This window comes from Lepidochelys olivacea (genome assembly GCF_965140295.1).
Source record: "Lepidochelys olivacea isolate rLepOli2 genome assembly, chromosome: 20".
Taxonomy (NCBI): domain Eukaryota; kingdom Metazoa; phylum Chordata; order Testudines; family Cheloniidae; genus Lepidochelys; species Lepidochelys olivacea.
The window spans coordinates 5,529,731-5,665,360 of record NC_140430.1 but is presented as its reverse complement, the minus strand read 5'-3'; the positions used below and the strand labels follow the sequence as shown (position 1 = coordinate 5,665,360).

The 135,630-nt window shown below is 58.4% G+C and overlaps 6 protein-coding genes across 15 annotated transcripts in view; 4 read left to right on the top strand and 2 right to left on the bottom strand.

The window, feature by feature from the left end:
• Positions 1–38,002, top strand: part of TNS2 (tensin 2) — a 52,379-nt gene extending 14,377 nt beyond the window's left edge. For 2 of the 4 annotated variants that reach the window (XM_084610752.1, XM_084610753.1), the window contains exons 2-29: positions 8,409–8,520; positions 9,335–9,372; positions 15,255–15,293; positions 19,179–19,217; positions 20,436–20,485; positions 20,747–20,918; positions 21,327–21,377; positions 21,558–21,680; positions 21,896–21,960; positions 22,547–22,630; positions 22,783–22,895; positions 23,535–23,595; positions 23,687–23,762; positions 24,221–24,350; positions 24,784–24,849; positions 25,246–25,362; positions 27,066–28,487; positions 28,767–28,923; positions 29,405–30,264; positions 30,777–30,863; positions 31,618–31,749; positions 32,134–32,226; positions 32,714–32,791; positions 33,430–33,507; positions 33,955–34,123; positions 34,493–34,561; positions 35,716–35,745; positions 36,708–38,002. In XM_084610752.1, the coding sequence (XP_084466878.1) occupies positions 8,409–8,520; positions 9,335–9,372; positions 15,255–15,293; positions 19,179–19,217; positions 20,436–20,485; positions 20,747–20,918; positions 21,327–21,377; positions 21,558–21,680; positions 21,896–21,960; positions 22,547–22,630; positions 22,783–22,895; positions 23,535–23,595; positions 23,687–23,762; positions 24,221–24,350; positions 24,784–24,849; positions 25,246–25,362; positions 27,066–28,487; positions 28,767–28,923; positions 29,405–30,264; positions 30,777–30,863; positions 31,618–31,749; positions 32,134–32,226; positions 32,714–32,791; positions 33,430–33,507; positions 33,955–34,123; positions 34,493–34,561; positions 35,716–35,745; positions 36,708–36,849 (4,653 nt within the window). In that variant the 3' untranslated portion in view covers positions 36,850–38,002. Of the gene's footprint in view, positions 1–4,287; positions 4,309–8,408; positions 8,521–9,334; positions 9,373–11,014; positions 11,177–15,254; positions 15,294–19,178; positions 19,218–20,435; positions 20,486–20,746; positions 20,919–21,326; positions 21,378–21,557; positions 21,681–21,895; positions 21,961–22,546; positions 22,631–22,782; positions 22,896–23,534; positions 23,596–23,686; positions 23,763–24,220; positions 24,351–24,783; positions 24,850–25,245; positions 25,363–27,065; positions 28,488–28,766; positions 28,924–29,404; positions 30,265–30,776; positions 30,864–31,617; positions 31,750–32,133; positions 32,227–32,713; positions 32,792–33,429; positions 33,508–33,954; positions 34,124–34,492; positions 34,562–35,715; positions 35,746–36,707 lie in introns of those variants that run through there. The other 2 variants (XM_084610754.1, XM_084610755.1) reach the window with 2 other exon arrangements.
• Positions 38,003–44,080: 6,078 nt separating this feature from the next.
• SPRYD3 (SPRY domain containing 3) lies at positions 44,081–82,670 on the bottom strand. Of its 2 annotated transcripts, none has more exons than XM_084610787.1 (11): positions 82,577–82,670; positions 77,675–77,821; positions 76,408–76,483; positions 75,471–75,595; positions 74,070–74,205; positions 73,475–73,663; positions 58,178–58,327; positions 55,176–55,233; positions 48,704–48,823; positions 47,984–48,141; positions 44,081–46,813 (listed from the first exon to the last, which is right to left on the bottom strand). In XM_084610787.1, the coding sequence occupies exons 2-11, from the start codon at positions 77,800–77,802 to the stop codon at positions 46,679–46,681; spliced, it is 1,275 nt and encodes a 424-aa protein (XP_084466913.1). In that variant the 5' UTR covers positions 77,803–77,821; positions 82,577–82,670; the 3' UTR covers positions 44,081–46,678. The 2 variants fall into 2 exon arrangements, with proteins under 2 accessions (XP_084466913.1, XP_084466914.1); XM_084610788.1 differs by having other exon boundaries at positions 73,487–73,663.
• Positions 82,671–89,467: 6,797 nt separating this feature from the next.
• IGFBP6 (insulin like growth factor binding protein 6) lies at positions 89,468–95,743 on the top strand. Its single transcript, XM_084610789.1, has 4 exons — positions 89,468–89,974; positions 93,084–93,235; positions 93,783–93,902; positions 94,667–95,743. The coding sequence occupies exons 1-4, from the start codon at positions 89,593–89,595 to the stop codon at positions 94,787–94,789; spliced, it is 777 nt and encodes a 258-aa protein (XP_084466915.1). The 5' UTR covers positions 89,468–89,592; the 3' UTR covers positions 94,790–95,743.
• A 2,131-nt stretch (positions 95,744–97,874) lies between these two features.
• Positions 97,875–111,951, top strand: SOAT2 (sterol O-acyltransferase 2). 2 transcript variants are annotated; one of them, XM_084610779.1, is made up of 15 exons: positions 97,875–98,124; positions 99,010–99,068; positions 99,449–99,576; positions 100,546–100,605; positions 101,496–101,603; positions 102,516–102,798; positions 103,275–103,350; positions 103,621–103,702; positions 103,940–103,985; positions 106,706–106,835; positions 107,248–107,345; positions 107,786–107,884; positions 108,480–108,615; positions 108,873–109,018; positions 109,348–111,951. In XM_084610779.1, the coding sequence occupies exons 1-15, from the start codon at positions 98,031–98,033 to the stop codon at positions 109,396–109,398; spliced, it is 1,596 nt and encodes a 531-aa protein (XP_084466905.1). In that variant the 5' UTR covers positions 97,875–98,030; the 3' UTR covers positions 109,399–111,951. The 2 variants fall into 2 exon arrangements, with proteins under 2 accessions (XP_084466905.1, XP_084466904.1); XM_084610778.1 differs by having other exon boundaries at positions 106,649–106,835.
• Positions 111,952–112,780: 829 nt separating this feature from the next.
• LOC311510801 (uncharacterized protein) lies at positions 112,781–116,951 on the top strand. Of its 4 annotated transcripts, none has more exons than XM_084610791.1 (3): positions 112,781–112,913; positions 114,139–114,515; positions 115,023–116,951. In XM_084610791.1, exons 2-3 carry the CDS (start codon positions 114,176–114,178, stop codon positions 115,313–115,315), a joined length of 633 nt encoding a protein of 210 aa, XP_084466917.1. In that variant the 5' UTR covers positions 112,781–112,913; positions 114,139–114,175; the 3' UTR covers positions 115,316–116,951. The 4 variants fall into 4 exon arrangements, with proteins under 4 accessions (XP_084466917.1, XP_084466916.1, XP_084466918.1 ...); XM_084610790.1 differs by having other exon boundaries at positions 112,816–112,913; positions 114,130–114,515; XM_084610792.1 differs by lacking the exon at positions 112,781–112,913 and adding an exon at positions 112,974–113,069 and having other exon boundaries at positions 114,130–114,515.
• Positions 116,952–118,866: 1,915 nt separating this feature from the next.
• On the bottom strand, positions 118,867–134,381 carry CSAD (cysteine sulfinic acid decarboxylase). 2 transcript variants are annotated; one of them, XM_084610782.1, is made up of 15 exons: positions 134,321–134,381; positions 129,374–129,537; positions 127,704–127,830; positions 127,127–127,217; positions 126,411–126,517; positions 125,435–125,550; positions 124,372–124,451; positions 123,832–123,886; positions 123,609–123,725; positions 122,680–122,744; positions 122,174–122,255; positions 121,224–121,423; positions 121,025–121,076; positions 120,610–120,699; positions 118,867–119,294 (listed from the first exon to the last, which is right to left on the bottom strand). In XM_084610782.1, the coding sequence occupies exons 1-15, from the start codon at positions 134,364–134,366 to the stop codon at positions 119,121–119,123; spliced, it is 1,566 nt and encodes a 521-aa protein (XP_084466908.1). In that variant the 5' UTR covers positions 134,367–134,381; the 3' UTR covers positions 118,867–119,120. The 2 variants fall into 2 exon arrangements, with proteins under 2 accessions (XP_084466908.1, XP_084466907.1); XM_084610781.1 differs by lacking the exon at positions 134,321–134,381 and adding an exon at positions 130,007–130,104.
• Positions 134,382–135,630: the final 1,249 nt, after the last annotated feature.

Sequence of the window (135,630 nt, the reverse complement as noted above, 5' to 3'; positions counted from 1 at the left end):
CAATGCCTGTACGTCTGATGCCTGTGTGTGTACTTCTATCCCTCTGTCCCGGAGCCCATCACCTCCGCTCAGGGCTGGGGGCTCCCGTCCATGCTTGGGGCCTGCCTGCCCCGGCGGACAGAGGGTTGCCGACCCCTCTAGGCCTGACACTGAACACCCTGCGCTGCTGGAGATAAGCCCGGAGCCGGGGCCAGAAGAGCCGCCTGAGGCATTTCCTGGCTGCCTCTGGGGAGGGGCCAGCAGCCTCATGGGTGTCACAAGTGCGTCGGCACTCAGCTCTGCCTGGCCCACGGAGTCGCGTCCAAGCCTCGCCGATGACATGCTCCGAGGTGCGCAGGATCGCCAGGCCAGAGCCAGGCCCAGCCTTGTCCCGGCAGGCAGGGCCCCGCCCGTGGTGGCCTTCGCCGTGACCTCAGCGCGAAGGGAAGCAGCTATTGTGAGTCAGGAAACACCAGCTCGTCCCTTCGTCCTGATCCCAGCCCCTGGGCCAGCTTCTGGCTCATTGTTTCCAGTCTCACATCCTATCCCCCGTGCCCTGGCCCCCTCTGCCTCTGACCGGGCTGGGCTGCCGGGGGAGTGAGACCTCTGCTGGGACGGGCTGAGCCCACCGTGCCGTTTGGTGCCACCCTGGAGGGGGCTGCATCGGCACGGGCGGGCGCTCTCTCCGGCCGGCCTGGGGCTCTGAGCCAAGAGGGGGACCAGGGCTCAGCCTCTCCGGCCAGCCCTGCACCGCGCCGGCTGCTATGAAGCCTAGGAACACGGTGGAGATGCTGCTGAGGGCACTAGGAAGGCAAGAAAGCACCCGGGTGCCAGGCTCCAGCAGGGTAGGAGAGGACCACCCCCACCCTCCTTACCCTCCCACCCCCCAACTCAGCTGACAGCCCCACCAGTCCAGGGAAGGTGGTGGTGGGATGGAGTGGGAAAGAAGGATCAACTCCTCTGCAGTGGGGGGTTGGGGGGGGCATGTCAGCAACATAGGGCTCACTTGGGGGTCAAGCTCCTCTCATAGGATTTAGGGGCTTAGACATGGGGTGCACTTGGGGGTCAAGCCCCTCTCATAGGATCTAGGGGGGTTAGACATGGGGCTCACTTGGGAATAAAGCCCCTCTCATAGGATATGGGGGGATTAGATATGAGGTGCACTTGGGGATAAAGCCCCTCTCGTAGGATATGGGGGGATTAGACATGGGGTGCATGTGTGTGGGGGGTCTAGCCCCTCTCAGAGGACCTAGGGGGGTTAGACATGGGGCTTACTTGGGGGGGTCAAGCCCCTCTCATAGGCTCAGGGGGATTAGACATGGGGTTCTGGAGTGGGAGGGTCTAGCCCCTCTCATAGGATCTAGGGCAGTCAGCCATGGGGTGCACCTGTGGGTCGGACCCTCCATTGGTAACCAAGGTAACGTGGAGATGGAGGGGGCCAAGCCCCAGCCAGTGGGAGGCGCTGTCCCCAGCCCATGCAGCGGGAAGGATGTTGAGGGTGGGGGGGCCACGGGCAGGTCCCGGGGCTATCCGAAGGTCCCACGTCCGGCTGACTCAGAAATAGCTTCTGGGAGAGCCCGGCCTTGTGACGGGGCTGTCAGGGCGCCAGGGCTCTGCTAATCGCCGGGGCCCTGGAGCATGGCCCAGCCAGAGCCATTCCGGGCTTGGAGCAGCAGGAGGAAAGGCTGGACTGTGGGGCCCCTGCTTCCCTGGGCCCAGCACGGCCCAGAGGCTCCAGCTAGTCCCCGGGGCCAGATCGCAGCCCTTCAGTAACGGGAGGTGATGAGCAGAGATGATGGTGTGTGTACAGCAGGGACATTGGGCGGGAAGGGTTAACCAGGCAGGGCCCGGCATTGGCACCGGCTGGCACTGGGAGGGAAGGGTTAACCAGGCAGGGCCCGGCATTGGCACCGGCTGGCACTGGGAGGGAAGGGTTAACCAGGCAGGGCCCGGCATTGGCACCGGCTGGCACTGGGAGGGAAGGTTTCTCCTGGCCCATCCAGTGACTTGTAGAGCTCGAAGTCCCTGTGCTGACCTCTCCAAGCCAAGCGTGGCAAAGGCAAGTGGTCAGGGTGCTTGGGAGGAGCTTGGCAGCTACCACTGACCCTTTGGCTGCTTCTCCGATCCCCTCTGCATGCTGGTGGGTCCAAAGCCAGGGTCTGGGTGCTGCTTCTGGGGCCCAGCCCTGCACATCTCTGGACAATACACAGATCACAACACACCGGCCTCCCCTCTGCCACCTTGTTGGGCGATGCCCATGGCTCTCCCACATCCACCCGCCTGCCTCTCAGTGAATATTTGGGGGGCTGATCTGGAGACAATGTGCCCCCTCCTGGGGCTGCATTTTCTGACCAGCTTCACTGGGGGAACCTCAAGTCTCTTTCCCCCGCCGGCCGTCCCCATCCAGCGGGCCCCTGCGTAAAACGAGTTTGCTGGGTCTCAGCCCAGAGCCTAGCCAGGAGGTGTTGCCAGGCTGCACAGAGGGCTAGCGAGCTGAGCCCATAGCCAGGGTCTGTGCCAGGATTGCCCCCTTTCCTCCCCCCATGGCGCTGTTCTCGCTTCACTGCTGTGACTCCCCATGCCAGCTGGATTCCAGCACGCTTGGGCAGGCTAGCCTCAGGCCCCTCTTGCTGTGTAGACAGACCCACCGTTTATACCGTCCCAGCCTGGGCGCTTTGGGGATTATAAAACACTCTCACGAGCAGTGCCGGCACCAGCGTGGGCGACTGCAATCGGGTGATGGTGGCGCGGGCACCAGGGGATGGGAATTATAGGGTCATTCTCCGGCTTGCCGGGGGCCGTGGCTGAGGCTTGGTGCACACAGAGGGTTTTACCAACCCGGTAATTTTCGTGGAATTGGTTTCCAAACAAGAAGCGAGATCCCCGGATTCCGGGCAAGACGTTCCCAGGTTCCCTCCCTCCTCCAGACCTGACCCCACATGGGAACCAAGAAGTGAAACTGACTATGCTGCTGGGAGGGGAGTGAAACTGACCAGTGTGGTTTTGGGCTCCAGGGCAAAGAGATTGACTGGGAGGGAGGTCTCTCTGGACCGTTCAGTTCTGGCCTGATCCGTGGCCCAAGGGAAGAGAGGCTAGTTCTAACATTGATAGTTTGACAGGGCCTATTTTAAGGCCAGGCACCCTCCCTACCCGTTCCCTGCCAGCCATTCTCTGAGCACGGGCGTGTTTCCTGAGCAGGGAACAGGGAGCTCAGCTTAAGGGGAACCTCCCATCCCGTGTATATCTAGACTGAAATGCAAGGGCTGGTGTCTCTGCTGTGGCCTGGTGTGGGTGCCTGGGGGCATTGGCACCCACTCTTAAGGGGTGCAGCAGGGCATCCCCTGCTCGTCCACCGGACACCAGGAGCAACCAGAGAGGGGCGGCAGGGCAGAGGCTGTCTATGGGGCATCAGGAGCAGCCATTCTCTGCCAGCTCCCTAGGGGGGAGGGTGAATCTCTAGAGGGAGGGGGGAACACACACTCCCCCCACCCCAAGGGTCATAGCATGGCTCCTTTGCCCTTGATCCACCCTTAGGGTGGCACTAACAGGGGCGTTGCCTCGGAGGAGGCGCTGGGCACAGCTGGCTATGTGTCTTGTCCCCCCGCCGAGGACAGGGCGAGGGGGGTACAGTAGGGATGGGCCAGGGAGTGATGCCAGCTTGGGCAAGTGCCTCTCATGTTATAGGGAACCCTCCTCCCGCACTGCTCTGCCAGCTGCCCGGCAGGGAGAGCCGAGCCTGTGGAGGCCTGAATCTCCCCTTTCCCGAGTTGAGTGGGGGCTGGATCTGGGTCCTGGCTCCATCCTGTCTCCATTCCTCCCTCTGCATTTCTCCTCCCTCTCTCCCTGCTCACAACACCCCTTCCCAAACCACAGTGAATGGGCCCTGGGCACTGAACTCTGCCCGCAAGTGGGGGCCAGCTGGGGGCATGTGGATGGGATGGGGTATTCCCATGCCCTGGGTGACGCCCAGAGGCCTGCAGGCCCGCGGAGGAGGGCCCAGCCGCGAGTATGACCCAGAGATGCTGGTACGCTGCCCGAGGCATGGGCACTCAGCAGGCAGCATCGTGACCCAAGCCAGTGAGTAAACATGTTCTCCCGCCGGGTTCCTGGACTCGGCTGGGAGCGGGGAAGGGCTGGCGGGGGGGGAGGGAGGGGGCTGACTGTGTCGCAGCTCCCCACGGGCAAGGATTGCGAAAGGCAGCCACAGCTAAGCCAGATCCCTGCTGTATTTCACCGCCAGCCTGGGCAGAGAGCAGCCCGCCCTGAAGGGAAAGGACGCAGGGTGGGACTGCCCTCTGCCCGCCCCCACGCGTCTTGAACAGGATGCCGGTAAGCGGAGCTGCTGTGCTGAGGGTCAGCCTGGCTGGGTGGCACTGCCCACAGCCTACGCTGCCCGGGGTCGGGGAGGGAGGATGGTGGGGCTCAAGGATGGTGGGGGGCCATGGGTGAGGGCTGCGTCATGTGCAGGCCGGCAGGTGTTTCTGATCCTGCCCCGCCCAGTGCCCACCGCTGTGCAAAGGGTGTGTGAGACGCTGCCCGGCTGATGGCACGAGGGGCCGGGCAGCGAGAACGGGGGACAGGCTACTCCAGCTAAGCAACCTGTCTACACAGGTGTCCCTCAGCCCAAGCTAGAGCCGAGCCGGATGCACACCAGCGGTGCCCGTCTAGCGCGCGGCCTGGTTTTGTACCGTGCCCATCCCCAGCGTATCTGAGCCCCTCTGAGCACCTGTCTGGAGCCAGAGGCTTGGCTGGGCGCTCTCTGTTGGGTACCTGCCCAGGGGTGACTGGCGGGTCCTGTGCCATGCATGCAGCTCACAGTGAGGAGGGGGCTTATTAGCACAGAGGGGTTTACCCCCACCACTCCCCCCCACCATCTCACTGGGCCCTGCCTGCTTTCTCCACATCTCGCTGGGCCATGGCCCTTGCCCCACCCCCATCTCACTGGGCCCACCCCCGATCCTGCCCTTTAAGAAAGATCCTTGTTTTCGCACCGGGCAACAAAGCTGGCGATTCATGGCTATTTATAGCGTGGGCGGCCATGCCCCAGCCGGTGTGAATGGCCCATTCAGCGGGGTTTATATAGGCGCAGGCAAAGGGCCTCATTCAGTCACCCCTTCCCTTCCCTTCCTCCCCAGGGACGAACTACATGTCCCAGGAGCCTCTTGCCCTGCTGGGGGGGGACCGGGGGGGCAGGGGGAGGAGGCTGCCTGGTTGATTTCAGGCGTCATTAACCAGATGGGGGGGAAACCTGGCTGGAACCAATTGGGCGCGGCTCCTGCCAGCCTGGGCAGCTGGTGCCAGTGGCCCGGGACGGCGGCTGCAGTTCCCATGTCCCCAGCTCAGTGAGCATGGCCACTGGATTGGGTGGCTTGGCTACCGGGGTGCAGCGGGGTAGTTGGCTCCAGTGTCCACTGAGCGGTGTGAGAGAAGAGAAAAATGGGGGGGGGGGCCTTTGGGGGCATCCCGTGTCTGTCCTGAACTGGTGGCCACCTCCAGGGCTGGGTTAAAGGTGGGGTGAGGGTCTCAGACCCCTCCCACACTGCCCCATCACCTTCATACACAAAACCCAAAGGGGAGCGTGGCCAGACCATGCAATGGGGCGGAGGGGAGACAGGGCTTTGGAAGCAGCAATAAACAGCCCCTGCCCTTAGGGGGCAGCACTGGGGCACCGGCAGGGCTGTGGCCGTCTCAGTGTTGAGTGCTTTCAGGGCTAACCCCAACGAGGCCAGTTAACTCGGCCTGCCTTCTGAACCCACCCACCCCCTGCTGCAAAGGTGGGGGCGTTGCTGCTGTTACTGCAGCAGGCCCTGAGAACTAGGGCCCCGTTGCGCCAGGCGCTGTACGTATGTACATAAATCAAGGCCGTCCTGCTCCCAAAAAGCTCTTGGGCCAAACAGACCAAGGGTGGGAGGGGAAACTGAGGCACGGAGTGGGGAAGGGACTTGCCCAAGGTAGAGGTGGGGGTAGAACCCAGGCGTCCTGGTTCTCAGTCTAGCACTAGCAGAAAGGATCCCTAGCCCTGTGCCTGTCCCACTAGGCTGCAGCCTGCTCATTCACTGGGCACGGTGGTGGGCTCAGGCCAGTGGAATTTGGCCCTGTGTAACTGAGCCCACCCCAGCAGCGGGCCGGTGCGTGGGGGCAGGGAAGGAGGCTCTGCGGGGAATCCATGGCATTTCACGTGCCCCCCCCCGGCCGCATGGCTGGAATCCGGCCCCTAGAGAGGCTGCGTTTCCGGCCGGCCAGCTGTTGCGTTTCTGGCTAATTGGTGCTGCGCTGTGGGGCTGGGAAGCCAGGAGGGGGATGGGGGTCAGCGAGGAACCCGCGGCGTGGGGGAGGCGGTTGGGAAAGGGCCCCCACCCCCGCAGCTTGCAGGACACATTTCCCGCCCCTCTCATGATGACCTCTGTGCAGAGCTGACAGTCATTGGCCCTAACTGGCGCTCGGGTTGGGGGGGGCTGGGAGAGTGAAATCTGGCAGTAGTGCCCCAGGGCGTAGGGCCTGCTGTGCCCGGGGACTGGGGCATGGAGTGGGCTGTAGAGACCGAGCACCCTCTGCAGGTGGGTGTCCAGTGCCCTGTCGCTCTCTCCTTTAAGGCTCCTCCAGAAAGACAGCATGATCTAGTGATTGAAGCACTGACCTAGCGCTCAAGAGACCTGGTTTCTCTCCCTGGGCCCGTCACTGCCCTGCTGGGTGACCCTGGGCAAGTCATTTCCTTGCTCTGTGCCTCAGTTTCCCCTCCCACCCCTTTGTCTATTAAGGTTGGAGAGCTGTTTCCCTATGTGTCTCTATAGCACCCAGCACAGCGCAGCCCTGATCTCAGCTGCGGTCTGTGCAGTGCCTGACAGAAACAATGGGGCCCTGATCTCAGTGGGGTCTGTACAGCGCCTGACACAAAGGTACCCTAATCTCAGCTGGGGTCTGTGCAGCACCTGGCATAATGAGGCCCTGATCCTGGCTGGGGACACCAGGCACTTCCGTAATCCAAATCTTCAGCTCATGTCACTGTAGCAATAAGAAGTGGCGAGTGGTGTGGTGGCCCTGCTGTGAAAGAAGCTCCCCCCGGCAATGCGGCTGACACGTGAGGCCATTATCCATGGTGCCATAGGCCCCGATGCTGGCCCCAGGGTGACTGTGGTGCCATGCGGGGCTCAAGGCATTGTCGCTGTGGGTGCTACACATGGCACTGTATCCGGCTGTGCCGGACGTGGCGCTGTGCCCACGAGGGGGCTGTATCCTGGGCTCTCTGGACACGGTTGCTATAGGTGGCTCTGTACCCACGGGCGCTAGACGTGGCTCTGTACCCACGGGCGCTAGACGTGGCTCCGTACACACGGGCGCTCCGCATGGCTCTGTACCCACGGGCGCTAGACGTGGCTCTGTACTCATGGGTGCTCCGCATGGCTCTGTACCCACGGGCACTAGACGTGGCTCCGTACACACGGGCGCTATGCCTGGCTCTGTACCCACGGGCGCTAGACGTGGCTCTGTACCCACAGGCGCTCCGCATGGCTCTGTACCCATGGGTGCTAGACGTGGCTCCGTACACACGGGCGCTATGCCTGGCTCCATACCCACAGGCGCTATGCCTGGCTCTGTACCCACGGGCGCTAGACGTGGCTCTGTACCCACGGGCGCTAGACGTGGCTCTGTACTCACGGGTGCTAGATGTGGCTCCGTACACACGGGTGCTCCACATGGCTCTGTACCCACAGGCGCTAGACGTGGCTCTGTACCCACGGGCGCTCCACATGGCTCTGTACCCATGGGCGCTAGACGTGGCTCTGTACCCACGGGTGCTATGCCTGGCTCCGTACCCACGGGCACTAGACGTGGCTCTGTACTCACGGGTGCTAGACGTGGCTCTGCACCCATGGGTGCTATGCCTGGCTCCATACCCACAGGCGCTATGCATGGCTCTGTACCCATGGGCGCTAGACATGGCTCCATACCCACGGGCGCTCCGCATGGCTCTGTACCCACGGATGCTAGACATGGCTCTGTACCCACGGGCGCTAGACATGGCTCCATACCCACAGGTGCGCCATGTGGCTCCATACCCATGGACGTGATGCATGGTTCCGTACCCATGGGCGCTATGCCTGGCTCTGTACCCATGGGCGCTATGCCTGGCTCTGTACCCACGGGCGCTCCGCATGGCTCTGTACCCATGTGCGCTATGCCTGGCTCCGTACCCATGGGCGCTATGCCTGGCTCTGTACCCATGGGTGCTGTGCCTGGCTCCGTACCCACGGGCGCTCCGCATGGCTCTGTACTCACGGGCACTAGACGTGGCTCCGTACCCAAGGGCGCTAGACGTGGCTCTGTGCCCACGAGCACTGTGCGTGGCTCCATACCCATGGGCACTACACACTGCTCTCCCATTCTTTAGAGACACCTGTACCAAATCTGCCCTGTGTTTGCCTCCGTAGCCAGAAAAGGTGCCCGAGCCCCACAGCTTCAAGGAGAAGGCCTTTAAGAAGAAGAAGAGAGCGTGTGTGGTGTGTAAGGAATCCATCGAGGTGCTGGGCCTCGTCTGCCAAGGTACCAGCCCCCACCACCTTTACCCTCCTCAAAGCTGGGGCGGGGGCGGGTGGTCCGAGAGATCCCAGCCTGGCAACCCGCAGCCTCAGCAGCACAGTACCCAGGGCACTAGCTCCAGGACTCGCACTCCCAGCCCCTGTGCTCACCAGGAGCCAGGCCCCAGTGCATGAGAACCAGGACTCGCACTCCCAGCCCCCGTGCACATTAGGAGCCAGGCCCCAGTGCATGAGCACCAGGACTCGCACTCCCAGCCCCCGTGCACACTAGGAGCCAGGCCCCAGTGCATGAGCACCAGGACTCGCACTCCCAGCCCCCGTGCACACTGGGAGCCAGGCCACAGCACACGAGCACCAGGACTCGCACTCCCAGCCCCCGTGCACATTAGGAGCCAGGCCCCAGTGCACGAGCACCAGGATTCACACTCCCAGCCCCCGTGCACACTAGGAGCCAGGCCCCAGTGCACGAGCACCAGGATTCACACTCCCAGCCCCCGTGCACACTGGGAGCCAGGTCCCAGTGCACGAGCACCAGGACTCACACTCCCAGCCCCCGTGCACACTGGGAGCCAGGCCCCAGTGCACGAGCACCAGGACTCACACTCCCAGCCCCCGTGCACACTGGGAGCCAGGCCCCAGTGCATGAGCACCAGGACTCACACTCCCAGCCCCTGTGCACACTGGGAGCCAGGCCCCAGTGCATGAGCACCAGGATTCACACTCCCAGACCCTGGGCTCACCAGGAGCCAGGCTGCAGCACACTAACCCTAGGCTGCACAGGGATCTCCCCTTCACACCCCCTTTTCTCTCCCCTACAGCCTGCAAGATCGCCAGCCACAAGAAATGCGAAGCGAAGGTAGGCGAAGGCATGATGCCGAATCGGGGTGAGGGGTGGGGGGAGATGGCTGGAGCCCAGCCTTTGGGACCATGTCCCTTCCTGGCCATGTGTGATGGGCAAACCCAGCTGACGGGCGCCCAATGCAGCAGGCAGGGGTGTCTGTCCATAGAGGGCTGGGGCCCCACTTACCCAGGTTCAGCTATCCCAATTCCACCCTGCACAGTCCAGCTTGGAGCGCTCCCGCCCCTCTAGCTCCCAGGCCATGCTCGGCGGGTGCTGGGGGCCCAGCGAGGGACCCCACCATGGCTGCAGCCAGAGGAGATGCATGCCAGCCTTGGGGACGGTGGCCATGCCCATCGCCAGCTCTCAGGAATGGGCAGGGTTGCTCACCCCCGTGGGGCAGAAGGAGGATGGGGACAAGCCCCCCAGAGGGCAGGAAGAGGCTCCTGGCGGCAGGGAGATGGGGGAGCTCGGCCGGCTGTGGGTGGAAGCTGCAGGACTGCAGGGACAGGTCACTGCGGCCCCACAGAGTCAGGGGTTTAGGGGAGGGAGGGATGAAACACAGCCTCAGTGACCCGGGCTTCAGCCCTGTTTACTGGGAGATCCAGGCCCTTATCCAGGCCAGCACAGAGCAAGATAAGAGCCGAAGGGAGCCCGTTTGAAGAGCAGCAGGAACATGGGGCCGTGGGAAATGTGCTGCGCCGAGGGAGGGAAGAGTGGGGGGCTGGCAGCGTGGTCGAGCAAACATTCCCCGGGGCTCTGGCATGAGATGTGGAGTCCTTCCCTCTCTGAGAGACGGACTGCGGCTGCTAATGCCAGAGCGGGTTTCTGGAGCTTTGTGGGAGCTGCGCTGGGAAAACTCAGATTTACCGGGGTCTTGGCAGGGCACTGCTGTGAGGAAGTTCACAGTGCTGGGGTCCTGGCAGGGCACTGCTGTGAGGAAGCTCACAGCACCGGGGTCCTGGCAGGGCATTGCATTAGGGAAGCTCACAGCCCTGGGGTCCCAGCAGGGTACAGCTTTAGGGAAGCTCGCAGCTCTGGGGTCCCGGCAGGGCACTGCTTTAGGGAAGCTCACAGAACTGGGGCCCTGGCAGGGCACTGCTGTGGGGAAGCTCACAGTGCTGGGGTCCTGGCAGGGTGCTGCTTTGGGGATTCCCAGTGCTGGGATCCCGGCAGGGACCTGCTGTGGGGATTCCCAGTGCTGGGATCCCAGCAGGGCACTGCTGTGAGGAAGCTCACAGCGCTGGAACACTGCTCCGAGCTTTACTCTCATCCCCTCCTAGCACACTTGGCTTGAGACCCATTGCCAGGGACAGTTCCTCATGGCCCAGCACTAGGCACAGTCCGGGCTTTGAGCCCTCTCGGCGGGATGCAGGTGGCCCCATGCTGAGCCCCACGGCTACCTGCAGCCCTCGGAGCTGGCTCACTGTGCCGGAGTCCCCGAAGTTGGCGTCGCTGGCCCTTTAAGCCTTGGTTGTGTAATTATGGTTGTGCGGAGCAGGGAGTTTTTCTTGGCCCCAGGCCAGCGTCTGCAGCTGGAGGTTGCTAGTTCTCCTCCGGGATTTTCCGGGGCTCTTTGCTCAGTTCAGACCCCTCCGTCCGTCCATCCATCCAAGGAGCGGAGGGCTGCACGGGAGTCAGATGAGGGGAAGGCGGGGGGCGAAGGGAGAAGTGGCTGAGCGAGGGAGGAGAGGATAGAGGGAGCGGAGAAGATCCTGCACCGGAGGGAGAATTGGGGGGCTCCCCTCCATGCGGGGAACAGCTGGATGGAGAAACCCGGCATCCTAAAGACGAGCGCCACCCTGCCCTGCTGACCCCCCAGGTATAGCTCCATTGTTGACAGCCAGGGGGACCTGTGGGCGAGGCCGGGACAGGACAGGATGCCCCTCTGATCGGCCCTCTCCGCCCCCTCCACCAGGGGGCAGCCTAGGGCAGAGCTAAGAGGACTCCAGGCCAGCCGAGGATGGGGATGGGCTTGGACCGATGCTCAGTGTCGGGGAGGGGGCTGAGTCGGGGTGAGCTGTGGGGGTAGCAGGGGGCATGGGAGGGTGATTGTAAAAGGGGGCAGACCAGCCACAGTGCTCGAATAGCAGCTGGCAGGAGGTCCCTGGGAGTCAGGAGCCTGCTACTGGGAAGGGTGGGCAGGGCTGGGCACCGTGCCCCAGCAAGTACCCTGCCCAGAGGTGCTATCAGGGTCCCTTAGAGGTGATGTTACCCTGAGATGAAACTTTGCAAGAGGGGGGTTTATAGACCGAGGCATCATCCAGTGTTTAGAGGACTGACAGCAGGATTCCTATGTTCCTTGCTCTGAGAGGGAGTGGGGTCTAGTGGTTAGATTAAGGGGGCTGGGGCCCAGGACTCCTGGGTTCTATCCCAAGCTCTGGGAGGGAGTGTACTCTAATGGTTGGAGAAGCGGGGGGGGGGCGTAGAATAGGGAGCCCAGATTCCTGGGTTCTGTCACTCGCTCTGCTACCGACACAGCATGACTGTGAGCAAGTACCTTCCCCGCTCTGTGCCTCAGTTTCCCCACCTACAAGATGACTTTTGGGGAGCAGGGGTGATGTGTGGTGGTTGGTAGAAGCAACATGCTCTTCAAACACTGATCCTGTTTGTGGAAAGTGGCCCCAAGTGGGGGCAGCAATGAGGGGGACTCCTTTCCACATGGCCCCTGTAGCTTTCAAGCCCATTTGCCTCTCTCCCAGAGTTTCTGTTCACGGTGCTTTTCCCACATCCCAGCCCCCTCTCCGTCCCGCAGGCTGAGCCAGATCTTTTCCCAGGCTGAAGCTAAGAGGCAGAGCGGGGAGAGGGGGCAGGAAGTTTGCGCTGGGGATGATTTGTGCAACACACTTTGCTCTGGACAGCAAATGTTGATCAGACAGAAACTGCGGGAGGGGAGGGGAGGGGAGTTAACAGGCCGGGAGATGTGGGAGAGGCTTGCAGAAGGGATGCAAGGTGGCTAGCAAGAGCTGCGGAGGAGATGGCTCTTGCACCAAGGTGGGCTGCCCACCAATTGCCTAGCCAGGAGGAGGAAGAAGGGAAAGGAAAGGAGATTGGATATGTGAGGGGCTCCTGGGGTGGGATAGGGATTGCAGCCCAGGGGTGGGGGCGAATCAGTGAGGGATTTGGGGGGCAGTGGGAAGCACAGGCCGGCGGGGGGGGGTGTCAAATCAGTGTGGGATTTGGGGGGTGGTGATGGGGAGCACAGGGTGGAGGGGTCAGATCAATGTGTGACTCGGGGAGATGGGGAGCGCAGGCCAGGGGTGGGGTGTCTGATCAGTGCGGGGCTCAGGGATGGGGAGTGTAGGCCAGGAGAGGGGTCTGATCAATGGGAGGCTTGGGGGGAGTGCAGTCCAGAGGGTCAGCTCAGTGAGGGGCTCGGGCAGGGGGATGGCAGGCTGCTCTGAGGGGCTGGAGGGATTTCAAAGCCTGGAGGATGGGGAGAGCTGTTGGGGTGGGGGGGGAATGTGGTCTCATTTCTCCTTATGCAAGAGGCAACCTATAGCCTTTCTCCTGCCCATTCCTTCCTAAGGGAAGTGCCCCCACCTCCATGGCTCTGGGGGGAGCGTATAGACCCAGCCCAGGGTGGGCAGGAGGGAGGAAGTACCTGCCCACTCAGCCCCACAAGGGGAGGGCGGGCCACGGGGTGGCACTCAGTTCAGTCCCTCAGCTGGCTCGTTAAAAGGCCCATCTAATTTTATGACCATTGTTAACAGAGATTTATGGCCCCTGGCTGATTCAGTCTCATTCTCCAGGGTGCGGGGAGGTCAGGAAGGAATCCCCTCCGCACGGTGCGCCAGGTGTTTTATGGGGCCGAGGGGCAAGCAATGACACATCTGGTGTTGGCCACAGGACGTCGCCCCAGGGAGACCCTGGCTTGGCAGAACCCACCTGCCTAATTCTACCTTCCCTGCCTGGCAGGACCTCTGTGTGCCCTGTAATTAGGGGCTTGTTGTTACTCGGTGTTGGCATGCGGGGCTGTGGTGCTGCCAAGGCTGGGATGCTTGGGGCTCTGCCCGGCTCCGGTCCCACTAACTAGCACCCAGCCAGCCGTGGCTTGTCCTCTCCCTGCGCCAGGGCCAGGGCCTCCCTTGGCTGATGTGCACCCGGCTGGCATGGGGAGCGAGAGGGGGAGGTCTGGGGCTCTGGCTGCAAACCCAGGGGGGCAGGGTTCATCCTGTAGCCATGCCCTGTCTCCCAGAGGGTGAGGGGCAGAGGTGCGGGGATGGAGCTTGGGGGTCCCCGTTCGGCTCCCTTTAGGTTCTTACAGTGTGTCCCTGCCGCTGCAAAGACGCCCCGGATCTGGTTCTTGGCCTGCGCTCCCCATCCCACCTCTCCCTCCCGAGCCCGTCATTGATCCAACATGTGCCCCCCAGCCCGTGTCCCCATCCCACCTCCCCCCGATCCCCTCTGTGATCCAACATGCCCTGCCCTGGCCTGCGTGCCCCATCCCACCTCCCCACAATCTCCTGTTAGCACCCCTGGCCTGCACTCCCCACGCCACCTCCCCCCGAGTCCCACACTGATCCAACCCCCTCTCCCCCGGGGTTGTCTCCTCACCTCCTCCTCCACCAGTTCCCAACCCAACCCTGAGCCCTGGCAAGGAGCCCCGTGTCTGGCCAGCTCCCAGGACGGTGCCCAGGGTGTCAAGGTGGCTTGGACAGAGACGTGCCAGGAGGCAGGGCAGGCGGGGAGGGAGGGGTGGCATGACACGGCCTGGGTGGATTGCCAGGCCCTGCTCCCCAAGCCAGGCCTGCTCGTGCCCCACAGCCCTTGGATACGCAGCAGCGCCCCTGGCTGTAAGGACCACGTAAGTGATAAAGATCTCCGGCGCTTCCCGTTTCCTGGCTGCCAGGAGATAAATAAACTCTCCTGGATGCTAGAAGGGCTCGGGGCGTGGAGCTGGGCCACAGGGGAGCCAGGCAGGAGGGAGTGGGCGAAGGGCAGAGAGGTTTGGGCATGCAGGAGCTGACTCCGGCGGGGGCAGGCTGGCACTGGGGGCGCAGTGGAGGAGAGGGGTGTACAGTGCAGGGTGGACGCTCAAGCACGGGCTTGGGAACACGGAGGCCACAAGCCCAGGACCCGCAGCCCCCGGCTTAGCGTGGGGGACAGACGTACCCATTGCAGGACACGCAGCTGTAGCTGCTCCTCGCCCCACACAGGGCTAGGGCGGAGGGCAGGGGTGCGGAATTGTACTCCTCTTAATACCGCGGAGAGACCAGCTCTGCCCCCAAGACTCCGGCACAGACCCTCCGCCCCCCAGCCACCCACTGCTGCACTGAGTTTAGCGGCCACCGCTCGTCCCTGAGTCAAAGCCACCGAGGCATTATGGGAAAGGCAATCTTGGCACAGCCAGGTGCCCCCCTGAGGTGGGGGGGTGGGGCAGGGGAGGGCTCACCGGCCCCCTCCGAGCCCGTTTCCTTCTCTCTGGCCGGAGCCAGGCAGTGGGGGCGGGGTGGGGCCGGGGGCAGGTGTGGTAGGGTCCGGGCTGAATGGGCTCCCTGTGCACCCCAAGCCCGGGGTGGGTCGCACCCTGTTTATGTTTCTCTATATATAGCCTCCCCCCACCCAGCGATTCCGGCCTCACCGCCTCCCAGGCCCTGCCATGAATCGCGGCCTCTGTGTATGCCCGAGCTGGAAAGGGCCGGCCGGGGCCAAGAAAAACACCCCTGCCCCATGGCCAAGGGGGGTCCAGCCCCCTCGCTGCACAGAGCCCACCTCAGGAGCCAGCCACAGTCTCCTCCCCCTCCTCCCCCCGCCCCCAACCCAGGGGAGGAGACGTCCCGTCTGGAGGGGGGTGGAAGAAGCATCCCGGTGGCTGCCACGGCACTGATTTGCAGGAGACGCTGCCCAGCCGGGGTCCCCGCACCGCCCTGACCCCCCACTCTGGCTTCTTGTTTCAGGTGGCGTCATCCTGCCAGCCCCTTCCCCCGCCTGAATTGGTAAGTGCCAAGATCGGTCTGTCCCCATTGGCACCCCTCCGGCGATCTCTCACTGAGCCACCGGCTGCTAGAATGGGTAGGGGTGCAGGAGACGGGCGGTTTCCACGTGCCGGCCCCGGCAGCCGCCAGCCTTGCTCCCCCTGAGTCCATATCTGCCAGCGCTGGGTCCCTGGTCGATCTCGCCAGAGGCCTGGGTCGGGGCGTGGGTGGGAGACGGCTCAGGAAAGTCCCAGAGTGACGGGCCGCTGCGTGGGATGCTCAGAAAGGAGCCCTCGTCCCTTGGCCCCGGTGCCGACCCCGGTGCCGCTCGAGATGCTATCTTTCAGGCCAAACGGAGAACCAAGCACCTGGTGACTCCTGCTCCTTCCCCTGGAACTTTTTTCGAGAGTGGGAGCCGCCTCCACCCGGTCCTGGCCAAATTCCAACCTGGGTCATTCCAACTGGCCTCCGCTGGATTGGGTAATGCCGGGCTCCAGGCTGGGACGCTGGCAGCAGAAATTAAACCTGGGCCTTCAGGATCTTAATGCACGGGATCTAGTGCGTGAGCGAACAGATCCACCTCACCCAGCTGACCCCGTAGCAGGCTCATCAACCGCTCTGGCCTAGATCCCTCCAGAGGGCACCGGGCTGCTGGAGATGCACAGCGCCACTGGCATGGAATACACTCGGATTCACTTCCTGTCCTAAATGGGATGCAGCGTAGCTGCAAACCAGCGGCCACGTCCCACCCCAGAGCTGGCTGCATTTCAGCGCTGGGTGAGCCATTTGCCCTTTCCATTGGGCGCTTCGACTTTCGGGTGCCCAGCTGGAGGCCTGATTTTCAGCAGCCAGAGAGCTCCTGATCGGAGTCCGTAGCGAGGCCGGGTAAATTCCAGGGGGTTCTTCTAAACCAGCGGGAAGTGGTGCAGATACCCATGTTGCGAGTGAGCCTGGGAGTCGGGTGGCATCCGGGCCTCAATGCCGGGGTATATCCTGATGTGAAAAGCTGGGATAACCCCACCGGATGAAGTGTTTCCTGGTGGCCGGCCTTATCATAGAATCATAAAATATCAGGGTTGGAAGGGACCTCAGGAGGTCATCTAGTCCAACCCCCTGCTCAAAGCAGGACCAACCTCAACTAAATCATCCCAGCCAGGGCTTTATCAAGCCTGACCTTAAAAACCTCAAAGGAAGGAGACTCCATCACCTCCCTAGGTAACCCATTCCAGTGCTTCACCACCCTCCTAGTGAAATAGTTTTTCCTAATATCCAACCTAAACCTCCCCCACTGCAACTTGAGACCATTATTCCTCGTTCTGTCATCTGCTAACACTGAGAACAGTCTAAATCCTTCCTCTTTGGAGCCCCCTTTCAGGTAGTTGAAGGGTGCTATCAAATCCCCCCTCACTCTTCTCTTCTGCAGACTAAACAATCCCAGTTCCCTCAGCCTCTCCTCATAAGTCATGTATTCCAGTCCCCTAGTCATCCAGGCCAGGGATAGGGGGTGCAGTGGAGAATAAGTGGGAGCAGGCTCAGGCTCGTGAGTATGTCACTGGTTCAAAGCTGGGTCAGGACAGCAATGACTATTTGTCACCAGCTGATGGTTGTTTGGTGGCCTTTGCCTTTGGTGTCTCAGTGGGCAAGTGTCCCCTGGCAGGCTGGGTGGGAGGGAATAGAACCCATCTCCAGAGGGAGTAGTCACCCTGTGGCTGCCTGCAGTGCACCCGCGCCCGGGTGCTACACCGGGGTACGTCAGCAACGCAGCAGCGTGGAGGAAGCTCGATGCTGCTGTCTCTGCCTGGTGCACAAACAGCTGGTGTGGACGTCAGCCCTGGGACCTGCTGCCTGGTGAGCTCAGTCCTTGGCAGTGAAAAATCGTCCCACTCCGCCCTGTCAGAGAAGTTCCAGATGTATCATCTCCCAGCCAGTGGCTTTGGCAGGAGGGTTCCTCTCTGGCCTGAGACAGGAAAGTCCCCTGGGAAACTTGCCAGGGCCTGATTCTCCATCATGCCACACCTCGGGTTGCCCTTACACCAGGGCATAGTGGGGGCAAATGACACCAGCGTGTGAAGGACAGTCAGGTGAGGAGAGTTCTGATGATGTTCAGAGTCATAGGGGGCTAAAGTAAGACTCAGAGGGCCTGGGTTCAAATCCCTGCTCTGCCACAGGCTTCAGGTGACCTTGGGGAAATGGCTTTGTCACTTTGTTCCTCAGTTTCCCCACATATACAACAGGGATAATAGCCCTGCCCTGCCTCATGGGGGTGCCTCACGTGATGTGCTCTGATCCTGTGGTGAGGGAGCTCATCTAGGTACCTTATAGCTAGAAGTTGGGGCAGCCCCAGCCCAGAATTTCCGAGCTGCCAGCCCATGGTCCCTGTAGCCTGATGCTCCCAAGGAAGCTGCCAATGCAATACTAACCCCCGCAGGCAGCTTTCTGACCCCCACAGCTGATGTCGGGCCTGGAGCATGGAGCCTGACCACACAGATTTGCTTTCTTGATGCAGTCAGGCTGACACATAGTCCATTTGGGAGCCTAGGAGGCCCCTAGATCCAATCTTGGGCACCTGAATAACTGGCTGGATTTCCACCAACAGCCCCCATGGACTCAACAGCTTTGCCTTTAATGGCCATGAAACATACGACGATTGCAGCCTGCTAGGCACTCCTCCTCCATGCTTCATCTTCCATGGCCACATCCAAGCTTGGCCACTGTGGGAAACGGGCTACAGGGCTGGATGGACCCTGGATCTCTTCTGGGCCAGATGGACCACGAGTCTCAGTCTCCTCTGGGAGGATGGGCCACTGGTGTCTTCTGGACTGAACGGGCCACCGGTCTGTTCCCCTCGGCTGAGTCCTGCGTTGCCCTCTCCATCCCTGGAGTCAATCTTAGCCCTTTGTGCCCATGGCCAGTGTCAGCATTTGGGTGACTCCAGCACCCCACCCTGCTCTGTGCCCTAGCTCGTGAGCAGGAGGTCGAGAAGCTCCTGGAACTAAGAGCCCTCTGGCCAGCGTTAGCTTTCCCCACCTGCTCCCTTTGATCCTGTATCCTTTCCCAAGTTGATTCGCTGGCAGACCGCCTCAGCCCGATGTCAATTTCACTTCCCCTGCTGCCCACCGGTTGTGCCAGCTGGGCTCCAGGTCACTTGGGAAGGAAACAGGGCCACAATTCACTTCCCAACAGCTGGGAGCGGGGGTGGGGGAAGGGGGCACCTGCTGGCTTCCCCTGAAAAATCTCAGCAGAGAGGCTGAGGAACCCACAGACACTGAACTGGTCCCCAAGGCGGAGCTGGGGCTCATCCCTCCTTATTACCTGCCTTAAAGGGCTCAGCTGAGATCAGGACCCATTGCGCTGGGTGCTGTACATGTGACAGCTGCCTCATTGGCCAACATGGGGAGTGCGCTGTGGAACTAGAAGCGTGAGCTGCTAAAGTGCCAGGCTCCAAAGCTGTGAATGACTCAGGGGCTTACATAACAGACAGAAGGCACGCACTATCTAACAAGGAGTTGGAGGGGAAACTGAGGCACACAGGCTCACCCCAGGTCACACAGCAGCTCAGGGGCAGAGCTGGGACTAGAAGCAAGGTTTCCGGCGTCACTGGGCCACCTTTGCTAGCAAACAGGGAGTTCCACTTGCTGAAGCTGTCAAAAGAGCACCTCTGACCTCCCTGAACCGCCAGCAAGGCCTCCTGCTGCTCCTTCCCGGTTCCTGACTCCTCCACCCCCAGCTCCGGGCCACATCACGCAATCGGGGGAGGTTTACAAACTCTAGCTGCTGACCTCGGGGCCAGCTGGCTCGGCGCCCAGGCCTGGCGTCTCAGGGAAAGGGCTGATGCGTCGCTATCAATCTCCATCTCCTCCTGTCAACTCCACTCACGCTCTCTTTTCCCTTTTCCCCCTACTCCAGAGGCGAAACACTGCTCCGGCCCGGCGCATCGAGCACTTGGTGAGTCCCTGCCTCCGTTTATCCAGCCACTACCCCACCCCAAATCCATGCCCCACTCCTGGCATAAGCCGCCATGGGACCTTCCCTCCGCCCCAGGGGAAATGGGGAGAGATCCCAGCCCCCCTCCCCCCAAAGCTTGGGGGACGGCTGGATGCTGGGATTTTTTATTGGGTGGGCTACAGAAATGACCCTTTCCTTGGGGAGAAGGCAGATCTGGGAAGCAGCCAGGGGGGTTGCTGACCCATAGCGCCTGGGGAATTCAGCCCGGGGGAGCCCTCTTCCTGCAGGGGTGCATTGCCCCATGGACTCTGCCCCGTCCATTTCGGTGCAGGGCCGGGGGCAGGCTGGCCTGTGATGGCAGAGGAGTGACGCTGCAGGGGGCATTCTGTGTGATCGGGGGCCAGCCTCCGAAACCCTCCCCTTGAGACGTCCCCGACGCCTGATGCGGGGAGCTTGCGAAGGGATCTGGATTTCCCTTCCAGGACCCTGCATGGTTATTCCCATACCGGCCAGGTGTGGAAGGGAATTGGGCCATGAGGTACGGGGAGGGGGGTGGATGGGGTGATGGTGGGGAGGGGGTTGTTTGCCCATCTCCGGCCCTGCCCATTCATTAGGCCCTGTGGGGTGTTGCCGTAGGACACACGGGGTTGGGCCAAAGCCCCATTGTGCCGGCTGGTGGGAGCCCAGTGTGCTGACCTGTCTCATCCACGCCCTCTGAGGCCCAGTGCCCCCCACACGCCCCACCCCGCCCCCTCCCCCTGCTCTGTTTGCACCCTGGCTGCCCCCAGCAGGTGTCGCTGTGCAGCCTGAGGCAGAAGAGGTGCAGCCGGGGGGCGAGGAGTTAGCCTGCCGGTGCAGATCTTACAAGTGGGGGGAGGCGAGTGGAGAACTCCGCCCGTCCTCTGGGCTGGGAGCCGGGGCCCCCGCCCACAGCCAATTCCATTAGGTCAGCGGGACTCTGGGAACAGAGCGAGGGCAGCTTGGATCCTGGCCTCTGACATCCCCCCGGGGGATCGCGAGTTGCAGGCTGGGCCCGGGCGGGACCTGTCGCAGGCGCTCCCCGCTCTCCCGGGCCGTTCCCACCCTGCTTCCCGTCCCCGACCCCCCAGCAGCCTGGGCCCGGGGCTGTGGTTCGGTGCCAAGGAGTTAACACGGGGCCACGGGGACCCCAGATTTCCCCACGCTGACCGGCATCCCCCCTCCCCTCTCATCCCCCAGGGCTCCACCAAATCCCTCCACACCTCGAAGCAACGGAGCACGCTGCCCAGGTGAGTGGGTGAGGCCGGGGAGGGTACGGCTCGTAGCCTGCTCCTTGCCCGCTGCCCCTGCCATGGGGGGGAGGGGGGGTTGGCTCAGACACCAAGTGGGGGGATCCACTGCTGATCCGGGGGTACATCAATGGGCTGCACGAGGTGGGGTAAAGCCAGGCACCCTGCTAGTTGGGTGCGATACCCCAGGGAGCTGCCCGCCCTGCAGGGGTGGGATACCCCCAGGAGCTGGTACACCCCGACACTCACCCCCCACCCCAGGAGCTTCAGCCTGGACCACGTGATGGAGCGCAAGTATGACTTCGACCTGACCTACATCACTGAGCGCATCATCTCCGTCTTCTTCCCCCCTGCCCTGGAGGAGCAGCGCTACCGCGGCAACCTGCGCGAGGTGGCGCAGATGCTCAAGTCCAAGCACGAGGATAAGTACACGGTAGGGGACAGGGAAAGGCAGCTGGGGCTAGTGGTTAGAGCGAGGGGGTTGGGAGCCAGGATTCCTGGGTTCTATCCCAGCTCTGGGCAGGGAGTGGGCTCTAGTGGTTAGAGCAGGGGAGGATGGGAGCCAGGACTCCTGGGTTCTATCCCAGCTCTGGGCAGGGAGTGGGCTCTAGTGGTTAGAGCAGGGGAGGATGGGAGCCAGGACTCCTGGGTTCTATCCCAGCTCTGGGCAGGGAGTGGGCTCTAGTGGTTAGAGCAGGGGAGGATGGGAGCCAGGACTCCTGGGTTCTATCCCAGCTCTGGGCGGGGAGTGGGCTCTAGTGGTTAGAGCAGGGGAGGATGGGAGCAGGGGGAGGATACAGTCGCGGTCCGGCAGCCAATGAGCTCGCTCTCTGCCTTGCAGCTTTTCAACCTGTCCGAGAAGCGCCATGATATCAGCAGGCTGAACCCCAAGGTGAGAGGGGAGGGGCACCCCACGTCCTTCGGGAGATCCCTGGGTTCTCCCAGGGAAGGGCACCATTTCCAGGGAGGGGGCAGCGGGACCCCACTCTCTAGCTCTGAGTTGGCCCTTCCCAGCTGGCTGTGTTGGGGGTGGGAGGAGGAATCTAACTGCTTGCACCCCAACGTGGCGCAGGTTCAGGATTTCGGCTGGCCGGACATGCACGCGCCCCCCCTGGACAAGATCTGCTCCATCTGCAAAGCCATGGAGACCTGGCTGAACTCGGACCCCCAGCACGTCGTGGTGCTGCATTGCAAGGTGAGGGGGCAGGGTGGAGCTGGGGGGCAGGCGGGGGGCTGGGGAGGGGCACAGCGAGGAATGGGGGGAGGTTGGGGTGGGCAGTGCCCCTGACCCATGGCGGGGTCATGCTGCTTTGGGGGTTGGGCTGCAGCAGGGACCCCACCCTGCAGGGCCCTGGCAGTGCTGGGGGGGTTGGGGGGGACGCCGGCCCTGACGCTCTCGCTCCGCTGCAGGGGAACAAGGGCAAGACGGGCGTCATCGTGGCCGCCTATATGCACTACAGCAAGATCTCTGCTAGGTACGGAGTGGGGGGGCGGTGAGCTTCCCTCCCGGCTGACCCCCCATCCCTTGGCGTGTGCTCGTCCCCTTCCCCTATTTCCGGCCCCGCCCTGGCTGCTTCCCCTTGGCCCAGCCCCACTGCCCCAGGGCAGTTACCTCCCACCCCCAACTGTTCCCCCCAACCCCCAGAGCTGTTCCCCTCCCCACTCCCCCCAGCCTTCCCCCCCTGCCCTGTCTGTTCCCCCCACCCCCCAGGGCTCTTCCCCTCCCCACTCCCACCCCCTCCACCCAGCCTCCCCCGCCTCCCCACCCTGGCTCTTCCCCCCACCTCCCCGCCACTCCCACCCAGCCTCCCCCCAAGCCTGGCTGTTCCCCCCACCCCCCAGGGCTCTTCCCCTCCCCACTCCCACCCCCTCCACCAATACCCCCCCCCGGCCCTGGCTGTTCCCCCCACCCCCCAGGGCAGTTCCCCACACCTTTCTTCCTTCCCTCACACTCCTCTGCTCCCCTCTCTCCCCTCCCCTGGAGCAGAGTCAGGCCCCGAGCCCAGGGGTCGCTCTGGCGGCCGGGGGCTCCCGCGCTGACCCCTGTGCTCTCCCCCGCAGCGCGGACCAGGCCCTTGGCACTCTGACCATGCGGAAATTCTGCGAGGACAAAGTGGCCGCGTCCCTGCAGCCATCCCAGAAAAGGTGAGGTGGGGGGCGAGAGGCGGAGGAGGGGGATGTGGTGACCATTCAGGGACAGGGGAGGGTCCCCACTGGCTGGCCCCTCCCCCCCCGCCCGCTCCAGTGCGGGGAGGGCCAGGACCCTGGGGCTGAGCTGTCCCCCCTGAACCCCCCAGGTACATCAAGTACTTCAGCGGGCTGCTGTCGGGCACCATCAAGATGAATAGCAACACCCTGTTCCTGCACCACGTCCTCATTCCCGCCATCCCCAGCTTCGAGGCCAGCGGAGGTGAGTGCCAGGGGGCACACGCAGACTCCGGCCCCGGGTGCGTGCCGACGCTCCCACGTGCAACAGGTGGGCACCCATGCAGGTGGAATCAGCCACCGTGCGCAAAGCAAGCGCACGCGTGTGGGTGAGCCTGCCATCGTGTGCAAAATGTGCACGCTCACACTCGCACGCACAAGTGAGTACGCATGTGTGAACCTGCAGACCCGTGCACAACGTGTATGCTGGCGTGCACGCCAACCCAACGGGTGCGTGCAAATGAGCACTCGTCAACTTGCTGCTGTGTGCCAAATGGGCACACGTGCACACACGCGCGCCCATTGGCATGTGCACGATGGGCACGCTCACGCGGGTGCGAATGTGCTGGGGTGTGCAAAACGGGCACGCTCACATGCCCAAACCTGCAGGCGTGTGCAAAGTGGGCCCGCGTTGCGTCGTGCACCCCCAGGAGTCCCGGGGCACAGACACATGTGAACCAGCTGTTCGGGCCTCCCCGCATGGGTGTGGCATTGCACCCTCACCAGGGAGCTCATGCCCCTGTGTCCTGAGCCAGTTACGAGGGCTCCCTGCCAGACTGGCTCAGCCCTTGGCTGAAGCAGCCTGCCCCCTTACCCTCTGCCCCCTCTCCCCATCCCGCCCTAGGCTACCAGCCCTTCCTGAAGATCTACCAGTCCATGCAGCTCGTCTACACCTCGGGGATCTAGTGAGTATGAGGCACCTGCTGCTTGGGAGCTGCTGGGCCCGTCCCCCAACGCTCTGACCCCAGCCCCGTGTTTCTCTGCCCTCCCTTGCAGCAGCGTCCCGGGCCCCGGCCCCCAGAAGCTGTGTGTCACCCTGGAGCCAGCCCTGCTGCTGAAAGGGGACGTGATGGTGAGTACGGCCAGCTCCAGGAAGGGGGGAGGCTCTGCCGGGTAAGGAGTGGGCACAAAGTCCAGAGCCCATCACCACCAGCTCTGAGCCCAGGCTCAGCGGGCTGCTAGCAACAGAGCAGGAGGAACTGGGGGGCTGAGGCTCGGTTGCCTGCCAGACAGCTCTGCAAGGCAGGCAACAGGTGTGAGCCTGGGGCTGTGCACACCCAGGATGGGGGGGGTGCCAGTGTGCACAAATGGGGGGTGAGTGTGCCCGTGTGTGTGCGTGCGAGCGTGGGGGTATCAGCGTGCACGATGGGTGTGTATGAGTGTGCCTCTGTTTGCAGATGGGGCGATCCACGTGTGTGTGTGCACAGACGTGGGTGTGCATGGGGGGCTGTGGGCGTGTCCGTGGGTTTGCATGTGCCCGGGGGGGGGCCCCCACGGCAGGGCTGATTCCACCTTCACCTCCCCCCCCAGGTGAAGTGCTACCACAAGCAGACTTGCAGCTCTGACCGGGACGTGGTTTTCCGCATCCAATTCCACACGTGCACCATCCACGGCACCCAGCTCTGGTTCGGGAAGGATGAGCTGGACGAGGCCTGGCAAGGTGAGCAGGGCAGGGGGCGGTACCATGGGCAGGCTCCAAACGGGGCGTCAGCATGCAGCTCAGAACCCTGTACGCACCTTGTGGCAGTGACCTGCCCTGCCCCAATACCTGGGACCCCTCTGCTCCCCCTGGCCCCCTCATACCCAGGAACCTCTGCTCTCCTTGGCCCCCTCGTACCTGGGACCCCTGTGCTTCCCCTGCCCCCTCGTACCTGGGACCCCGGGATCCCCCCTGCCCCCTTGTACCTAGGACCCCTCTTCTTCCCCTGCCCCCTCATACCCAGGACCCCTGGCTCCCTTTTGCCCCCTCGTGCCTGGGACCCCTCTGCTCCCCCTGCCCCCTCATGCCTGGGACCTCCCACCCGCTCTTGCTGTACCCTCAGCCAAAAGCTCCTCTGTTCACCGTGTGCTACGCTCTCCTTTCTTCTCCCCAGACGAGCGCTTCCCCTTTGAAGCCAGCGTGGAGTTCGTCTTCTCTTCTGGCCCTGAGAAGATGAAAGGTGAGGGGCTGGCAGGCAGGGAGGGGGGAAAGTTCCCCTGCACAGTGGTAGCACCCCCTAAGCCTCCCCCACCCTGCTGCGCTGAGCCAAGCTCGCCCAGGAATCCCCTGCCCCCTGGGCCAAGCCGGTAGGACACGCCCCACCCCCCCCCAGCGAGCCAGGATTGACACCTCCAAGCCAGAAGTCCCATTGCCCTGAGCCAGGCTGGGAGGACCCCCCGAACCAGGAGATCCCCCCCAGCTGGTGGGAGCCCCCCAACAGCCAGGAGACCCCCCACCCCCCTCAGCTAGGCTGCTCTCAGCCCAGTCCCTCACTGAGGGAGCAGCCCACAAAGGGCCCATTTCCCAGCTGGAGGGCTGCCTCAGCCCGTGGCCCTCACCAGTTCTCTCCCCTCAGGCCTGGAGACCTTACGGAACAGCCCATCCATCACAGTGGATTATAACATCTCCGATCCCATGGTGCGCTGGGACTCCTACGAGAACTTCAACCTGCACCACGAGGACAGCCTGGAAGGTACGTCCGGGCACCGGCAGGGCCTGGGCACAGCCACCCCCAGCCACCCGCTCCCGTATGCCACAGGAGTGACTGGCCAGGGCAGTGGGGCCACCCATAGAGAACAATGTGACTACGGGGCTGGTTGGAAGTCAGGACACCTGGCTTCTCTTCTCAGCTCAGCCGCTGCCCTGGGACCTTGGCCAAGCTGCTGCCCCTCTCTCTGCCTCAGTTTCCCCTCCTGCCCTTTGTCTCTTCAGACTGTGAGGAGGGAGATGGTTTTCCTGTCCCACGAATATTTTCCAGAGTTTCAAAAATGTTCCTCTCCCAAATCAGGACGAAAAGTCAAAACCTCCAAAAACATGACCCAAAAAACTGGGGAAAATATGTCAGTTTGGGTCACTGGGTCAATGTTTTGTTTTGATCACTTGGAACCATTTTGGTTCAATTTTGACCTTTCTTCCTCTCCCCCGCCCCGCAATGTTTTTTCACTCTAATGAGCCAAAATTGCAGCACAAAAAGTCATTACGAACTGGGAAACTGGAACGTTTTCTTTCGAAATTGTCAAAACTTTTTTCCAGACACAGCTCGAACTGGGGGACTTGCCGCCCCTGCCCTGGCTTCACAAACCATTTCTGCTAAATCAGCATTTGTCTTCACGAATTCCCCCCCCACACACACCCATGCCGGTTTGTCAGTAAATGCACGACTGGCTCTAATGGCGATCGCTTTGGGGCCAGCTGCTTGTGACATATGTACAGCGCCTACCGCAGGGAGAGAAGGGGCAGCAGCAAAACCCACCCCTGAAGCAAGAGCCAGTGTTTGTGTAGGACCTACAGTTTTGTAGAGAGAGATTCCAAACCAAGGGGAGTGAATTGATAAAGGGATTGACATGAGGATCTGTGATGGCTTCTCTGATTGGGGGAGGGTTTGGGGGGCTGGGGCGGGGGCAGAAAATGAATGTCTTAAACCACCAGGGGATTTGTGGGAAAGTAATGGTTCCGGGATATTTGGTCATTGGCAGGAAGGGTTGTTCCTGGGGTCTAGCACCCCCTGGTGGAACGAGTCTAAGTGAATTTCTGAAGTCGTGCATGTGTGTCTGTGAGGACACGTGTGTGTTCATGTCTGTATGTGCCTCTTTGGGTTGCGTCTCTGTCTGTGTGTGTGTGTGTGTGTGACTTTACGTGTGTGTAACTTTTTTCTGGGGGAGGCTCTCTCTGTTCATGAAGTTGTTGTGGGTTTCGTTTTGTGGTTGTCAGTGAGATTTTCAAAGGTATGAATGGAAGTTAGGGGGTGTGTGTGTGTCCCTGCTGCCCCTGTCAGCGGAGATGAGCCCTGCATAGTGTGTGTGTGGGTCCATGCTGCCCACTGCTGGAGGGGATGAGACCTCCTCCGTGTGTGTGTGTCCCTGCTGCCCCCTGCTGGAGGGGATGAGACCTCCTCCGTGTGTGTGTGTCCCTGCTGCCCCCTGCTGGAGGGGATGAGACCTCCTCCGTGTGTGTGTGTCCCTGCTGCCCTCTGCTGGAGGGGATGAGACCTGCTCTGTGTGTGTGTGTCTCTGCTGCCCCCTGCTGGCGAGGATGAGCCCTCCTATGTGCGTGTGTGCTGCCCCCTGCTGGCAGGGACGAACCCCACCCTGCTGGCCGATCACACGTCCTGGCATCCCTGTGCGGTCGGTGCCCGAGGACAGCCCTGACTGGGCCCTGCTGTCTGCTCCCCCACAGACATGTCCCACACCCGCGGCCCCATCGACGGCAGCCTCTACGCCAAGATCAAGAAGAAGCGGAACCTGAGCGGCTTCTCCGGCGGCGGCAGCGGGAGCCCGGCCAGTGCCGACTCCACCCAGCAGGGCAGCCGCTTCCTCTCCGTCAGCAGTGACTCGGGCCACTCCTCCATGCTGGCCGAACCCTCCCCTCCCGCCAAGCCGCTGCCCACGCCGGCCGAGAGGGAGGAGCTGGACAGGCTGCTCGGGGGCTTCGGGGTCAAGGCCAGGCCGGAGACCCCCAAACAACAGAGCGGGGCATCCCCGCACCGGGAGCTGGGGGGATGCCCGCCCAGCAACGGGGCCAGGGACAGGGAGACGGCCATCTTGGAAGACGAGCTGGTGGAAATGAGCCCCTTCGGGCCTCTGGCGTACCCCAGCCGGCGCCCCGGCCTGACCCGCCACTGCTCCTGCCGCCTGGGCTACCGCTCGCAGAGCTGCCCGGGCGCCCACAGCCCCGAGAGGCTGCCCAATGGCGCCTACTACAGGCCAGAGGGCACCTTGGAGCGCCGGCGCCTGGTCTACAGCACCAACGGGGTCCACTTGCACCCCACCGAGGGCTACCCCTGCCTGCCGCAGGAGACCGGGCCGGGGGAGAAACGGCGGGTGTATCGCTCCCTCTCCGAGGGCCTGCAGCCCCTCGCCCACCCCTACGCCTACGAGCTGCCCCACAGCCCCGGTAAGCGGGAGGACCTGGCCTACAAGCCGCCCAGCTACCGGGAGGTGCTGATCCTGGAGGAGGAGCCCGCGTGCGGCTTGGAGCTGTGCCCGTGCCAGGACTGCCAGGAGAAGGTTCACGAGGAAGCCGGCCTGCCCCCCACCACCGCCTTCTACGGCCTGCACCTGGGCAGCCGCGAGCCCGAGGAGTGGGCCCATGAGCGTGCCAAGTCCCCCCTGTCCCGGTCAGGGCACCCCGGCCAGTCCCTGCCCCTGCTGATGCCGGCCGCCTACAGCCAGCGTACCCGGGGGCATCACGAGGTCTTTGAGTTCGAGCCCGCCCATGCCAAGATGCCGGCGCACTTCGGCCACAGCTACCTGGCACAGCCCATGCCCGGCGCCCATCAGAAGGGCCACAAGGGCATGGAGCAGAGCCTGGAGCCCTTCCACTACCGCTATGGCCCACCCTACCCCGCCCTGCTGCCCCACGGCGCCTATGCCTGTGGCCCCCCCACCCATTGCCCCCAGCCACCCTTCTACGGCCGGTCCCCAGCCAGGCCCTGCGCCTCCCCCCCGGACACGCCGGGCTACCACTCGCCCCCATCCAGCTCGGCGTCCCCTGTCAGCTCAGCCTACCCAGCCTCCAGGAAGCAAAGCTACGAGCCCCAGTCCCTGGAGACAGGCCAGGGCTATCCACGCCCGGGGCACCAGGACCAGACGCCTGCCGGTGAGTCCCTAATATGGCATGGCACTGGCTACCAGGCCTGGGGACTGGCTAGTGGCCCTGGGGGGAGAGGGCTGATGTGTGACTAATGGAGGGATGGGTAATCTTGCCAACAGCCACGCAGGGGAGAGGACTGATGGTGGCTAAAAGGGGGTGGTGGGTGGCTTATAGCTGTGGGGGGAGCGGGCTGGTATGTGGCCGATGGGGAGGGGGGAAATCTGGCTGACAGCCAGGAGGGTGGGGGGCATGGCCTGCCTTTCACGCTGGCTGCTCTCCCCCCAGAGATGCAGGGCCCTGGGGACGAGGCACCCTGGCGAGACGCCCCTGGCTCCCTGCGCCAGCCCCCCTGGGAGGCTCACGCCGCCTGCCCCACGCCCCCCGAGCTGTCAGGCCCGCCAACTCCTCTGCACACCAGCAGCCCGGTGCAGAGCAAAGACAGGTGCGTGCCACCCACTGTGCAGGGCAGGGGGTGGTTATGGAGTCACCCATGCAGCACAGACCCAGAGATCCCAGGGTGGGCGCAGCAAGGCCCAGTGGCAGAGGGGTCCTAGGGCCAGAAGCAGTCTCCCCACACACACACACTCAAAGGAGACCAGCTCCCCTGTCAGTTGCCAGGCCCCCAACACCCCTTGGGAGTGATAGGTTCATGCCCCCGGTGCCAGGGCACTGCTCCCCCTGCACCAGCTGTGCCAGGGTCGAAGCTCCCTGCCCCTGGCCAGGGGACAGTCGTCCCCACTAGGAACAGCCTCTTGGGGTCCCCCGGGGAAGCACCAGCTTGTGCCCTGCTGCCCTGGCACAAGCTTCTGTCTGCCCTTTGTGGGCCCTTGGCCCCAGTGTTGCGGGTTGTACTGTGCCCTGCCCCTCATGTGCTGGCTGGTGCCTAGGGTGATACTGAGTGTGCCCCCTCTGTGATTCCACAGCCCAGCGATGCCCAAAGGCAGCACCCCGGCTGCCAGCCTGCAGGAGAGCTCGGCATGCTCCAGCCCCGAGGACACAGCCCCACCCAGCGACAAGAGAACCCCAGAGATGAGCTTAGTCCTGCCAGGGGCCACGCCCAGCCCCACACAGCCCCCTTCTCCAACACAGGCCTGTGCCCACGGAGCCACCTCCAGGGCCCAGTCCAATGGGCCGGCCCCAAGGCAGCCCTGTCTCCGAGCCCACAGTCCCGCCAGCCCGCCCCAGGGCACCGGCCTATCCAGGGTGAACCCGGGAGACAGCCCGCGTCACCTGAATGGCCCCAGCTACCCAGCTGTCTCCCCTGATTCATCCCCCAGCAATGGGACCCCAGCGCATCCGCTGCCTCCTGGCATGGACAGGCTGGACCAACGCAGCCCCCCGACCGCGCCCATCCACAGCCCGGCCTGTGCCAGCTGCAGAGCGACAGCTACGCTCAGGAACCCAGCCCCCTACAACGGGCACCTGCATAGTGACAGAGCCGAGCTGGCCCCGGGCACCCTGGCCCGCTGCCCCAACGGCAGCCCCCTCCCGAGCCCCATCAGCGTGCAGGTCCCAGCCCCCTACTGCCCCTCCGACCTGCAGTGCTCCCCGACCCCTGCCTTCCCCATCACCACAGCCTACTACTCGGGCGGGGAGAGGAGCCCGCTGCCCCCGGGCTCCCCCAGCCAGGGCCACGCCTGCGATTCACTGCAGCAGCCGCCGTTGCCTGAGAAGCGCCACACACCAGCGGCTGGCAGCTGGGAGAGGAGCTCACCCCCAGGACGGGGCACCGGGACAGGCCACCACGTCACCTTCGCGCCCGACACCGCCAGGCCAGACCCAGGTGGGAGATAGGCTCCGCTGCGGGGATGGGAGGACGGCACCAGGGTCCTTTCATAGTCCGCCAGCCCAGGCAGTGAGGGTCTGAGCTGCCCCACAGCCAGCATTTCTGCCCCGATCCCTACAGAGCCCCCTGCTGGGAGCGGCCAGGCAGAGTATCTGGGAACTCCCGCTACAGCCAGCACTCCTGCCCCGATCCCTACAGCGCCCCCTGCTGGGAGAGGCCGGGCAGTGTATCTGGGAACTCCTGCTATGGCCAGTGCTCCTGCCCCGATCCCTACAAAGCCCCTGCTGGGAGAGGCCAGGCAGAGTAGCTGGGAACTCCCACTATGGCCAGCGCTCCTGCCCCACTCCCTACAGCGCCCCCTGCTGGGAGAGGCTGAGCTGGAAGCAATGACGGAAGGTGAGATACTCCCCCCCCCCCCCAGTTTAGTAGGTTCCCCCTTGAAACGTGAGCAAGGGTTTCTTTCACCGGCATCCCCGTCCGGCTCACCGGGGGCCGCTGTTCCCTTTCAGACACGCAGCCAGAGAGCCACAGCAACGTCAAATTTGTCCAGGATACGTCCAAGTTTTGGTATAAACCCAACCTGTCCCGGGACCAAGGTACAGTGTGCTGGGGGGGGGCCGGGGGAGCGGGGCTTACCTTGATTCAGTTCACACACGGGTTGGTTAGAATTTAGCAGCAGCCATGTGATATATTTTTAAGTAGGAAAAATCTTTCCCTAGACCTGCACTCCTGCTCCAGGCTGCACTCAGCTTCCAGAGCTGGGACTAGAACCCAGAGGGCCAAATGCCACCTGCTCTAACCACTAGACCCCACTCCCATCAGAACCCAGGCGTCCTGACAGCTGCCACCCTGCTCTAACCACTAGACCCCACTCCCATCAGAACCCTACAGTTGGCGATAGAACCCAGTAGGCCTGGCTGTCAGCCTCGCCCCTCCCGCCCCCCAAACCTAACTAGAAGGCCGCACACCCCTCCCATATAGAACCATCCAGGACACCAGGGGCATCCTCAGAGCTCGGCTGTCCAGTCACCCCAGTCAGTCTGTATGGAGGGGCAGGCTGGGACATGCAGCCCGAATTCCATCCCGGCCAGGGCCATGCAGCGGGCACCGTCTGGGCATGAACCCCTGTGGGGCAGGAGGCAGCTTCCCCCCTGAATGGCACCCCACCTGCACCACGGGGCTTGGCTGCTACAGGGCTAGGGGACTCGTGGGGGGGTGCCGTGGTTCTCTCCACAGATCCTCCCTCGTGGGCAATGTAGGCAAGGCGACAGCTGGCAGAGGAGCGGGCAGGGTGACGGCTGACACAGGAAGCTCAAACAGGCTCTTCCCTTTGTCGTCCCCCTCGAGCAGCCATCGCCCTGCTGAAGGACAAGGAGCCCGGCTGCTTCCTCATCCGCGACAGCAACTCCTTCCAAGGTGCCTACGGGCTGGCTCTGAAAGTGGCGACGCCCCCGGCCAACTGCCTCACCCTCCCTTCCAAAGGTAAGGCGCAGACACCCCTGGCTGATCCCCACAGCAGGAACCGATGACCATTACCCCCAGGTTGTAGGTGGGGAAACTGAGGCACAGACTCTGGGGCAGGAAGCTGGGAAGAGAACCCAGGAGTCCTGGCTCCTGGGCTCGTTCCTGCTCAAACTACTAGAGCCCGTTCCCTTCCCAGAGCCAGGAACAGAACCCTGGAGTCCTGACTGCCAACCCCCTCCCCTACCCTACTAGCCCTTCCATTGCCCTTTGGGAGCTGGTGCCCACCCCATTGCCAGGGTACTCCCAGCCCCACCGGCACCAAGGAGGAGACAGGGCGTGGGGCTTGGGGAGGGGCGGCGGGTCTGCAGCGAGGGTCTCTCACCTGGCTGGGTCCCTGCCCAGGTGACCCCATGGAGCAGCTGGTGCGTCACTTCCTGATTGAGACAGGCCCCAAGGGGGTGAAGATCAAGGGCTGCCAGAATGAACCCTATTTCGGTGAGTGATGGGGGTGGGGGACCCCCACTCATGTCCTTCAACTCCCCGGCCCTTGGCTGCCAGCCCTTGGCATGTCGACCACTGAGCGATCGGCACCCGCAGCAGGGGGCATCTTGCCACCCCAGCCCATTCCAGGCACGGAGCTTGGCCTTGGGTCTCCTGCAAAGACGCCAGCTTGTCCCTCACCCCAGCCGCCGCTTGGGGCTTCTGCCCCCCGCCCCTTCGCTGCCTGCAGGGGGGAGTCTGGGGTGCAGTGGCGGGGAGAGGGGAGGGGCAGCAGGCTGGACCTGCTTCGGGGTCTTGGAGGGGGTGAAAGCAGAAGGACATCAGAGCTCGGGCGTTGGGTAGCAAAGGGCATCGAGGAAGGGGGCCAGGGTGGGTGCATGGGGAAGAGGGCTGGGTGGGGGCAGGTGCCAGAGGAGCCGCTGATTGTGGGCCCGGGGAAGGGGCTGGGGCAGGGGAAGCTGATTGTGCGTGTGCCCTACAGGAAGCCTGCCCGCCCTGGTCTCGCAGCACTCCATCACCCCCATCTCTCTGCCCTGCAAGCTCCGGATCCCCAGCAGAGGTGGGTACCCAGGGAGGGGGCACCCCCAGCCCCGGCTCTGGAGACCTCTCAGCCCCAGGGGCCCGTGGCGATGGTCCCATCTGACACTGCTGCAGAACATGCTCTGCACACACCCACTCGGGCACCCAGGGAGGGGGCAGCACCCTTCCCCGCACCTCCCGCCCTGCACCCCTCTGTCAGCAGAGAGGGAGGCCCTGCCCTGACTGCGTTCTCCCACAAGGGGGTGCTACCCACAGGTTTGAATCCCGCCTGCATCCCTCAGCCCTGGCCGAGGCGGTTCCTGGCTGCTTGGACAAGGCCACAAGCCCAGGGCCCCTCTGCTCCATGAGGGCAGCACCCAGATCCCCCCCGAAACAAGGGCTTGCTTTGCTGTTAGCAGGCCAGATCCCCACCACCCACACTGACACGAACTCAGGCCGCACAGACAGGTGAACCCAGGAGTCCTGTCCCCAGGGCATGGCCCCTGGCAGAGCTGGGAATGGAATCCAGGAGTCCTGACTCCCAGCACTAGCCCCGCCCCCCTGCTCTAACCACTAGCCCCCCCATGCCCCTCCCAGAGCTGGGAATGGAACCCAGGAGTCCTGGTTGCTTGCTGCAGCCACTAGCCCACACTGCCTCTGCATCCCTCTCTCGCTCAGATCCCATGGAGGAGACCCCGGACATGGCCATTCCCACCAACGTGAGCACGGCGGCTGATTTGTTGAAGCAGGGTGCAGGTAGGTCAGACGGGCCGAGCAGGGTGGGCGGTCCCAGCACCCCCTTGGGGCTGGGAGCCGGCTGAGGTGGCATGGGGGCAGTAGGGATCACATGGGTAAAGTTGGGGGGTCTTGGGAGATGCCCACCCACGCCCACTGGCTACTCAGCACAGAGCCAGCCCAGGCCAGGCCCAGCTTCATGGCCACCCTCTCTGGCAGCGCAGGGCGGCCTGGCCGGGAGACCTGGACTGGGGTGGGAGGGTCTCTCCGTTGGGGTCTGCAGAGGGGGGTCTGGTGGGTCACAGAGAGTTGGGGGTGGGGTTTGGGGCCAGCTGACTCCCCAGTCAGACCTGTGGGGGGCCCCAGCCCGGCTCCCCCCGGCTGGGGCATGGTGCTGAGGCCAAGGGCTGGGGGGAACGAGGCCCCTGGGGGCTGCCCCCCGGTGCTGACGGCTCGTCCCTTGTCCAGCCTGCAGCGTGCTCTACCTCAGCTCGGTGGAGACGGAGTCGCTGACGGGCCCCCAGGCCGTGGCCAAGGCGGCCGCCAGCACCCTGAGTTGCAGCCCCCGCCCGCCCGCCTGCCTCGTGCACTTCAAGGTCTCGACCCAGGGCATCACCCTGACAGACAATCAGAGGAAGTAAGTGTCTCCCCTGCCACGTGGGCAGGCACCGTGCCCCCCTCCTAGGGGGCAGTCCCATTGGGCAGGCACACGCTGTCCCCCTCCTGCCCTGATCTGTAAGGGGAGACCCCCAGGCTCTGCCCAGGCCCCAACCCTGCCCTCTCTGGGGCATCCCTTCCACCCTCTGCCTACCGTGGAGCATCCCAGGCCCCACCCCCCACCTACGGCGGGCATCACCTGTCCAGGCTCCGCCCTGTGCTGCAAATACCCCTCCCCCCCATCCCCTCGCTGCCCCTTCTCCCGTCCTCGTGCTGGGGGGCTGACCCTGCCCCGGGCCACCTGCCCAGCACCCTGCACTGACACCCAGCCATTGGCTTGATCCAACAGGCTGTTCTTCCGGCGCCATTACCCTGTGACCAGCATCACCTTCTGCAGCACGGACCCACAGGACAGGAGGTATCGGACACGTCCACACCCAAACAGTGGGTGCCAGGAGCTCCCCCACAGCCTGCGCTCCTGCCCCGCTCCCCACAGCGCCCCCTGCTGGGAGAGGCCAGGACTGGAGTAGCCAGGCGCTCCCCCGATGGCCTGCACTCCTGCCCCGCTCCCCACAGCGCCCCCTGCTGGGAGAGGCCGGAACTGGAGTAGCCAGGCGCTCCCCCGATGGCCTGTGCTCCTGCCCTGCTCCCCACAGTGCCCCCTGCTGGGAGAGACCAGGACTGGAGTAGCCAGGCGCTCCCCCGATGGCCTGCACTCCTGTCCCGCTCCCCACAGCGCCCCCTGCTGGGAGAGGCAGGAACTGGAGTAGCCAGGCGCTCCCCCGATGGCCTGTGCTCCTGCCCTGCTCCCCACAGTGCCCCCTGCTGGGAGAGACCAGGACTGGAGTAGCCAGGCGCTCCCCCGATGGCCTGCACTCCTGTCCCGCTCCCCACAGCGCCCCCTGCTGGGAGAGGCAGGAACTGGAGTAGCCAGGCGCTCCCCCGATGGCCTGCGCTCCTGCCCCACTCCCCACAGCGCCCCCTGCTGGGAGAGGCCGGGACTGGAGTAGCCGGGAATTCCCTCCCACGCCCAGCCCTCCTGCCCCGCTCCCCACAGCACCCCCTGCTGGGAGAGACCAGGACTGGAGTAGCCAGGCGCTCCCCCGATGGCCTGCGCTCCTGCCCCACTCCCCACAGCGCCCCCTGCTGGGAGAGGCCGGGACTGGAGTAGCCGGGAATTCCCTCCCACGCCCAGCCCTCCTGCCCCGCTCCCCACAGCACCCCCTGCTAGGAGAGGCCGGGACTGGAGTAGCCGGGCGCTCCCTTACAGCCTGCGCTCCTGCCCCGCTCCCCACAGCGTCCCCTGCAGAGAGGCCGGGACTGGAGTAGCCGGGTGCTCCTCCAATGGCCCGCGCTCCTGCCCCGCTCCCCACAGCACCCCCTGCTGGGGGTCACTGGGACTACAGTAGCCAGGAGTTCCCCCCCCATGGCCAGCCCTCCTGCCCCGCTCCCCACAGAGCTCCATGCTGGGAGTCTGGCGTCAACGGGTGCTCCCCCTAGCATCGGTGTCCCTTGGAGCAAATATCATTTTCCCTGCTGAGCGACAAGGGCTGTTTGTTTGTTTAACTGCAGGTGGACGAATCCGGACGGCACCACCTCCAAGTGAGTGCAGGGAGGGGCCGGGCCAGCGCTGCAGCCAAAGCCCACTCACGCCACGGGGCTGCCCTGGTGTAGAATCAGAGACCCTGTGACCTGCACAGCCCTCCCCCTGGGACCCCTGCACAGCCAGGACAGACAGACCCTCCCCCAGGGACCCCTGCACGGCCAGGACAGACAGAGCCTCCCCCAGGGACCCCTGCACAGCCAGGACAGACAGACCCTCCCCCAGGGACCCCTGCACGGCCAGGACAGACAGAGCCTCCCCCAGGGACCCCTGCACGCCCGGGACCGACAGAGCCTCCCCGCAGGGACCCCTGCACGGCTGGGACAGAGCCTCCCCCAGGGACCCCTGCACAGCCGGGACAGACAGACCCTCCCCCAGGGACCCCTGCACGGCCAGGACAGACAGAGCCTCCCCCAGGGACCCCTGCACGCCCGGGACCGACAGAGCCTCCCCGCAGGGACCCCTGCACGGCTGGGACAGAGCCTCCCCCAGGGACCCCTGCACAGCCGTGACAGACAGACCCTCCCACAGGGACCCCAGCACAGCTGAGATTAAAAACCCTTCCCCAGGGAACTCCTCCACCCTGTCCAGTAACCTGCAGGGCTCTGCTCTGGGGCTGGCCTTTCTGTTTGTCCCATGGATGCGCTTGCTTGTAGCATCCTTATGATTTCACCCTGTTTCCCCCAGGGTGGACATCGCAGGTCTGGGGTGGGCGCAGCAGGGCTGGGGTCAGCAGGGCCACGGTGGGTGCAATGGGGCTGGGATCAGTGGGGCCGGGGTGGGCACAGCAAGGCTGGGGTGGGTGCAGTGGGGCTGGAGTGGCACCATGGGGGTCAGGTTTGACCCAGTGGGGCAAGGTCAGCGCCACGGGGTCAGGTCAGCGCCGTGCGGGGGGCCAGGTCAGCGCCGGGGAAGCTGGTTTGCCGGCCGGCTCGCTCCAGTTTCGTCTCCTCCCTCGCAGGCTCTTCGGCTTTGTGGCTAAGAAGCAGGGCAGCCCCTGCGAGAACGTCTGCCACCTCTTCGCCGAGCTCGACCCTGAGCAGCCGGCCTTGGCCATCGTCAACTTCATCACCAAGGTCATGCTGGGGACGCACCGGAAATGAGCGAGGCTGGGGGAGAGAGACGTGGGCGCTGGCCTTCGCCCACGGCCCGCAGAGAGATGCCAGCCCTGCCCCTTCCCCCCCCCCCGCCGCCCTCCCCGGCCAGCGCCCAGCCACGCAGGGGACAGCGGCTCCCAGCGGGGGCAGGGGCTGGCCTGCGGGTGCGGCCCACCCATCTGCTGACCCTCACACAGGCCTGATCCCTCTCTCCCGTCAGTTGGGATGGGGAGGGGGGGTTTCTCATCTAGCCCTTCCCCCCCCCCCAGCTCAAAGCTTTAACCCTCTCAGAGCCACCAAAAACCAAAGGCACCTTCCTAACGGGGGGGCCCGGTTCGGTCTCACACCCTGTGGTGGCATAGCAGGGGTTAATGCTCAGGGCTGTGGAAGGGGGTGGCCTCGGGGGGTGCAGGGTCACTGGAGACAGTGGGGGGCATGGAAGAGGTGGGCAGCCAGGGGCTGGGCCATTGCCAAGGGGACGAGGGATCCTGGAGGGGGAAGTGTGTGAGAAGCTGTAAGTGCTGAAGGAGCAGGGGGCAGGAAGGCCAGGGCCCACCCCAGGGTGCCTGGCCCTGCCTGGGGTTGCCGGGCGCCGAGGGAGTGGGAGGGACAAGTTCATGCTCCCGGCCTGATCGGTGCGGGCACTTGGCTTTGACAGGATTCAAGAGCAGAGCCAGCGTGGTCTAGGGGGTTAAAGGAGGAGTGGGGCTGGCGCTCAGGACTCCTGGGTTCTAGTCCCAGCTCATGGAGGGGTGTGGGACCTAGAGCGGGGGCGGGGCTGGGTGCTAGGACTCCTGGGTTCTATCCCCAAGGCCCCCGCCCAGCAGCGGGAGAGTTAGCAAGTGCAACGTCAGCCCCAATGCGAGGGGGTGGTTGTTTCGCGGGGGGCCAGCTGCCTACGGGGGCGGGCTGCTCCCTCAGCCGAGACCCCGCCAGCGCAGGCAAGGCCGACTCTGGCCCTGCTGCCCGAGAGCACCAGCGCCTTGGGGGGAGAGGCAGCTGGGGCCCAGCCAACGCCCCACAGCCGCTGCTTCGCCATCTGCCTCCAGTGCGGAGGAAGGGCTGCAGCCGGCCGCTGCCGAAGGCCTCGCTCTGTGGGGGGGGGGGCGATTTAATTAAGAGAAGAGATCTATTTTTGTCTAATAAAGAATTTATATGACCTCCAGGCAGAGGCGTCTCTCTGCCGTCTACTGGTGGGAGTGGAACGTGGGGCCTTAGCCAGCCGCGTCTTTTTTTCTCCTTTGTACAAATTTCGACGGAAGCTCTCGGATCCCACTTGTAACTGCCCTAGAACAACCTGCCGGGGGAAAATACGCCCCCCCGCCAGTGCCTCCCAGCTGGCGCCAGGCTTCTGCCCTGCTGTGTAGCCCGGCTCACTGCTCTGGCAAGCTGCCTCCAGGCCCATCTTTGCGCCTACCGGGCCGAGCCGAGCCTGGAATTTGGGAAAGGGGCTGAGGGGAGTGAGAGACCCAGCCCCTTGTCGGATCGGAGCAGCAAGGGAGAACTCAGCCAGCAAGCGGGAAGGGAGGGAGGGAGAAGGAGCTCCCGTGGGGGCTGGGTCCAGATGGTGCAATGACTCCCGGGATCAAAGGACCAGCCCCCTCCCAGTGCCAGGTTTGCTGCTTTGACCAGACATTTAAAAACCAAACCAAACCGCTCCCCAGCTCCACTCCAGGGGAGGGTGGGGGGAGAATGAGCCACCCATGACAGATGTTAGCCACACTGCGTAATGCACACCTGGAAGATACAAGCCTGATGAGCCATGATGGAGAAGATAGAATAGCCCCCTTCCTCCTTGCCCCTGTCCATCCAGAGCTGCCAGCTGGCTTTGCTAAAAGTTAACTGGGAGGAAACCAGTGAGATGGATATGAGAGAGAGCGCAGCCATACTGGGTCAGCCCAATGGGCCAGCCAACCTAGTGGGAACGCACAGACCAGGCAGCCAGCGAGTGGTCTGTCCCCAGTCATCCACTCCCAGCTTCTGATGGCGAGAGGTTTAGGGATACCCAGAACACGGGGCTGTGTTCCTCACCATCTTGGCTCATAGCCATTGAAGGACCTATCCTCCATCAACTTATCTCATTCGGTTTTGAACCATGTTGTAGTTTTGGCCTTCACAACATCCCCTGACAAGGAGTTCCACAGATTGACTGTGTGTTGTGTGAAGAAGTACTTCCTTTTGTTTGTTTTAGACCTGCTGCCTGCTACATCTCATTGGGTGAGCCCCAGTTCTTGTGTTATGGGGCAGGGTAAATAACACCTCCTTAGACACTTTCTCCTCACCAGGTATGATTTTATAGCTTTCTATCATAGACACCCCCTTCCCCAACCCTGCCCCATTCAGCTCTTTTCTCAGCAATCCCAGCCTTTTGAACCGCTTCTCATCTGGAAGTTTTCTTGCCCTTCTCTGTACCTTTTCCAATTTGAATATCTCTTGTTTGAGACCAGGCAAGCAGACCTGCACGCAGTATTCAAGGTGTGGGTGAACAATGGATTTATATAGTGGCATTAGGATATTTACTGTCTTAGGATTTATTGTTTCCATTTAACTAGCCTCTTTGTCTTGGTGTAGTCCCTCCTTTGGAAGTTAAATGCTACCAGGGTGGGCGTCTTTGGCATTTCCCCCTGCACAAGGGTATTACATTGAATTACTGTCACTGTTACCAAGCGGTTCGGCTCCTCTCACCTCCTGGGCGAGACCCCGGGCTCGCTTAGGACAAAAATCAAGAAGTGCCTCTTCCCTTGTGGGTTCCAGAACTAGCTGCTCCAAGAGGCAGCCATTAGCCCTGCCTAGAAATTTTATCCCAGCCAGAGGTGAAGTTCCCAGTCAGTCCAAGTTGAAATCCCTCCTTATTACTTATTCTTTCCTATCCTCTTTGGAGACTATTGCAGCAATTCTCAAACTTCGTGACCTCCCTTCTGACAACAAAAACTACTAAACGACCCCAGGAGGGAAGATCGAAGACTGAGCCCCACTGCCTTGGGCAAGGGGGCCAAAGCTGAAGGCCAAGGGCTTCTGCCCTGGGCAGGGGGCATGTAACCTTAGCCCTGGCCAGTGGGGCTTCAGACTTGCTGGGGCCCAGAGCCAACACCAGCCTTAGTGACCCCATTAAAATAGGGTCACAAACCCACTTTGGAGTCACAACCCACAGTTTGAGAACCCCTGGACTACGGCATTCCCTCTTTAATAAATTCATCGTTCAGGGCTGTCTCTGCTGGAATGGTGTGCTCCTCTGCTCCTTTTGGCCTTCCCCCAGCCTTTAGTTTAAAAATAAATAAATCAATCCTCTACAACCTTTTCAATTTTTGATGCCAGCAGTCTGGTTCCATGCTGGTTTGGGTGTAGCCCATCCCCCTTGTATGAGCTCTTCCTTTCTCCAAAGGTTCCCCAGTTCCTAATAAATCTAATCTCTCCTGCCTACACCATTCACGCATTAAGACTTACCGTTCTGCCTGGCTTCCTCGCTCTGCCCATGGAACTGGAAGCATTACAGAGGAATGGTCATCAGTAAGGTTCAGAGTTAACATGGTGAGCAGAGAGATGAGGGCCTGAGTCTGGAGGGAGCCCAGACGTCCTCACCCCACCCCCCTCCACTGCATCTGTCTAAAACAGCAGCACAAGCCAAAGGTATGGGCCGTGTCCCGCTCAGCATCAGCCGGAGGCCTCTTCTTTCCAGTCAGCAGCGGAGCACCTCCTGCTGCATCACTGGCTATTGCACCTAGCTGGGCTCCCAGGCTGGAACTAGCGTTGGCCAGGCCCCGACTCTTGCTCCTGACAAGCAGCATGAAGGAGCCACAACTGGTGCTGGGTGCAGGAGAGCGGCAGCCACCCCGCAACAAGGCAGCGCCTGCCCTGAGCAAAGCCAGAGCGGCCCACACGGCAGAGGAACTCACCGCAGCGGGCGTTCACAACCCAGGCTGGAGGGTCCACGTTACCCAACATGGGGAGGTAAAACCAGAGCAGTGGACCAACTGGCAGAGGTGCCCCCTACCCTTGCTGGCACAGGCCCAGGCAGCTGCCCCGCCTTGGGGAAATCCAGTCACTTCTCCAGCTGCTGCTACAGCTGTAAGGGGCAACTGGACAATGCCCCACCCAGGGTCATTGTTCCTTGCTAGGGTCTCTATTGGGCGGTTACACTGCAGGATGCAGCAATTACGGGGGGGGGGGTGTCTTGGAGCAGCCTGATTTGGACGGGACCCTGGTTTAAGGCATGTTCTAGTAGCCTGGGGAAGGAGGAGAAGCCCAAGAGGCAGCCAGCCTGGCTCCAAGGCCAGGGCAACGTGCCCCCAGTACAGCTGGCACTGAGAATGCCAGCTGGGGGGCAGAGGCAAAGCCAGGACCAGGCAGGGCAGCGAATCAGCCGCCACACTCAGCAGGATCCTCAACAGGGCAGGGAAAAAACCATTTTTTTTAAACAATTTAAAAAAATGGATTTTTGTAACGTAAATCCACTTTATTTTGTACTTTTTTTCCTTTTTAAAATTATACTTGAATTTCATACAAAATATGTGAAGGCCTAAATGACTTATCATCCCTTCAAACACTGAAATAAAAAATAAATATGCTGAATCCGTGAGCCTCTTGCAAAAACTTGGAGTCAAAGGCAGCTTGTCTACATAAAGAAAGGATGTAACTGGGGCGGGGGGGGGGAGGGGCTTTATAAATGTGGCACAACAGGTCATGGATGCACAGGAGTAAGGGCTTGTTTTGTTGAATGAAAATCCATTTGCTGTGCAGTTTGATGTGCTTAATGAAATTCCAGTTACCATCCTAATGCAGCTTGACACACAAAGTGAAATATATCATTCACCATTTTCTAACACACTAAAAACGTGGTTAATAATCGGACAATATTAAGCTACATACCTGCTAACTCACATGTATATAGTGTCCCGATGTGTAGAAAGAATAGCAAACATGGCAGGCAACCAGCTTGGCTTAACAGTGAAATCCTCGCTGAGCTTAAACACAAAAAAGAAGCTTACAAGAAGTGGAAGATTGGACAAATGACCAGGGATGAGTATAAAAATATTGCTCAGGCATGCAGGAGTGAAATCAGGAAGGCCAAATCACACCTGGAGTTGCAGCTAGCAAGAGATGTTAAGAGTAACAGAAAAGTTTTCTTCAGGTATGTTAGCAACAAGAAGGTCATCAAGGAAAGTGTGGGCCCCTTAATGAATGAGGGAGGCAACCTAGTGACAGAGGATGTGGAAAAAGCTAATGTACTCAATGTTTTTTTTGGCTCTGTCTTCACGAACAAGGTCAGCTCTCAGACTACTGCACTGGGGAGCACAGCATGGGGAGGAGGTGACCAGCCCTCTGTGGAGAAAGAAGTGGTTCGGGACTATTTAGAAAAGCTGGACGAGCACAAGTCCATGGGGCCAGATGCATTGCATCCGAGGGTGCTAACGGAGTTGGCGGATGTGATTGCAGAGCCATTGGCCATTATCTTTGAAAACTCAAGGCGATCGGGGAAAGTCCCGGACGACTGGAAAAAGGCTAATGTTGTGCCCATCTTTAAAAAAGGGAAGGAGGAGGTTCCTGGGAACTACAGGCCAATCAGCCTCACCTCAGTCCCTGGAAAAATCATGGAGCAGGTCCTCAAGGAATCAATTCTGAAGCACTTAGAGGAGAGGAAAGTGATCAGGAACAGTCAGCATGGATTCACCAAGGCCAAGTCATGCCTGACTCATCTAATTGCCTTCTATGATGAGATAACTGGCTCTGTGGATGAAGGGAAAGCAGTGGATGTGGTGTTCCTTGACTTTAGCAAAGCTTTTGACACGGTCTCCCACAGTATTCTTGCTCGCAAATTAAAGAAGTATGGGCTGGATGAACGCACTACAAGGTGGGTAGAAAGTTGGCTAGATTGTCGGGCTCAACGGGTAGCGATCAATGGCTCCATGTCTAGTTGGCAGCCGGTGTCAAGTGGAGTGCCCCAAGGGTCCGTCCTGGGGCCGGTTTTGTTCAATATCTTCATTAATGATCTGGAAGATGGTGTGGATTGCACCCTCAGCAAATTTGCAGATGACACTAAACTGGGAGGAGAGGAAGATACACTGGAGGATAGGGATAGGATACAGAGGGACCTAGACAAATTGGAGGATTGGGCCAAAAGAAATCTGATGAGGTTCAACAAGGACAAGTGCAGAGTCCTGCACTTAGGACGGAAGAATCCCATGCACCACTACAGACTAGGGACCGAATGGCTCGGCAGCAGTTCTGCAGAAAAGGACCTAGGGGTGACAGTGGACGAGAAGCTGGATATGAGTCAACAGTGTGCCCTTGTTGCCAAGAAGGCCAATGGCATTTTGGGATGTATAAGTAGGGGCATTGCCAGCAGATCGAGGGACGTGATCATTCCCCTCTATTCGACATTGGTGAGGCCTCATCTGGAGTACTGTGTCCAGTTTTGGGCCCCACACTACAAGGATGTGGAAAAATTGGAGAGAGTCCAGCAGAGGGCAACAAAAATGATTAGGGGACTGGAACACATGACTTACGAGGAGAGGCTGAGGGAACTGGGATTGTTTAGTCTACAGAAGAAAAGAATGAGGGGGGATTTGATAGCTGCTTTCAACTACCTGAAAGAGGGTTCCAAAGAGGATGGATCTACACTATTCTCAGTGGTAGCAGATGACAGGACAAGGAGTAATGGTCTCAAGTTGCAGTGGGGGAGGTTTAGGTTGGATATTAGGAAAAACTTTTTCACTGGGAGGGTGGTGAAACACTGGAATGCGTTACCTAGGGAAGTGGTGGAATCTCCTTCCTTAGAAGTTTTAAGGTCAGGCTTGACAAAGCCCTGGCTGGGATGATTTAATTGGGGATCAGTCCTGCTTTGAGCAGGGGGTTGGATTAGATGACCTCCTGAGGTCCCTTCCAACCCTGATATTCTATGATTCTATGATTCCCCACCCAGCTCACCAAAAGATGGACCAAATTTAGCGTCAAGGCTCCATTCAGCTGTAACTCAACCCGCTTTAAGGGTTATACAAACCACAGCGAATGCACCTTTCTTTAACAAGTAACCAAATCACACAAGGAGAAGCTGATTCAAATTGATGGTTTACACTAAGGCTTGGTGATTTAAATCAGGATTTAAACCGCTGATTTAAATCGATCCGCCCTGATCCTCAACCCGCCATCCCACAGCCCAGCTGCCTGCCACGGATCCCTGCTGCCCACGGGGCCAGCCACAGGGCAGCACCAACCAGGACAAAAGATGCCAGGAGCCGGATACAGATAAATATGGAAACTCCATCTTTATTGAGTGTGTATAAAGATCTCAGTATGTACAGACGTGTAAGTCGGAGGGTGGAGAGCGCAGACTGGGGGTGGGGATTGGGGGGATCTCAACCTGGCTGGGTCAAAACACTTGATTCCCCGTAGGTGCAAAGTCCGGGTTTCTCAGCCAGCAGCAGCCTCAGCACTGGTGAGATCCCCATCTCGGGCGGGGGGAGGGAGGATGGGCTCCATGCAGATGGGACCCGGGCAGGGTCCCAGCCCAGGGCATCATGCCCTCCCAGCTGAAGCCTAGCAGGGGAGAGTCCCACAACTGGAGCCCTCCCCAGGCTCACTGATTTCCCACTAGCAGCTAAGGGCTGTGTCCAGACCTGGGCTGGGGGGATACACAAAAGGGGGAGGGGGCTGATTTTTACATTCACAAGATCTGGTAACAATTAAGCAAAGAAAGAGCAGCATAAGCCCCAGTGGCACCTGGTCCACAGCCAGCCCCCCAGCCATCACAGACATGACCCCGTAGGCCCAGGGAGCTTTCGGCATCACAGGGCTGGGGCAGCCCAGGCAGGGGTGGGAGCGGGGTGGGGGGGTGAGAGACCCTTCCAGCGACTCAGCTCTCATTGGCTAGCGGCCACCTGGGCGCAGCCCTGGCCCCAGGTGTCCCAAGAGAGCCGTAGAGAGGAGTGAAGGAACCTGCCCCAACGTTAACTCTGCCAACGAACCCTCGCGTGCCCCCTGAATTCATTCTCTGCCCCCCATCAGAGCATCCCCCTCGCTCCCTGCAGCCCCGCCAGCCTGGGCTGAGACACTAGGCTGCCCAAGCCCTGGCTGGATTAGCCCCCGCTTCCCTTGGAGGGCACAGGCGGGTTCCATCGCCATCCTTTGCCCCTGCATTGGCAGTAGGGCAGGCACCAGCATTTAGGGGGTGGGGGGAGGTATGTGTAAGCTCTGGGGCAGGTGCTGCAATCCCCAGCATTGGAAATAGGCCTCCCCGCCGTGACCCCCCACTTGCCACCCCACATGAGGGCCACGTCCTCCAGCCCAGCAAGGGGAACCCCCGCCACAGGCTAGGGAGCTACCCCTCAAAGGGGGTGGGAGAGGGAGCCACGGGCAGACTCGGAACTGGGGGGCAGCCCTGACCCGGTCCACATGGACTCTGGGAAGTGGAAGGCTGAATTGGACTGAAGGAAACAGCAGACGGAGCAGCGAGGGCTGGTCTGCCCCGAGCCTGGCTACAAGCCCAACCTGGGGGGATGCTGACACCAGGCTAGGGGGGAGCGAGAATTTCCAAGCTTGCCTGGGGTGGGGGGGGAGGCTGCTTAATGGGGGAAGCCCCAGTTACCCTGAAGAAACCCACCCATCTACCCTGCCCCTTACAGACCTCCTGGTGATCCCTAGGAGGGGAGATGGGCTGGGGTCTAGGGGGCTCCAGGGTCAGGGGGCTGGGTGAGGGGCAGCTGAGATCACCCCACGCAGGGCCGGGGTTTGCTGACTGTGGCCCCCCACAAAGGGGCCCTGGGCTGCAGCACTGTCCCCTCAAGGCCCAGCCCCAGCCTGACGCTACATCAGGGCCCACAGCAGCCAGTGTTCACTCCCCCTGACACCCCCAGCCCCTGACCTCAGAGGGCAGAACGAGACAGCTGCCAGGGACAAAACCCTAGCCTGCCCCCTGACCTGTGCCCTGCCCCCGGGGAGCCTGACTGATGGCCTGGGGACTTGGGACCATGGGTCAGGCCATCCCAGCCCCCCGAGGGATGGCATGACACTGTAATAAGGCAACCAGTGTGGGCACGAGGGGCGGAGGGTTGGCCATCGCTGGCTACAGAGGGGCAGAGGAGGAAGCCCAGGAAGCCGGCTCTTTAGCAAGTGGGGCAAGGCTCGGGCACCGCAGGACAGCAGGGAGAGGCTTCGAGGCAGCCCAGACCCCCATCTGAGTGGTGCCTGATTCCTCACCAACACCAGGGCAGGCCAAGCTGGGGCAGGCAGGAGGCCACAGTGCTGTAAAACCATCCGTGGTAACAGGAGAGGTCCCAGTGGGCACAGATCTCACGCATGCTCAGGTGGTAGCCAGAGCCCAAGCCGGGTGCCCAGCTACCAGGATCCCTGCAACAGAGCAGCAGCCAGACAGGAAATGAAAGCAAAGAGGAATCTCGCCAGCTGGGGGGAAGGGGCCAGCCCCACACAGGGGGGTGGGAATTGGGCCTCAGGCGGCACCTGTCTCCGCATGTCACACACCACACTGAGACGGACAGGCTGGGCCCAAGGCTTGGCAAGTTGCTACAAACAGGAGATTGCCCTGTGCTCTGGCTGGCACTGGACAGAGCTGGGGGGGCAGCACCAGGCACATCCAGAGCTTCCGGAGCTCTCTCCAGCCACCCAACATCCCACCTGCAGACTGCCGGGCACCAGGGCCCAGTGGGGCACTCGCGGAACCAGCTGGGATAATACTTTGGCCACCAGCGACAAAGCACTGCCCCCTACAGGCAGAGGCTCAAAGCGCGAGGGATTGAAGTGATGGAGAACGTCCCCAGGGTGCCCCATGGGGAAGGTGCTGACCCCGAGAGCGGGGCAGAGGACGGGATATGCCCCCTGGCTCCTAGCCGCTGAGCGGGTGGAGGTCCACCTTGACTTTCTCCCCACTGCTTAGCATGCCAATGGTGGGGAAGAAGCCGCCGACCGGCACCACCGCGTCCTTCTTGCCAATGATCTTCCCGTTGCGTGTGAAGAACACCTGGGGGGACAGAATGGTGCCGCGGGCTGTTAACCCCTTCACTGCCACAGCATGGCCCCTTCCCTCCCAGCCCAGGGCCCCACTCAGTACAGCCATGACATCCGGCTCCACGCTGGGAGATGCCCAGTCAAGGGCCACAGCAGCTCCTTGTTGGGAGTAACCCAATCTGCAATGACTGCAAGTGCCCCCCACTTTGCCCACAGAGACGCTTCCCAGCATGCACCACGGCTAGATGTGTACACTCTTTAGCCCGGGCCTCTGTTAAACCCAGATGCCACAAGCCCCCGGGCCCCGCCAGGCCTGTTGTTTTAGCCACCCCGTCCTATGGGCTCAGGAGCCGTAAAGCCCGAGGAGAACAAGCCAGGGGTGCAGGCCAGCCAGCCAGGAGGACTCCAGTACAGCCAATCCGAGCCCCAGCCAGCAGGCCGCAGAGCCAGGCGTTGGAGTGGTGTTAGTCCGCAGTTCTCCGGCACTGCTAAAAAGCCAGTTCCTTGTAGCACCACTTGGAGGAGGGGAACATTGTGGCATCAGCCACTAGGGGGCGCCTCAGGCCAGGGAAATCCAGCCAGCTCGTACCCAGGCCTGGGCCAAGGTCACAGTAAGGCACGGGGGAGAACAGGCCGGTCGGCCCCTGGGTTAGGGGCTGCAGTTTCTTGGGGGCTGGGCACTGCCCAGTCAGCTCCAATTGATTCAAGCTTGTTGCACGGGGTGGCAGCACCATGAGCTGTGCCAGTGTGTGTCCCTGGGGCGGGGTCCCAGGACCCCAGACAGAGCCACCCCGTCACTCCCGGCAGGGCCTCCGGCTCCTACCAGCATGGATGCAAAGCAGAAAAACCCCCATGGGGCAAAGCAGCCCCATGACACATCCCCAGTGCCCTGGAACCACCCCTCGGCACACCCCCTGCTCCCCCAAATCACCCTGGAAAATTCCCCCTCCCCCGAGTCATCCCCCCGGCGTGTTCCCCACCATGCCCCAGCCCCTGGTGCATTCCCCCTCCTGACCCACACTGGTCCCATGGCACATCCCCCAACCATGCCCCCGGCCTGACCCCCCAGCCCCACATTCCTCCCTTGAGCCACCCCACCCAGCGCATCCCCCACCCCTTCCCCAAGCTGTCCCAGCCCCACGGTACAGCCCCCAGCCAGGTGCCAGCAAAGCCCAGCTCTTACCACCACTTTCTTCCCTTCGTGCTCCTGCTCCATCTCCTCCCCGTCCTCTTCCTCCTCCTCCTCCTCCTCCTCCACCTCCTGGTGCAGGTACATGACATTCCGCACGCCCCGCAGCTTGGGCTTCAGGTCCATGGTGTCGCAGCTGTCGTCGCTGTCGCCTGGGGTGGTGGGGAAAGCCGGGTCACCCCGGGGCTGGGTTGTACCCCATGCAGGGAGCACCCGCTGGGGTCTCTGCAACAGGCTGGGCCCTTCGACTCACGTAGCAGCGGCTCCAGGATTAAACCCCACTAAGGACCCCTCACCCCCAATCCAGATTCATTCCCCCGACAGGCCCCCCAGGAGCTGCTACCACATGTCCTCCGCTCAGCCCCGTCCAGCCACCGCAGCGAAGGCACTGCCTAGCACCCATCGGCACTGCCTAGCACCCAGGGTGCCCCGCGACCGCCAGCCCCTGCCCTCACCAGGCCTGAGCCAGGGGGTCGAAGCAACTCGGCCAGGTCAGCAGCACAGCCAGAAACGCCATCCCGGCTGCCTGCCTCTAGCCACTAGACCATGCTGCCTTGCTCCACATCCCCCCTGCTTTTCTGAGTCTTGTTTCACCACCGGGGGCAAAGCTGGGGGACTGGCTGCAGCCCTCAGCACTACACTCATTGCTACAGGACTGGATCTCAGGTCCCCGGGGGCCAGCCACGCCTCCCCCAGCCACGTGCGGTCACACACCTTCGCTGTCGAGGATGTAATCCCGCGGGAACATGATCCCGCAGCCCATAATGTCGCCCTTGTAGCACCGGGGCCCGAAGGGGTCGCCCACGCCGCTCCCGTGGAAGATCTTCCCATCGTCTGGAAGGAAGAGGCAGAGGAGAGGCTGTTAAGCATGGCGGGCCTGGCAGGGCGGCCCGGGAAGGGGAGCGATGCCCAGGCACGTGGCCACTCTTTGGGGAGATTTCCAGCCTGGCAGCACCACCGGTCTACACCAACCAACATGGTCTCTGCCTGCAGGGCAGGTGGGTCAGACTACGTCCGCCAGTGGGAGATGGCACGAGATACCTGGGCCACACAGCTCACAGCCGCACTGGCGCCATGGGACTCGGGCCAGGATAGGAGAGAGCACGGGCCGAGCCTGGGGGAGAGGTGGACCCCGCACAGAGTGCGGCTCTCTGCCCCCCTTTAGTGGCTGGGCCACGCGGAGGTTTGTGAGCAGGCTTGCCGAGAGGAATCCTAGCTCATCCGGCTTTTGGGGGCTGAGGTTCCAGGTCAGCCCCCACTTAAGGGCTACTGGGGGAAGACGCTCTAGGTTAACAGCTGCTCTTAGAGGATGGGATACAGGAATAAGGGACAGGGGGCAGGTGATTGTCCAGGGAATCTGGGCCTTTTGCTGCATGGAGGAGAGGACAGACCTAGAGGTGCAGGGTTCCCGCTGCAATGCTCCACAGCTGGACCCGCACTAGTTGCCAGCTATGAGTGATCCCACCATGGGTGCATGAGGGGCTGTGCTTACCTGGCGCTTTGCCCTTGCCCACCGAGGTGGTTTGCTTGTACTCCTCCTCCCCAGCAGCTGGGGGGATGGGCGTATTCGGGGGGGATGGGCTGCACGCACCCCCCTGCCCCCCCGGTCTCTACCAGTGTCTGCTCCTGTGCAGAGATTGCGAATTGCAGAGCGAGCGCCCATGTTACCACAGGCCGGGGAGAGCGATCGCTCAGAGGGCACGGTGCCAGCACCCCAGGCCTCACCCTGCCCTATCTCGGCTCCCTTGCCAGCCCCAACCCGCCCACCTCCTCAGCCCCCACAGCTGGCTGTACTGTCAGCTGCCTCCCGAGCCATGGACCGGACCCAGGGGGCTGACCACACGCCCAGCGGCGCCAGACCCTCCTCTTAGCCCTGAGAGACCCCAGCGCCCAGCCGGCCATGGCCTGCACCCGGGAGTGCTGCAAGAAAGCTGATGCACCGGGGTGAGCTCCGGGCTGGGGCCACACGCTGAATGGGCTCTCATGTACCAGAGAGCAGATGGTGCCAGGGGAGAGAAGCCGAGCGTGGGAGCCCACGTGAAAGGAGCCAGGGGGGCCCCGGCTGTGCCTCCCGCACCATGCAGCTGGTTCGTGGACCAAGGAGCCCCAAGGCACATGGGCCAGGCAGAAGGCGGAGGCCTGGCGGGGGGCAGGGGGGGGTTGTTTCAGCAAACAAGGGAGATGCACCCAGCGAAGGGGCGGTAAATATTTCTCCCCGTTGCCAGGGAAACCGAAGCTGGGAATAATACTGTGTAAACATTCCTGTGTGTCGAGAGCGAGCGCGCCTTGTAGGGGATCCCCTGGCTCCTGCCACAGGCGGGGGCGGGCACCAGGGCCCATGCAGGATAACCGGAGGGAAACAGACCCCTGGAGGCTGGGGGGAGCAGGGCTTGCTGGTGGACGGTACTCGGGGCGGGGGCAAGGGAAGGCTTAACCCAGCCCCCTCTCATGCCACATGGAAAGGAGCCCAGGAGAACGCCATCCCCTGCACCAGGTCGCTGGAGATTTTCCAACCTCCCAACCGTCTCAGGGCACCAGCAGGGTGCAACGAGGGGGCCATGGCCTGCTGCTGCCCCCCTTGCCGAGGGAAGACCCCCCAGTAGATCTCAACCCCGTGCCCTCTGCAGCCAGTTCGGTACCTGCCCAGCTCTCCCCTCCTGGCTCCTTCCACCTACCCACAGGGTCCCATACACCCACTCCTCAGTACCCCCCCCCCTTCGGCCTCGGAGCTAGGCTGGAATCCTTTCTTCCTTGCCCCCTCCCCTCCAGCATCACAGACCTCCCAAGCCAGGGAGCTCCGCGCCCCCCATTGCTGAGCTGGGGCCACAGCAACCTCAACTGGTGTGTTCTACCCAGGTCTGGGTGAGGGAGGCCGTGAGCTCGACCCTCGCCCAGCACGATGGGGCCCCGATGGTGACTGGCCCTTGGGCACTGGCATCAGAACCATGCTGCGAGCATGGGGAGCATCCCTCGGTCTAACCCCGGAGAGACGAAGGCCAGCGGCTGCACTGGACGGCGGGGGGGTGTGTGTGTGTTCAGGAGATGTAGGAGTTCTCGGCCCCGGCTGGACTCCGCGTTCCACTCACTCCCAAAAGTCCTAGTTTGGAAGGAGATTGGCTCCTTGATGGGTAGTTTTTCTATTAGCCCCAAGTGAGAGCAAGGCCCCATTGGGCCATGCAGCTCCCCTGCCCCAAAGAGCTTCGAGACGAAACAGAAAGAATGGAGGAGAAACTGAGGCACAGCCAGGAGAAGGGGCTTCTCCCGGTTCACCGAGCAGGTCGAGGCAGAGCCCGGACTAGAACCCAGGTCTGCTGCTTCCCAGCACCCTAGACTGTGCTGCAACCTCAGTCAGCTATTCGAGCCCAGGCACCCAGCCATCAGGCTCGCCAAACCCAACTCAGACTGCGCTGGGGCTGCCAGCCAGGCAGCTGAGCTCCAGCTACGAGGCAAGATCCAAAATGGGGGTGGGGGAGGCCAGGCTGGAGCCACGAGCGACTGGCTGGGGCTGCCAGGGAAAGGACAACGTGGCCAAAGGGAGCTGGGAAACCTGGACACAAGTGGGTCACAGCAGCTGCCTCTGCCCCCCATGCACCCGCCTGCACACCATGCTCAACTGTTTGAGAACTGGCCTGGCACTGGGGCATCTGGGCACACCCCAGGCACCCAGCTGCAATGCTCACCATGGGCAGCAATGTTCAGCTGCCCTTGGCTAGCCAGCCCACCCTGGGGGAGAGAAAGATGATGGGCAAGGAAGGAGAAAGGCCTCCGCAAAGACCCACCGGCCCAAGAGAGCAAGCCGGGCACTGCAGGCCGAAGATCTCTGCTTGTGACCAAGCCACGGGGCGGCTGGCCTCCACCAAGGCCTCCCACACTCCTCACGGATGCCTTCAGCTCACACCAGCCACAGCCCCGGCAGAGATGGGGAGGGGAGCATCCGAGATAGCTCCGTGCCATAAGGAGGGTGATGAGAGCCGGAGCCGGACACTCAGAGGCAGCAAAACAAAAGAGATTGCCCTCGATTCGCCAGCCAGCCACAAACCAGGGAGCTGGCAGGAGCCAGGGACGGAGGGAGAGGGCCACACAATGAACAGAAGCCCATGAGGGAGTTTAGGGCCGGGTTACTGCCCCTCGCTTCTGCAGACTCTCCCCCCTACCCACGTGGTACCTCCTCCACTCGCCTGCAGCACGAGCGGATAGGAGAAGCTCTTGCCCGTCTGCATCGCTACCTCCCAGCCTGGGCTCTGCTGCCCGGACATTCCCCCGCTGCAGGACTGATTGAGCGCCCGTGTCTGCCAGAGGTTATGGCAGCTCAGAGCAGCAGCTGGCACTGCAAAGACTGGGTAACACGAAGGGAAAAAAGGTGGGAGGAGAATTTTTCCAGGAAGAGGAGGAGGAGGAAGGTGAAGTGGCCAGCGAAGGGAAGTGGGAGGCAGCAGATCGAATACTTGGATGGGAATTTGAATGTTCCCCTGGCGCCGAGCACTGGAAAGAAACCACCAGGAATCAAAAGCGTTTACAGCTTTTCCTTCAGAGAGACAAGTCAGACAGAGAAAATAAAATCCTTAATCAGGCAGAAAGGGAGTGCGGCCCAGAAGGTCGGACTGCCCACGGAGGGAAGGGATGGAATGCGGAGCGAGAGTGGGGACAGCTCCCAACAACTTCAATCCCGAGGGAAGGGCCACAAGGCTCCCAGCCCTGCTGTCTTGGAGCCAGAGGACCCGGTAGGATTACGGTGACCAGGCCTCAATCGTCCATCGAGGGTTGAGACTGCATCAACAGTGCCTCTGCCACTAAGAGCCAAGACTCAAGGGCTGACCTAGGCCAGAGATAGCAAGAGGTCAGGCTGCCACCAAGGCACCCGCACACAAACCCCGATCACCACTAGATGGTGGCAATGGGGCTCCTGAACCAGGGGTTGGGAGCCCATAACTGGGTGACTCAAGCAGAGATGTTGAAAACACCCAGGCACTGTTGGTTGTAAAAATCCTGCCCTCAGCAGCTTCTGGCCTTGTGTGTAGAACCCTAGACGGGACTCTCAAGAGACCTGGGCTCTATTCCCAGTTCTGCCGCTGGATGACCTTGGGAAATCCACTTCCCTGCCCCATGCCTCAGTTTCCCCCTCTGTCATACAGGGATAAGGCTACTGCCCTTCTCTGTAAAATGCTTGGAGCTCTGCTGCTGGACTAGCAACATCACCTAAATCTTTTCAACACCCTTCCCGAAAGCACGGCTGAGCCTGGGCAGCAGCAGATGCAGGTGGTGCTCCAAAGCCATACCCCGAGCCAAGCAGCCACCTGGCTCTAAGCACTGTGGCTCTGATCTGCCAAGTGGCTCCTTGGAGATCTGCTTGTGTGGTTACACACACTTGGCCTGATGCCTGGCTGGTGTCGCACGACTGACTTCGGAGCAGCTATGCCGATTCACATCCAGAGATCAAGCCGAGGGGCCCCTAGAGAGAGGTTCAGCACGGACACTTACAGCCCTGTGTGTTGGGTAACACAGGCCAGAATGATCAGAGCAGGAGCTGGTCTTTGCAGCGAGCACCTCCAAAAGCTCTAGGCAGCCACAGAGGCAGCAGGTCACAGGAACAAGTCCCCAGGACCAACCCTGCACTCAGCAGCTGTTCAGCTCCCAGCTGGTGGAGCGTGCTGGCCGGGAGCAGCCACAGTGGGACAGCTGGCTCAGCATGCTAGTAGCTAATTCTCAGCTGATGGGGATCAGCCGAAAGCCAGCATTACAGTCCAAGGCAGGGGAGAGAACCCCACTCTTCAGCTAGCCACACTGCCAGCTCCTTCTGGCCCAGTGGAGCAGACACGGTGCCAACAGGGAAACCCCAGGTCTCGCTGTACTCGTCAATTTTAAGGTCAGAAGGGACCACGGTGATCATTTATTCTGACCTCCTGCACATCGCAGGCCACAGAAGCTCATCTGACCCTCTAAGGAAAGGCAGCTGGAGGCTCCAGGGAGTCCGACCTCCAGATCCCTGGTCGATTGCTCTGCCTAAGAGCCTGGTGCCAAGCACCCGCTAGTCCCCTGGGCTTTCACAGCGAGCAACACAAGAGCCAGCCTCGGTTCATTCTTATCATGAGCCCTGGGAGGGGGAATGTGTCCACACCCGGGCCTGCAGCCCTCAGTGCTTGAGCCCAGCTTCCATACAGGGGCTGGGTGAGAACCACTCTTCGAGAGCAGAGTCAGTAGTGGGGATGTTACTGTAACCCACCCTCTACTGGGTGACTGTTCCCGCTGGCTGAATCACACACAAGAAGAGGAGACTCTACGGTCTGTTAGCTCAGGTAGGAGAGGCTCACGATTTGAGACTAAGAGTCCCAGGTTCAACCCCTGCTATAGACAACGCACAGAGGGCTGCTGCATGTTCGGGTACTTAGCAAATTAATAATGGCTCGCTGTTCTTCCTGGGGTGCAGATTAATGTGGGCTAAATTCAAAGCAGGCAGAAACAAGCATCAAAGACCCAGAGGAGCGTGTGGCAGCAGAAAGGGGGCAGGCCAGTTTTGACGTAAGAAGATTGAAAGGCAACAGCCAGATGAACTGAGCCCCTAGTGGAAATAACTCATCCCCCATCCCTGCTGGAGTGCAGTGGGTCTGACTGGATCCAGCCCACAGCGCGAGAGGACTCAGAGCTAAGAGGACCACCATCATCCATCGCAAGCCGGAGATGGGCAGATATGGCAGCAGTAACCAGTGGGGTTGTAAGCAAGTGGAGCTACCTGTGGCCTGAACATTAACCAGCTTTCCCGGCTGATAAACTTGGGACCAAACACCGAGCCTCACCGGGCCTCGCTCTGGTGGGCTGCCAACTCCCTGGACTTCTCCACTCACGATCCAGACCCCACCGCTGAGAGGCTGCCCCGAGAGCAGAATGAAAGCCGGACCCTTTGACATTAAAGACATTTTCAAAAGCTTCTGCAAGCCCCAGGGGTATTTATGCACCTAACTCCCTTAGCTGCTTTTTGAAAACTCCCCCACTAAAAGCTTGGTGTCCAGTGTTGGGAGAATGACACTTCCACCGTCCCCCAAGTTGTGTGCATTGCACTGACTGCCAGTGGCTGCCCCTGGGTGATGCTGCTGCATTTGGGGAGTGCATGGTTAAACTGGGAAGGGACAGCTTCCTTTGGGTTCTGGCCAGAGACTTAGATTCCTCCCCATTCCAGTCCTGCCTCGCTCACCTGCATGGTAGGCCACAGATCCTCTGCTCCAGCCGGGATGGCGGTTTTTCGGGTAGTCCTAGGGCAGAGAGAGGAGGGAGGGTGGGTCTCATGACTTCACCCATTATCACCTAGAGTTCCAGCAGCGGGAATTGCTAAAATATTTCCCTATAAAATGTGAGTTTGCCTTTGGCCTTGGGCCGAGATGGAAAATCCAGCTGTAAAAGCGCAGCAGACACATCCCCCACTCCCCCCAGCCACATCCCTGGCGCCACGGCATGCCCCCTCCCGCCATCCCCGATGGAGGCTGTGACTCGCTTGGCTTCAGGAAGGGGAGGGGAACCAGGCCCTGTGCAATCAGAGCGCTTGGCCCATGAGAGAGTTAATTGGGAGGCCGTGGCATGGCCTGCCTCAGGTGCATGACTCACCGGCAGGTAAATCCCTTGGGATTAGACGGCTGCAGCTCAATGAATGAGGATGCACTGCACCGAGACCAATCCCAAACCACCGGGGATGAGGGAACCCTGCCCGAAGGCTGCCAAGGCTAACAGCAGGCCAGCCAGCACCAGCATGAGTCAAGGGTGACTCAGAGCTACCTGCTCCCCAGAGCTTTCTGGCCCCTGTTTGAAAGATGCTCCTGGGACCTACGCAGCAACTTGCTCCACCGCGGCCCAGCCCAGTGCAGAGCGTGCGTTGGCTAGCGGCGCAGCGGGAACGCTACGGGGCTGGGGACCCAGGACAGGGATAGGCCTGTTGCATCAATCAGAGGGGTTGGGGTGCTGCCAGTCCCGACAATATCACCTGGACATCAGACAGGAAGGATGGTCCAGTGGTTAGTACGCAAACCTGGGACTTAGTCAAATGGCTGCCCCTTGGACAAGGCATGTCTACACTGAACACTGAACCTGGGCTCTGAAGCCCCCCTTCCGTCCACAAACAAATCACTCTGACTCAGGGCGCTAAGCCCTCAGTCCTAGAACCCTGCTGGGAGGGTGGGTCAGAGCCAGAGTCCCACTGAGACTCGGTTCCAAGCCCTGTCTTTTAGCAGTGTGGGATGCCTGCCAAGCTGCAGCCCCGAGTCAGAAGGTCCGTGCAGCACAGCGCAGATACATTAGCATGGCTGAGACACGGGTCCAGCAGCTGCAAACCCAGGTTCACAACGCAGTGCGGACACTCAAGAAATCCCAACTCCATAAGCCCTGGTCCCACAGATCCAGGTTTAGGGAACAGTTTAAACGGACTCAGTCTCTCTGTGCTTGTTCCCCATCTGTACAATGGGGTTAGGGTTAGGGGCGTGTGGGGTTAAATACACGGAAGGTCGTGACATGACGACAATATGGTGACAGGGACCAAACCAGTACAAGGGGTAGATGGAATTTAGGGTTTCCAGCTGACAATGCTGTGACCCAGCGTGGCTTGTCACACTTAACCTGGCCTGCCCCCAAGAGACCGCTGGACACAAGCGCCCATTTCCACCTATTTGCTGCAGCTGGAATGCGGCAAAAGTGGGCAAGGAACAGCGGGATTAAACGGGGTCGCTTCTGGCTTCTTCCCAGCCCAGGTTCCAGGGGCACCTCCTGCCTGTTGTGGGCCATTCACGTGGGCATTTTGTTGCCCTGTTAACGATTTTGAGTCCTCTCTTCTGAGAGGAGGGGCAGCTTCCTTTGGGGTCTGGCCATGGACAGGTTGCCCCCTTCATTCCAGAACGCAACCCGCCAACCAACTCATGTGAAAACTACAAACAGTGTAGTCTTTCCTCAGTGCTTACCTCCTATCAACTCATCTTAACCACCAATCATCATCCCTAGCTCTTATCCCAAAGCGCTTTTCAAAGAGGTATCATTGTCCCCACATTACAGATGGAGAAACTGAGGCATGGAGGGGGGAGGAGAAGTACTTTGCAAGCCAGTGGCAGACCTGGGAACAGAAAACACCTTCTCTCTTAGGGAAGAAAGCGCCTAAGAGGGTCTGTGTTGGTCTCATTCGTTAGGCCAGGCCTGCTCTTAGCTGTTTGAGCGGCAGAGTTATTGCCATCAAGGTAGGTTTTTGCCAACGCGGTGATGCAGGTGAAAGCCTAGTGTAGAGAGTTATCCCAGTATAAAACTGCTTATGCGGGTATCGCTTATTTCGCTTCTCTGAACCAGAATAAGTCAGGGGGCAAAGCCGACACAGTTAACACGGGAAAACCTAAGTGCAGACCCGACTTTACATGGTCCCCGCAGAGAATGTCATCAGAGGTGCCCGTTGCAATGCAGACACTCCCTCACTAGGAACTGAACTGAGAGCCCACCCCTCATTTCACGTAGTGCCGGCAGAGCAATTTCCAATCACTGTCCCAGATTAGGGCTGTCCTGGCAGCCTCACTCGTAGGTTGTCATCAGACAAGGCACAGCTGGGTAACAAGCAGATCCCTGTAGACAGTAGCTGACTTGGCAAGAGAATGGAACCTGGTAACGTGGGTACAGCCAACCCCAGGGCCAGCTCTCACACAGAGACTGGACCTGGCAAGCCCGATGTGCCATGAGGAATGCTAGCAGCAGCAGGGGAGGGTAATGTGCTGCATCACCCGGGAGATGAACATGAGTGCATGAATCCAGACCACATGTCAGGACAAACACAAACAGATGGCAGGAAAGGGGCAGGGGGTGGTTTGCATTCTCGAGGGGGAGGCAGCGCAGCCTACAGGATGGCTCCTATGCCACAATCAGGTGAGACCTCACAAAGAGAAATGAGCCTGGCTAGATCATTCACCTGCTGGGGGGGAGAGGGGTGCCTGGGAAGGGGCTTTTAATAAATAGGCACAATAATAAAACATGCAGCTTGTGTAACGATCGGGGCACCTCGTGGAAGCTGAACATGGTTAGGCTGGGTCATCCCACGGATGGGAGATCTCCTCAGAACAACCTGGTCTCCGAAGCCCCACCTCAAACCACTCTTGCTATCAGCAGGCTCGTGGACAGACACACATATCGGACGGATGTGTGGGACCCATCCAGAAGGCACTTTCCCCGCAGTGGCTTTACCTTCCGGGCCAGGCCTAGCGCAATATAGCACTTCTCCCCGGGGTCTACGATCTCCACCTCAAAGTAGTGGCTCCTGGTGCTCAAGGGGTGCCTTGCCTGGGCCAGCCCAACGTCGATGATGCTCTTCCCCTTGCCCACGTACTCCAGGAGCTGCAGAGAACAGGAGATCGGAGTCAACCTCTGAGAGCAGACGTGGCACCGGAGACCCACAAGGCAGGGACTCCTATGGCAGCAGTTCTCATCTTTCCCATGCCAACACAGTCCCAGCTCCTCACCCAGTATCCCACTCCCAGATAACCAGGACACCCTCCCCTCTCTTAGCAATACAGGAAGGACGGGGTGAATCCCCACCCCCCAGGCACCTGTTCACAAGTCATAGGTAGCAAACCCCTAACCTGTAGAATGATCGATTGTTTGCCCTGGAAAGGTCCCCTGCACGGCCACAGAGCAGGCCCTGCTCCTGTCTGCACTGCACAAGTGACCCGGGGGAGCCTGGGCTGCAGGTTCCATCTGTCCCTAGCCTGGGAGTGTTTCGTAGCCCGGCAGGGAGCAAAGGAGAATGCCACTCAGCTCTCCGGCCCAGTTTAAATCGTGGCACTTCAAGGTGAAGTGAATGGCTTATGGAAAAGCCTGTATGGAAGGAGACCAGCTGGGTCTCTGCAGCCCTATGGGTGGGGTCACTCAGTCTGGCTTAGTTATACAGTGATCTAGCTCTGCCCAGTGGGAGGGACTTATGCCCCCAACACTGGGGACCGGGAGGGGGGCTCAGACAGATTTCAGAACTGAAGGTTGGTAAGTTTCAACAGAAGAGGGAAAGGAAGTAACAGAAGCCAGCCAACCTGCTCGCCTGGCCAAGGGTCACATAAAAGAGCATGTCAGGCCTTGTCCCCCTTGGGATACAGAGAAGCATCTTCTAGGAAGCAGAATGAGACCGCTCAGTCCTTTCAAACAAGCCAGGGACAACCCTGCGACGACAGCTGTTCTAGGCTACCCCCTACGTCCCACCAGATCACCCAGAACACCCCATAGCCAACTCCTCAAGAGAGCCAGCCATCCCCGAAAAGCCCTGGGGTTGGGAAGGAAAGGGGAGTCATTAGAAGAAACAGCTTCTGTTGGAGAGAAAAAATAGATTGTGTCCTAGTAGTACAGACTGAGTTAAACTGATCTCGCTTGGGATCTGGCTAACTTTGGGAGGGTGGGGAGGAGAGAGAAGAAAGCTGCATTTTCTGTCCCAGTTGCTCTAAGGATCCAGAGGGAATTGCAAAATCTGGGTTTTTCAGGAGGAGAAGGGGATGTTTACAAGGCCGGGAGCTTTGCAGATTCATGAGGCAAGCCCTGTGTCACGAGGTTTTCTTTGGACAGCACCCGACATTCCAATTGTTGCTTCACAGACATCAGCTTTTGTTTCCTGCCTCCAGCAAGCCGGGCCCTTGTCCCACCTAACGCAGCTGCGTGGAAAAATATCCCTTCAGGGATCATAAACGAGACAACCTCACACCCTCCTTTGCTCCCCAGGGCTGCCTGGGCTCATCTCTTAGGAAGAGAGTCTTATTTACACTCACAAGATCAGAGTTGCAATAGCCGACACACCACGTCAAAGGCCTGGCAATCAAGAAAACAACACACGAACTGGCTGACAGCTGGAGCTGACAGATTAGTTTGTACCAGGCCCAAAGCATCTTGTCCATTTTAGCTCCCCCACCCCGCATCTCGGAGCCCGGCTGCATGTTGAACCAATATTTGCTGGCTCCTGCCAAGCCATGGAAAGGGTCAGTGGTTTACATTTTTCCACTCAGTCGCTGCATTGCCACGGGATTCTGAGAACTGCTCATCCATTTAAGAACCAAAATAAAATCAGCACGAGGCTCTGGAAGACGAAGTCACCTCGGGTCACTCCTTGACAAGGAACAACACTGGAAAGAGACTGTAAATGTTCCCCTGCTGGAAGAAAGCAAGCTTAGAAGAGAAGGATACTTACGTAGGATCACGTAAAAGAGCATGTCAGCTCCGTCGATTAGAACAGCAGATAATGTAGGTGGCTGCACATTATGCATGCATGTGGCGTCCAGACAGGGCTGGGGCCAATGACAGCACCAGACCAGGAGCTAGTCCTACAGGCTGATGGGAAAGAGCCTGCACACCATTACATGAAGAGGGTAAGTTTCCTGGGCACAGCAACTGCTCTAAAACACTGGGGGAGATGCAGAATGGCCAGGGGTTTGTGGGGCCACTCAGCTGTGCAGAGCCAGGGGCTTGCTCAGAGCCAGGGACATTTTTTTCCATGCTCTAATAGATCCACTGTAGGTACAAACATGGCGCCCATAACCGCAGCTTCTGGGCATATCACACTTATCAATGTATTTAACCTCCTAACCCTGCTGCGAGGTGGGGCAGTTTTCCCCAGTAGCCATGAACTGAGGCACAGAGACACTAAGCGACTTGCCCTCAGGTCACATAGGAAGTGTGTGGCAAAGCCAGGAATTGAACCTGGGTGTCCCAATCCCCAGGCTACAGCCCTCACCCCTGCACAATCCTCCCTCAGCTAGCTCTGCTGCAATACACAACCAGAGCATGTGCTCCAGGCCAGAACACGGCATTCAAAGTGGAGCACATGCTGAGAAGAGCCACTAGGTTGACCAGGGGAACGGAGCTGATCTCACAAGAGGAGACAGGAGGGGCTTGGCTTGCTCAGCCAGACAAAGGCTGAGGGGGATCCAATTGCTCTAGGTAAATTACACCGGGAAGGGGGAAGAGCTTGAGGAGCCAAAGGACAACGCTGGCACAAGAACAAATCTGAATTAACTGGCCAGGGAGCAGCTGAGGCTGGAGGAGAGGAGTGGGTTTGCAGCCTCAGTAGGAAGGGTTGGGGGCAAGTGCCCTATGCTGTCTGAAGAAGGGACCTGATCCATTTCTGGCCAGGATGATGTGATGGGGCTCCCACAAAACCAGGCATAACCTCAGCGACCATTCCAGTCCTATGGCTCCACTCTTTGTGCAGGGCAGCTGGCATCTTACAGAGCAACTCCAAAGCCCTTGAGGCGGGGTGCCTCAAGGCATCTGGGGGGAACCTTGGCTCCCCTGAAGTCAATGGCGGAACTGCCTTTCGGTGAGGGAAGGGCAGTGGGGGAAGATTTCCCCATGTGGTTTTCCATTCCCATCCCCTGGAAGCTTCTCCAGACCTAATCCAAGCTGGATTTGGGGGGGCAACATATCCAGGGGTTTCCCAGGTAGGGGGCACAGTCTGAGACTCTTTGGTGGCTCCTTCTCCCCACCCCATTCCCTAAAACCTGGGGAGGGAAATGGGCTCCAGGGATGCTCACAACACAAAAACCACCAGCACAACCTGCCCCACAGGCTAGCAGCCACGGAGCCCATGGGTTGTAGGATCCTGACCTCCGACCTCTCACCCCTAGCGTGGGAGGTGCCAGGCTTGCCGCTGCCCTGAATCTGTGGGAAGATACCTTCAGACCCCAGTGCTGGCACCCCAGAGTTGGGTGACCGCTTTCTAGGGGCAGGCTTGGCACCCACCAGCCGGGCCGCTGGCCCTGGAGACCTTCCCAGATGGGAAGCTTCCCACCAGCAGCTCACGCCCCTCGGCTGCAACTTGCCCCAGCAAAGGTGCTGGCATGCACGCTCCTCCTGGAGACCGGAGGGGGGCATTGTTTACCCAGTGCCATGGCAGCGCTCACAGCAGTGGCAGTGATTCACCCAGCGGTGCTGCCCACAAAATACCTTAATCCCCTTTTAATTAGCTGCTTTAAAACTAGTAAGGCATCATCTGAATAACAGACTGAGTAGCGGCTACCAGCCTACGCCCCCCAGCCCCGCCCTGTGCCATCCAACATCAACAGGGACTCCTCCCAGGCCTACACAATCCCTCCCAGCCCCCACACTCCAGCTCAAAGTGCAGCCCCCAGCACCCTCCGGCCTCCCTCATGCCCCATTCCATGGCCATACACCCATACAACAATGCGTTTGCCTCGCCCCCACTGGAGCTGGGAACGCTCTCTGCGCTAAGAGACAACGATAGCTGCATCCATAAGGGTTGCGCCGTGTCTTCCGCGGCGTTCAGAAGCAATCACAGCTCAGAGAGTGAGCGACAGGACCCTCAATAGCTCGGTCGCTGCTGGAGCTCAAAGAGATGATCACACACAGACGCTTCAGGCCTGAAAGAGCTATAATTTGGAAGCCTCCCAGTGCAGAGCACAATGGAGTGGCTCCTAAGCTGCAATGGGCAAGCGCAGCTCCTCTTTGGTTTGATGGGGGCGGCGCTGAGCCAGGAAAAAGGAACTGCAAGGATCGAGGACAAGTCTGAGAAGGCCCCCCCCGAAGAACAAGGCACAAAGCTGGAGAGTGGCTCAGGCAGCCCGCTGAGTGCGTAGGCAGGTTGAATACAGTGCCCCTCTGGAAAGGCAGTCCCATGCTGGCTGGTCACCTAGGTATGAGTTCTCAACCGGGGGGGGGCCAGGACCTGGTGTGAGGAGGGGGCACATGCCACCTGGCCTCTCTCACATTGCTGAATGGCATCTTGACTTGATGGATGAAGGTTCCAGGGGGTCCCTGTATGGACAAACCTAAGAATCCTTTGCCATGGGCAGGGAGGGAATCAGCCCATAATCTCAGCAGGGCTTCTCAAGGGGGCATTTGTTCCACCCTTGCCAGCTTCCCTTCAAATGATGCTTCCTAGCAGGCAGCTGGGTTTGGAAAAAGAAAGAGGCCCGTGTAATTCCCCAGGACGGGGAGCGTGTGCGGGGAGGAGACGGCCCGAGGCGATTGTGGCGCAGATGACGAAAATTCCAAGACAACCAACTTTTCGGAACAGACAGACACATGATAAAACTGCCCTCTACCTCCCCCTCCCAGCCAACCGGAGCACCCAAACCAGGCCTTTCATCAAGGGCCGTCAGTAATAAGACTGTCCGAGAGAAGAATGTGAATTATGTGCATTATCATTTCCTGACAGTCTGGAGCTAAAACGGAAAAGCCCTGGCTAGAGATTCAACGGATTGGGGGAGGGGGAATTTAGCAGGGGCAAACTTATTCAGCACTAAGGGTGGCAAGATGGAGAGGAACAGTCTGCAATCTCCCCTTCTAGGCTGGCCCAAGGGCGGAGGTGGTTTTCACCGATTGTTCTTTCCTGGTAGGGAAGAGGGATAGCTCAGTGGTTTGAGCACTGGCCTGCTAAACTCAGGGTTGTGAGTTCAATCCTTGAGGGGGCCATTTAGGGATTGGTCCTCCTTTGACCAGGGGGTTGGACTAGATGACTTCCTGAGGTCCCTTCCAACCCTGAGATTCTATGATAAGCTGTATCAGAGAGCTAGTCAGTCGGACATTATTAAAATTAGGCAAAGGCAGCATGGTGCAGTAGGCAGAGCACAGGAAATTTGAAAATCATGTCCCAGGCCTTCAAGCAATTGCGATTCGGAGGCCCCTACCCCACCCCAGTGTGGCACCCTCTTAGAGGGGCCTAATTCTCAGAAAGTCCCGAGCACCTGCGTTCTGGAAACCAGGCCATTTGATCAGCAGTCCAGACATGCAAAAAAATCACTAGTCGCTTTCAAAGACATCAGCTCTGCTACTGCTTTGCTGGGTGGCATGGGGCAAGTCCTCACCCCCTACCCTGCTCTGTGCCTCAGTTTCTCCATCTATTACATGACAATGATGCCAACAATCCTTTATAAACAGCTGAACTATCAGGCCCTTAAGCACCTAAATCTAGGCCCTGTCCCCAGTGTCTGAGCACCTCACAATCCTTAGTGTATTTACCTGCCCAACCCTGCTATTATCCCCATTTCACATGGGGAAATGGAGTCACAAGAGAGGTTAAGAATGGATTTTGTTGTCAAAGGCTCAAATGGCAGCATCCCCCTAAATGACTTGCCCAAAGTCACAGTCAAAGTGGGGAACTGAACCTGGGTCTCTCAAGCCCCAGGCTAGCACCTTAACCTTTAGGCCATCCCTCCCCTACGGGCCACTTAGTCTCCCTGTTGAAAATCTTGGCCGTACTCTCCATTGCAGCGTCAAGCTGCAGCACAGAATGCGTAGCCTTGACTTTGGATTCTAATGAAGCGCTGCTGAGACCAGCATCGCAACACTGGCCACAGTTCTGGGGTCCACATTTTAAAAAGGGAGTTTCAAAATTGGAGCAGGAACCACAAAAGTGAGCTAAGAGCTAGAAAAAAAAGCCTGACAGTGAATTCAATTTGTTTAGTTGATTGAAAAAAAGACCGAGAGGAGATTTGATTACTGGGAATTGGGCTAGGAAGGGGGGCTGACTACACACACTCCTGGCCGGAGACGCTCGGACCACCCCGAACGCCGCCTCTCGCCTCCCTTCCCCGCTGCTTGGGGATGGTTACTCGCTCCCGCCCACTGATCGGCAGCACTGCTCTGCATCCCACCTCAGCCCTCGGCAGTGATGCCTTCCAGGCAGCGAGGTGCTTGTACTTGCACCTGGGAGCCTGGGCTGGTTCTAGGCATGCTGGATGGACACCTAACACCGGATCTGTAACATAGGTGCAGCCGAATTAACATGGGCCCCTACTGCACTACAAACTCTCAGCCAATTCGCTGCCTATCTCCCTTGGAGCCCCTGCCCACCGACTAGGCACAGAGTGGGTTTTCCCTCGAGGGGCCGGAGCCTGCTGACACTCGCTACTTGGCGTAGCTAGCTCTGTGAAGGCAACATGTACTCGCAGCAGTCGATGCTACAACAAAAAAACAAGGTTCAGATCCAGCATCGCCAGCCCCAAACATCCAAAAACGCCAAGTCAGGCTCCAAAAATTGCGAGATTATTTTTAAGCCAATCACGAGGTTTAAAAAATCGCTTGTGATCCTTTTTATTGGCTTTCCAGTTTCTGAACATTTGGGGTCAAGTTTTCTAGCTTTTCTCCACAAGCACAAGAGCTAGAAACTTTCAGTAATTAAAAAAAAAAACCAAGCTGAGGATTCTGTCACATGACTCCAGGAGATGGTGCTTTAAGGAGTAAAGAGACACCAAGCAGCGAGAGAGTCATGAGAGAAATCACAGCAGCGGGCAACACCGCAGACCCATGGCTATTTCCCGCCCACATCGACAACCTTCCTAGCTCCCTTGGCCTTTGTTGCACTGGTATCTGCCACCCCGCAATTTCAGTGGGTCAGCTAATTTAGCAAACTCTTCCCAGCTGCTAAATAAAAGGCTGAATGCCAGCAGCTGCACGGCACCCCAGCCTCATCTCAACGCCACACAGGTCTGCTCCAGCCCAGGAGGGTAATTGGATTCGCATGCACTGAAGCTAGTTCCCCAGGACAGGGAGCGCGAGACCATCTCAAACCCTTTGCCAAAGTCACTCCAGCCAATGAAAATAAAAAGCCCTCAAGTTTGCCTGGCATAACGTGTCCTCCATGAACTGCTGCTGCCTATTACTCATTGTTGCCTCAGCCCCCGGGTGCAGGGAAATCCTCACGATCCAGTCTGTTCTTTCGCTAGGGCCCAAAGCTAAAAATCCCTAGATGTGCCACAGAGATGGCTCACTGAGTTCATCTCTCTGGCAACACAGCAGTGCCAGAGCCCATCCACTAGAGGGAGGCAGTGTGGCCTAGTGAATAGAGCACCAGCTATTCTGGGTGCTATTCCCAGCTCTGTCACCGTCCTGGGGCAGGTCATGTCACCGTTGTGCCTCAGTTTCCCCATCAGGAAAATGGAGATAATTACACTTTGAAATCTACTGATGAAAAGCAAGGTATAAGAGGTAGGTAGTCTCATCACAGATGGCTTGGTCTTCCCGCGGGTAAGGAGCTGGCAGCAACTAGCCATCCTATGGCCTCAATTAGTAGCAAAAGTAATTAGCTATCCACCAGAATTCTGAGTCAGGCACATGGAGGAACAGGTAGAAGTTGGAAAAGAAGGGGCTATGTTCCACGCCAATACACAGTTAGACTGTGGAACTCATTGCCACTGGATGTTGTTGAGGGCAAGAACGTAGCATGATTCAAAGAGGGACTGGGCACGTATCTGGATCCCAGGGACATCCAGGTAAAACAGTAAGTACCAAACAAAGTGTTGGAAGAGCGACAGAACTTCCCACTCCCGCCCAGCTCTGTCTCATTGATAATACACGTTCATGCTGCAAGCCACGAAAGGGGAGGAAGCGCAAGGACCCCTGGGCGAGAAAGTTGGATGGACCCAAGATTAGAACCTTTGAGATTCCACTGTCAGTGCAGGGAATCTCCCGTCATGCTGCTTAAAGCCCCGCAGGCTCATGCCACCCCCACACGCTGTGTGGCAGGGCCACCCACGGACCCCCTTTCCCAGCAGGGATCAGGGTTAGTTATGCGCTCCCGTCACTAGTGGGATGGAGCAGGCAAGAGAAAGGGATCAGATCAGGCCTGAACTATACCGAGGATTAGAGGAAAAGACTCTTTCATGCTCCTGGAGTGGCTGTGTAACAACATGACTGCCAGGCCTCCTTCCTTCCCAGAACCCACTGTTTCAACCCCACTTCCGGCCGTCTGGCTAAGCCACCAACATGTTCTTAAGGAGAGAAAATACACAGGCGGCAGTTAGTCTAGCAGTGAGGGCACTGGAAAGATTGAGGACACCCAGGTTCTATTCCCGGCCCTACCACCAACCTGCTGCATGACCTCCAGCAGGTGTCTGGAGCTTTGTCTAGACTAGGATTTAGAGGTGTGGGATGGACCACAGTGGCTAGCTCGAGCTAAGACAGGTCTTCTCAGGCTGAGTAAAGAGAAAGCAGAGTGTTCTTCAGCACATGCTGTAAAGTCTAGGCTACCCGACAACATCCCATCTTTAAATCCCAGGCCTTGTCCACACACGGACGCTGCAATGCTTTAACTGTACTGATCTTGTGAAAGCAGCACAAGCCCCTGATGGGAATGCAGACTTACCAGTATAAAGGTGACCTATTCTTGTAGGGGAAATGGAACAAGCTATACCAGTCAAAGGCACCTTTACACCAGCATACCTGTGCTCACATTAGGGGTTGTACTGGTATAACCGGACGGGTCAAAAAAACAAATCACCCCGACCACCAGTTACACCAGGACAAAACTGCACGTACAGAAAGCCCAGGTCTAGTCCGAGCCTCATTTCCCTCCAGCCCTTCGCTGGCCTTTTGTTTATTTAATTTTCAGGCTCTCTAGGGCAGGAATCACCTCTCACTGTATGTGCAGGGCCCAGAATGACGGGGCCCCCATCTCAGTTGGGGCCCAAAGGTGCTACCCTAGTGCAGATAACAGAAGTTCTGCAAACATTATGATGTTAAAAGAAGCCAAACAACAAGCGACTTCTGAAAGATGCCAGAATCACAGCTGCTAGGGATTGGAGAATGGAGAGCCAGCTTTGCCCTGAGAGTAGCAGTCAGAGGGACCTCTGTCCAGGTCAGCAACTGGGGGTAGATACCCATGCTCTCTCTACCCTCAGTTTTAGAGAGAGGGAAACTGAGGCACAAAGAGTAGCAGCGACTTGGCTAAGGTCATCCACTGACCCACGACTCCCAGCTCCTAGTCTTGGCTTTAAAAGCCTGATCTTGCCTCGTGCACAATTTCCCCACTAGGGACAACAGGACAGGTAGCTTTGTCCAAGCCTAAGTCATCTCAGTGAGACAAACACTCTGGTGCCAAGCTCACATGCAGGACTATGGTTTTGCTGGCATGCCCCAGCTGGCACATCTGGGCGCTGATCCAGTCCCCAGAAGAACCCAATACCAACTTGTCAGAGGAGCCCCACTCCCCAGCTGCCAACAGCACTAGGTTGTCCCCAAGGAGCTCATCTGATGTTTGCATTCAAGACCCCTCTCATCCGACACAGCATTTTGGGGGACAGGTGACTTAGAAATGAAGAAACAAAACTGGTCTGTGCCTGTAAGAAGCTCTGTCCCAGGCAAATGCCCCTCTCCAAGCAGTCTGTCTCTTTTGGAAAATGGACGGTCTCTGTATTGGTGGACCAGGAAATGAGCCTATTTAAAAGTAACACTCTGCACTCATAAGATGCTGTTGATTTGAGGATCTCTTTACAGACATTAAGCCTTCACACCAGAATTCGGAAGTTTTAGAGAGGGGAAACTGAGGCACAAGGCAGCGATGTGACATGGCTACGGTCAAGCGCTGCGTCAGTGGCAGAGCTAGAAGAACCAAGGAGTCATAGAATCATAGAATATCAGGGTTGGAAGGGACCCCAGAAGGTCATCTAGTCCAACCCCCTGCTCGAAGCAGGACCAATTCCCAGTTAAATCATCCCAGCCAGGGCTTTGTCAAGCCTGACCTTAAAAACCTCTAAGGAAGGAGATTCAACCACCTCCATAGGTAACGCATTCCAGTGTTTCACCACCCTCTTAGTGAAAAAGTTTTTCCTAATATCCAATCTAAACCTCCCCCACTGCAACTTGAGACCATTACTCCTCGTTCTGTCATCTGCTACCATTGAGAACAGTCTAGAGCCATCCTCTTTGGAACCCCCTTTCAGGTAGTTGAAAGCAGCTATCAAATCCCCCCTCATTCTTCTCTTCTGCAGGCTAAACAATCCCAGCTCCCTCAGCCTCTCCTCATAAGTCATGTGTTCTAGACCCCTAATCATTTTTGTTGCCCTTCGCTGGACTCTCTCCAATTTATCCACATCCTTCTTGTAGTGTGGGGCCCAAAACTGGACACAGTACTCCAGATGAGGCCTCACCAATGTCGAATAGAGGGGAACGATCACGTCCCTCGATCTGCTCGCTATGCCCCTACTTATACATCCCAAAATGCCATTGGCCTTCTTGACAACAAGGGCACACTGCTGACTTATATCCAGCTTCTCGTCCACTGTCACCCCTAGGTCCTTTTCCGCAGAACTGCTGCCTAGCCATTCGGTCCCTAGTCTGTAGCGGTGCATTGGATTCTTCCATCCTAAGTGCCGGACCCTGCACTTATCCTTATTGAGTCCCAGTAACCCCAGCCACCACACCCTGCTGCTTTGGAGATGGGAGAGTTCAGCACCTGCGTGGGAATCCCTCTGCCCGAGAGAGGGACAGTGGCTTCTGCTGGGGCTGATGCAAACCAAGGGAGTAAAGGTGGGGTGCCGTCGCACACAGGAGCCAGCTGTACCGTGAAAGAATGCAAGAGCCTATTTATAAAGTTCCTAATTCGGTGTTCACGCCACACCCTGCCAACCCTCCCGCGTCAATTAGCACCGTGCATTGTTCGAACGTTTGTGGTAGTGCGGCTGAGCTGGCCGGTATTTACACATGGCAAGAGGGAACGGGTGGGGGGGTGGGGGGGAGAACCAAAGAGACTTGCCCTGGCAGGCAGGAGCCATGGCAAAACCCCACACAGCCGTTCCAGGGAGCAGATGAGAAACACTCGCTCTGTCTAAAGGTCAGCGAAGGCCTTGGAATGTCTCTCCTGGCCCTGCCTCAAAATTCAACTTCACAGATGTTGTCTGCAATGAAATGTCAGAGGAGAATTGGGGGGGCGGTTAACAGAGGTTGAGATGGAAAAGGATGCAGCCCAAGACGGCGGATTCTTCCCCGCCGCGGCGCCTTGATCAAATGGTCCGGCCCGGCTCCATCCGGCACACACGAGCGGCCGTCACATGTGCTGCGACGTGGGGTCTGCGTTCACAGCTGCAATCCTTTAACAGCTGGAGAAGGTTTGGGCCCCGAGTTTGTTTTTGAAAAAGGCTCTGGGAGAGGGTAGAAATGCTCTGAGAGCTCCAGCTGGGAAGAGGAGGCAGCAGCAGCTAGTGATTAGCACAAGGTTCTAGCTTCCAACCCCACGGACAACAGCACTTCGGTCAAGTCACATACCCCACACCCACCGTGCCTCAGTTTCCCCATCTGTGAGCAAAGGATTGCCTTTGTCTTCCTCTACCACAGGACTTTGGGATCCCCAGAGGAAAGAGGAGATGCAAGTACAAGGGGAAAAGGACCCCAGCTGGACCAGGGAGGAGGAGGAGAAGGTATGTTTGGCGTTGGGAAGAGCCCTCTCACGAACAAGAATGGGCTCCAGACACTGCTGTGCACTTCATTACAGAGCCAGTCCCTCCAATCCCTCAGACTAAGCCGGCCTCATAAGCCCCACCGTGATGTCAGCAGATATTACTGGCCCTAATTTTACAAGGCAGGAAACGGGCAGTGAGGGCAAAGCCTTGCCTGTGGTCAGAAAGTGGCTCAGAGGCAGGAACAGAACCCAGAAGTCCTGACTCCCAGTCCCCTACTTTAACCACAGATCTCCCGTTGCCGTGGGACAGCATGTGTTAGAGCATGCGGCACTCAGGATGCCCCGGAAGCATCAGGGGTAATGCAGCAGCCACAGGCTCTACCTCCACTAGAAGGGCAGCGAGCATCCAGACACAGCAACAAAGAAAGCGGGAAATTCAGACGCCCATGGGTCGATCCACCCTCACGTTCAGCAGTTTCCTTTCTCACCCTACCGAACACAACAGGGTGCTGGAAGCGAGGTGAAGTGCTAGGCCCTACAGCTACGCCAACAAGGCAGCTACCGCCAGCCCCGCTGCTGGGTTCGCCTGGGATGCCAGGTGACGAACCGCCCCGCTGCACCCACCGGCTCTGGGGAGCAGCCAGAACACAGAGATCCCTGCTCCGCAAAGGCAGGGAGGGAAGCGAAGCAGTGTTCCAGAGGGCGGGGCGTGCTGGCCAAAAACAGAGCCAGGAGAGCCAACTCAACCGGAGGCTCCACCACCCTGTGGCAATGACCCATGTCGAGAGGTCAGTGCAGCAGAGCATGGGCAGAGAACGTCCCGAGGAGCCGGCTTCTGCAGGGAAGCCCGCACAGACACTCAGCGAGGCCGGTGCAGAGCCAGGCATGACGCGGCTCTCGTTTTGGTCCTCATCCCTTTGGACCCAACCCCACCTTTGATCGTCAGCCTTGTACCCTTTGCAGGTAGGGAAAGGGGCTGAACAAGGCCTAGTGCTGGACCTTGCCCACACCAGCAAGAAGCACGTCCACAGGCTGGGCTTGTAGGACCAAGGCCCGGAAGCTACGTGACAACCCAGCCATGCAGAGGGATCATCACATGGCAGCCTGAGATTTTTCCCCAGCCAATGAGGGACTTGCTCCTCACCTGCCCCCAGCCAGGGTAAAACCCATCTGATAATTATAGGGACCACGCTCCAGGTAACCATGGCAGCTGGGGAACAGAAAGAGCATGGCAGCGCTCCAAGCTACTGCTGGGCTCTGGGAATGGCCACTCCAGACCAGAATCCCCTGCAAGGATGGAGAAGCATGGTCTTGGATTACTCGGCTAGCTTCAGGGGCAAGCGAACCAGCCTGTGGGACTCCACTAGCCGCGTCGCTCTCAGGAGCGGACAGGAGCAGCCTACAGTGGGGATTTTACCGGGTCGCGCTGCAGAGAGACAGATGCAATTGCCAAGCTCATTGTGTATTGCAGCAGCCCCAATGACATACGGGCATCCCAAGGACGCATTCATACCCTTCCACAGGTTCACGCTGAAACAGAGCCAATTGGCTTGTTAGCTTTGCAGCCCTCTTCATGACAGACCAAGGCTTTGCACCTGGTGGGATCAGTAAAGAGTGGCTTTGCCAACTCTAAGGGCGGGGCCGCCCATGGGTGAGAGCAGAGGAAAGGGAATGAGGACTCCTGGGTTCTATCCCCAGCTCTGGGAGGGAGCATAGCCCTGTAGGTAAAGTCAGGGATTGGGAGTCAGGACTCCGAGATTTTATACTGCCCTAGAGATTGCAGCCAGTCAATTTCCCCATCTGTAAAAAAGGGGCTAATAACCACAGATCTCACCGTGCTTTGCAAAGATGGCTGAAGTGTGGCGTCAGAGCGATTGCGAAGCCCTGTACCTCACAGCCAGTCAGGGCTAGAAGCACTTTGTGCATCAGTATAAATGCTTTTGGGACTAGGACACATCTTCAGAACTGATCTTGGTAGAAAGCAGCTCCCAGTTATATACAGTTAATAAAGATGCCCCCAATCAGTGGGGCAGAATGGCAGCCATGAGTCCTGAGAGACCTCAAGACTTTCATCCCTAGGCCGAGTGGGACGGAGCGAGTGTCTGGACTGTGACGCAGCAGCGCCCAACCCAGTGACTTCAGAACTCCCAAGCTAAGCACAGATCATACACAGCTAGTCCCAAATTTTCAACTCCTGCTGCTTTCCAGTGCCGAGCGGAAAGGAGGCACTGAGGCACCTGGCAAAGAGTTCAAGGCTCTACCTTCTAACTGGGCGGTGATCACTTATGAGATCATGCATTGCTGCCGGGGTGCCCAAAAAGCAAAGCCAAGCAGGGTTTTCAAAAGAGCTGCTTGGAACAATTCCACTTCTTTGATGAATTTCCAGGGGGTAGGGGGAAATCCCCCGCACTACCCCCACCTCGAGCTTGACTAAAAATAAATAAGCATCTGTGTGTTTGTGGAATTAACAGAGCCAACAATCTGGCTTTGGAGGAAAAGATCACACAAGCCTGCACATTCTTGGGTAATGCTAATTCTATCTAGCAATTAGCCAGCACTTCCCCCTCACAGATCACAAAGCACTGTATGCAGGCAGTTCAGGATCACTGTCCCTGTTTCAGAGAAGGAGAAACCGAGGCACTGGAAAGAGAACCAAGGTTCCAGACTCCCAGTCCAGAGCCACGCTCATTAGACCATGCTACCTCTCTGGGTAGCAGCTGGGGAGAAAAGATGCCAGTTTGGTCTCTTTGGCTCCTTAGGCTCCCCCACTGTTGTATCCACTTGTTGTCTCTCATTTTAGACTTAGCTTGTCAGCTCCTCAGGGCAGATCTGTTCTGGGTTTGTCCAGCGCTTAGCACAATGGGGCGTCTATAGGCTATCACGGTATAAATGGCAGCAGCCACTGTAGCTTACAAGGCAGGGAAGGAGAATCTTTAAAACCTTATTCCAACCTGCGCCCTTCCTGCCAGAGACCCTTGGATTCAGAGGAATTTCCCTGTTTGACATCACAGCCCCTGGTAACCCCAGTAAGAACCCAAACTAACGCAAGCACAGAGCCAATCCGTCAAGCTCAGACCATTCCCTCCCTCCAGCACAGAGCACAGCACCTGCTGTAGAGAGGGGCCAATGCCTCAAGGGGACCCTGATCACCTGCCAGCTAGGTCGGCAGCCAACACCCTGCATAGCACGTGCTCCGTAGATCCCTGCCCCCAGCGTTAAGATGCTCTCTTTGGAGAGGGGAGGAGACCCAGGGCAGGGGAATGGCAGGAACTGGGTTACCTTCGCTCTAAGGAAGGACCAGGTTCAAAGCCTGCACCTAAGCTGAAGGCAGACATTGCCCCGGGCTCCCTGCAGGGGCGACCCATCAGTTCACTCACCGTGCCACAGACCTTCACGTCGTGGAGCCGGCCCCACTCATCCTCATAGCTATCCACCATCATGATACTGTCGTCTTCCTCGTTGCCCAGCTCGGCGTGGAGGTGCAACCGAACCTCTTCTCCCAGCGAGTGCATCCCCACGGCGGGGAAGAGCCCATCCGGGGACAGGGGCATTATGGTGGAGCCCACCTACGGGATACAGCCAGCAAGACCCTCCGTGAGCCTCCTGTACCTCTGATGTCACCTGCTCGCAGCACGACAGGTCCCTGATATTTCAGTCAATCCTGCCAGCAGTAGCAGAGTTAGCCATGGGAGCTGAACCCCAACCTCTGCCCTATGGGGTCAGGGGGTCTCTGTGGGTCACAGCTGAGCCATGTCACTGGAGGAAGCCTGCTCTGCATCTAGAGGATCTAGCCCCAGGAAGAGCAGCTCACACATTCTGCCCGTCCTCATCTCTGCAGAGCCTGCCCTGATGCCCACAAAGCCATGACTACAGGTGAGTTCCACCAGCAACTTGGTTTTCAACAGATCCCTCCCCCACAAGCAGTAAGAAACCCAGCCAGATGGACAACCATTTCCAATAAGCAGCTCGTACCCTCTTTCCGTTCTTGGTGAAGAATATCTGGGCTGTCTGGACCTCAAAAGAAACTGGCTCGATCCCGCAGCCAATCCGATCCCCCGAGCTGCACTTCGTCCCAAACTGTCGGCCCTTCGCTCTGCCATTGTAGAGCCTGAGGGTGCAAAGAGCAAGGAATGACCTCGGAAAGCATCGCAGATGCCCCAACGTGAGACTCATTGGCACCCAGGCTCGGCACAAAGGGCAAAATTAACAAGCAGGGGAGGGAGGAACACTTTGTGCCTATAGGCCCCTGGGCCTCCGCAGGGACACAAAACACTGTCAGGGAATCATCAATGGAGTAACCCTCCCATTCACACAGTAAGATTCCAGGTGTCTCTAAGAGAATTCCAGGTAGCACCCAGCTAACCTCAATGCAGTTACCTTGACCCCTGCAAGAAGCTGCCTGGACATCTGACAGCTTGGCAGCCAGCTAATTCGGACTGGCCGTCTATCCATCTTAGGTACTTATCTGGCCCCCACCAGCGGAGCTCTGAGCACCCCACAATCTTTAATGTATGGTATGTGTGAGGCAGGTGCTGATGGGGAACCAAGGCCCAGAGCGGCTATATGACTTGCCCAAGATCACCCCAGAAGTCTGGGAGACCTGGGCTCAAGTCTCTCAAGTGCCAGCCTGGTGCCCTAACCCCTGGGCCGTTCTTCCTGTCTGGATACGAGGGGATGAGCACAGAGGGTACAGACCTCACCACAGATGTGGGGCTGCCTCGGAAGGGAAGCAAATGGAGCAGCTCAGTGGAGCGCCCAGCAGGATGCTGATGCCTGCTTAAGAATCTAGGGCTGACAGCACCAGACATTCCATGGCAGTGGCAGCTTGGCACGTTTTCCAGAAGGTTTACACAGAGAGAAGGAACACGCAGCTCCAGCACAAGGGGGGATGTCTATGTGTTGAGCGATACCCAGAGCAATCTACGTGTCATTTCCCCACTAAACCTCTGACTGCCAAAAGCTGGGATTGGACAGGCGATAGATCCTCGATAAACTGCTCTGTTCATTCCCTTTGAAGCAGCTGGAACCGGCCACCGTGGGAAGACAGGTCACTGGGCTAGCTGGGCCACTGGTCTCCTCAGGGCTTTTACTGCTGATCAAATTAATTCCTGCATCCACCCAACCCCCCATTCACTCCACACAAGAGTCACAGCCCCTGTGACAAAGGCCAGCACCTAAAGCCCCCTGTATAGCAGGCCTCAACCAAAGCAGCCTGTGCCCCTCCCTCCCTCCCTCCGCCACTCCCCCCACAGCCCCTGAGCCCTTTTGAATCAGCAGCTCAGGAAATGCCACAGGAAACGCACACACCAATGTGCTCCCCAGCCACGCCTCAACGCTCCACTAATCTGGCAAGCAGGGGGGCACCCAACTCACTTGCCATCGTCAGCATGGTAGGCCACGGAATCAGGCAGCCACCCCGGCTGATGGTCCAGGCTGTAATACTGTGGCACAAGGCCCACGGCAATGGTGCCCCGCACACCACTGTCCACAATCGACACCTGCAAGTAGTTACGAGAACAATCACTTTCCATTCAAACAGCAACACTTCCAGCCATGAACATGGGCTCGGCTCCTCGTCGGCACCTGCCCACACCAACACAGTGGCTCAGGTGATCAGCCAGGACACAGCCATGCTGCGCAACAACAAGCTGGCTGCACCTCCAGAAACGGGGTGGCGAGAGAATTTAGACCCTCCAAGCTCAAGTGAGGGAGAATGGAAAAAAACCAACAGTAGCAGCCAGGCTCCATCTCCAAGAACGGAGCTTCACCTGTTCAGCTTATCAAAGAGAAGATGGAGACCGAGAGGTGATCTGATCACGAAGTACCTTCATGGGAAGAAAACACTGGATACTAAGGGGCTCTTTCATCTAGCAAAGAAAGGAAGAGCAAGAACCCATGGCTGGAAGTTAAAGCCAGACACATTCCGACCAGACACAGGACACCAATTTGTAACAGTGAGGGTCATTAACCACCAGCACAAACCACCCGTGGAAGTGGTGGATTCCAACTCTTAAGGACTCAGAGCCAGACTGGATGGCTCTCTGGAAGGGCTGCTTTAGTTATGGGGCTCATTACAGGGGTAACTGGGAGAAATTCTCTGGCTGGTGTTATGCAGGAGGCCCATGCCAGTTTTAGCATCCAGGAATCTCAGTACAGAAATCCCTGGCTGAACATATGGCGAAGCCAGCAGAGCACAGAGACGCAGCACGCTGGGCTAGCAAGAGAGGACAAGAGGTGGTGTCACACACGGAAGGATCTTTAGATCAGCTCCGACCCAGGGAGTTCACCCAGCCCCAGAAAGCAAGTTTACCTCAAAGTAGTTGTTGTCTTTGGTCAGTGGGCGGGGGGCGACATAACAGCCAACCTCCCCGGAGTTCCCATGGTAACTGCAGACAAGAAATAAGAGGCTGGGTTACTTAAACATCATGATCTGGGCTAGGCACTTTAAATGACAAGGGAAGTCAGGGTGTGGGGAGCATGTGGCTGGGTAGCCGACCACATCCATCTGGCGAAGGTGCCAGTCATGCTTATCTGCCAGCTGAGCTGGCGAATGGAACAGTCATTACCCAATTCATTGCCAAGTGCCCCCTGGGCAGGAGACTAAGGCCTGGAGTTTCAGAAGCGACTGGCAATTTTGGGTGCCCCATGTGAGATGCCTTGGAGGGGGCCAATTCTCAGACAGACCCGAGCACCTGCACTCTGGAAATCAGGCCCCTTGGAGGTGTCTCAAGTTGGGCCCCCAAAAATCACAAGTCACTCTGGAGCATTTAGATTGGACAGCTCTGCTTCCTGGCTGCAGTCCTAGGGCATGCCACAAGGCTGCTGGTCCTAGCAGCAGAAGCCCCTCATTCCCCAATCCCCTTACTTGTGGGATTTGCAGCTCAGTCCAATCAGCCACCTGCCAAGCTTGGAAACACCACACCTGCAAATAACATTCTGTAGTTCTAGAGCATTTCAAAGCATGTTATTTACACTTATGCTTTAGGGCAAGGTGGGTCAGTATCCTTCCCTCCATCCCAATTTACAAATGGGGAAACTGAGGCACAGAGAGGGACAAGGGATTGCCTATGGGAGATGCCAGGAACAGAACCACAAAAGAATCTATCTCCTCTAGGTAAGCCTTGTCACTTGGGACATTAGTCAGGACAAAGCACAGAAGAATGTACTGTACATCACAACCATGTCCTAACCAACAACACTGGACAGAGGAGGGGATGATACAATGACCCAAGGTGCCTTTTCCAGCTTAAATTTTTGTGAGTCTCAACCCACTGGAATAACCGCAGGATGCATCATTTGTTCAGTGAAGATGCTTAGGTTAAAGAGTCCATCCAACACCTTTGTGTGCAACACCCAGCGCAGAGAAAGGACCAAACTGGAGATCTCAAGCAAGGCCTTCAGAGACCTCAACAATTTCACTTTATTGCTTCATTCCCAAGCTGCAGAGGCAGAGCGAGACAGTACCCGGTCACAACAGACGCCTTCCCCATGCTAGGCGAGAAGACTGCAGGCCATCCCCTGCTATGGCTGCTCCTTGCTCCGCCCCCACTATCCAGTTTGCCAGTCCTGCCAGTTACCTCAGTGTGTCCCCGTCCACGAGAATGTGTTTGAATCTCTCCTGATAGCGGACAGCCCGCACCTCCCGAATCTCCCGGATCCTCCTCCTCCAGTTCAGGAACCGGTAGTGCAGGTTCAAGTCATCCATTATGGCTGTGAGAGTCAACCTATTGAAAGGAAGGGGGTAAGAAGCTGGCTAGCACGTACAAGGTGGAATGAGACCCTGGAGTCCACCAGCCAAGATACAGTCTCTGCTCCTGAAAAGCCAAGACAGCCAAAAGGCATTATCCAGACATCAGAGGAGACTAGGGCATTGGAAGCCCAGCTCTTCGAATCACTGAAAGACAGCAACAGCATGTACTTCCTCCTTTGGCCCTTCTACATCCCACACCTAGCAATCCACTGTGTGAACTGTTACATTATTCGGAGGGATCGGGAGCCAGACAGGCACTGCTGTTCTCCTGCCTCAGGCTGTGATCAAATGCTACAATATGCATAATGCACCTGATAAACAGTCAGTCTTGCACCACTCACGTTAAGTATTATCCCTGTTCTACGGGGTAAACTGAGGCACAGATAGAGGCAGTGACTTGCCCATGTATACACAAGTCAGCAGCAGAAGAGGGGAGAAAATCCAGGAGTTCTGACTCCCAGCCCTTGCTTCAACCTCTGAGCTCCCATCCCAGCCAGTGGGTAGAACCCAGAAGTCTCGACTCCCAGACCTAGCTCTAACCACAAGAAAACACTTCCTCTATTACTATCCACTAAGACAGAAACCTATAAAGAGATAACGGCCAAGACTACATGCCAGTGGCGAGATAGCATTCAGAGGGTCAAATGAAAACTAACACCACTCTCTGGTGCTAATACACCAGCCAGAGGAAAGCTGTACAGAGACACCAGGAACTGGAAACAGAGGCACTCTTCAAAGCACAGAGGGGGTACAGAGAAGGAGAAGAGAGAAAGCAGCACTTGGTTACAACAGAATGTTGGCCTCACCCGCAGGCCACACTGTGTCCATACACACAGCTATTCCTCCCCGAGCACTCAAAGAAACCTTGCCTCCTCTAACCCATGCAATCCAACCCAGCCAGACCGATACACCCTGCAGCTGTTTCCAGCTCTCTTCACCCCACCATCCCTCACACAACGCTGAGACCTTTCTGATCCCCTGGCTCCAAAGACGGCCCCTTGCCACCCCCCATTCCCAAAACTAACCCCCAGTGCTGGGAGTCACACATTGAGTATCTGGGATTTGGCAGGTCCCACAGTGTAGGAAAGATGCCGGAGACAAGGGCTAACAGGGATTTTGCTCCCAGACCAGAGATGGCAACATGAACGTCACTGACTGTCTGCTCAGCCGGAACAGCACTAAATTATTATTATTTGTACTCTGTAGCACTTGGAGGCCCAGTCATGGACCAGGAGCCTACTGCGCTAGGTACCACACAAATGACCATCACTTGCCCCGAAGAGCTTACCATCTAAGCATAAGGCAAGAGACAACAGATGGATACAGACAAATGGGAGAGCCCAAGGAAACAGTGTTGGTCCACATGACCTGCAGTGTCTTGGCAAACCCTTGCTAAGTTTTGTGTAGGCACCAAAGCAAAGCAGAGCTTTAAGGAGAGTCTTGAAGGAGGACAAGGTAGCGTTGTGGATGTTTACAGGGAGCGCCTCCCAAACATGAAGGGCAGCATGGAACAAAGCATGAAGGCACTTGTTTGAAAATGTAACAAGAGGACGACAGAGGCTGGCATCACGGACTGATCGGAGGAGAGAGTCAATCTCGATAGTGACTGAAATCATAGAATCATAGAATATCAGGGTTGGAAGGGACCCCAGAAGGTCATCTAGTCCAACCCCCTGCTCAAAGCAGGACCAATGACAGGTAGGGCAGGGAGAAGTCCTGTAACTTCCAAGACAGCTGGAAGAGCTGCAACCCCAGCTGAGAAGCAGAGATCATCAGGGTGAACCTGCCCAGCCTCCCCAAAAGGAGTTGGTTTCTGACCAATCCCTAAACACAACAGAAGCTCACAGGGACTTGGACCCACCATAAATCCCTTGAAGAGTTTTAGCAAAAAATGTGACCTGTGTGTTGGGGAAAAGGAGAAGGGTTATTGCCTTTGAGACTCGAGATAGAAAGATTAGTGCAATCAGAGCACCAGTAAGACACGCCTGGTATTTATTCAAGGCCACTGGCATCAGTACAACCCAAATGTAGAGCTGGAAAAACCCACACTCCAGTGATGAGTAGGGAGCTTCCACAGGCGAGAAGGAGCCGAGCTGAAGGGCAACTAAGCCATTTATTTCTACAGAGATCCAAGATGCCTTTTTTTTTTTTTTTTTTTTTAAAAAAGGAAGTTACATTTCCAACTCTAACAGTTGGAACCATCCAAATGTGACCAGAGCCCTGTGCAGCACAATGCTTCCTAAGGCTATGTCTACGTGGCAGAGCCTATGCTAGCACAATTGCACCAGCATAGCAGTATACACCCCCAAAAAGAGACTTTCTAGCGGTATAAGAGCACTGCCTCCCCAGATGACATTAGCTATGCTAGTACAAGTTTGAATTGTAGACCAGGCCTCAGTTTGCAGATAGACACAGCCCCAGTGCCTCTGCTGCTGCTCAGATCTTCCCCAAGCAGCCATGAAACTGATCAGCCTCACATCAGTTTCATTCTGCCTGTTGGGAAAAATCACTAGCAGCAGCAGGTACTGGAGTTTTTTTCACCGTGGAGTAGCCTGGAAGAGGGGCAGAGAAGGAAATCACCTCCATGTACAAATCACAAGGCTCGGCAGTAGGGTAAAGAGTCTTGTCTTTTCCTGGAGTCAGAAGGAAGCCAAATGGGGCATAGGTGGTGTCAGATTAGTAGTGTCTGACTTTACAGAAAGAAAAGGAGTACTTGTGGCACCTTAGAGACTAACCAATTTATTTGAGCATGAGCTTTCGTGAGCTACAGCTCACGAAAGCTCATGCTCAAATAAATTGGTTAGTCTCTAAGGTGCCACAAGTACTCCTTTTCTTTTTGCGAATATAGACTAACACGGCTGTTACTCTGAAACCTGACTTTACAGAGCCCATCTGCTCCATTCACCTCAGGTTTGATCAAGCAATACCTACACCTCTAATGAGCACAGCACAACTGAAATAAAGGGCCTTTCACAGTCATTCAGGCTAAAGTTTTCAAACGACGCCAGTGGTTTCAGGATTCTCAACTGGAGTGCAGCACCTCGGGCCTGATTTTTAGGGATTTTCAGCATTCACATCTGCAACCAAAGTCACCAGGATCTGGGGCTGTTCAACACCTCTGAAAATCAGGACCAAGATGCAGGCAATCCTAATAAATTAAGGTACCCCAAATCACTGACCCCCTTTGGGAAAGTTGGCCTTCGAACCTAAGCCGTTCCCACGCAAACCACAGACTTTGCTCTACTCTGGAATGCACCCAGCAGGCTCCTGGTGCTACATGAAGAATTATTAATAATGTCAGTATGCTAGCTCCGACGGCCAATGCTACAGAGACAGGCATTTTAGAATAGAGACTCCTGATGCCAAAAAGCCAGCAGGAGAAGCACCCCCTGCACATTCCCTCAGCACTTGCCTAGTCCTATGACCAGTCCTCAGACCCACCTCTCCTCCCATGATCTCTGGGCCCTACCTACCACCACACACACACTGCCTAGGGGACCCAGGCAGATACCCAAGTAGAACATCCATAGCTACCGCCAGCACCTCATCCATTTCCCTCCTATAACTAGGCACCCACTGCCATCTGTCCACTCACCTTCCACAACAGGGTACTTAGCTATACCAGGGCACCAACTCATGAAGCACCTGCCACACTCACCTCCTGTCAGCCGGGGAACACAGACATCCTCCCTCCCCTTCCCGGAACACCCTTTGTGTCCTCTCCCCTTCCCCCCCTAAATCACTGTAGGCGTCCCCTTACATCCCACTGGGCACCCCCCCTTTAATTTACCCAGACCCCAGGGCACCCTTCCCCGCTTTCCCTTACCCACCCTGGACACCTGCTTCCTCCCCACAACTGGGCAGTCACTCCCTTCACCCACCCTGGGTATCTCCTCCCCCCTCAGCTACCCTAGGCCCAGGGCATCCCCCTTCCCTATCCTCCTGCATCCCACCTGCCCTGGGCATCTCCCCCTTCTCTCACCTGGGGTATCCCTCCCACAACCCACCCTGGTCTTAGAGCATCCCCTTTCCCCTCCTCCTCTGGGTATCCCCTCCTCCCTGGGATTCCTCCTTCCCTCTCCCCAGGTATCCCCTCCCCACAACCCACCCTGGGCTTAGAGCATCCCTTCCCCTCCCCTTCCCTGAGTATCCCCTCTCCCCAGGATCCCCCCTTCCCAGATATCCCCTCCCCTTCCCCCCATCCTTTTCCCTCTCCTCCTCACCTGCCCTGGGTATCCCCTCCTCCCTGGTATCTCTCCTTCCCTCTCCCCAGGTATCCCCTCCCCACAACCCACCCTGGGCTTAGAGCATCCCTTCCCCTCCCCTTCCCTGAGTATCCCCTCTCCCCAGGATCCCCCCTTCCCAGATATCCCCTCCCCTTCCCCCCGTCCTTTTCCCTCTCCTCCTCACCTGCCCTGGGTATCCCCTCCTCCCTGGTATCCCCTCCCCACAACCCACCCTGGGCTTAGAGCATCCCTTCCCCTCCCCTTCCCTGAGTATCCCCTCTCCCCAGGATCCCCCCTTCCCAGATATCCCCTCCCCTTCCCCCCGTCCTTTTCCCTCTCCTCCTCACCTGCCCTGGGTATCCCCTCCTCCCTGGTATCTCTCCTTCCCTCTCCCCAGGTATCCCCTCCCCACAACCCACCCTGGGCTCAGAGCATCCCCCCTCCCCAGGATGCCCCCTTCCCCCCGTCCTTCTCCTTCCCCGCCCGCCCGGGCTCCCCCTTACCCAGCCAGGCCCGTCCTCTCCCTCCATGGACCCCTCCCCACTCTTCTCTCCCGACCCGCTCGGCCGCCACCGCCCGCCTCAGCTCACATCCGGGTACCCCACCGCCGGCTCTCCCCTGCCTCCCTCCCGCCCCCCGACAGCCGGCCCGGCCAATCCCCGAGCGCTCCACTTTGACGGGCAGTGCTACACACCGATCGAAGGCTGGGACGGGAGAGCGCGAGGCGGGGGCTGGTCATGTGACGCTGGCGGCTCTGGCGGATGCGCGGCTGATGATGACGCCCCGCGCTCGGGGCGCGCGATTATGACGTAAAGAGCGGGGTGGGGCTAAACGCTGTCCCTGGGCTGCAGACAGCCGGGGGGAGGGGGCGAGGCCCCTCGACTGGGGGACCCTCGGGCACTGGACTTGGGGGGCCATAGACTGTGAGGGGGAGTCTAGGGGTATCCCTGGATGCTAAAATGGGGATGGGCAACTAGGGCCCTTTAACGGGGGACCCCTGGGCGTTAGACTGGGGGGTCCTATAATGGGGGGGCCCAGGGCCCTAGAATGGGGGACCCTTGGGGACTAGAATGGGGGCGCCACCTAGAGCCCCTTAATGGGGACTTCCACAGGATGCTAGGAAAGGTTCCAGCTCAGGGCCCTTTAAAGGGCCCCCCTTCCCAGGGTACTAGAATCGAGGAGGTGCTACCTAAGGCCCTCACACTAGAGTGACCACCCAAGTCTTATAAGGGCGTGATACCCTAGGGTTTTATGATGGGGGATCCCCGGGCATTGTAAGTGAGAAGGACCACTGGATCATATAATGGGGGGCACCCCCATGGCCCTAGAATGGTGGGTGACTAGAAAGGCTGTGTCAGGGAAGGGGTCCTCCAGGATGCTGTCAATCATGGCAAGGACAATAGCCCCCTTCCCCAGGACCTAGGCCTGTCATACTGTTTAGGTGCTGGTTGGTATGGGAGGGAGGGGAGGAGACAACACCCCTCAACCCACCAGTAGGAGTCCCAGCTCCCTCCCCATTCTCTCCACTTGCCCCTGGACTTCACTTGTGAGCCCACCCACGCTGTCTCACATATCAACCTCCGGCTAGTAGGCTGGCTTGTCTAGCCTCTAGGTCATCAACGTCATACATTTTCCAAGTCCTGGTTACTATTAGTTTGCATGAGAAGGAGATGCACAAAATTGCAAGCGATGGTATTCGTACATTATTTTTCCTCTCAATCTTTGGCTCTGGTGTTGGAAGGGTGGGCTAGTGGGTAGAGCCTTAGTCTGGGACACAGAAAACCCAGGTTCTGTTCCCAGTTAGTCACAAACTCCCCTGGCTAACCTTGGGCAAGTCACTTAATCCACTTCGTGTCTCTGTTCTCCATCTGTAAAATGGGACTAATCCCTGAGAGCTGTGAGGGTGAACTCCCATCAGCGAGTGGGGGAGGGCTCAACTCATACAGTGAGGAGGGCCCTAGAAGGAGCTGAAGAGAGAGGTCAGTGGCTCCTCTTCAGCAGCAACTCCAGGTTGTTAGCAGCTTGGCAGGCAGGTGAAAAGCCTGTCGCTGCCTGGGCTGTACTTGTGAGACTTCAGGCCCTGAGTTGAGCTCCTGCACTGAAATTGCTATGGCCCCTCTCACCCCCGTAGCAGAGCTCCCTCTGCGCCATGCTGGGAGGGAGCTGCCTCCATTCCTCATCCTAGACATGCCTGCATTTGAACTCCACCTTCTATTTTTACACCGTGGGCCAAATTCCTTCCTGGAGTAACTCCCACCCCGCCAGGCTGAGCCTGAGGTCCCTCTCTCCTCTGAGCCGTGGCTCTTGGCTCCGTGCATGTTCCCTTCCCCTGTTACCTCAAGCATTGCTTGGCTGACGTCCCAGCCTAGCCCTCCAGCGAGCCGTGCCCGTCCAGTCACTCGCTCTGCCGCAGGATGAAGGGGAAGGTGTCCAGATTGCTGGAGCGGCCTCATGTCCTTCAGAGCACTGCAGTGAGTCCTCTGGGCTGAGGAGCAGCCAGGGCACCCGAGCAAAAAAACCCTCTGTATTGGCAAGAGCAGGCGGGTCACCTGATGGCCTGCAGTAGCTACGGGCAAGGATGATGCAAAACCAGAGCCTCTGACACACACACACACACACCCCCAGCACAGCTCTGAGACAGGACCTCCTCATTGCTAGGCAGCATGGAGGAGATCTGACTAGCCAGGGAAATGCAAATTCCCTGCTCCCCGGCTAGGGGAATCGCTGTTTTTCTGTGGGTTGCATCATCCCTTACTAAATTATTGCCCCCAGTCTAGGGCTCTGTGGTTGTCGCTGCATCACACACAGAAGGCATCCAGAGCTTCCCAGTGTTAGCAGGGACAGCACTCGGGTGCACCTGCTCCAACAGCCCAGCCCTTGGAGTTAAAGGAGAATCTCCATTTGCAGCAGAGGGCCTATGACACACAGTGAAGTAGGTCTGATTCCCATCCAGCAGGGGACAATGGTGCACATCCACCCAGTGGGTGGAGGTGAAATGGCTTGCTGAAGATCTCTCAGGAATCCCGTGGAAGAGCTGGCAACAGAAGCCATGAGTCCCCGCTCCCACTTTGTTGTTCTAACCCCTCGACCACACAGCCAAGTACAGAGCCTGAGGGCTCTGGCGCCGGTTCCCCTGCTCTAACCCCTGGATCCCAGTCCTCCCCCTCAGGTCCGATCCTCCCCTGCTTGGCACCTTGCATTAGTCAGTTACACCTGGGCAAAGCGGGTTTAAATGCTGCCGGCAGAGTGAGGGGGGAATTCGGGTCAAGGAGCACTTTGCACCCCGCTGCACACAGGTACAAGCAGGGGGCGCTGTCCGGGCCGACGGGGCATAGCTGAGATCACCAGACTCCTGCAGACTGCAGTCTTAGGGTCAGATTTTCCCAAGCACCTGGCGCTATTGAGACCAGGTTGTCAAAAGAGCTCAGGTCCCAGCCCCCTGAAACGAAACGGCCTGGTTTGAAAATCTGCCTCCCTGTTCAGGTGCCCAGATAGGAGGTGCTGCGGGAGTCAGGCACCTCAATACCTTTGTGGATCTCGGCCTTTCACTCTCTCTGCCTCAGTTTCCCCATCTGGAACATGGGGATAGTAGCACTGCCCTGCCCCAAGGGGTCGTGTGGGGCTAAATCCATTAAAGATTAGGAAGCACTCAGATGTATGGTAATCGTGCTGTAAATGCCAGAGACAGACAGTCGGACCTTCAGCATAGCACATGCCAAGTAAGTCACCCGCTAATTCCTCCATTGAGCCCAAAAGCGCATGGCTGAGTCAGGGCCTACCCTTTGGAAAGCTATCCAGGCTTGGTTCATAAACTCCAAGGGACGGAGCCTTTGCCACATCCCTTGAGAAGCTGTTCCCATGGCTGATTTCACTCCCGGCTACAAATCCGCCTCTTTTTCCCCGTTGGAACGTCATGGACAAAAGTAAACAGAGATCAGGCCCTAGGTGTTAAAATCCTGTCCTGGGGCAGCGTGCATGGGCATCCTGGGTGGAAAATGGGGAAATGCAAATAGAGTGAGGGTGGATCTCAGGAAAAGTAAGAGGCATGTTCCGCTCAGGGCCGAAGAATGCCTTGTTTATGGGAAGTGGACTGTGGCTGCCTCCCAGGGCTGCTTGATTGTGTTCCAGAGGACGGAGCTGCACTTGGGAGTCCTGCTCAGAATGAAATCATCACCTCTTGGATGGCCTGAACAATATCAGAGCCCCCCCCCTCAACTCTGAGCAGGGGGTCCCCCCTCTGCCCCCACAGCTTCAGGCCGGAGAAAGCAGAGAGGCCTGTCCATCACTAGCCCTGCTTTGCTTGCAGCTCTCGGTTGCATTTCAAAGGTGGCTTCGCAGCCCTGCACCCAGTTAGTCCTCTGAAAGCGAAGGGTTAAGGGGCGCCATCCGGTGGCAAGCATCTGCAACAGCCGCTTCTTACCAGGGAGAGGTCCTGTCCCTGGGGTATGATTGATACAAATTCAAGTTCAACAGCCATGTGAACCGTTAATTAACTGCACCTCTTTCCTCAGCTCTTTGAAAGACTGGAGCCCCTCCAAGTGGAGCTGCTTAATGACAACACCTCGCTTTTCTCAGCCATAGAGCTTTACAAAGGAGGGTCACGATCCTCCTTTTCCCAGTGAATAAACTGAGGCACCAGCAGGTCGAGTGACTCGCCCAATGCCACCCAGCAGCTGGGACTAGAACCTGGGTCTCAGCCCAGTGCTCGATCCACTAGGCCCAGGGCATCTTCAGGGGTGTGTGTGTGTGTGTGTGTGTGCTGCTACTGATGTAAAGGAAAATGAAGCGTGCAATATTCCCAAGCGTCTCTCCATTCAGGCTCCAGGGACAACCATTTGCTAAAGGCACAGTGCTTTGCTGAGGGTGATGCTGAGTTCGGCACCTTTCTCTATGGCAGACTTGTGATCTTGGGTGAGACCCTTTATGGGCTCTGTGCCTCGGTTTCCCCATCTGTAAAATAGGACCAATAATACTGACCCGCCTACATCCCTGGAGGGTTTTGAGGATTGACCAGCTGCAGGTTCGGAAGGGATTTGGCTGGAAAGCACTGGGTGGGAAAGCCGTGTAACACTGATTTCTGTCTGCCCCTCTTACTCCCATGCTCTTGGAGCCTATAAGGATTTGCAAGAGCGGCAACCAACAGAAAACTGAATTTTGTTGTTTTTAAAACATGTAAGAAAAGCTGATTATTGAAAACCAGAAGCAAGGAAAGAAAAATGCTGGAAGCAATGGGGGGAGTAGCCAGAACAGAAACCCTGGAGGTGAGCAGTGAAAATTTCCAAGAAATACTAACAACATCCAAAGATCTTTACTGACATTAATAAAGCCCCACAAGAGAGATAGGAAAGTAATATCATCGGCACTCTCCAGACATGGAAACAGAGGCACAGGCAAGGAAAGTGACTTGGCCAAGGTCACACGGTCAGTGGCAGGGCTGTTCATAGAACCCAGGAGTCCTAATTCCCAGTTTCCTGTTCTAGCCACTAGACCACAGTTCCTCCCTGAGCCAGGAACAAAGCTCTGACATCCTGACTCCCATTCCCCTCCTATAACCCCTAAACCACACTCTCTCCAGAGCTGAAAATAGAACCCAGGAGTCCTGACTCCTAGTGCCTCCTGTTCTAACCACTAGACAACACTTCCTCCCCCAGAGCCAAGAACTGAAGCCGGGAGTCCTGACCCTCAGCCCTCTGCTGCCACCACTAGAACTCACTCCCTTTCAGAGCAAGAAATCCAAAAGACCTGACCCTCCCTAGGGCCCTGCTCTAACCGCTAGTCAAGAACCCAGGAGGCCTGACTCCCATGCCCCGCTCTAATCAGTAGACCTAGCCTGCCAAATAAGCACATTGTTTTAAGACTCAGCTCTGCGCACACAAAGGCCAGCAGTAAAAATGATGTGTTATGTTTTAGGAAAGAATTAGACAGGGGAAGGGAAATAGCTCGGCGATTGGATTACACAACAGAGATGGGCTGGAAGCATGAAATATTCCAGGCATTTAGGCTCCATGCGAAGGCAACAATATTCATTCAGACCCTGAAAAAAAATGTACTTTTGAGGGAAGAAGGGGGGGGGAACCATGATCTCAGCCCAGCGCCCCCAGGGAAAGGAGGGGAAATCAGGGATTGGGCACCAGGAAATTGTTTGCTCTTTGCTTCTTTGGGGTTGGGTTAAATGAAAGCAGTTTCTGTTTGGTTGAGAGGGTGGGGGGGTTGTTTGGTTTTTCAAAAGAGATGCTCAGAGAATTAGATCCAAATCACAGGAAGAGAAATTACTGGGGGGGGGAGGGGATCGGAGCTCCCACTTGGGAATGAGGAGTTGGAGGTGGGAGGTGACCCCTTGGGAATGGGGGGGATGAAGGTGGGCTCCCCCACTTGGGAATGGGCCTCAGGGGGATGGAGATGGGTTCTCCCACTTGGGAATTGGCCTGGGGCAGATGAAGATGGGCTCTCCCACTTGGGAAAATGGGGGGGGGGTTGGAGATGGGAGCTGATCTCTTGGGAATGGGGGGTGGAGATGGGCTCTCCCACTTGGGAAAGGGGGCATGGAGATGGGAGCTGATCCCTTGGAAATGGAGGGGGATGAAGATGGGCTCTCCCACTTAGGAATGGGGAGATGGAGACGGGAGCCAGCTGATCTTTTGGGAATGGGGGGGGTGGAGATGAGAACTGATCCCTTGGAAATGGAGGGGGATGAAGATGGGGCCCCCCACTTGGGAATGGGGCAGGGGATGGAGATGGGCTCTCCCACTTCGGGATGGGGGCATGGAGATGGGAGCTGACCCCTTGGGAATGGAGGGATAGAATCATAGAGTATCAGGGTTGGAAGGGGCTTCAGGTCATCTAGTCCAACCGCCTGCTCAAAGCAGGACCAACCCCAACTAAATCAGATAGGATAGGAGGGAGCTACCTCTTGGGATGTGGGGGGCAGGACTGGAACTGATGACCCCTTGGGAAGGGGTGTAAGGCCTGGAGCTCCCTCTTGGGACTGTGGGTCTGGGACGGGGGCATGTTTCTTTTCCACCTCCCCCGGCCTGTCTCATTTCCTCTCTCAGCCTCTGCAGCTCAGAGGGGCTCAGGCGACCCCCGCCCCCCTCCCGCCGCCCCCAGAATCCCAGGAATCTCCGAGATGGAGAGAAGGGGGAAATTGAATTTGGAAATGAACATGGGGGTGGGGTGGAGAGACAGGAGGGGTGGGGGTGAGAACAGAGAGGAGCCAGGGGGAGGAGCTGCGGGGCGGGGGAGCCTGGAAGGGGGGCAAGAGGAGAGAGGGTTTTTTGGGGGGGGCAAGAGCGGGGGGCCGGAGCGCAGCGGGGGTGGGAGCGGAGCCGGGCAGCGCTCAGCCCACGCTCCCCCCACCGCCCGGGGGGTGGCAGGGCTGCAGACACCTGGCGCTCCGGGGCCAGCGCTGGAGGCAGGTTGTGGGCTGGGCAGGGTATTTAAGGGCCGAGGCCGTGGGGAGGGAGCCCAGAGCAGTCGGGGCGCAGCACGGTCCGGCTCCTCCCCTGCCCAGCCGGCCAAGATGCTCCCGGGCTGCTGGCTGGTGTCTGCGCTGCTGCTGGCTCCGGGCTCCTGGGGCGCCCTGGGCCAGTGCCCCAGCTGCGAGGACGGGGACCCCCCGGCCTGCGCCCCCCGAGCCGGCTGCCGGGCCCCCGAGAGGGCAGCGGCGGCGCCCCCCGACAGCGCCAAGGCGCCGCGGGAAGCCTGCGGGGAGAAGGGCTGCGTCCGGGAGCTGGGGGAGCCGTGCGGGGTCTACACGCCCAGCTGCGCCCGGGGACTGCGCTGCATCCCCCGGGCCGGCGAGCGGACCCCCCTGCACGCCCTGCTCCTCGGCAAGGGGGTGTGCCGGGCCGTGGGGGGCAGGAAGGGTAGCCGCAACCACACGGAGCCCGAGCCCCCGGCAGGTGAGTGCGGGGCGGGCTGGGGAGGGCAGCCGCGGCTGGGCTTCGGGGCTGAGCCCAGATGGGGGGGGATCCTTGGAGCCCCCCCCCAGCTGAGCTTCGGGGTAAGGGCACAGGGCAGCCCTCGCGGAGGTGCTGAGCCTAGATCGGGGGGATCCCTGGTGACACTTAGCAGCACCCCCAGAAGTTGGGGGGCATCTCCCTAGTTTCTAAGGGCAAAGGCTGCTGCTTTCTCCCCCCTTCCCCCCCCGCGCCCCCCCCCACTCCCCGGAACTGAGTCTCTTTCCTCCCCCTAGAGGGGCAGAAGAAGATGGGTCCTTCCACTTGGGGGTTGCCATAGTGGGGTCCCCTGGCCAGGGGGCGCACTCCCAAGGGAGTGGCTGGGCATTGCCCCTCTCTGGCTCAGGGGTGGGGAGGGTTCAGACCCCGGGGTGTTGCTGCAGGACACTGGGGGTGACAGGGGAGGCTGGGTGGCTCCTTGTCTATTGCCCAGCGCGATGGAGGGGGAGAGGCTCCAAGTGGGTCGGGTTCTGCTTGCCCTGGGTTGGCTTGATGCCAGGTGGGGGGGGAGCCTGGCGGAAGAAGGGGCTGGGGGCTGCCTGAGAAGTGGGGGGGGCTTCTGTCCCCTGAGTTGTCTCTATTGTGGGCAATATGCAGCCATGCTTACCCCTGCCTCAGCAGCTGTAGCTGCCAATGGCCCATGGGTGCTCCCAGCAGGAGTCCAGCAGGATCACCTCTAGCCACCCCCCCCCCATGGAGGTGTCCCTACCAGGTGCCCTGATCCGGCCTGATCCCCCTCAACACATACACACACATTTTGGTGCCTAGGAAGTGGGCTCAGCCTCCTGAATGGGAGAAGGGGCCCGTGGGTGGATATATTGCTTGGGAAGGGGAACAGGCCCTCCCCTGGGCTGTGAGGGTGGGAGACAGGCCAGGGCCCCATGGCGCTAGGCGCTGTACAAACACAGCCAGCCAGCCCCTGCCCCGAAAGAGCTCCCAGTCTAGCTACCAGCAGGCCGGCCCACGGGAGGCTGCTGACTTGAGCCAAGCCTGGGAACGTGGCGAAGCAGGGGGGGACCCAAGTAAAGGTTCCAGCTGGCAGTAGCTAAAATTTGCCAGCAAAGATTGGTCTCTGAGGGGCAAAAGCCAGACTGAGGCGGGGTGGGGGACCATTGTATGGGAGACTGGGACTGAACTTCCCCCAAGGTGTCTGGCTCAGAGCACCGCTCTCTCAGCCAGCACCGGTCCAGGGGCGAGCCCCCTGTGCTTGGCCGGAGAGAAAGGATCTGGCATGGGGGTGTCAGATGGCAACAGACAGGCCGCAGGGAGCCACCCAGAGCTAATTCTCCATCAGGGTTCAGGACACTGCTGTGGCTGGGGAGTTGAGTCTCGCAGACCCCCGCGCTGGCTGGGGGAGCTCGGAGGAACGCGTTGGGGTGGGGGAGGAGAGGAATCCATCGCCTTGTAACAAACCCCACCAGTGGGGGGTGGCTGTGTACCGGGGATGGGGGGTCCTGGCTGGGGGATCAGGGCAGATCAGAGCCATCCATCCAAGCAATGGCATGAAACACAGGGGCAAAAGCCCTTCCAGAGCGGGTATTCAGAGGACCCTCAATTTCTTTCCCCCCCCATCCCCTTTCAAGAATGGTGCCAGGGTCTGTGCTATTGTGTCTGAGCCTCCAGTTCAGCCTAAATTCTCTCCTGCTGCTTGCACCCCCTACCCCAAACTTCATGCCAGGCTCTTCCATAATAAGAGATCAAGTAAAAATTCCCCCCAACTCTTGGAGAAAAGCCTAAATCTTGAGCCTATCCCTTAAACTGACCATGTCTTAGCACCTGGGAGCCCTAGTCATAGACCCAGGCCCCGTGGTGCTAGGTGCTGTACAAACACAGGACAAAAAATGTTTAATGAGAGCGGTGAGACCTGGCCGTGGTGCGACTGCAGAATCCAGCTGTTTGCTCCACCCCACTATAAAGCAAAGGTTTTTCTCCAGCAGAGGAGAGATGCCTTGAGCAATTCCACCCAGGGCTAAGGCAGCTGGAAGGCTGCTGCAGATTGCGGGGGATGTTCACGGCCATTCAATGACTCTGAGACACCCAAAGCTGCTTCCTGGCATGTTCCACCCACCCTGTAGGAGCTGTTGTATCAAGGTACCCCGATTCTTTGCAGGAGGGCGGCTAGGTCTGGAGGGGGGGAGGGTTGTTCAGGCCCATCTGTGGGTTTGCTCTCAGTTACTCACCCATTCCTCTGGCCTGCTCACCAATCCCAGGAGCGCTGGCTCCCCCTTGTGTCGGAACGTGGGAGTGCACAACGGGATGCTGGATATTGGGCACTGGGATTGGGGCCCTTGGGCAAGCAGTAATTTGGGGCAAGATCCCCCCTGCCCCCCTCGCAAGAGTTCAGGGCTGGATTTCAATCACTCAAGCATGCACAATTTTTGGTGAACCTGGCCTGGGCGCTGCTGCGGGGTTCTGGGCCCCGGGCCCCAAAGGACTGAGGTCCACCCACCTCCTGGGTGCATGGAGCTGCAGGTGCTCCATGGTGCCGGATCTTGGGTGTCTCCAAGGGGTCTGCGTTTCTGGGTGGGGAACAAAGAAGACTAGTACTGGGGGGATGGGCGGGATAGCTCAGTGGTTTGAGCATTGTCCTGCGAAACCCAGGGTTGTAAGTTCAATCCTTGGGGTGGGGGCATTTAGGGATCTGGGGCAAAAATTGGGGACTGGTCCCACTTTGAGCAGGGGCTTGGACTAGATGACCTCCTGAGGTCCCTTCCAACCCTAATATTCTATGATTCTATGACACCCAGAGTTGGTGGTAGCCCCTGAAAGCAATGACCTAAAGGCACCCCCTTCAGCCAGGGGGGCGTGGCTGCATTTGCATCTGCCATGGGCACCTGGCAATAGGTAAGGATGCAGCAAACTCACTTCACCCAAGCAACCAGGCTGGCGCAGCTAGGGTGGCCCCTTTGCATCCTTGAGGGGCCTGACCCCAGCAGAAGCCGCAGGGCCCTGTGCTGGACAGGTCACTCTGGCTGCAGATTGGGGTGGGGAAGGGCAGGGGAGGGTGCGTGGCAGGCTGAGGCCCCAGGCTCTGTCTCCCTTTCCTCCGCAGGGGAGAGCCGGAAGGAGAGTCGCAGGGCAAGCCACCCCACGCTGGAGCCTAGGCCCCCCCAGCACCACGGCCCCCTGGTGGAGGTGAACGGTGGCAAGGACCGGCTGCACCAGATCTCGCTGAACAGCGACGGCAAGCCGGACTTGGAGACGGTGCGTTGCGGGAGGGGTGCAGGGACAGGGACAGCGCAAGCATGTGCCTGTGGAAGTCTGACATGAGGCATCTCCTGCCCAGGCATCCAGCACCGGTAGAGAACACTCCTGGGATCCCCTGCCAGCGCTCCTGCAGCACCTCCTGCTGGCATTGCCGTAGCTGGGAGCTGCTGCCCTGCACCCCACAGCGCCCCTTGCTGGGTGAGGCTGGGACTGCAGTAACAGGGAGCTTCCCCCACAGCCAGTGCCCCTGCCCTACTTTCAACAGCGCCCCCTGGTGGAAGAGGCTGGGACTGAGTTTGTAGGCTACAAACAGCTGTCCCAGGCTCTGCAATCACTGGGCTGGAGCACTCCTGCTGCAGGGAGATGAGCTCCCCGGCATGCTGGTTGCCCCTACTGGCAAAGAGGAGGGCAGAGCCCAATGCATAGGCTGGCTGGGGCATGGGGGTGGGCGGGGGGAGGAGAAAAGGCAGCTCTGAGAGCTGTGGGGGGAAGCCCAGCGAGTCCCATCCCTCCTGAACTTGCAATCTGTCCTGGCCCCTGGCAGGCTCCATGCCGCATGCACCTGGCAGCTGTCATGCTGGAGCTCAAGGCCCCACTGTACCGGAGTGGAGAGGACATCTTCATTCCCAACTGCGACACCAAAGGCTTCTACAGGAAAAAACAGGTAAGGTAGGGGCCAGGGCCAGGGCTGGGGTGGGTTCCCCTGAGCTGGGGTGGGCACCTCTGGGCTTGGGGCACCATGAGGGCTGGATGGAGTCAGAGCAGTGAGCCCTGTGGGTGCAGGGCATTGGCGGGAAGCCAGTGAGTGGCTGCCCGGACCCAGCACTGGACTGGCAGGTGATCAGCCCAATGGGCATTGACCTCTGTGTCCAGCCACTGGCCCACTGACCTATGCCCTGTCGGCTGCCCTAGCATATCAGTGCGTGTGTCTTCTACCACTCCCTGCCATGCCGGGTTAGTGCCTGGGACCATCTGACTGTTACCCAAGATCAAGCACCACCAGCTACAAACAGCCAGAGATTTTAAACCATGTCCCCCCAACTACTGCGCCGGGGTCTCTTTGCCCATCTGGATTCTCATCCTTTACGGGACAGCACAGCCTAGTGGATACAGTACTGTTGCTGCCCCTTCCAGTGCCTCAGTTTCCCCATCTATATGTAAAGCACTTGGAGATGTAGGGGTACCACGTGCTAGAGGAAAAGCTAGAAGATACCAATCTCTAGCTCTTCTCTGCAGTCATGAGGGCTAGAAACATACTCCCAGTCTCTGGAAGGATCTCAGCTTTCATGTAATGGTCCCATGATTCCAGGAGCTGGGGCTTCGTTGCGAGGCGAGTGGTGGAAATGCCTCCGATTACAAGACTGTCGATCAGCCCATTGATATGTCCTCTCTCCCACCCTCCCTCCCCCTTGTCTTTTCCTCTTACAGTGCCGGGCATCCAAAGGACAGAGGCGAGGCCAGTGCTGGTGTGTGGATAAGAAGGGCCACCCGCTGGCCGGCTCGGGGGGGCTGGAGGGCAACCCCCATTGCCTGCCCAATGGGAGTGACTGAGAGGGGTGGGCTGGGCTCGAGCGGGGCTGGAGGAGGCTCAGCCTGATAGACGCTGTGGGAAGAAGAGCCCGAGGATACAGAAGCATTTTGCCTTTAATTTATTACATGGCACTGTGGCTGATGGAAGGAGCTGGCCTGAAGGCAGCTTGGGGGCGCTGCCCTCGCTGAGGATCGGCCTCTCCCACCTGCCCCATTCACACCCAGGACTGGCTGGGCACAGGGGGCAGGGAACAGCTCTGTGGTAGCAGCCTGGAGCCCATGCCGCTGCTTTGGGAGTCTGCTAGTGCAGGTGTTTGTTCAATAAGCTATTGGGAGTGGGCGGAGGCAGGGGGTTGCAGCATCCCCTGGTGCTTCCAACCCCCCCACCCACAGATGCATTTCCTGCAATGGGGAGTTTCCCCCTTGGACGGGGGGGGGGTGGTGAACTGCTTTTCTGGGTGGGGAACAAAGAAGGCTAGTATTGGAAGAGTGCTACTAATGTTGGATCTTGGGTGGGGGGTACTCTGGGAAGGGCAGCATGGCTTTGGGGGACAGGCTGGAAAGAGCCAGCAAGAGTTCACCCCTGCACCCCCAAATCTCAGGAGGCCCCCCACACACACACACACATCCTGAGCTGCAGTCAGACATCAATTAAGAAGCTGGGAGGGGAGAAAGGGATGGGGGGGGGTCAGCCATGGGCCAAGCAACCTTTCACTTGCTGGCCTTCCTCCTGAGCCCCCCAGGAAAGCAGCTGGCTGGGGAGAGTCCTGCTGCCAGCCTGGTGTGGGAAGCAGCTGGAGCAGAGGCAAATGGAGCGGGAGTCAGGGCCAGGCTGCCGGCTCGCCCTGCCCCATCCCACAGCTGTGCTTTTGCTGTGACCTGTCCCGCAGCTCCTTTACCTTAATGCGCCCTCCTGAGGATTGTTGGATGCTTCTGGGAGATGTTTATTTTAAATAAAGCTGAGTTTGGTTTTTGGAGGGCCTGGCGCTTGCCTTCTTTCTGCCGTGCATCCCTCCTGGTGCCCTCCAGACCCCATCTTAGGGCTTGTCTAGCTGGGGAAATAGGCTGTACCAGAATAACTAGCCTGCCCTTAGTCCAGTTGGATATCCCGGCTCCTATGGCCAGTCCACGCTTCTGCCAGGCTCTGTCGGCATAACCCCTGGTAGAGACACAGTTTTGCCACCCTGACGAATGACAGACAGCATCAACGTGGCTTTTTTTGCTGGCATAGCAATGCTGGGTAGGGGAACGTCACCACGCCTTTGTACCGCAGACCTGGCCTATGTCAGTGTTGACCCTCCACCAGTCTTTGGAACAGGGCCCTCTCTTAGGGCAGCGAGTCATGATGCTGCGCCATCCCTTTGGTCAGGTTGGTACTGATGGGAGTTGCAGCGACTTGCTTTTCTTTGGTCGCACTCGGTTCCATTGGAGGAAGGAGCATCCGTCACGCTTATGTGCCCCTACCTGCGTCCTGGAGTCCATCGGCAGCCCTCTGTTTAATGAATGCTATTGACAATGTGGATGAGATCCGCCCGGAGTGGCTGAGGCCAGTTGGAAGAGAATCAGAGCCATCACTTGAGCCTCAGTGCGCCAAAAAAAAAAAAGTATCTTTTATATTCTGGGCTGGACCACATCTCCCATGGTGCACCATGGTTCCCCTCTTGGTGAGAGGAGGCAGTGCCTCATGGGGAAATAGAGTCCAGCTGAGGACTGTAGGCCTGTAGAGGAGAGTGAGGGCCCTGATGCCTCTGTCCCACCTTGGGGGATCCCTCCAGGGGCAGGTGTGTGTGTGTTGGTGGGAGGGGGGGGCAGTTTCCAGGTCTGGCCCTGCCCCAGAGTTGGCTGGAGGCCTCTGTCTAGGGGGCTGCTCACTAGGGATCTGGCATCAGCACTAGATTGGGTTCAAAGATTTCTGTAAGTGCGGGCGGGACCGTAACACGTAGCCTCTTCCAAGCCAGCCCTGGCCCTGTGGCTGGAGGACCTGAGAGCTCAGCCCTGCAGAGGTGTCATCTCGGTAACCCCTCATCAATTGCCAATAAGAGCCGCCCGGTTGGCTCAAAGTTCCCCTCGCCTTAGCCCTGCTGGGAAGTCCAAGGCAGCCAGACGGGCTGAATTCCAGCAGGATGCTGCCTTATCCAGCCAATGGGTCCATTTGCCCCCACCCCCCGCCACTGCAGAGTGGGGCAAATTGGGGGCAGAGGAGCCTCTGGGGGCCTGAGAGGCAGAGATGCTCCTTCATGGAGGGGGGTGGGTTGTTCTGGGGCATGAGGAGAACAAAGAGGGGCCCCCCGTGTGGAGCAGAGACAGGGGAGTCTGGGGGGGAGAGGCACAGCAAGGGGTCCCCCCCGGGGGTGGGGGCAGAGGGCAGGGGAAGGGAGGTGGTCCCTAAGCAGCAGTGCCCAGCAAGAAGACGTTTGAATCCTCACTCTGGAATGTTGGCAGGCTGCGGGCCAAATGACTCGCTGGTGTAAGCAGCCGTGACACCCTCTCCCCTCCTGGGAGCTCCCTTACACCTAGTGCTGATCCCTTTCCCTTCCCTGACTGAGCTGCAGCTAGCTCTGGGGCAGAGCGTAGCACCTGTTCAGTCACGGTGTAGGGCAGGGAGCAGAGATGAGCGCCGTGCCCCAGTGAGATCACAGGGGGAACAGAGATCAGCAGGGGACGGGCTAACTGGGAGCCCAGCCTGGGACCCAGCCCGCTCTTTCTAGCTGTTCCTTCCCTCCCTATGACCCACACACATGGGTTGCCCCAGGAGAGGATGCTGCAACCCCCCTGTGCAAAGCATGCTGGGAATATCCAAGAGCCAGCGGTACCCACAATCAGCAAGAGACAGGGACGCAGCCTCGCCTGTCTCCAAACCGGCCTGTAGAAGAGCGAAGGCATCAGTCTAGGTGCCCACTCCATCTCTGCCCAGGCCCATCCTATGTGGGTGGGACCTGACGATTCTGTGCCCAAAGGCAAAGTTTTAAAGTGTGTGTGTGTGGGCGGGTGACCCTGGCTGGGGGCAGAGGTTGGAACCACAGGCCCTGCTATCTCTGCCCTGATAAGGGCTTTATCTTATCACCCCTGCAAGGAGGGTCCAAGGCTCCCATTTCCAGCCTGGATCCCAGAGTGGAAAAACTTCTCCAAGGACTTTACCCCACTTGCCAATCAGCTGACTGGGCAGGGCCCAGCACGGGGAGGGAGGCAGCCCCATGGGAGGAAGAGGATGGTAGCTCTGGGGCAGCCGCTCTGACCTGGTCCCATTCCCTCCGGAGCCAACATGGAGCAAGCTCAGAGGGCCCCTGGCAGAGCCAGGCAGAGGAAGAGAGAGGGGCAAAGGCAGGCAGAAGAGGAGGAGACTCAGGGGCTGGATGGTGAGGAGCAGGGGCAGAGCGGGGGCGGGGGGATAGGAAGGAGGAGGAAGGGGAGGTGGGGCGCAGTATTTCAGGAGCTCTGGGCAGGCGCCCAAGTATAGACGGGACCTGCCAGGGGCATCAGAGCTGGGGGGGGGGCAGTGTCTGGGTCCAGAGCAGTGACTGCCGAGCATGCAGGTGTCGGGGCTGGAGCAGCCTGGGGCATGTCACAGCCGTGTGCGGGTGCCTGGTGGTGGCGTGTGGCATGTTACAGCCATGTGGGTTGCCCGGTACATTGTGGTGACCATGTGGCATTTCAGACCCGTGTGCCCAGGCCCAGGTAGTGGGGGTGGGGTGGGAGGTGGGGGTCTGTATCTTACCTGGCTGGGGTGGACAGGCAGGGAGCTTGCCAGGTGGGGCTGGCAGCTCAGGTGTGTCCCATCATCCTTTTAAGACCTAGCAGCTGCAGCCCTGGGAGCTCCAGGCTCAGGGGGTGGCACCAGCCCATACTGGGGCTGGCATGTCAATGCCCCACCAGTCCCTGTGAGCCAGCAGGCCGGGCTGGCAGCCGACCCCTCCTGCAGCGCTGCCCCCGATGCAGGCTCGGTGGGCTGGTTTCCAGGGGCCCATCCCATCCCACTCCAATTTGCCTCTGTCACAGTACGAGATGGCACCAAGCCGTGGCGGAAATGGGGTGGGGGTCCCCAAACCTCCAGGCAAATGGGGATCTTTCTGGCCCTGCCACGTGGCCACAGAGAGCTCCCGACCCCTCTGGCGTGGACACGTGGGGCCCCCCATGCACGCCGGCTCTGACAGGAGCTGGGCTATACAGCACCTCCCCTCCAGGGGGCACCACCCAGTGGGTGACACGTGACTGACCCACTGCCCCCGGCTCCCCCCCGCCAGGGAACATCGAGCAACAGGACAGTGTCACCAGCCTCATCCAATGGAGGAGACACATGGAGGTAAGGCAGGGCTCCACCTGGGTCTGGGGCGGGCCGGGGGATGGGATGGGGTGGGCATCGGGGGCTAGGTGGATGGTTGCCGGGGAAGGAGCAATGGGCAGGTCCCGTGGGAGAGCCCTTCCCCCCGGGCAGCTTGTCTCCTGCGGGGTAGGGGTGGGGGGGAATCAGGACTAGAGGAGGACGCTGATGGCTCTGGAGCAGGGCACTGGGAGGAGCAGGTCCCCCCAAGGCCCTGGCACCAGCTGGCAGAGCTGCAGGGACTGGAGGGAGGCAGCTGGGATGAGGATGTGAGAAACTGGGGGGGCAGGGGAAGCACCTCCCAGGTGCATGCTGGGATACTCCCTGGGGAGGCCAGTCACCACCTCGTTCCCCTGGGGCAGGCGGTGAAGTCGGAGCTGCTGGAGCACATGCAGGGGCAGCTCGGAGACCTGCTGGACAAGGCCGTGGAGGAGGCTGCGCGGTCCTACCCGCAACCCCCCAGGAAGGGCCGGCTGGAGAGAGAGGATAGGTGAGAGCAGAGGGCAGGGGATCCACCCACCCAGCACCCCACTCCCCCCACCCAGCTCCGGGACTCCTCTCCCTGCCCCAATGCGGCACCACCCTGGGGAGTCCCCTGCTTCGGGGATCCCCTTCCTGGCCGCCAGCCAACCAGGGATTCTCCAACCTAACCCAGATGGGGGTGTCTGGGGTGTGACACGGGGTGCTGGGGGCACTGACATGGCAGCGGTGCTGAAAGCTGGTGCCCCCCTCCCTTGCCCAGATACCACCCAGGCCCCCCTGCTGAGTAGAGTCACTCACAGCCTGGGCCGGTAGCGAGGGTGCTGGACTGGGACTCAGGACACCTGGGTTTTAGTCCCATTCCTGCTGCGTGACCGTCAGCAAGTCACTGCCCCCCTCTGTGCCTCAGTTTCCCCTCCTGCCCCTTGTCCAGTTAGCCCGTGAGCCCGTTAGGGTACAGGCAATGTCGGTGTCACAGGGCCCCAATGGCAGCTGGAACGCCAGTATCTACTGCCCTGTTAACCAGACGCTCTAAGCATCAGACTGGAGACCCGCGCGTGCTGATCCCCCCGGAGGGACACCTTCCGCCCACCCACCTTGCAGCTGGTGGGGATGGTGACCGGCTGCTCTCTACCCTAGAAGTGCAGTGGGTGTGGGAACGTGGCTGTGAAAGCCCCTTCCCCGGTCTGTGGTTGCTGCTTGGTGCCAGTGGACATGAACCTGGCTACTGCAGAAGCCCAGTTCTCTCCGGCTTGAGCTGCAGGAGAATCCTCGTTAGCAATTAGTAGTGTAGGGCCTGTGAAACACAGCTGAGCTCTTCTGGTTCCACCCAGTAGCCGGCAGCGGTGAGCATGCACCAGCTCATTAGAAAGGGGTGGCCATTACCCTGGGATGGAAGGTGCACGCGGAAAGCAGTACCGATTCGGGGGTGGGGGTTTCTCCCCCGGGTCTAACCCCAATCCCCCCTGGAATCCTTTAGGGGGAGAGGCTCCCTGCTGGAAAAGCGGAAGGTGTTCATCGACCGGCAGTCGCTGCTCGAGTGAGTATGGCACGGCTTGGCACGGCCTGCATGTACAGGGGCAGGGAGCTGCACCGAGATGCCCATGTGTGCCAGCCTGACGCCAGGGGCAAGGCAGCAGCACCTGGCAGCTGGGATGGACCAAACCCCCATCCAGAGCTCTGAATGCCCAGCACAGGGCACCTGACACGATGGGCTCATCCTGGGGCTGCCTCGGGGAGACTTGAAGGCTGCTCAGCGACCCTAGAGGCAACCAAGGAGTAGGTGGGGTGAGGGATTGCCCCTGCCACATCCAGAACTGCCCCCCCTCCCCGACATGCCCTGGAATGGCCCCTGTGCTGTCGAATCTTACAGAATGGGAGGTGGGGGAGACAGAGCTGGGGAGGGGGGAGCTGTGTGCACCCCTAGAGGGGCCCCTTGTGCTGGTGCTGCAGGGCAACCACAAGTTGGGTCATTTAGTCAGGACACCTGGGTTCTCTGCCCGGCTGTGGGAGGGGAATGAGATCTACTGGGTATAGTGGCAGGGCTGGGAGTCAGCACTCCTGGGTTCCAGTCTCAACTCTGGACGGGGAGCAGGGTCTAGTGGCTAGAGTTGCGGGGGGTGGGGGGGGCTGGGGATCAGGAGTCCTGACTGTGCCACAATCTCAGATGAGGCTCTTTGCCGCTCTGTGCCTCAGTTTACCCACTTGTAAAATGGGGATGAGGATCTGCCAGCAGCTTTGTTATTGAAGGTTGGAGGAGTCTCCCGCCCCGCAGCCAGGAAGAGGCTGTGGGCGCAGGGAGGGTGGGGCAGCCCCTGCCCTTCCCCCAGTTCTGGGCGGGGAACATGGACGCAGGGAGGGTGGGGCAGCCCCTGCCCTCCCCCCAGTTCTGGGCGGGGAACATGAGCTCCCTGCCCGGCTCTTTTCCAGCGAGCTGATGGAGACGGAGCACTTCCGAACCATCTACCACATGTTCATCGCCATGCTCTGCGTCTTCATCGTCAGCACTGTTGCGGTGGACTTCATTGACCAAGGGAGGTATGCCAGGAGGGTCCCCGCCTCAACCAATCACGGCCTTTTGTGCCTGGGGGTGTGGCCAAGGGGGATCCCTGCCCTGACCAATCAGAGCACAGTGTTTCTGGGGATGTGATAGATCCCCAGGGCCCCACATCCCAGCCTGAGAGACCTCAGCTTGCACTGAAGAGCAGAAAGTGGCATTTTCTCCAGCCCCTCCCTCCCCCCACCCCGGGGAGACCCTTCCTCTCTGCCCATTCAGCGACGATAGCAGCAGGGCGGGGTGTGTGGGAGGGGGGTTTAACCACGAGAACATGAGTTGGGGCCCATCCCCTGCATGGTGAGAATACGCGGCCTGAGGGCTTCCCAAGGGAGCACTGGGAGGAAGCCTGGGGCAGCCTTCCCCGGTGTCCGTAAGAGTTGGGAAGGTCCACAGTGTTTGCCATAGGGCAGTGAAGGTTCACAGGAGGGCTTTAGGGCACGAAGATCCCTAGTGAAGGTTCATGGAGCCATGAACACCCCTAGTGGAATGCCATAGGGCCCTGAGGGTGCGTAGGGCCATGAACACCCCTAGTGGAATGCCATAGGGCCCTGAGGGTGCGTAGGGCCATGAACACCCCTAGTGGAATGCTATAGGGCCCTGAGGGTGCGTAGGGCCATGAACACCCCTAGTGGAATGCTATAGGGCCCTGAGGGTGCGTAGGGCCATGAACACCCCTAGTGGAATGCCATAGGGCCCTGAGGGTGCATAGGGCCATGAACACCCCTAGTGGAATGCCATAGGGCCCTGAGGGTGCGTAGGGCCATGAACACCCCTAGTGGAATGCCATAGGGCCCTGAGGGTCTGTAGGGCCATGAGTGTCCCTCGGGCCCATGATGCATGGAGGGTCCATGGTGCAGCTCTGAGTCTTGCGTCGCTCTCCTCTCCCCCTGCAGCTTAATCCTGGACTTTGAGCTCTTCATCTTTGCCTTCGAGCATCTCCCCACAGTGCTGGCCACCTGGCTGGTCATGTTCCTCTACACCCTGCTGGTCCCCTACAAAGCCCTGCAGCTGTGGGCTGGCTCCTACCACACCGTGCGCTTCCCCCGCCCCTTCACTGCCATCCTCTGGGGGGCGCTGCTGGCTTGCCACGCTGCCATGCTTGGCTTCTACCCCGTCTACACGGTGATCCAGCACCAGCTCCCACTCGCATACAGGTTCATCGTCATCCTCGAGCAGGTGAGTGCCATGGGGCTGGGCACAGAGGGGCAGAACCAGGCACAGGCAGGGCAGGAGGGCCCCATGGCTCAGCAGGACCAATTGTCCTGACCTGCAGTCACCGTCCAGCTGTCCCGAACTCCTGCTTGTCCCACTGTAGATGTCTCCAACCAGATGTTTCTCTGGACAAATTCCTGGAGTCTCCCTGAGCATCTGGCTCAGCATACAGCCCCACAAAGCTAGGGTCGTCCTATCTTTCTGGATGGGGGCCCAGCTTCCACTGTGGGGTCCACATGGGATGCAGGTAGAAGGGGGAAGATTGGAGCTGTGAGAGGAGCTAGCCAGATTCTCGGTACGGTGTCCATGCATCTCTGTCTTCTAGGGAACCGGGGACACCCCCAGCCCTGGTGCAGTTCTGGCTGGCGGTGGGGGGCTGGCTCTCTGGGGACCGGCCAGCTCAGGAGCATGACCAAAGTTCCCTGTTCCCTCCTCTCCAGATCCGGTTCCTGATGAAAAGCCATTCGTTCCTGCGGGAGGCCGTACCCGGCATCATCCATGCCAAGCCGCTGGACGGTAAGTACTGATCGCAGGACCCCTCTCTGCCGGTACCCAGTGCCAGCTAAGGCCCCACTCTGCCGGTACCCAGTGCCAACCAGGGCCTAGTTCCAGCCAGGGCCCCTCTCTGCCAGGGCCTGGTGCCAGCCAGGGCCCCTTTCTGCCAGTACCTAGTGCCAGCCAGGGCCCCTCTTTGCCAGGGCCCGGTGCCAGCCAGGGCCCCTCTGCCTCTCCCCCAGCGCTCCCTGCAGACATTTCCTAGCCACACATTTGGTTTTCTCCTTCCAGAGGAGGTGAAGCTGCCTGCGTTGTCAACGTACTTGTATTTTCTGTTCTGCCCCACGCTGATCTACAGAGAGAGCTACCCCAGGTGAGCCTGCTGCATGCCATGGCAGAGGGGGAGGAGGGGCACCAGGGACATCACTCCTCTGCCAGCTTCCTGAGGGGGGCTGTGCTGAGGACAGAGGGATCCCTACCTGGGGGAAGCCCCACTCCTCCCAGACTTGACCTGCTTCCCATGAGTGTGCTGGGTCTTTGAGCAAGTGGGAGGGATGGATGGGGGGGCATAGTCTGAAGCTCCAGCCACTGACCGACTCCCTTCCCCCAGGACCCCTTACATCCGGTGGAAATACGTCGCTCAGAACTTCGCCAAGGTGGGAACGGCTGCTTTCCTCTGAAATCGTTTCCTAGCGTTCGAGGCCAGAAGGGGCCCTGACCTTCCTGTCTGACCCCCTGGCTAACCCAGGCCGTTGCGTTTCGCCCAGATATCCTTACGGGGTGCCCAGCCGTGCCCCATGCTGCAGAGAAAGTCGAAAACCCCCGAAGGGCCTTCCCAGCCCTGATCCATCGATCAGTTAGACCCTGAGCATGTAAGGGATGGTCTACGCCGGGGCGGGCTAACTACGGCCCGTGGGCCGGATCCAGCCCCTCAGGGCTTTGGATCTGGCCCGCGGGATTGCCACCCCCTAGCGCCGCTCCCAGAAACCGCTGGCCCCCGGTGTGTGTCGGGGGGGGGAAGGGCGGGCAGAGGGCTCTGTGCGCTGCCCTCGCCTCCAGGCACCGCCCCCTGCAGCTCCCATTGGCCGGGAACGGAGAACCGCGGCCAATGGGAGCTTCAGAGGAGGTACCCACAGGCAAGGGTAGCGTGCAGAGCCCTCTCCCCCCCCCGTCTCCCCCAGGGGCCGCAGGGAAGTGGTGCCAGCCACGAGGGATGGATGGGGGGGCATAGTCTGAAGGCACAGCCCATGCGGGGCCAGGCAAGGCAGGCAGGGAGCCTGCCCTGGCACCGGTGCGCGCCGCTCCCACCTTGAAGCCGCTCCAGGTAAGCGGCGCCAGGCCAGAGCCCGAACCCCTCTTGCACCCCGCATCCCAACCCCCTGCCCTGAGCCCCCTGCTGCACCTCAACCCCCTGCAGCCCCCTGCACCCCAACCCCCTGCCCTGAGCCCCCTGCTGCACCCCGCACCCCTCCTGCACCCCAACCCCCTGCAGCCCCCTGCACCCCAACCCCCTGCCCTGAGCCCCCTGCTGCACCCCGCACCCCTCCTGCACCCCAACCCCCTGCCCTGAGCCCCCTGCTGCACCCCGCACCCCAACCCCCTGCCCTGAGCCCCCTGCTGCACCCCGCACCCCTCCTGCACCCCAACCCCCTGCCCTGAGCCCCCTGCTGCACCCCGCACCCCTCCTGCAGCCCCCTGCACCCCAACCCCCTGCCCTGAGCCCCCTGCTGCACCCCGCACCCCTCCTGCACCCCAACCCCCTGCCCTGAGCCCCCTGCTGCACCCCGCACCCCTCCTGCACCCCAACTGCCTGCCCTGAGCCCCCTGCTGCACCCCGCATCCCTCCTGCACCCCAACTGCCTGCCCTGAGCCCCCTCTTGCACTCCGCATGCCCTCCTGCACCTCAACCCCCTGCCCTGAGCCCACTGCTGCACCTCAACCCCCTGCTGCACCCTGCACCCCTCCTGTACCCCAACCCCCTGCCCAGAGCCCCCTGCAGCACCTCAACCCCCTGCAGCACCCCACACATCTCTTGCACCCCAACCCTCTATCCTGAGCCCTCTGCCGCACCCCTCCTGCACCCCCACCCCCTGCCCTGAGCCCTCTGCCACACCCCTCCTGCACCCCAACCCCCTTCCCTGAGCCCCCTGCTGCACCCCACACCCCTCCTGTAACCCAACTGCCTGCCCTGAGCCCCCCACACACTCCGCACCCCTCCCTGCACTCCTGCCCTGAGCCCGCTCTTGCACTCTGCATGCCCTCCTGCACCCCAACCCCCTTCCCTGAGCCCCCTCATACACCCCGCACCCTTCCTCTGCCCCAACCCCTTGCCCTGAGCCCCTTCTTGCACACCAGACCCCCTCCCACGCCCTGCACTCCCTCCTGCACACCAACCCCCTGCCCCAGCCCTGCATGCAATTTCCCCATCCAGATGTTGCCCTCGGGCCCAAAAGTTTGCCACCCCGATCTACGCTGGCATCAGCATCGCTATCTCTCAGGGATCAAATCCACACCCTGGAAAGACGCAGCTATGCCAGGCTAACCCTTGGAAGAATTCTTCCGTCCACCTAGCTACCGCCTCTTGGGGAGGTAGATTAGCTACGTGGCTACACTGAAGCGCCGTAGCGAGGGACTGAATTTTAAGAGTAGACACGGCCTTCCCACCAGGCAGGAATCTAAAGAGAGGGAAACCATTGCTCAGCCCTCTTCCAGAGCGGGCCGTGCGCGATGCCAGCTGGCGGAGGGGAAGGATGGCTGTTTGGTTTCAATCCCCTCCTGCTCTGTGACACACTCCCCTCTGACCCCAGGCGAGTCATTCAGTCCCTCGGTGCCTCAGTTTCCCATCTGCAAAATGAGGATGATTGACGTTTCCCAGCAAACTTGTTTTTCACTGGAAAATTGGGCTGGGCGGGGGTTGACAAAACCTTTTCCGGCAGAAGTGTCTGCTTCCTGCTGAGAGTTTTGACTTGGGCGGGGGTGAGAGGGTGTCAAAAAATGCCGGAAAGCGGAAATGTTTTGGCGGAAAATGGTTGATATTCAAATTTCCAACGAAAGACTGAAATTGGACCCTGGGAAAAAAAAAAAAAAACAGCCTCCAGCCCTTGTGGTTGCAAAAAGCCAACGTCGCCTGAGTGCGAGCGGCGCGGAGACTTCTGCCTGAGTCTGCAGAGAGCCCGAGGCAATCGCTCAGGGAGGTGTGAACGGCGCCAGGCCTCTCAACTCCACTGCCCAGTGACAAGCATTTCAGTCTCCCGGCGGGAGGCTTCTGGGAGGAGCTGGAGCGGGGCGTGTCCCCAGCTCTAACTCTGCACCCCAGCAGAGCGTGCTCGTTCCAGGGGCCCGGGGAGCAGCATCCCTGACTGGGTCCCCCTGGCAGTTCCTGGGCTGCCTCTTCTATAGTTATTTCATCCTGGAGCGCCTCTGCATCCCCATCTTCACCAACATGAGCAAGCAGCCCTTCAGCATCAAGATGCTGGTGCTGTCCATCTTCAACGCCACCCTTCCAGGTACACGGCCCCCACCACTCCCCTCCTTGGGTGGGGCTGGGGAGAGGGGGCAGCGCTGTGCAGAGCTGGGAGGGGCCATGTGGGGCTGGGTGCGTGGGGGGACTGTGGGAGGAGGGGTCATATGGGACTGGGGGTGTGATAATTGCTGTAAGTAACCAGCAGGCCAGGGTAGCTGGCCTGGTTGGCAGTGCCCCCTAAGGGTCGGGGCAATCCCGCTGTGGAACAGCGGGCGTGAAGGTTGGCGAGGCTGCGGCGACGGGAATGGGCAAGCGGTCCCAGGGCGTGATGGAGGGGGAGGAGGCCCCGGAGGTGACAGACTGCATTGGGGCGGGGGGCAGAGACCAGGCGCGCCTGCCCCAGCCCGGAGCCGTCCAGCCCAACCCAGGCCAGACGCCCCTTCTTGCCACTGCAGGGACCTTCCTGCTGCTCCTGTCGTTTTTCGCATTCCTGCACTGCTGGCTCAATGCCTTCGCCGAGATGCTGCGCTTTGCGGACCGGACCTTCTACAAGGTGAGCTGGGGGAGGGAGGGGAGGGCCCTCTGGGGCCAGCCCTGCCGCCACCCACCCTGATGTGGGACCCATAGAAAGCTCGAGGGTCTCTTCTCCCCACACCCCTGAAATTCTCAGCCAGGGTGCCCTGTGCCAGGGCTCTGCCTGCCCCCTGTTGGGGGCTCCTGAGCTGGCTTGCAGTGCCCAGGCCCAGCTGGGCTCCCCTGTGCCACGGAGCTGGGTGGGGAAGGGGTGGCCGCTCTGTCTGAGAGCTACAAGATGGGCAGAGGGCACTACCAGTGCAGCGGAGCTGCAGGGGCTGGGGGACACCAAAGCTCCAGGGCCACGTGGGCACCACGGGTGCTGCAGATGGGCGTGCACACGCGGGTGGGCGCTGCAGCACCCTCGGCCCGGGCTCACTCCCCTCTCTCCCTCGTCCCTCTCCCTGCATGCGTGCCCAGGACTGGTGGAACTCCACGTCCTTCGCCACCTACTACCGGACGTGGAACGTGGTGGTTCACGACTGGCTTTACTACTATGTCTACCAGGACCTGTTCTGGGTATGTGGCCCTGGTGCCGGTTGGACATTGTGGCCGTCACTGCGGCACCTGGCAGGGGTGCGGGTGGCGCTTGGAGCCTTGTTTGGTCAGGGAGCTCTGCAGATGATCATAGCCCAGCTCTGGCTCCCTGGCCCAGGCCAGCGGCCCTGATGGAGGGGGCGCTCACCAGCCCAGGCAGTGAGGATGATGCCCTTGGACTCAATGAAACGGGAACTGCTGATGATGCAAGGGGGCTTTGGGCTCTGAAAGGATCCTCGCTGCTCTCCGTCCAGCTCAGGGTGCCAGGCGAGCAGCCAGAAATGGTCCTGGGCTGGGGAGGTAGATGCAGGGAGGGGACACAGTGAGGCTCCCTCCTCTGGATCCAGCTCCCTGCTGCGGGGTGGTCTCATGCAGAGGAAAGGATCTATGCCAGGATGGTGCGGAGCTGGGGGAAGGACAAGGAGGGGGGTCTCACCATAAGGGTGGTGTGGCACTAGACACATTCCTGGCAGGGCGAGGGTTAGTAATGGGATGGGCCATCGGCCTGGGGGGAGCTGGGGTCTGGGACCTTGCTCCTTGTGGCTCCTTGGTTCAGTGCCTTCTCCCTGCCCTCCAGCTCTTCAGAGGGAGGTCCCGGGTCGCAGCCATGCTGTCAGTCTTCATCATGTCCGCCATTGTCCACGAATACGTCATCACCCTCTGCTTTGGCTTCTTCTACCCCGTCATGTTCACCCTCTTTGCCATCATTGGAGGTGAGCGCTGCCTAGTGCCCGGCTTCTCGGTTCCCAGGGTGAAAAGGGGGCAAATGGAGAGCACCTTAGCCAGCCCCACGCCAGCCCACAGTAGTGGCCAATGAAGCATAGATGGGAGAGGATTGAGTGGGTCTCGGCCCAGTTCACAAGGCTACGGGGTCACTCAGCAGAGACGGGGGGACCCCAGTGGGGTGGGGACAGGAGGCGCGTGGGATGGGGCAGTCGCTGCCCGGCCTCCCCCTTGGCTCTCCCCTCAGTGATCTTCAACTTCCTGCTGAACGACAAGCGGAAGAGCCCGATCTGGAACATCATCATGTGGACCTGCCTCTTCATCGGCCAGGGCATCCAGGTGTGCTTGTACTGCCAGGAGTGGTATGCCCAGATCCACTGCCCGCTCGAGCAGGTGAGGGCACCCGGCCCGGAGGCTGGTCTCGGTCACAGGGGGCAGATCTCACCCAGCTGCCGTGCCAGACACCCCCGGCCTCATCGTGGGTCACTTATCTCCCTAGAGTACTAGGGTCCCCTTCTCCTCTAGGCCCCTGGGTCACAGCCTGTCGCTCTTGCCCAGCAGCGAGGGGTGTTGGCCCTCCCTGCTAGGCTGTGCCCATGCCTCTGGCTCAGTCAGTTGGTAGTGTCCCCCTCCCTCTGGCCTGGCCCCAACTCCATTACCCCCCAGGGCAGCGAGGGCCCAGTTCTGTCACTAACTGGATTTCCGGGGGGGGTTCTCAACAGAATACGTTCTGGGGGCTGGTGACGCCACGCTCCTGGTCCTGCCGCAGCTAGGGGCCCCTTTGGATACCGTCTTCCCCATCGCACCAGGAGGACACTCAGCTGCACCCAGGCCTGCCGGACACCCCAGCTACCGAGAGCTCCTGCTGCCAGGATGCATGGAGGAGCTGCACGTGCCCGTCTCCGCCCCTTTGGCTCCTTTCTTACTCAGCATGTCCCAAGTGGATCGGGCTGGATCACGTTTCCCCCACGAGGCCGGGCCTTCTGTCGCTTCCCCAGGGAGGCTTTGGGCAAGAGGGCATTGCCAGTGGGCCTGGCTCTCTGGAGAGACCTGGGGTGGGGTGAGGAGCAGCTGCCAACCCAGCCATGCACCAGCGAGCTACACTGGACATTCTTGTACTGAGACAGCCCTGTGCAGTCTGTGGACGGGCCAGAGTAACAGCAGGGGCCGTCCCATGCCTCAGCCCTGGGTTCACGCCCGGCAGCTGGACTCTTTTCCATCCACTCCCATGGGGGAAAAGGCCACACTAGAATTCTGCACACACACACAAACGTGCCTGGTTCAACAGGTTACTGCTCCACCTCTGGATAAGACCCAGACTCTGGCATTGTCTCAATCACTGGGTGCCGATCCTGACACCAGGCACGGTTCCTCCATTCACACTCCCCCACCCCCCAAGCAATTGACACAATCCTCTCGGCCAGCAGGTTAATCGACAGGGCAGCGCAGCACTTGGGGTAGATCAAGGGGTTTGTGAGCACAAAACCACCTCTGCACCATGAAAGGACAGAGCCCAGCCCTTTGGCTTCACTAACAGGGCAAGCTGCCATGAACTCCAGCCCCAGCTGGCTGCCAGTTGGGACCTGTCTGCCTGGGGTGGCACCTCCTACTGAGCAGGGTACAGTTTTAACGCTACTGTACCTGTGCAGTGCATCAAGGGGACCCTGCGGCCATCGGCTCACTCACAGGGCCAGGCTTTGCTCCCAGCAGCTCCCAGCCATGCTGCTCCAGGGACATTGTCCCAGGAGAACGGTGTCCAGTAGGAGTGTGGATTCCTTTATTGGTATTGCCTTATACCAGCATAGCTACTTCCCCTTGCAGTGTGGCCGAGTGGATTGAGGGTTGACACAGGCCTCAGAAGACCTGGGTTCTGATTCCCAGCTCTACCACTGGGTGACCTTGAGCAAGTCACTTAGCCTTCCTGTGCCTCAGTTTCCCCATCTGTAAAACAGGGATAATGATAGGGCTCTCCTTTGTAAAGCACTTGAAGAACTACTGATGAAAAGTGCTCTATAAAAGCTGGATATTATTTTAGGCATTCTTATACCAATATAACTGCATCCACACCAGGGAGGGAGCCTGTGCTGCTTTAACTATATGGGTATAGCCGAAACGGTACAACTTTTGCATGTCAACAAAGATAGGCTGTTTATGAATGGGGTGGGTAGGGAGAGAGAGAACGTGTGTGTCAGTCGTATTAATATTGATACCAGAACTGATCAAATTGTTTCCATTAAAGTATTTTCAGTGAGAAGTAGCTTTTTGAACCATGCAAACAATTTTGGTGGACATTTTACTTTGCAAATTTTTCAATCTTTCGTCAATTTGAAATACTTTTTTGTCTGCTTCCTCTCTCCCACTTTCTCTCTCTTTCCCAACCCCCATTTCCTTCCTTTCAGAGAGGAGAACAGAGGGGGAAAGAACACTAAACATGCATGTTTCATTGCAAAAATCCAATGTTTCCACAAAATATTTTGAAACAAAGTGAAAAAAAAGTTTCATTTCCTTCTGAATTTCTCGCAGGAAATGCTCAGTGATTGGCGAGCAGCCCTAACAAACGGCGATGGTTTCTATTTGAAAAATAAGAGTTTCTGTGGGGCAAATTTCCACTCATCTAGCAAGCCAGATGCCTCGTCCCTGTAGTAAGAATTCCCCCATAAAGGGAGCGACGTGACATGAATTAAAAGCACAACTTCAAGATGATGAGCTATTACCAGCAGGAGAGTGAGTTTGTGTGTGTATGGGGGTGGGGGGAATGTGAGAAAACCTGGATTTGTGCAGGAAATAGCCCAACTTGATTGTCATGCACATTGTGTAAAGAGTTGTCACCAGCAGGAGAGTGAATTTGTGTGTGGGGGGGTGGAGGGTGAGAAAACCTGGATTTGTGCTGGAAATGGCCCACCTGATGATCACTTTAGATAAGCTATTACCAGCAGGACAGTGGGGTGGGAGGAGGTATTGGTTCATATTCTCTGTGTATATATAAAGCCTGCTGCAGTTTCCACAGTATGCATCGGATGAAGTGAGCTGTAGCTCACGAAAGCTCATGCTCTAATAAATTGGTTAGTCTCTAAGGTGCCACAAGTCCTCCTGTTCTTTTTGCGAATACAGACTAACACGGCTGTTACTCTGAAACTTCAAGACAGCATCTTTGCAGGGTTGTTGTAGCCATGTTGGTCCCAGAATATGCGAGACAAGGTGGGTGAAGCAATCTTTTACTGGACCAACTTCTGTTGGTGGAAGAGACACGCTTTTGAGCTCCACAGAGCTCTTCTTCAGGGACATGTAGATCTCCTGCAGCATTTTTCAGAGGAGCAGCCGTGTAAGTCTGTATCCCCAAAAAGAACAGGAGGACTTGTGGCACGTTAGAGACGAACACATTTATTTCAGCATCAGCTTTCGTGAGCTACAGCTCACTTCCTCAGACACGCATCCCGTGAAGTGGGCTGCAGCTCACGAAAGCTGATGCTCAAATAAATTGGTTCGTCTCTGAGGTGCCACAAGTCCTCCTGTTCTTTTTGCCGCATTTTTGTAAATTGTCTATAGGTTTCAGAGTGGTAGGTGCACAAGTACACTCCTCCTTGTCTTAGATTGGGACTCGCTGCCTGCCAGACACCCCATCAGCAGCCGCCCTTCCCTGCCCAGCCCTGCTCCGCGTGGGAGAGTCGGGACGCTCTGATGGGGGGAGTCAAACCGTGCCTCAGTTTCCCCAGCTGTCGGACAGAGGGGTGACAGGACTGCTTGAGCTCTGGTGGGGGCGGGAAGGAGTCACTCCTCCCCGCCTGTAAAGGGCGGCGAGCTCTGCCAGGGGGATAATGCGATCCATGAAGTCCGGACCCCGAGGAAGTTCAGAGACCCCCGCCGGGGCAGGGGGCCCAAGGGCCGGTTGGCTGGGAGCCCGAGGGACCAGGGCACACCTCCGCCCCACCCGCTCCTCAGCCCCGGCCCCTCGCCCGCACTCAGCGCCCCCCCCCAGCGCTGCGATCCGGGCGTCCCCGGAGGGGGCGGGGCGGACCCGGGGTTCCGCGCGCGCGCGCGCGCGCTAGGAGCCGGGCGGGGGGGAGGGGCTGCGTCCGCTTCCTCCTTTTATTTATTTATTTATATATTTATTTCCTGCTGCCGCCGCGCGCTGCGCTCCCGGAAAGGGTTCGGACCCCCCGCGCGCGCAGTGAGGAGGACGCCGAACGCGCGCGTACTGCGCCTGCGCCGCGATGGGGAGGACGTCATGCCGCCTCGCGCTGCGGAAGGCGCGGAGCGGAGCCGGGCTCCGCCCTAGAGGGGCTCCGAGGTGGGTCGGAACTGGGGGCTGCGATTCCTTCCCCTCCCCCCCCCCCGGAAGCTAACGGCCCCCGGGGCCTGCCCAGCCGGGAGGGGCGGGAGTAGCTGGAAGAGCGCCCGCATCTCGGGGCGGGGGAGGCGCCATCGGGGGGCGCTGGGACAGTTGGTAACCGGGGGGGCTGAGGGCCATGGGGCCAAACTGTAAACCCTGGGTAGGATGGGGGGAGGGGCGGCCCCCGGCTCCGGCCCCGGCCCCCGGGTGCCCTGTATCGGGGGGCTCAGGGCAGCCTGGGAGCGTCCCCCACGCAAAGTGCCACCCGCCCGTGGGGCGACCTGGGCCCCTGGCTGGCTTCCCAGCTGGGGAGGCCTGGGCGGACTGGGAGCGAGGTGGGAGGGCTGGGGCTCCTGGCTCTGGGGTGCAGCACATTGGTTGTGGTGTCTGAGTGTGCGTGTGTGTGGACAGCCAGGGCTCCGCTACCCGTCTTGCCCCATTGGGAGCGGCCTTTAGCCCTGTCACGCTAGCTCCTTCCACCCCTGAAATACCCATTTCCCCAACCCCCTCCTTCCCCCCCAAAATCGTGTTACCACTGAGAGCAGATGCCACCCAGGGAAAACCAGGTGGCTCCGGATTTCCACACTGAATAATCTTCCAGGGCCCCATCGTGCCAGGCGCTGCACAGACAGGCCGTGCCCCGAAGAGCTTGCAGTCTAAACAGACAAAAGGTGGGGAAGGGAAACTGAGGCATAGAGCAGGCCATGTGACTTGCTCAAGGTCACCAGCAGAGCTGGGAATAGAACCCAGGTGTCCTGAGTCCTAGCCATGCTGTCTGTCTGCAAGACCCTGGTGCTGTTTTGCAGAAAAAGGCATCTCTCACCGAAACCTGCAGAACTCACTCGCTTTGGGAGCGGCCAGGGGCTGCAGGGTGGGCGTGCTGCTGAGACAGCAGGGACCTTTTGGGGTAGGCTGGGGAAACCCTCTGTGCTGTGAGGTGACCCTTCCCTGCTCAGCCTAGCTGCCTGGGCACTGGGGCCTCCCCTCAGAAACACTTGGGTTCTGTGGTTCAACTGACAGCGAATCCTGGAGTTCAGAGGAATTTTGAAAGGGGGACCCCAGAGTCTAAGGGACGGAGTGAGGAGGGGGCATTCAGAGAGCAGGTCCCCTGAAGAGGCTGAACAGAGGCTTTTCCACCCAGTCACCCCAAATCACCTGGCTGCTTTGTTTTGAGGCCCTGCAGGTCTGCCTTTCGGGGGGCTCCAGGGTGAGGTGCCAGGATGGAGATGGGTGAGCAGATGCTGCACATCCTGGAGGATCTGGGAGAGGAGGAGTTCAAGAAGTTCAAGTTTTACCTGCTCCATGGGGGCATGGCTCCCCACATACGCCGCGGGAAGCTGGACGGCGCCTCCCGCATCCAGGTGGCTGAGCTGCTGATGCAGACATACCCCCAGGAAGCGCTAGACATCACCAACCAGGTGCTGTGCAATATCCCAAGGCTGGACCTGGTCCAGGGCCACCAGCTCCAGACAGGAGGAGATGCTGGGAACAGTGGCGATGATGCAAATCGCAGTGAGGCTGTGAATAGCGGCACCAGGGCAAGTGAGCTGCAGGCCTACGGTAAGGAGCACAGCCACAGAGCAGGGTGGTTCAGTGACAGGCATGGAGAGCTCCCAGCTTCTTTGTTCCCAGCCTCTCCCAGCAGGGGGCACTGTAGGGGAAAGGCAGCAGCCCGAGCTCCAATGATGTGAAAAATAGGAGTGGCCCTGAATACCAAGTGGCTTGCTTTAATTTAAATAGTAGTGAGAACTAAGGGGTCCGTAAGACAGCAGTGAGGCAGCCCCTAAAATTAGTAAGGGGGTCCAATCCCCTCTGAAGACCCCTGTAATTTGAGTACTGGCTGTGGGTGACACATCCGGCTGCTCCAGCTCTGGCATCTCCCAGCCGGGGGTGCTGTAGGGAGTGGGGCAGGAGCACTGGCTGTTGAGGAAGCTCCTGGCTACTCCAGTCCCAGCCTCACCCACTGGGGGCGCTGTAGAGAGCAGAACAGGAGCACTGGTTTTGGGGGTGCTCCCAGCTATGCCAGCCCCAGCCTCTCCTGGCTGACTCTTCTCCCCTCTTTCCCAGAGAGGCAGAGTCTGGTTTCAGAGCAGCAGCTGATGCAGCTGGCAGGGAAAATGGGCAAGTCCTGGAAGCAGATCGGCATCGAGTTTCTGGGCCTGGAGAATCACTGTCTGGAGCAGATCGAGGAGAACAATCCCGGCAACACCAAACTGCGAGCTTTCAGCATGTTCTTGGAGTGGAGGAAACGAGCGAGGCAGGAGGCCACTGTCATCTGCCTTCTCTCCATCCTGTCCCAGGACGGGGTGCCCCTCCAGCCCGAGGACCTTGACTGCCTCCGGGACACAGGCAGGGCCTAAGGAGATCTGGGGGGCTTAGTCCAGGGCAGCGGCTCTCAACCAAGGGTCCGCGAGCAGGGCCAGTGTTAGCCACTCTGGGGCCCAGGGCAGGAAGCCGAAGCCCTGCTGTGCAGGGCTGAAGCCTGGGGCCCTGAGCCCCGCATCCGGGGCTGAAGCCGAAGTCTGAGCAATGTAGGTTGGTGTGGGACCCTGGCAAGTTGCCCTGCTTGCTACCTTCTAATGCCAGCCTTGGCTTTTATATGCAGATAAACAGTTGTGGCCCTGGTGGGCCATGGAGTTTTTATAACATTGGGGGGGTGAGGGGGCACTCAGAAAGAAAAAGGTTGAGAACCCCTGGTCCAGGGGATGGAGTGGCCTTGACAGTGGCGCTTTAGTTTTGGGGTGTCTGATTTAAGACCCCCCAGGGCCTGGCTTGCAGAGAGGCCGAGCACCCACCACTCCCATTGATCTTAGCTGGAGTGGAGGGTGCTCGGAAACCAGGCCATGGGTGGCACCGAGGAATCAGTGGCCACTTTGAAAAATGCTGGCCTCTGTCCTGCCCCATGCCTCAGTTTACCTACATGTGCAGTGGGGAAAACATGGCCAGATTCTCCAAAGAGCTCAGTGTCTAGCAGCTCCCATTACTTTACCTCAGCCAGAGAGGCCCTTGAGGTGGGTGGTTGCTCAGGGTGCCAGATGTACCTCCTTTAAAGCCACTTTCACTGCCAGCAGCCTCAAGTGCCACTGAGTCAGGCCCCAGATATGTGTCTGGCTGCTTCCCCCATCCAGCCTGCCACCAATTGCTAGCTGGGGTGGGTCAGTCCAAGTAGGGGGCCCAGGATAGCCTCAGGGAATGGATTCAAGAGTGGGGGCAGATGGAGAGGGAGGAGACACCTGTGATCTGGGACAGCTATAAAGTGGGAGACCCTTTGCCCGCTCACAGGCACATCACTCGAAGAAGAACCTGGGGGATCCACTCCCCCGATCTCTCCTTGGGGTCTCATCTAGGCAGCTCTTTTTTAAAGACTGTTTTTACCAAGAAGCACAATTGAAGCCTTTTTATACTTGCAAAGAAATAAACTTTCTCAAAGCCAGCGCAGCTCAGGCCCTGCTTCTCACTGATTATAATCACAGCTCAACCCCACGTAGTTGGATTTCATCCCAGCCCCAATGCAGAGCCCTGCAAGAGGGGCAGGAAGCTGTCTTGCTCTGGGGCCACTTGGCTACGCTGCTGGCCAGGACAGACTAATAATAGCTAGAGCTCTGCAGTGGGACTGGGATACCGCAGGACCCACTGTCATCACAGCGGGAGCAGGTAAAATGTACTTTGTTTCAGATGGGATTGGGTGGGCAAAAAAGCAGACTGCGGTAATTTGCAGGAAAACAAAATGCAAGTTTAGCTGCACCTGCTGTTCAAATTGACCACCTTATCGATCACTTAGCTTGAGCCTTCTTTAAAAATTTCTATCAAAAACCTAGAGTGGTGAGCAGTGTTGCCGCTAAATGTTTTTCAGAAAGCAAGAGTAATCCTGATCTATACGTAACTTGAATGGTTTGTTTCAAATTTCCCAAACCGGTGCTAGCACGGTGTAAAACATTCCAGTTTCTTTAAACAACTTTTTATCATTAAAAAAAAATCTGCATCTTTTAAGAGAAAGTGTTGGCGTAATTTGTTTTGACGTGATATGCGATCTACACGACAGCAGTGTGTCATAAATAGAATTTCAGCAAGGTAAAGCAAGCTTTTTTTTTTTTAAATAAAGGTTTTGATACCTCAATTTAAGCGAGGGATAGAAAGAGATTTGATGTCTATTCTAGGAGTTAAAGTATTATTTTTATATGGTTTAAGCAAATTTTGTTTTATTCTTTTAGTGGTAAAATTGTCTGAATTCCATTTTTATATATAATATATTAACCGACGGTTGTGTTTTGTTAGTAGGCTGGGGGAGTCTGTCTCTCTCTTGTGGGATTTGCGGGACCTAAAGTTTTTGTTGGGGGGAGTGGGTATTGCGGGGCGGGATTTAAAAAATAGTCCAGTACAGGGCTCTGCTGTTAGGTTTATGTTGTATATGGTCCCTATTGGCCTTATGGCAGCCGGGGAATAGCCAGGGGGCTGGGCTACTGTGGCCACACCCTCTCCCACTATTGGGACGTCCCCCTGCCTGCCACAACAGGGCATGTTGTGGGGTTGGGGTGCAGAGCCAGGTCTGTGCCCATGGGGAACGCACTGTGTACTGGTGGTATTCCTTGGGCGGGGAGGGGCAAGGGAGGTCCTCCTGATTTGCAGCCAGTTTGCACAAGCATTGCTGCAGCAAAGCCACTTCACTAGGCCAGCACGGGCCGGGTTGGGCCCTGCGTTGGGAGTGATGCGGGTCCGTTCGCTGCCTCTGTGCCCAATACCAAAGCAGGAACATGAGCAGCTCCTGGCTCCTGTCCAAGCAAGCAGCCCCCGTGGCCTTGTCTGAGCTGGGCTCCAAGGGGGGAGCGCTAGCAAACGCCGGCTCTCCGCATGTTCTGAATGCCCAGTGGTGATGAGGCCTTGAGCCAAGTCAAAGCCGCTGTTCCCCCACTTCAGCGTGTTAAAATGCCAGCATGAACCTGCTGGCTCCAAGTTGAGTGTGGACACCAGCCAGTGCCACATCCAGCCAGCAGGAGGTCTGTACCCTCCCGTTCCTCCCTCCCCTCCACCCCCCCGAGATCTTGGCCTGGTGCATGGGGGCAAAAAGGCTAGAAGCAGAAGACTGAACGGCCGTGAGCTGGCTGCAGACAGGAGGGCGGATAGCAAGCAGGCTGGGAGCTGGGGCAAAAAGATGGGGATGTTGTGAAGGCCAAAAGTATAAAAGAATGCGAGAGCCATTAATGGACCTATCCTCAATGAACTTATCGGCCAAGATGGTCCGGGACGCAACCCATGCTTTGGGTGTCCCTGAACCTCTGATGGCCACAAGCTGGGACTGGATCACTCAATAATTGCCCTGTTCTGTTCATTTCCTCTGAAGTGTCTGGCACCGGCTGCTGTTAGGAGACCAGATACTGGGCTAGGTGGACCATTGGTCTGACCCAGTATGGCCGTTCTTATGAACTCTCAGACAATGCTGAGAATGCGTACATGGATCTCAAAGCAGGTCAGTCTCACTGTCCTCATTTCACAGACAAGGAAACTGAAGCTCGGGGAGGGGAAGTGACTCATTTACAGGTGCAGAAAGCGAGCTGGGAATAGATAAAGAGTCCCAGGGCAGTGCACTAACCACTGGACCATGCTGCTTCCTCCATCAGAATTGTGTTACTGATTCTCTGGAGCAGTAGGCAATGTTGCAAGACTTCTTGCAGCAGTGAACTTCCAAGCCCACCAAGAGCCCGGTGGTCTCTTTAAGACAGTTTTGCAAACTTCCACCCATTCAAGGTGAGTCATTTTAGCTAGCAGGCAAGTAGAATATGATACGGGGGGAGGGGGCAAGCAGAATTTGCACCGGGACTGGTATGGCAATTTAACAAAGGTGGCAGTGGTTTGGATCTAAAACCAAAAGCCATGTTTCCTGCTGTGCTGCTTATGAAATGCGGGGGGGGAGGGAAGCATTTACCAAGCATTTATTAAGAACTGACATGTGCTTAAGTAAATGAATCAGGAATACTTAGGCCAGAGCACTGCTAAGGGCAGGGGAGGAACGACAAAGGAGCACTGTGTTTGACTTGAAAAGCCTGTTTGGAGGCAACCCAGGTGGAGCTTTGTGCCAGTTCCACACAGCTTGGTGCATCTCCACAGCCCATGTGGACTGCCCCACAACCGCCATTCCTCCTATGCAATCAGCTGTGTCTATTGGGCTCCCTACAAATCTGTGCCCAGTCTCTCAATCTCATCCAGGAAGAAATCCAAATCCTGCTTGGTGACCATGGGATTTGTGACAACCTGGCGGAAGAAGTTGACCTTGCTGCCAAGGGGTTGGTAGCCCACCATCATGGACCCTTTCTTCATCATCCGCTCCTTGATAGCTGGAGCCACCTAGGCGGAGCCGCACATAACATCAGCATCAGTCAGTGGAGCACATAGCCACCTAATTAGCCAGCTGTGATACAAACCTGTAACCCTTCTCCTGGGCTATAGAGTAGACCCTTCCAATGGCCAACCCAGCCCATCTAGCTAGCTCAGGGTTTGGGGCCTTGTGTGGTGACTGTCCCCTTTAAGAAGGATTAGGGTCCAGTGCACCTGTGATGTCAGCCACCTTCCAGTTAGGCTTAAGAGAGGGCCCCCTGAGCCAGCAGAGGAATCAGGCACTGGAGCTGTGCAGGAGCCCCAGAGGAGCAGTGATGGAGTTGCTTGGGGAAAAAGCTTCAGGAGACTCAGTGGAGAGAGCTAAGTTGGGGTGGGAGCAGGAACAGGACTGTTGGTAGAGGGACCCTGATGGGTAGAAGGCCTGGGAAGTGGCCCCAAGGCAAAAGGGGAAGATCTAGCTCAGCCAGAGGGAGCTGAGCCCAGAAGCAAGAGGGTGGATCCCCCTGAGCAGGGGTGGGACTCCTAGGGAAAAGCTGGGGAGCTCTTTGGCAAAGCCTTGAGGGAAGGGTAGTCATACCCAGGCAGGGAGACCTGGAGCAGGCGCCAAAGGAAGTGGGAGTACCGTGCTGCTACTGATTCTGCGGTGGGTGAGGCCCTAGACGGGGGGAGGGGGAAATGATTGGGTGTGTTCACTGTGGGCACTGGAGAAAGGTTTCACTTGCAAGGTTGTGGAGGAGTCACAGCACGGGTGTATAGGAAGACATTCTGCCCAGAGGCAGATGGGCTACATTCCTTTCAAATAAAAGGGAAACTGAGGCTGAGCACACCTGTTGTGCTGTGGGCTGATGCCAGAAAGTGTCCCCACAAGGGGTCACCATATAGCAGCTTGGATTTTGAAAGGTGTCAATGGGATTTGGGTGCGGGACTCCCTAAGAGATTCCCTGGGTGCTGGATGTCCAACTCTGCCAGGCAGCTTTGAAAATCCCTGTCATGGATAATGCCTGGAACTCTGGTGTCTAAGTGTGACAAGAGACATCAGCTAAGGCCAGTGGGACACAGACCTAGGACCTTGGATACAAAGAAACAGTGACGTCTAAGTACACAGTAAGCTAGAGAAGCAGCTAGCAAAGAGAAAGCTGGGGTGCCGCAGCCTGGGAGTTGGCAGGGGGACAGGACAGACAGACACACACATTCTCTCTCTGTCTCTCTCCACAAGTCTGGGGGGGACTGCACTGGAGTTTACTACCATCCACAGAGACTATCTATCCATCAGAAAACAGGGCCCCCACATCCCCAGCCCACTCCCAGCATTCCCTGTACTCACCTTTCCCAGTCTCTCCCAGTAATCAGCACAGCCCTGCTTGCCCTGGAGGCTGGGCGGCACAAACCAGAAACACAGATTGACGAACTCAGGCTGGGGGAGGTAAAAGAGAAGGGGTCACCAGCAGGGATCTCTGTAAGTAAACAACCCGAGCACCCTGAAACCTCAGCTAATGGAGGTGCAGCCTCTGGAGCCTGGACAGGATCCAAGCCTGCTCCCCCCTTGCTTATGGCTCTAGGAACACCCAGGGAGATTGGATTTCATTGCTGGTAAACTCACATAACAAGGTTAAATAGCTGCTGCCCGCCCACCCATCAATAAGGGCTTTGGGAATCCATGATACACTCTCCCCGCTCCCTTGGAAAACGACAAGCTCCGGATGAGCCGTGGTGTAGCAATGGCTCCAGATGGCCCATACCTCTATCACCAGCTGGAAACCTTCCCTTTTCTTTATTTCATCAGCCAGGTACCTAGAGAGGATGAAGAACACATCATTGATCTTTGTGGTGGGCATAAAGCAATCGTGAGCTAGAGACACCATCCATCTGTAAGGATCATGGGGCATCACTAGAGCACCTCTTGGGGTCAGGGGTACACCTGTATCCCCCACCCCATACCTAGTGAACTCGAAGGCCCTGTCCACTCGCTTCTCCAGCCCCTCGGTCCCATTGGCCTTCCACATCAGCCACAGCTTGAGGCAGTCCACCTTGCGGCCACACTGGATGGTCTTGTCTCCCGTGTCGTAGGCCATGTCATAGAACTTGTCGGTCTGGAAGAGGTAGGTGGCGTTGGCGCAGTGGCACCTCTGCAGCAGGCCCTGAAATGGGAGGGTCCGGCAAACACATCAGCATGTCCCGACCAGGGCCCCATGGGAAGGCAGGGACAAAGCATGGGCCATCCAGGCCAGCAAGAGAGCACTGAGGGAGCTGGATTGGCTCTACATGGTCACATAAACTCCACTTCCAACAACACCCAGCAGGGGGTGCTGCAGGGAGTGGGGTAGGAGCACTGGCTGAAGGGGAGTGCCCAGCTACTCCAGTCCCAGCCCCTCCCAGCAGGGGGCACTGTAGGGAATGGGGCAGGACTATTGGCTGCGGGGGAGCTCCCTGTCACTTCATTTCCAGCCTCTTCCAGCAGGAGACACTGTAGAGAGCAGAACATAAGCTGCATCCATCACAGCGGGGTTATAATTGCCTGCCTCTGCAGGGGAGGGAATCAGAGTAACAGCCGTGTTAGTCTGTATTCGCAAAAAGAAAAGGAGTACTTGTGGCACCTTAGAGATTAACCAATTTATTTGAGCATCAGCTTTTGTGAGCTACAGCTCACTTCATCGGATGCATACTGTGGAAAATACAGAAGATGTTCTTATACATACAAACCATGAAAAAATGGGTGTTTATTTTCATGGTTTGTATGTATAAGAACATCTTCTGTATTTTCCACAGTATGCATCCGATGAAGTGAGCTGTAGCTCACGAAAGCTTATGCTCAAATAAATTGGTTAGTCTCTAAGGTGCCACAAGTCCTCCTTTTCTTTTTAGGGGAGGGAATGGCGGCGAAAACCTACGGAGCTATCTCGAAGCAGGAAGGCAGAGCACTGCAAACCCGTCATCAGCATCTTGTGGGGGTTCCAAGCCACCGAATCCGCCCTGCAAGGGAAAGGGAGACTCAGTGAGACATTAACATCAGCTGGGCCAGGGAAAGGGCTGGAGAGCAGGGGAGCACTGGGATGGCTGTGGGTGCTCTGGGCAGCGGACAGCCAGCTACAGGAGGTGTATGGAATGGGATATTCACCAGCAGGAGCAGAGCTGCACAAACTGATATTGATGCCACCATGTGCTAATTTCAGGGTCTTACAGGCACAGGCTGCCCATGCTGGATCGCACAGGGAGGGATCATCTCCAGCTCTGCCTCAATTCCTGTTCTCAGTGTGTCCTTGAAGTTCCTCACCCCGATGTAAAGTTCTGCATAACCGGCCCCTCACCTGATCGAGCAGGCTCTGACCTCCACTACTCCCATGAAGCTGCGAGCATGACAGTTAACCCTGTCCCCCGGTTTGGGGACAGTACGCACCTGTCTATCCCACGCAGCAGATGTCTGTGTCTTCTGGAGAGCAGGGCGCTCCCACCCCATGCAGCCTGCCAAGGAAGAACAGGGAGAGACAGTAGTGCTTTGAGTTCAATCAGCAGCCAGTGGGGAGCTACATGTGGCTAAATCCGCTGAGACTGAGGCATGCTGCACCTTCAGCCAAGGGGAGCCCTGTTTCAAGATGGTCCCTTCTAGCCCAGCCTAGGGCCTCTTCTCTCACTGTGACATCTACGATCCCCTGCCTTTGGCTGCTCTAAGGGGAGAGCTTGACCCTAAAGTCTCCTGCCTGGATTTTGCAAGAGGCCCAGTGCACATGGAGAGAGGACACTAGAGGAGGAATGCAGGAGGAATGCAGCTGTTGGTTCCAACACCAAACTGGCCTATATGAACTGGCAGGTGACTTTCAGTCTGGATGCACAAGAGATGGCACACACACAAAACTACTGTCCAAGTGGCCCAGGGGGAAGATGGGAAGGCACTGGAGGACTAGCGGCCCCCAAGCATTGCATCCTCGCTGTGGAGTGATGGCAGCAGACCAGTTGCACTCACTTCGGCTTCAGCCGGTGCCCCAGTGGTGTTACCAGCATCGCGGAACATGAGTGATGGTTTGCATGGGTGGATGGGAGAGAGATCACAGGATCCTTCACACTACAACAGGAGCGAACTCGGCTGTGGAGACAAGCCGTGTGGGGGTTAGGGATAGGGCTTGTCAATTACCAGCAATGCTGGATCAGTTCAGCCAAGCTGTGGTAACCGAAGGTTCCCAGTGACCTCCTCATCCGCTCCCCTAGCCCCACCTCCCTTCCCGGTCAGCTGTCTGTGCCAAAGTCACATGCGCTCAAGGACGGAGTCCTTCCTAAATCTCTAGCTCCCTAGGGCACATCTCCCTGCCCCGCCCTCCTTGGGGGACTCACGTCCACGTGAAACCAGGCCCCATGGCGCTCACACACGTCTGCCACGTCCACCAGTGGGTCGAAGGCTCCCAACACAGTGGTGCCGCAGGTAGCGTTGACGAAGAAAGGACACGCGCCCTGGAAGGGAAGAGGGACAGTGGGCGGTGTTACAGTTACGGGGGTGTACCTAGCAGTCTGCTCCCTGCTCCGCAGACCAGGCCCCCTCGCCCCACCCCATACTCACCTCAGATTTTGCCTTGTTGATCTGTTTCTCCAAGTCTGCAGGTATCATTTTCCCCCTGAGGATGAGAGCACAAATTATCCCTGGGGTCCGCCTCCATGCAGAGAGCAGAGATGGATTCTTCTACCCAAGTCCATGCAGGTGGTTCAAGGGAAGCGCCTGTGGGAGCTGTTAGCTACCCAGCTCCCTGCTCAGGCCAGCAAGAGTCACTGATAGGACCCGTGGAGGAGTGATGGCTTTCGGGAGCTCCCAGCCACTGCAGTCGCAGCCTCCTCCAGATACAGAGCCTGAAGGAAATGGGGCATGTGTCCTAGGTGTTGGGGCGCACCCAGCTACTCCAGTCCCAGCCTCTCCCAGGAGGGGGCGCTGATTGCTGGGGCGATTCCAGCTCCCAGAAAGAAGTCCTGGGGTGCTTCCAGCGACTGTCATACCAGCCTCTCCCAGCAGGAGGTGCTGTAGGAAGGGAAGGAGGCATGCTCAGCCGAATGGAACCAGTGCCAGGTCTGGATAAAGGCCACAAGTTTTCCCAGCGTGAGCTCTCACCTCTCATCCACTCCGACCAGGTAGATGTTGTCTGTGCCAATGCCCAGGAAAGCTGCCCCCTTCTTGACGGAGTAGTGGCACTATGGGGGAAGGCAGAAGGGAGGGAATCAGCACTGACTCCTGCCAGGGTCCAATCCCAAACTAATCACAGGGCAGGAAGTGTCATTTAGAGGTGAGAGCTGCAGAATCCCTAGGAGTCAGGGCTGCTTTAACTGAATGCACCATTTTCTCCTGTATTGCAGGGGGGCTGTGAGCCATTGAACCAAACTGTAAACCCTGGATATAATGGAAACCACTTCAAGTGAGGGGGTGCTGCAGCACCCCCCGCACTCCTAGTTCCAGCACCTATGCTGGATTGTGTATTCTGTGATACTTTAGCCCTGCTGCGTTATTCCCACGGGGGACCCCGGGTGGAGGGAGAACTGATGTGCCTTAGTTCTCCAAAAGGGCCCCTGGTACTCTGGTAAGAGGCCCATTCGAAGGGTGTGGACGGTATAGACAGATTAAGACATTTACGGGATTTTGGGGCCTGGTCCAAATTAGCAGAAAAAGGCTACGGCAAGAAGCCCTGGGCTGCAGTTCTTTGAACTGCACCCTCCGTCGCGTCCCTCTCCTCCCTCCCACAACACCTCTCAGGCATCTACAAGTGCGGGACAGACCACTACTCTGAAATCCAGCTGAATCCAGGTCTGGGCATCCTTCCCGGTGCAGATAGCGACCCTCAGGCATTGCAACCCTTAACCCTCTGGTTCACGCACTTGGCCTAACTCCATCCTACAACGCAATGCTTCCTGTTTGAAAAGGACCCCCAAAAGCCCCTGGTCCCTGTGCTGGGCTATGTGTATGGCACGCCAGCCAAACTGGGGAGGGGGACTGTAGATGGCAGGGGTTAAGACAAATGGCACGGATGCTGAGGGAAGAAGTGGGTCATGCTCTGGGCCCTGCTGATTCGCGGCTCCAGTGGGGTGACACTACAGCACCCCATCCTTCAGGGGAGACGAAGCTCAGCCCCGTCTTCTCATGCGCCTGTCATGGCTAGTGAAGGGGAAACTCCAGATTGCACCTCTTGCGAAGTAAACATCGCCAGCCTCGGCAGTGCCCAGATGCCCGTCCGCTTGCTGTCCGGGAAACGCTGGTACCGTGCCACGTTCATGGCATATATATTGGAGAGGGAGCCTCCTGCAGGGAAACAAACCCACAGAGATCAGTGCAAGCCTGTCACCCATTCCCCATGTGCTGCAGGACAGGAACAAGGACAGCTTTGGAGGGGAAGGAGGCTTCCGTGAGCAGGATTCAATCACCACACCGAGAAGAAACTCACTCTGCAGGGCACTGCTAGGAGGATGTTCACACTGCTGTGGTGAGGAAGCTGGAATCAGCAAGGCACTGCTGAGAGGAAGCTCACACTGGTGGAAGGAGGTTGGATTGGCAGGGCACTGCCAGGAGGATGCTCACACTGACCGAGAACTGCTGGGAGGAAGGCCCAGGTTTCGGTGGTATATCACCGTAAGAGCATCAGGTTCTAGGACTCTGCATAAGAAGGCAGGGCTTTTTTGCTGACTCACCTTAGTGCCGGGCGCCAGAACCCTGCAGAGAGAGACAGAGGTCTGCTGCCTCCTTCTGTATGGGAGGTCCTATGCGGTCCAAGCCATGACATAAAACGGGATGGAGGGACATAAAACGGGATGGAGGCAGAGGGAACTAAGGGTAAAGATCGGGGAAGTCCTACAGAGAAGCACCCTAGGAAGAGCCAAGCTCAGGAGAAAGCTTTGGCCACAGGTTATGTTCTGTTGTTGCTGTTTAAGTGAACCATAAAGGCAAACTGCAGGGAGGGCCGAGTCTGGCTCTGGCCCAGTGTGTATGCCAGGGAGGGCGGAGTCTGCCCCCTATGTCAGCTGGGGTGCCAGCTGCTAACCCTGCTCACACACTTCTTTCAGGGATCTCCAAGCCCTGCAGGAAACCCGGGTCACGAAAGGGCAGTGATGCCCTGGGTGCCCTGGGCTTGACCCTCCCTCTGGCAGTATACCAGCCTCACGCACCTGGGCAGAATATCCCGTCTCCACTCCCCCAGCCAATCAGCTCCCGCAGCTTCTTCAGCACCGTCTCCTCCATCAGCACGAACACAGGGGCGATCTCGTAGGTGTACCTGGGCCACACAGACACACCTCAGCGAGGCACCCGGCCACTGGGGGAGGGGCGTCCCTGGAGCTGCACAGGAGATGGATAGCCCTGGAGGGAAGTGAAAACTGCAGGGTGCTGGGCCATATTGCAGATTGCAGACCAGCTAGGCAGTGATGGGAGCCCTGATTCAAGAGCACCTGGGCGTGGAACAGTAGTGGGGGCGGTGGGTCGGGATTGAGGGGCATCAGCAGAGCAGTGTGTGGGGAGCCCAGGGCAGGAATAGGGGGAGGCTGCAGGTAAAGATGAAGGTGCTCTGACAGAGATGCACAATCCCTGGGCCCGCACTATACCAGCTTTGGTGGTGCTGTTAGTCAGGAGAGCCAAATCCATACCCCATCTACATGTAAAGGAGAGAGACTGCAGCCTCTGGGACCCTCGGGGCCAAAATGACAACCCAGAACTTCCCCCCACCTTGTGAATTTCACCCACCACTCCCTGTCTTTTGGCAGCAAACAGCCCCTGCATTCTTCCTCTCCTGTGTCCTTAACTGTCCTTGTGCCCCACCCCCAGCCAGATGCGCTGCCTGCCTGGGCAGCTCAGGCAAAGGGTGCTCAGAGACAGGGCAAGTACGTACTGGCTGGTGTTGAGCGTCTCTGTGATCATCCGTCCCACCAAGGCATGGGGATCCAGCCCCGAAAACAGCTGGTTAAAGAAACGAGGATGACCTGGGGCAGGGGGGAGGGAAGAGAGAGAGAGAGCCTTTAACACAGGGAAAGAGCAGGAAACAGAGCTTTTGTTCTCATTAAACCTGGTCTAGATCCGAAGTAACATCAGCAGACATCAGTCTCCAGCTCAGCCCTACACTGGGCAGCCCCCAGGACCTGTGAGTCCATAAATACAGCCTCTACCATTTGAGCTAAAGGAGAATCTTTGTGAGCTGTAACAGTTTTAAGGCTGTTACCCTCTTTGGGCTGCAGCTGCTAGAGGGCGATAGCCACATTCACTTGGCTGGGCTCCAGTGACGTATACACCCTAGTTGGTATGTCACAGCTGCGCTGATATCCCTTATGGATGTAGTTCTGACCTAGCATTCAGGCCCTGCTCAGTGGAGGGCGAGCCTTGTTCTCCCTCTGACACACAGGCAGCAGGAGGCCGGGGACCTCCTCCATGGGCAGCACCAGGCCCAGCCGTCAGAGTGTCTCATCACCTACATGTTTTCACGCTGTAGTGGATGACATCCCGGCAGAGCTCCAGCACCCTCTGCTGGGGCTCCCCACTGCTCCTCATCTCCAGGTCCAGGATTTTCTGCAGGTCATGGGGCTCCCTCCAGTCACAGACCTGAAGAGACAGAGACAACTCATCAGCAGTCTGCTCCGGTCCTGCTGAGCTGGGAAAACAGCCCTTTCCTGGAGGCTCCCTCTCCAGGGGGCACAGGGCAAGCAGGGCCCACCTCAGCAAGGAGCCTCCCTACAGCTGGGGGCAAGGCTGGTAGAAGATGCCCAGCTCATGACCTCAGGAGCCTGTGCACATGTGTGAGGGGGCTTACTCCAGGCTGGGGGAAAGAAGTCGGGTCCTGTCTAAGCAGCAGCAGGGGGAAGCTCATTTCTAGGCACTCTCCACCCCACCATCCCTGGCAATGGAGGAGTCTGGAATGGTCACCCCCGCTCCCCCGACCGCAGCGTATCCGTCCAGCCTTTGCTTAGTGCCTAGGACTGTGCATATATTTCCCATGGACTGAGCCCATAAACAGGAAAGGACAGGAGGGGAATGGGGTCCGAGCAGCACCTCAGAGAGAGGCACTCCCTGCGGCCGCAATCCCAGAACTGCTCCCTCCCGGGGCTCCACAGGACCCCTGTGCCACAACACATAGAGCCCTTCCCCAGGCTCTTTCACACCACGGGGCCTCATTTTCCCCCTCTGCAAAGTGGGACAATGCCAGCCTGCCTCCCAGAGCGAGGCCTCCAAGCTCGGTGCCCTGGCATGCCCAGAGTACTTGGAGATCCTCCCTAGGGAGAGGGGACAGCGGAGCACAGTGCCAGTAGCAGTCAGAGGAACAGACAGCACATGCCGAGCAAAGTCACTCCTCTGCTTGCGATCTAAGGCATGAGCGGGCACAGTATGGTGTGGATGGGTGCTGGCGTGCAGCCTGTGGCGGCTCTCCTCTCTAAGGCACGGGTGCAGTCCATAAAGATGTACCATGCTCCTTGAGCTGAGTGGCCAGGCTGAACTGCAGACTGCGACGTGCAGTCTCCACGAGCTCCCCTTTAATATTAAAGCCGAGGGTGCGATCGGTGCTGATTTGTACGGATGGGTGGTCTGTGCCCAGGCTGCAGGGGGCGGCTGGGCAGTCTGTTCTCGACTGGCAGGGGGTGGCCAGACAGTCTGTGCCTTGGTGGCAGGAAGTGGCCACGTGGTCTGTGCCTATATTGTAGGGGGTGACCAGGCAATCTGTGCCAGGGTGGTGGGGCACTCTGTGCCCAGGTAGCAGGGGGTGGCTGTTCAGCCTGTGCCCAGGTGTTAGAGGCCAACTTGGCGGTCTGTGCCTGGACTGCAGGGCGTGGCCTGTAGCACTGGTTAAGGCCAGCTGGATCACTGCTCTGGTGGGGCCATGTTCCGGCCAATGGCTTGGAAAAGCCAATGATCATCACTGCTCCGGGCAAAGGGCACCTGGAGACAGGGAGAGGGCGAATGATCACCACTGGCAGCAACTCGGCTTAGAAACAGACAGGAGCCCTTTGCAAAGCACCTTTGGGGTAAGAGGGAAAACTCCCTCCCCTGCCCATACCAAAGAGGGGCCAGCCACAGGCTACCCCATGGAAGGGGTGGGGCTACACTCCAGCCTCCTGGACTGCTCAGCCGCCACTGCCCTCAGGAGCCCCACCTTTTCTTTGACATCTGTCCCTTTCCTGACAGCTTCCTCCAGGATGATCTGGAAAGCTTCCTGCAGGAACTCTTCGCCAGCCGCCTTATCCAGGGCGGGGTGGGACAGGGGGTCTTCTGCCATCGTCAGTCGTTTCCCCCCGAGCATGCCTCTGTACAACCACTCTGGAAAAAAGCCACCCAGTGTCTTGTTACCTGTCCAGTCCTGTGAGAACTATACCCAGATCACACGGGCAAAGTACAAAGGAAATGATCTGTTACTGACAAATCACGCCACACAGCAGCTCTTAAAGGACCCCTTGCTGTTTCCAGAAGATTTTCTATTTGCCAGACACAAATAGAGTCAAATTCACATAGCCCCCTGCTGGGCTCAGTCCAAACAGGCTGGCTCCGAGATACCTCTGTGTGCTAATTGCTGTTTGCCACAGAAATGCCAGGGACAGCCCAGGCCAGAGTGATGCTGAGACACTACAAACTCCTTTGGGAAAAGTGATCATTACGGATCATCCGGTGCTCGAGGAAGGGGCCACCGATGGGAGCTTTCTGAACACCTTTCTTCTTTCCCTCCCAGCCCCTCTCTCTCGTTCCCCCCTACTTGTGGTTCAGGCACCGTGGAGAGGTAGCAGCTCCTTACCTGCCAGCTCCCAGAGGTGAAATGAACTAGGCAGCTCTGGCCAAAATGCACTCTGTTGGGCCCAGTGCAGTCCACAGAGCCCTGCCCTCATATTCCCTGCAGAGGTGTGGCTAGCAAGGACTATAAATCCAGGGTGCGGCACTCCATCAGACTACTGGAGGAGGTCAACAAGTACTGTAGGAACTACAAGCCCCTGCATGCAATGCACCAATTTAAGTCACGAGAAAGCGCAGAGAATGGAGACTGCTTTAGCAAGCAATGGATGTGCAATACAAGGTTCACTTTTATGCAGCAGGAAAAATGAGCACCCTCTGCCCTAAACATTAACTTATGCCCTCAACATCCTAATACGCGTGAGAGAAAGGCTGGTCTTGTGATTAAGAGACTGACCTGGGATTTAGGAGAGCTGAGTTTAGTTCTTGGTGCTACCACAGATTCCCTGTGTGAGTGGGGGCAAATTACATGAATCTCAGTGTGCCTCAGTTTCCACTCTGTAAAATGGATTAAACTCGATAAGTTTATGGAGGAGATGGTATGATGGGATAACATGGTTTTGGTAATTAAATATTCATGGTAAATAGGCCCAATGGACTGTGATGGGTTTTTAGATGGGGTAAGATCCAAGTTACCCGGGAAAGAATTTTCTGTATTAGGAGTGGTGGGTGAAATTCTGTGGCCTGCATTGTGCAGGAGGTCAGACTAGATGATCATAATGGTCCCTTCTGACCTAAATATCTATGAAAAAAAAACTTTATAACCTCCATTCCATGATTCTATGAAAATGAGGATGATAAAGCTTCCTTTCTCCTGCCCTTGTCTATTTAGACTGTACACTCTTTGGACAGGGACATCAATCACCATACGTTTATACAGTGCCTAGTATAATGGGGCGCCTATCCTGAGTGGGTCCTTTAATACAACTAATAAATACATTCCCCAATTTAGCTGCACCAGCTAATTCTCCGCTAAATACTTGCTCAGTGCAAGTCACACTTGCTCACTGAGTGCCAGGTGAGTGCTACCTCCCCACTTGCACCAATTTTTCTTACACCTGATATAATGGAATTGCTATGCTGACGCCCCTGATTTCTGTCTTTCTCCTGCTCTGTGCATCCTACAGCTAAAGCAAACCTTGCAACTCCCAGTGCACAAATGGAACAAAACAGACCTTGTAGAGGATTTGCCACACTGGATCAAATGACTGGTTCATCCAGTCTGGCCTCATGAATCCTGCCAACAACTGCTACTTCAAAGAAAAGTTAATGTAATCCCATCATGCACCTGGCCGAATATGCAATGATGTACAGAGGTGGTAACAAAAAATTATGTTCCAATCCCACACAGGCTTTCAGCTCACATTACAGCATGAGAAGTACTTACTCTTATCTGAGCCTGCCAAGCTATAAATGTTATTACTGGATATAAAACCCATTCATGCCTTCTTCCAATCCAGCCACAGCCGTTCTCCTGGGGCAATGCACAGACTGATTAAGTGCTGCCTGAAGACTTGTTTCCATTTATTGGGGATTTAAATTTAGCAACCGTTTGTTTCAGGAATGGAAATTCCAGCAATTTTTAGGAGGTTCCTAGTGTAACGAATACAAAACTCAAATCAAGGGCAGGCTACAGTCTTCTTACCTCATTGATTCTGAACCTTTCCCATGCTGAGCCCCCAAGTTACAAGAGGCAGAGGTTTCAAGCCTCCTCTCCCATCTAGCCTTAAAGATAGGGAGGGTGGTCGTGTCCCCCCGAACCGTGTTTGCAGATGCCAGGTCTTAGTTTATGTACCTGAAATGCAAAGCTTGGACTTGAAAGCTCAGGGTTGCTGAGATCTGGCCTGTTCAGTCTGATCCATTTGGTTTGGCCCAGTATTTGGCTCACTCTGATCCAAATCTCCCCCAAAATCTAGAGTGTTTGGATCCTGCAGGGTCCATCTCTGCTGGTTATTATAACGCATTATTTACAGTTGGCAGCACCTCGGACACAAAGGAAGCCAAGGTCCCTGCCCTGAAGAGCTTTCCTTCTAGAAAGGATGGATGCTGAGATACAAAAGGAGGAGTGACCAAGGAGAGACTGAGAGAAGAGAACAAGGAGAAAGGAAAATCTGCTCTTGCAAGAGCATCATAGGTGACAGAGCCAGGGCTGGGGGGTGAGGGGGGGTTGCAGGCAAAGGGCAATTGCCTCCCCACTTTTTAAACAGAGGACCCATGCCCCCCACTTTGAGAACATAGGTGCTCGGCAACAGGTCAGCATGGAGGTAACCTGGGATGCTACAGCTAGGACCAGGCAGTGGAGTGCAGGGGCAGGAGACAGGTGATGTCAGAAACCAGGGCCACCTGCACAGTGGAGTCACCATAAGAACATAAGAACGGCCACACTGGGTCAGACCAAAGGTCAATGCAGCCCAATATCCTGTCTACTGACAGTGGCCAATGCCAGGTGCCCCAGAGGGAGTAAACCTAACAGGTAATGATCAAGTGATCTCTCTCCTGCCATCCATCTCCACCCTCTGACAAACAGAGGCCAGGGACACCATTCCTTACCTATCCTGGCTAATAGCCATTAATGGACTTAACCTCCATGAATTTATCCAGTTCTCTTTTAAACCCTGTTATAGTCCTAGCCTTCACAACCTCCTCAGACAAGGAGTTCCACAGGTTGACTGTGCGCTGAGTGAAGAAGAACTTCCATTTATTTGTTTTAAACCTGCTGCCCATTAATTTCATTTGGTGGCCCCTAGTTCTTATATTATGGGAACAAGTAAATAACTTTTCCTTATTCACTTTCTCCACACCACTCATGATTTTATAGACCTCTATCATATCCCCCCTTAGTCTCCTCTTTTCCAAGCTGAAAAGTCCTAGCCTCTTTAATCTCTCCTCATATGGGACCCGTTCCAAACCCCTAATGATTTTAGTTGCCTTTCTCTGAACCTTTTCTAATGCCAGTATATCTTTTTTGAGATGAGGGGACCACATCTGTATGCAGTATTCAAGATGTGGGCGTACCATGGATTTATATAAGTGGGGAGCAGGAGCTGAGCACAGGTAGAGGGAGGCGGAGACCAGACAGGCCATGCAAGGCTTCATCCCTTGTTCCCCTGAGCCTCCCCAGCTCGCCCCTGCCCTTTTGAGAATATAGGTGCTTGGTATCAGGTCAGCACAGGGGGAGCCAGGATGCTGCAGCCAGGACCAGACAGGGCAGCACAGAAGCCAGAGCTTCCGAGAGCCCGAGGTGGAACTGGAGGATGTCGGGAGTTGGGTACCAGGGTCACCTGGACAGTGGGGTCATCCGCAGGAGGAGCAGGAGCCAAGCATAGGTAGTGGGAAAGGCAGGAACAGGACGAGCTCTGCAGGGAGACACTTCTTGTTCCAATGGGCATCCCCCAGCTGCCCCCCTCTTTTGGTTGCTGCTTAGCTCCCCCAACTTTTCTGGTCCTTGCAGCACCACTGGAGAGCGCTCATTCCCAAAGAACACATTACTTTGACCCCAGTTGAGGAAAGGACATTAAACATGTGCTTAACTCCCACAAGCTGATACTCTCCTGAGTCAGGGCTTTAATTTGCTTCTTGAGCCAAACTTCTCTCCTGTTGATTCACTTATCACTTAACCCCAAGCTTTCTAAAATCATGAGTGAGGTCCCAAAAATCATGAGATTTTTAAAAAATATCATGATTTTAAACCAAATAAAATTAAAATGGGCTTCTTTTGCTTTAATTACTGGTTTCTGAGCCTGTAGGTCACATTGGCTTCACATTTTCACACTCTTCTCTGCAACCATGAGGGTTAGAAACTTAGATTTTTTTGTAAATGATAGCTGAGATGCTCTTCTAACCACAGGAATCCAGGAACTACGGTTTTCAGGCACCAGATATTGTCAGACTTGTAATAAAATCATCAGAGTTGGCAGCACTGCTGACTGGTTGAGGGGGATATTTTCAAAAGTACCTAAGGGATTTCAGAGCACAAGCCCCAGTGATTTTCTATGCCACTTGTGCTCCTGGGGAAAATCTCCTCCTTCGTTTGTTAAAATAAATACTACTCTTGTTTATGATCAGGGCTGCAAATAGTAAGGACCATGAAACCTACTCGTTCTGAAAAGTAATTGGAAGGCAGAGAGGGATCTGAGTCACAGAGAGCATGTTACAATCACAACCCCTGGGTAAGATGAGGCCTTTCACTGTAAATCATTAAATTTTCAGCTTTTGAACTCACCCTTTATTCCATCTCATTTACCTGCAAGAATGAATATCACCCTTTTACAGACCTACTCCACTCCAGGAAACCACCCCTAATTCATAAGAATCCACTTACCTTCCAAATGTGCTTTGCCCAACAGCCTGCTGCCTGCTTTCTGCATGAGTATCCCCTAAAGGAAGGGAAGGTGGGGAGGGAAAAGGAACTCTGTGGGAGCAGCGTGGCCAGCACACCACATCAGGATCAATTCCTATACCCTGACCTACGGATCCAAATGGGAAATTAACTACAGGGGTCAGTCCACATGGTATCATCACAGGACTGGCCAGCACCAACAAGGGACAGATCCCTGCCAGACTTTTATTGAGCGCAAATAGGGATTTCAACAACAAGGCACACTTTATTTTAAGCCACCTGCGACATCCCAGATCTGCAATCTGTGAAACGGTCATTGTGATTGGTTTCAGAGTAACAGCCGTGTTAGTCTGTATTCGCAAAAAGAAAAGGAGTACTTGTGGCACCTTAGAGACTAACCAATTTATCTGAGCATAAGCTTTCGTGAGCTACAGCTCACTTCATCGGATGCATACTGTGGAAACTGCAGAAGACATTATATACACAGAGACCATGAAACAATACCTCCTCCCACCCCACTCTCCTGCCGGTAATAGCTTATCTAAAGTGATCACTCTCCTTAAAATGTGTTGCAGAGTAGCAGCCGTGTTAGTCTGTATTCGCAAAAAGAAAAGGAGGACTTGTGGCACCTTAGAGACTAACCAATTTATTAGAGCATAAGCTTTCGTGAGCTAAGTGAGCTGTAGCTCACGAAAGCTTATGCTCTAATAAATTGGTTAGTCTCTAAGGTGCCACAAGTCCTCCTTTTCTTCTTAAAATGTGTATGATTGTGACTGGTCACGTGACTGTGGTAGCCATGAAGGCTGCAGTTGCCAGTCCCTGCCACTAAGGGTCCCCCTTGCTTCTGAAACACCTGTCAGTGACGTGGGGCTGTGTACACTTATTGCAAGGGGTCTGTAGGTCAGGGGGTCACAGGAGTCCGTGTAGATCCCTGTTTCTCTGAGGAGCTTCGCAGGGAACAGTGAGTCCCTTAGCTGTCAGCATCCTGCCCTAAGGTGGGGGGATTTTTCAATGCACAGGGATTGTTAGGCAAAAATCCCTTTGGGATGCACGTTCTTTTGAACCTGTGGGGCAAGGACGGTCTGTTTGTACAGCGCTAGTACGGTGGGATCTTGCTCCGGGACTAGGGCTCCTGGGTTACCACAATACAAATGTTCAATAATAATAATAACACTAATTTAGCACTGATGGAAAGTACCAGCTTGACATCCCCGGCCAGTACAGCACAGACAGCAGCAGGGTATGCCTTGCCCCAGCCCACTGCTCTCTGTTCATGTGCGTCCATCCATCCT

Excerpts from the sequence above, each read along its gene's own strand:
- SPRYD3 (XM_084610787.1), bottom strand. The coding sequence starts at position 77,802 with ATGGATGACTTGAACCTGCACTACCGGTTCCTGAACTGGAGGAGGAGG. Across the intron at positions 74,206-75,470 it reads TACCATGCTGACGATGGCAA|GCTCTACAATGGCAGAGCGA; the intron begins GTGAGTTGGGTG and ends TTGCACCCTCAG. Across the intron at positions 55,234-58,177 it reads CGCTAGGCCTGGCCCGGAAG|GACTACCCGAAAAACCGCCA; the intron begins GTAAAGCCACTG and ends TCTCTGCCCTAG.
- CSAD (XM_084610781.1), bottom strand. The coding sequence starts at position 130,097 with ATGAGGGCAGGGCTCTGTGGACTGCACTGGGCCCAACAGAGTGCATTT. Across the intron at positions 125,551-126,410 it reads AGACGGGATATTCTGCCCAG|GAGGCTCCCTCTCCAATATA; the intron begins GTGCGTGAGGCT and ends GTTTCCCTGCAG. Across the intron at positions 122,256-122,679 it reads CTGCTGCGTGGGATAGACAG|GGCGGATTCGGTGGCTTGGA; the intron begins GTGCGTACTGTC and ends TTTCCCTTGCAG.
- IGFBP6 (XM_084610789.1), top strand. The coding sequence starts at position 89,593 with ATGCTCCCGGGCTGCTGGCTGGTGTCTGCGCTGCTGCTGGCTCCGGGC. Across the intron at positions 93,236-93,782 it reads GCAAGCCGGACTTGGAGACG|GCTCCATGCCGCATGCACCT; the intron begins GTGCGTTGCGGG and ends GGCCCCTGGCAG. Across the intron at positions 93,903-94,666 it reads GCTTCTACAGGAAAAAACAG|TGCCGGGCATCCAAAGGACA; the intron begins GTAAGGTAGGGG and ends TTCCTCTTACAG.
- LOC311510801 (XM_084610791.1), top strand. The coding sequence starts at position 114,176 with ATGGAGATGGGTGAGCAGATGCTGCACATCCTGGAGGATCTGGGAGAG. Across the intron at positions 114,516-115,022 it reads AAGTGAGCTGCAGGCCTACG|AGAGGCAGAGTCTGGTTTCA; the intron begins GTAAGGAGCACA and ends CCTCTTTCCCAG.
- SOAT2 (XM_084610778.1), top strand. The coding sequence starts at position 98,031 with ATGGAGCAAGCTCAGAGGGCCCCTGGCAGAGCCAGGCAGAGGAAGAGA. Across the intron at positions 98,125-99,009 it reads GGAGACTCAGGGGCTGGATG|GGAACATCGAGCAACAGGAC; the intron begins GTGAGGAGCAGG and ends CCCCCCCGCCAG. Across the intron at positions 100,606-101,495 it reads GACCGGCAGTCGCTGCTCGA|CGAGCTGATGGAGACGGAGC; the intron begins GTGAGTATGGCA and ends GCTCTTTTCCAG.